General features: G+C 39.2%; 4 protein-coding genes and 1 pseudogene across 4 annotated transcripts in view; all 5 read right to left on the minus strand.

The window, feature by feature from the left end:
- Positions 1-31256, minus strand: part of akap12b (A kinase (PRKA) anchor protein 12b) — a 65729-nt gene extending 34473 nt beyond the window's left edge. Inside the window, exon 1 of the mRNA XM_053488706.1 lies at positions 30993-31256. Coding sequence (XP_053344681.1) covers positions 30993-31094 — 102 coding nt within the window. The 5' untranslated portion in view covers positions 31095-31256. The remainder of the gene's footprint in view (positions 1-30992) is intronic.
- A 5196-nt stretch (positions 31257-36452) lies between these two features.
- Positions 36453-95862, minus strand: mthfd1l (methylenetetrahydrofolate dehydrogenase (NADP+ dependent) 1 like). The gene is made up of 28 exons (XM_053488920.1): positions 95038-95862; positions 90767-90851; positions 89025-89075; positions 88847-88900; positions 87888-88012; positions 86418-86518; positions 85625-85761; positions 84463-84574; positions 84289-84368; positions 81111-81208; positions 80804-80977; positions 77605-77741; positions 77446-77492; positions 76279-76386; positions 75309-75383; positions 72827-72929; positions 66450-66526; positions 64843-64983; positions 64655-64723; positions 59860-59971; positions 56581-56720; positions 55236-55277; positions 53147-53247; positions 52782-52959; positions 48074-48181; positions 47770-47922; positions 37254-37383; positions 36453-37161 (listed from the first exon to the last, which is right to left on the minus strand). The coding sequence occupies exons 1-27, from the start codon at positions 95271-95273 to the stop codon at positions 37294-37296; spliced, it is 2934 nt and encodes a 977-aa protein (XP_053344895.1). The 5' UTR covers positions 95274-95862; the 3' UTR covers positions 36453-37161; positions 37254-37293.
- Positions 95863-113484: 17622 nt separating this feature from the next.
- gpr176 (G protein-coupled receptor 176) lies at positions 113485-127971 on the minus strand. Its single transcript, XM_053488928.1, has 3 exons — positions 127424-127971; positions 115981-116233; positions 113485-115007 (listed from the first exon to the last, which is right to left on the minus strand). The coding sequence occupies exons 1-3, from the start codon at positions 127617-127619 to the stop codon at positions 113873-113875; spliced, it is 1584 nt and encodes a 527-aa protein (XP_053344903.1). The 5' UTR covers positions 127620-127971; the 3' UTR covers positions 113485-113872.
- A 3838-nt stretch (positions 127972-131809) lies between these two features.
- Positions 131810-138310, minus strand: LOC128514979 (acyl-coenzyme A thioesterase 2, mitochondrial-like). The gene is made up of 3 exons (XM_053488932.1): positions 137652-138310; positions 134536-134738; positions 131810-132888 (listed from the first exon to the last, which is right to left on the minus strand). The coding sequence occupies exons 1-3, from the start codon at positions 138109-138111 to the stop codon at positions 132286-132288; spliced, it is 1266 nt and encodes a 421-aa protein (XP_053344907.1). The 5' UTR covers positions 138112-138310; the 3' UTR covers positions 131810-132285.
- Positions 138311-141878: 3568 nt separating this feature from the next.
- Positions 141879-144179, minus strand: part of LOC128514977 (acyl-coenzyme A thioesterase 5-like) — a 3200-nt pseudogene continuing 899 nt past the window's right edge.

A 144179-nucleotide genomic window follows, 5' to 3' on the forward strand; every position in this document is an offset into this window, starting at 1 on the left:
AATAGGTTTAATAAGTATATATGGTAGTTGAAATTGCAATTGCAACATGAACCAAAATAATCGCAATGTAAATTCTTGTTGACGTTAATGATTAACCATTAATCGATTAGTGATAACGTGTTTAATTATCGGTTAAGACAAATGTTTTAAATTCGTGTTGGATGAAACACTTAACATGAAGGTGGAATTGTGAATTCCAGCTGAAAAAGCATGGACTCTGCACGCTAAGCTAATCTAAGCCTTGTTAGTTAATACATGTTTTAGATCTAACAATCGAATAACTTTAAAGTGATCATGGATGGTTTACTGTTCACACTGTAGGCGGCCGTGTTGACTTGAGATCACTTCCTGAACTCAAGGGTTAAAAAGACCATATTGATTTTCTGCACAGGGCTTAGACGTAGTTAAAAGGGAAGTTTAGTGGAGTGTTTTCTAGAGTGTTCAGATAGATCAGATAGATTTTTCACAGTTTAGTCAAATGCTGCATTAGCGAAACGGCTAAAGTGCTCGTGTTGGGAGCGCTGGACTGAACCCCTGAACGCTGGAGGTTGAAATGGGCCACTTTTAAAAGTCTAGAGGCACACTGGAGCTTCGAAAGGAGCTTTTCAGATAGACACAAGATAAGTACAGATGCTTTTATGCTCTGACTATCCGCGTCACAAGATGTAATTAATCCAGAACACATGTGATGTGACACATGTGATTAATCCAGAAATTTCAACGACTTACTTTTTTTTTTTTTTTACACTAATTAATCATATGACCAAGTTTGACCCTATTGGCTTCCCATAATCACAACGTTTAACACGGATAATAAGACGGCTACGGAAACATCACCTCTAGTTCGGATAAAATCAAACTTGTGTGCTTGAGCTACCTTCAAGGGGAACTATATTTTTATAAGGGGAACTTTTTACAAGAATATATAACATTTAAGCTGAGAGCATGGTGGCTCAGGTGGATAAGGCTCTGGGTTATTGGTTTTTGGGTCTGGGTTCGAGCCCCCAAATTTTAATGTTTGGGATATTATAAAACTGTATAATGTTTCCTCTAACCAGTTTGTGATACATTTCTTTATTCCAACATTGCACGTTTATAATACAAGTCAATCTGAGCATTTTGAAATTGCGATTAATCGCGATTAATCACAGAATATGACTGCGATTAACCAGATTAAAAAAATACTCGGTTGACAGCACTGATATATTTCATTTTTTTCATTAAATATTTTAACTCTCACTGCATGAACAGTTCTCTGGCTTTTCCTTATAACCAATGCGTGTCGTTGTGTTGCGTTGGAAGTTTTTTTTTTTTCTCTAATTCTCAGCGTAGCGTCACGAAAGGTGTCGTTTATTCTTCTGTTCAAATCCCCGAGCGTGAGCGCAGCAGCCTGAGTCAAGACACGTCAGGAGATTAAATTCCTCTGCAGTAAGAGACTCCGGCTATGTGACGACTTCACGCTCTGAGATCTGCTCTGTTTTACATCTCTGACCTCACACACACACACACACACACACACACACACACATTACTGAATACTGCTGGACACATTTACATCTCATTTTAAATCTCATCGTTTTTCATCTGGTCTGCGTCTAAATGGCAAATGGTGTGTGTGTGTGTGTGTGTGTGTGTGTGTATGATATTTTCTGTCTTACAAAGCGTTTTCCTCATGAGGACAAGCCAAATGTCCACAGAAGGTCAATATGGTCAGACACATCCCCCCTACATGCTTACACACACACACACACACACACACACACACACACACACACACACACAGGTGCCACACTCGGCTCCATCTTACCGCATCGGTTTCTGACAACTGCTTAACAAAAGGAGAGAGACATTGACTAGGAATGTGTGTGTGTGTGTGTGTGTGTGTGTGTGTGTGTAAGAGCTGTTTAACACTTAAACAAGAGATTAAACAGCATCCATCTTTATGACACTGCAAAGAGGTGTGACATGAGGTCCTTATTTGTATTCGGGTATTTGCACACAGTGAGTGTGTGTGTGTGTGTGTGTGTGTGTGCTCTCCTGATGAGTTTTGTGGCTGGTTCATTGTTTTGCTATTTGGACATGTTGACTGAGCAATACAAAAAAAAAACCCCACACTAAATCTTTAAAACTATTGTTTATTATTTTTTAGCCCTCGTATCGGATAGCCTCCTCCTTCTCATTTTAGCACACACACACACACACACACGTCAAACACAAGGCCTACGGGACAGATCCGGCCCACAGGCTCATTAGATTTGGTCTGCACTACTGTTTGACATTTTCTCTCTGTCCAGAATCCACAGCAGTCTGTCCTCTAGTGACCCCGCAAGAGTCAAACAACAACAAGAACTAAAACTAAAATATATCTGCGGTGTAGTTACAGTAAGGGGAGGATCGAGTCAGGAGGAGCATCTGGTGTGAAACCTGTGCTGGACTGAATTATCATCTTTGACGTCCCCTAATGAGAGAAAGAGCAGCTGAAAGAACAACAACAACAACAACCTACAGTGTGTTGCCGGGCAAAAAAACAAAAAGGTTCCCGTTTCAAAAAGGGTCACCTGACCTGCAACAGAACGAAGAAATTAAAATGACTGGAAATGGGGTTAAGACACGTTATTAACACCTGGAAAGATAGTTCAGGACCATCAACAACATCACCTAACAATATTATTATTATTATTATTATTACAAATCCTAATATACTTTTCTAACGCAATAAACTCCAGCAGCAACATCTATATCTCCTCACGTCATGTAGTGATGTGCAGATGTTTTAAGAAATGCTGTCAATCGATTAAATATTGTAATCTAGTTACACCCAGAATCTGCGATTAATCGCGATTAATCGCAATTTCTGAAACACTCCGATTGACTTGTATTGTTGTAACAATGTTGATATAAAGGAATGCGCGACACACTGGTTAGACGAAACGCATTATACAGTTTTATAATATCTCAAACGCTAACATTTAGCAAATATTAAATGGATGAGACTAGCACTGGATACATGGGATGGGTAGTATGGAGATGGGGGTGTGGCAACCCAACAAAGGCGGGGCTTGAACTTGGATCCTCAGATTTAAAAAATAACAAACCTAGAGCCTTAGTCGCCTGAGCCACCACTCACACATCTTACGTTTAATGTATTCTTGTTAAAAATAGTTCTCCTTAAAGGTACCTCCATGTTTCCCCAGTCGTGCCGTTATCACACAACCGCGCTATTATAAATAGTAATGCGTTATTAGTCCTTATACCACCTCATCCTGTCCTATAATAAGAATAAATTTTTTGTCATTCGTTAATTAACGACAATTCATGGTTTTTATCTTGTAACTGTTACATTTAATGCTGTGGAACGTCCATACAGTAAGTAGGGAGCTGTTCATCACTTTATCAGCGCTATCAAAAAGACTTACTGCTCTCTCTCTCTCCCTCTCTCTTGATGTTTTAAACAATCAGATCAGGACGACTCTAAACTAACCTCCATTAAAATCAAGTGATGTTGAATTACACTACAGGATTTGTAAACCGTAAGCTTAAAAAAAAAAAAAAAAAAAAAGTTTCTTCTTTTCAAAGTTCCGTAGAGCACGAGCCGGACGAGCCGTCATTACTATGCGCGAGAGAGAGCGAGGGCGTTTTTCTCCCCTGTGGTACGTGAGCTCGTAAAAAGTCGTCACCGCGCCATTAGCTCTAGGAGCTGCCGAGCAGCGTGAGGTCTGACCTGCAGTAGGGGGCAGACCTGGATGTCTCCTAGAGAGAGTTGATCACCAACACCACCACGAAACTAAAGCTCATAAAACTCCAAACTGAGACTAAGAACAGGCCATGTGTACGCATACGCATATACACACACACACACACACACACGCGCGCCCACGCGCGCGCACGGTCCATTTGAAAGGGGTCTAAATTCCCTGCAGGGCCGTAGTTTCTCCTAACATCATCTTTAAGAATGTTGTTCTCATTCTTGACACAGACACATAAAACCGCAGCATTAAAATGAGCTCAGGCTGCAGCTGCAGACTCTACATGACTTTTCCAAACACACTAATGAATCCAATCAGTGGGTTTTATTTATTAGCGATGTTTACTTATTTTTATACTGCGTAAATGTTTTTATGGCCCAAAAAAAAAAATTTTAATCAGAGATTCTTCTCTTTGTCCTCATGTGTGTACGCAGTCTAATGCTAACCAGCAGGACTACACCATACGATACCGAGCACCTTCACCGTACAGCTGATTAACATGAAGCCACGCCCACTAAAACTCCATAAAAGGCAAAGTCGAAAATTACAATGGAATAGATAAAGAGCGCAAGACCTCCAATGACGCAGCTCAGCCACCGCAGACACACACCAACCCTTCCTGCTTTAGAACCCAAGCAAGAGTGACGACTCAAGTGTGTCAGCTATAACTGTAACTGGAGACTCCTTCCATAAATCTATATAAACATTTCTTTTTAAGAAAGAAAATATATGCACCATAAATGAAATCAAAGTGTTGACTAGAAGTGATGTTATGTGCCATTATGTCACAACATCTAGCGCTTTTTTTTCGACGAATATATCGCTTTGTCCTTGAGGTGGGCGTGGCTACGAGCGTTACTTAACAGTTCCAATCAACGCGATAATTTTCTGTAAATACGCAGAGTATGTGGAACCCAGAAACGACCGGAATGCACCTACAAAGCGTCCAAATCCTCAATACACACACGACAGGGCGACACTCCAAAAAAAAAAAAGGTGCGTACGCTATGAAACTGAGCCAAAATCAAAATGTAGAGGAGAAGAGTTAAAGTTATGAGCAGTTATGTGTCAGATGCATCAGCCTATTTTTAGTTTTAACCTTTTAACTATGTCTACTTATCTACTAGTGCTAAATAAATGTCTTCTTACAGCAAATGTCAGTTTATCAACAATCACACACGTTTTAAATGACGCTCCTGCTGTTCAAGTCCCGGAGAATGAGCTGTTGCCATAGAAACCATAAATTAAATTCTGTGCAGTAATACAAACCTGTATAAAAGGTTTTATCAAAGAAACTGACGTAATTTTGCTACTTTGTAGAAAAACATTAAGCAAGCAAATTATCTGCCAATAGAAGGACAGTTTTAAGCTTACGATTTATGAAAATGTCCACAAACGGGGCTACAATCACAGAAGGACAAATGTTTAAAATATCAGTCTGTATTAATAATGTTTATGACTGTTGATCATTATTTGATTAACTGCATTTAAGAATTCTGCCTTTAAAATGTATACAGCTGTTTTATGTTTTGCATAATATTTCTCCGTAGCTTGCGATAATCTATTAACTCGTTCACAAGAGGGCACACTTGCGGTTCAAGCAAAATTCGATTTGTTTAAATGTTCTTTGTTCTGTCCGCAGAACAACATGACGGGAAATTCCTCCGTGACCGCCAGTGACCAGAAAAATTAAATACATTGTAAAGGAAGTTAATTACACTGGGATGAAAACTGCAGGATTTACATTAAGATTTACATAATAAAAGAAAACAATATACAGAAAGTCAAATTAATTATTTACAACAGAACATAAAACCTAGATGTATAAAAATGTATCATAATAAGAAACATATTAGTAATTATTAATGATTAATTTATTATAGATTGATTGTGTTGAACCATCAGATAAGAAAAAAAGGGTGAATTTATATTTAAAATCAGTTTTTTCAGACTTAACGTCAACATATGCACCAATTCTCAACGAACTCGCTTTAACTCATGGCCGTGTCTTAAAAAAACAAAACAAAAAAATCATACTAAAGCTGGCCAGTGTTGGGAAATCTCAATGAGGCAAGAGCGAACACACAGGACGTCAGCCCCAAAGGGAGCCCGAGCATCGTTCCAGGTTTTTACTTTACGTGCCGTGACCTGTTTGGAGTACTGATGTTTATTAGCATTGCTGTTTGCTTTGGTAACTCGTTTCACTGCTGGACACAAAGCCTCAGCAAGAACCCGCCGTAATTCTTCAGTGTTTGTGCTCCGGAGTCAGATTAACTGTGTGTTTGTGTGCGGCCGATCCCCGGCCAGAGAGCCAGCTCGGTCTGAGCTTCATCACGGAGCAGACACCGCTTGAACGCTATGAAGAAGCTCTGTACTGCCATATGTTACTCGCTTTCATTCTTTATAAGAAGCGTTATTATTCTGTCGACAGGATGCTGAGACACAAAATATACCATATTTAAATAAAAAAAAAAATGGAAGTAAGTATACTGGAGTAACTTGGCAGAAGAAGCGATCATAGAGACTCTTATTTAGATTTATTGTTGGATTTATTTATTGTGATCTCACGATCCTCTTGAAGCTCTGAGATCAGTATGGCCTTTAGAAAAGTGCATCTGTTTTACATTTACCGTTTTTTGTCAGGTGGCTTAGAGATTAGCACTGTTCAGTCTCATCCACGGGGATGCAGGTTCGAATCTCACCTCCAGTGTGTGTGGAGTTTGCATGTTCTCCCCATGCTTGGTGGTCTCCTCCTACAGTCCAAAGACATGCAGTGTAGTGCAACTTTAGTGGGTCCAAATGGACCATAGTGTGTATAACTGTATGTACAGTATGTGTTTGTAGGTTGGCACGACATTAAGGGTGTACCTTTAAAATTGTGCCATGAGTTTCCTGGAACAGCCTCCAGACCCTTGGCACTTGGCAGACGCCTCGTCCAGAGTGACTTACAATTTTATCTCATTATACAGTACATGTGAGCAATTGAGGCTTGAGGGCCTCGCTCAAGGGCCCAGCAGTGGTAACTTGGTGGTGGTGGTGGTGGGGTTTGAACCTGGGACCTTCTGAACAATAATTCAATGCCTTGGTCTGGAAAATGGATGGATGGATGGATGGATGGATGAACTTTTTTTTGTCAGGATAATAAACCGCTCTGGTTGTTGTATTACTGTTACACATTGTATCCTCAATTATGAGTGGTTGGATGGTGTTGACTCAATTGTCAGCTGACTTTATTTTATTGCCAAATAACGTTGCTGAGTCTAGACCTGAGCGACTGAAGCAGCTCCAGATCATAACACTGTCTCCAGAGGCTTGTACAGTGGACACTATGCATGATGGGAGCATCACTTCATGAGCTTCCCTTCTCACCCTGACACGCCCATCAGTCTGGAACAGGCTCAATCTGGTCTCATCAGGTCACATGACCTTTCTCCATCGCTCCAAATTCCAATCTTTATGGTTTATGCAAACTAAAGCCTGATGAGTTTGACTAACAAGTGTTTTTCTTATGGACACACAACTGTTTAGTCCCAATCCTGCGAGTTCTCATCACACTGCTCTTACTTTTAATATTAAACATAACTCTAGTTGGTTGATAGAGAGAACTATAAAACACTACTACAGTACATTCTACTTGATACCGTGAGGTTTTACAGTGAGGTGGATGGAAGGAGTCTCCAGTCTCGGTGTCTCAGGGACAAAACTGTGCTCTTCCCATATTTCCGATGATCTCAGGACAGTCTGGTACAGGAACGAAGTTTCTCAGCATGAAGTGTAAATACAATCAAGCCTGTTCCAGCACATCCTCCTTACTTAACATCCTCATGCTTCCAAACACACTTACAAAGACAGATGAACTTCCTTCATTCATAAGCACTACAGGCAGGATTTTCATCCCTGAAGGAGGCTAGTGGAGAGCTATCGCGTTTCAGATTGTAAACAGAACATCGCTTCGTGTCGGCCCGCGACTCGCACTTACCGAACAGATCCGACACACACACTTCGACACGCACACTCGCACTCGGCGTGCATTCTCCTGTCAGAGTTTGTTTCGTTTAGAAGCTGAGACGGTTCGAATGAGATGAAACATCGTCCAGCTGCGCACAGATGTTCATGACCTCGTCTAACGATTTCAAATGTAGTTGAAGCTCTTGGATCTCGGGAGTGTCAGAGCATCGGGTGAGACTACTGCCCCCTAGTGTAGGGAGTGTTTCTGTGTGTCATTGTGTGAGAACCTGGAGATAATCGACATAATAGAAATAGAAGTAGGATTTATAACAGGGTTAGAAGATTGTACAGTTAGAAGGTCATATGGTCGTCTTGAAGGTCAAATCACGTATTACTGTATATGTAAAGATGCATGACACGTACTTTTACTTTATGAGAAGAAATAACTACTAAAAGAACAAGTGATGTTTTCGTCATGGTGTGATAACGGATACGAATGCAGAGCAAATTTATGTACAGCGGTACCTCCACATACAGCTCTGATCTGTGTGTGTGTGTGTGTGTGTGTAGAGTTTGCATGTTCTCCCCATACTTGGGGGTGTCCTCCTACAGTCCAAACACATGTAGTGTAGTGCAACTTTGGTGACCCTAGTGTGTAAAACTGTATTTGTGTTTGTACCCTACAATAGGTTGGCATGCCATTAAGGGTGTACCTTAGAAATTGTCCTGGAATTGCCTCCTGACCTTTCACTTTTCTGCATTTGGCAGACGCCCTCACCCAGAGTGACACAGGCCAAATTTATGTACAGCGGTGCCTCGGCATACGGCCAGGTTTTAGGCGAAAATTCATAAGGCGAAAATCCATAAGGTAAAAATTCATACTGCAAAGCGCATTGTCCCAAAAGAAAGAATGTAAATGCAGATAATCCGTTCCAATATTTTAAATTTCTGCATGTAAAAACAATCAAAACATTTAGAAAAGATATGTAAATTACGTAGAATATGAAATAAACATTAAACCTCACTTTACCTTAATTTATGATTCCTCTCAACATCAGCTGCTTTAAACCAAAATCAAACTGAAAATGACTCCATTTTCTTCTTGCTACCGTCCTTGCCAACATTCTTGGAAGCTATGATGCTATGTCTTTAGAAAAGCTTACACAAAATGGCAACAAAATAAATCAAGAAAAATAAATAAATAAAGAAATGTAAACTCACTTTGCTTGGCTTTCCACTGAAACAAACAAGTTTTGAGCGGCTACCGGATGTACCTGTAACTGAATCTACGCGCGACCGGCTCGTCGAAAATGCTTCGCATGCCGAGCCAAGTTTCTTGCAAAATTGTCCTTAAGGTAACAAATATTATCATTCATATGCCGAGGTACCACTCTAATAGACATATAATTATAATTTAGGACGAGGTATAAAAAATTCATACAGGTGAAGGTCATGTGGGTCGTCTTGAAAGTCAAATCATGTGTTGTAAATTACTTCTCAAGATGCATGACACATGACACATGATACTATCCCTAATGAGAAGGAATTATTATAACTAATGCTCGTTATGCTACGACACTTAATCAGGTGCCAACGGTCACATGACTTTGGTAAGTATCATGATCAAGTGACGCTCAGGGAACCGCGAGTCCTGACATGAACCATTATTAGGTCGTCAATAATAATTTCCATGGCTGATGGCGTGGTACGAGGCGGTGTAGGGTTACTAGCTGTAGTGGTGACATCATGGTGAAAAGGCTTCCCGTGAGAAAAGGCTTCCTGCAGAAATCTACGACCTGTCAGTTAGAGTTCATGGGTTAACTGTTGGGATGTTCCCCAAGAGATGAGCTGCTGAGGTTATTCTTAGGGAATCATGGCGAAGGAACATTTATGGGACTTTCACTAAAAAAAAAAAAAAACAGCTCGGATGAAACGACGGAGAAGACGGAAAGTCCTGAAAAAACAATCCTATTATCAGTGAGTAAAACCCGAACTGATGAACGTAACACACATTACATTCTGTATTATACTGTATTATTAAATCACTGGTGAATCCTAATCCAGACAGGTTTATTAATATTTATGGACTTCTGTAAATTAATGTATTAATATTAACGTACTTGTTCTATTTTTTTCTATTTATTATGAACCACAGTACACAGAGCGAAAAAGTTTTCTAAGGTTTATGAACTGGAAGGAGTCTCCAGTTTCGCTAACAATTTCCTTCATTGTTACATCCTTCTGTCTCTTTTGTATGGGTTTGATTTTTTTGCGTTGTTGTTGTTGTTGTTGCTTTGTTAATTTGTCTTTATTATGACTTATTATGACTGCATTTTCTACTCACTTGACTGGAATTTTTGCTCGGTGTATTGCTGCTGATTTTAATATTTTTATTATGTTATATGTACATATAATACAGAAAATGTGTGCAGCCAAAGAAGCTACTTCTAAAGTTTATGCAACATGGAAGTGACCGATCTCGCGTCACTAAAAATTTCAAGCTGTCGTTTTGGAGAGATTATTTTATATGTGCCCCAAAAATGGCCATTTTATAGTGTTTATTGTTTCACTTCAAACAATAATCATTTAAAATACAAATTATTTATATTTCTTTATATGTATTGATACTAAAATTGGTGTAAGCTACTAGAAGCACATGATCGGTACAAACTGTTGCTTAAATAAATAAAAAAAAAATTTAAAGATTGTTTTTGGTAAAACCTTTAAAAAAAAAAAGCAAACAATATGTAGTGTCCGTAACCATGTCAAATTCATATTGCAATATCTTAACAATTTAGTGTTTTAGAATGATACACTTTTTCAGGTTTATGTCTTTTTATGTGAAATTTAAATCTGCCAAATTTCATCTGAATGACAGTTAAAATCGTTGAAAGATTTGAATTTTAAAAAGTTCCGGATTCTAAAACGTAAAAGGGCATGAAACTGAATTTAGCAAATGTGTTTCTTTTTATCGGATAAAAATAAAAATGTGTATAAATATTCACAAAAAAAATTAGGCATTAAGTATTATGAAAAATGTTGTTATAGGATCCGATCTGAAAATCATGTTTGGTCTTAAACTTTATATATATTTTCTAATTAATGTCGCCAGGTTGCTGCGATATAAGAGGATGTGTTTTTATAGGAAACGTAATCAACTCTGAGTTGCAATGGTGCAGTAACATTAAATCCACTTTTGTTGTTGACAATTTTCTATAAAAGTCGTAAAGAAATCAGACAAAAGGGAAATAAAAACCCAATTATAATTTCTCATTAGATTTATATATTTTTATAAAGAAAAGCAAAAATAAACTTTATATAGAAAAGCTTTATAATTTTTAAAGATTGATACATTTTATACATTTATTCCCATTTTCACGCCCATGGTAGAACCAAAGATGATATATGACAAATTCTTAAATCTGATTAAATGTAATTGTGATAATTATTTAAAGGATGCTAAACATCATGTTGAATCAGTTTGGATTAGATTCTCTATTTCCTTTTCTAATGCTGGAAGAATTATTGAAGAAAACCTGCAGATTCCAAGCTATAAAGAGTTGATTTAATGTGTGAACTTGATGCCAATTTGAATTCTTCTTCAGTTGTAGTATATTGTGCTGGGCAGGGACACACCCTCTTTGTGTATTGGATTTTACTTTTTCTTTAATGAAAGGATAAAAACACACACACTCAGACACACACACAGGACTGAAACGATGAGGTCGTCTGTCAGAACGTATCGTCTCCTTCACACAAACACCGATGAGGGACGACCGCACAAACATCTAATCATGAACTGAAAGCTCCGTCATATAAAGACCTTTCGATTTTACTTTACCGCGAGACAACGCAGATGCGCGTCATGATTTATGGGAAACTGCTTGTGTTGGCACAGTGCCGGGCAGCGGGACCAGATCTGGCTAACGGTCCTCTTAATGAAATCGGTCAGATTCCAGAACGCAAAACTATTCCAGGCTCTCAGAGCTGGACGTCAGATTGGTTAAAATAAAAACATGTGGTTTCCAGAGCGGACGGAGCCGCGAGTTAAACGCCGACTCGTATTAAGTTGTCGTAAATTCATGGCGTGTACGCTTGGCACGAACAGCGCAGATCTACACCGGGTTTGATGAATTGTCTGCATGTCATGGACGGAGTGACGGAAGCTCTCCTCATCCTCCATGCCGGCTCCAGCTGCGCCTTAAACAGCAGCAGATGTAGCAGCGCACATGTGGAGGATGGGGAAGGATGGGGAAGCTCCATACATACATGTGTTATGATTCCTGCATGGAGGCATGTAAATTGTGTAACATGATGTGTAGAATCAGGGCTGACCGGGTCGGACCGCGCTAGCGGAGCCCGAGCTTCTCTCTGGTCTTTCGAAGATAACGAGACATCAGGAGCTCAACATGGCAGTGCTGATGTTAGGAAGAAAGTTCAAGACGGTCTTTTACAGAACAGAGTTGCACAAAAACAAAGACGTGTTGGAAAGAAGAGTAAAGCAACGCTAGGGCTGGTTTCTTTCTAGCCCAGAGTGTAGATTCATACAGACTATAAGGGGCAGGTCTCTTTGGCTGCGCCTCTGAGGAAAACATTTAAACATTTAAACATTTTCATCTGCGTGAAAATCCAAGAGGCCCACCTGCAGCCCACCTGCAGTACCCTTATGGCCCACCAGGGGGCTGAGACCTCCACATCAGGAAACACTGATCAACCTTTTCATGCTTAACTATTGAGCCTTCATTGGCCAGATTTCCTAGACGGAGTATACATCAAGGAAACGGTTTGCGGCTATAAATAAGACGATCTGAATTTGTGTTCGATTCCAAGGTAACCCTAATCAGACCAGGGACGCTCAATAGGACCTGTGACAACCGTCTTCTTTGTGAGCTACTCTCTCTAGCTAGCTCTTTCCGTCTGGTCTGATAAATCATAAAACAGCAAATCATCTCTGCTAGAAAAGCCGCAGTATGGTGGATTATACACCCATTTGTTGCCTCTGCTACAGTTTCTGTTGAAGCTCACGGTTGTTCGGTACAAGGCTCCAGATCCAGACCGCAATCTGCAACGCGACTTCCCCTTGATAAGTCTGACCTCATTTGTATTGTCCACCAATAAAGCAACTCCTCAGCTCCATTTACTCCTCCCTAACAGCCATCCTGACACACACACACACACACACACACACAGACAAATCCCAGTTGGACTGGTGAATCTTAAGCACGAGGGTGTGTCTCAGACTGTCCCAGTTTCACTAACACACAATCAGACCATCTCCTCTAACCCCCCCCCCCCCTCTTTCCTTTCCTCCATTCCCTCACTCCCTCGGGTCTTCTCTTCAGCGTCTCTGATTTAGGCCCCACAGTTCAACGGGGAAGCGAACTCTCTCCGACTGCAACACTTTCTTTCACCCCGTGCAGAAAAACATGATTAGGAATTTCAAGTGGATTCCTAATGGGGATAATTGAATTACGGAGATATGGGTCGGGGGACTTAAAGCTGGCTGGGTTTAAAACAATCAATGAACAATGCACAGAGAGACATGGCCTACTTTCTGAATTAAAACCAAATCCTTCAACGTCTGGCAGCGGAGATGTGAACTTGACATGGCGCAATAAAACAATAACTCACTGTTGGAGCTCTTTTTTTTTAACACCGCGACCGGATAAGAGGGCGCGTGATCGCGTTATCCGACTCAACACTGATACGACGCGATCATATGCACGTTATTCGAATTTATGTCAATGAAGTTTTAATGTGATTAAAACTGATTCATCTACGTTAATTATTGAACAGCTGACACTTACTATGAATTCAATCTGATTGGTCAGAGGGCATCGGTTCTTTTTTCCAGGTTTATATTAACGCACATGTTCTACTTGTTCGTTATCGTTTCCGTGGTAACAGCTTTTAAAAATTTGCACAACTGTTGTTTTGCAAGGGGGAAGTTTTTAGTAATAAGGTGTTTGTTAAAATTGATGAAAAGAGTCGACACATGCAGGTAGTGCTGAAACATGAAACTTTTCACATTGGCATGAAAAACCTGTTGGGATTTTGCTGTTAGCTTAGAAGCAAGTAACAATAAAAAAAAAAAGCGCACAAACGCAGACGCTTCAAGTTACACAAGGCCGGTTATTTGTGTCGTTGCGTTCACGAGTGTGTCCGTCAAAAAAACCCTAACGATATCCAACAAGAGCACGAGCTGCAGTCTCAGAGCTGCCACTAGGGGTGCTATAGCAAGAAACAACACGAGAACGCTGAGTCATTCTACTTAGGTTACTGTAATTCCTCTAACTTTAAATAGATAGAAAAACACATCATTACTTGTTAAATGAAATATGTGTCATTTTTAATCTATTATTAAGTAGCTCTTGTCCTATAACACACCCGAGTGTTTTATTTCTTACTCAAATAATTGTTTTTTTTTTAAATGTTGTATAAAGGCATTTATAATGAAAAAGCCGCTACGCTAGTTCTTTTAGCGCGCTGAAATAACATAGAGGAACCAAAAATGCATTCACATGAGGGAAAGCTGCAGGGACGAATAGATTTCACCATTTCAAGATTGTTTTTAGAAATGATTCACCATTACAAAATCCAAAATCCGAGTGGGTTAAGACTAAACAACCTCCTCCTGTTCCATCCCACACCAGGACGTGAAGACCTCCAGGCCTAAAGGGAAAAGATTGAGCTCTTGTAACTCTACCGGGATTTTAACCAGCACATGCTCGACAATGCACACACACACACGTCTCTCTCACACACACACGTACACGCTAACAATGTAGATACACGCCCACTTTTTTTTTGTTTCCAAGAACGCAGGTTCAGTGTAATTTATCAACGGGTTTCAGTTATGATTTGTTCACTCGAGGATGAGGAATGCTGGCCTCCCGTTCCACACCGTGAACATCGACAGACTAATACACACTCTGCTTATGAAATATGCAAGGAGGGGAAGCGAGAGAGAGAGAGAGAGAGAGACAGAGAGAGAAAGAAAGAGAGAGAGAGAGAGAAAGAGAGAGAGAGAGAGAGAGAAAGAGAGAGAGAGAGACAGAGAGAGAGTGGGGATGAGTTTTTAGTGTCTGGTTATTCTGGGATTTGTTTCAAATAAAAAGAAAAAGAAATTTAATATTTAAAAATATTTTATATATAATAAAAAAATGAAAACATATATTTTCCTTTATCACAGTTATTGAAACAAAAAAAAACTAACTGAACATTTTTTCTGCTTCTTTTCTTAAACTTGCCTGACATGGGTTGTTGTTTACATTTTATTTTATTAAAAATAAAAAAATACCATGTATGCCATAACTAACTTGACAATTAAGTTACTTATCATAATTAACTTTATAAAAAATACATATATATATATATATATATATATATATATATATATATATCACAGTCATAGTCTGAGATTAATCGATTTATTTGTATTATACACATGCAATGTTGGAACAAAGATATGCAGGAAAAACTGGTAAGAGGAAACAGATTATACAGTTTTATAACATCTTAAACATGAAAATTTATCGAATACTAAATTAAAATTCCTCGAATGGGACCGGCACTGCATGTAGTATCTGGGTTTTATGGGGGTGTGGCAACCCACCGACGGCTAGGCTCGAACCCTGATCCTCAGATCTGAAAAATGACAATCTAGAGCCTCAGCTGCATGAGCCGCCACTCCCACATCTTACATTGAACGTATTCATTATGGTCAAATGATTAATTTCTAGATTAATTACATGCGTAAACGCCTTAATATTGAAAGCCCCTATTATAATACTACACTAAATCAAAATAAACTTTTTTTTTTACTGAATAAATACTTTTATTGTATTCATTTGAAGCAATAATCTTTTAAAAGAAGCAAATTATCGGCTGATAGATTGCAAAAACTTGAAACAAATAAATAAATAAATAAATCGCATATTATACAGCATATTTGAGATATTTTCACTTTGCCAAGATGATAATGTACACCATCACCGACTCCCAGTCCAGGTCTGAATCCAGACACTGCAGGTATGTGGGGTGTTGAACAGATTGAGAAACATCAGAAACATACACACACAGAGTCATTGGGTTACAGCCCTACTATTCCTACGGTATGATTATAAGCCTGAGATTCTACACAGCGGTATACAGAAGTGTGAGTGCTCTAATAGGGTAATTTTGGGGGGTGTTAACTTCCCAACCACAACAAGCACTAACTCACTTAAAACCCCACCATCAGTCCTGGCAGCGCTGCTGACATTTCCACTAAATCTCACCTCTTAGGCTATCTACGCTTTTCCAGGAACGAAAGTGGATCCGCTTGTGTTTGTTTTGCTGAGGGTTTGGATAAGAACAGATCCTGCCCGTGATGAAGGCTTAAAGACCGGCAGCAGTGCCAGAGGAAGTCCTGTGGAGAAGAGGGAGTCCAAACTGCTCGACACTATCCTGCATTAGACTGACCCAATCAACCGCAAACTCCAACCACAGTCATACAGCCAGAGGAGCAGCGCCACGGCACTCACCCCTCTGTATTATACAATCTACAATAAATATGTGTACGTGTGTTATGTAAGGAATAAAACACTCTGATATAAAAATACAAATTTTTTTTGCTTAGATACGGAAATGCAATCTACAGTAACGTTAGAAGCTTTAACACAGTTTAGACACATTCCGGCCTTTGTGAGTTTTAAGTGTCGATAATGGACAGGCAGAGGCCTCGCAGGTGGAATAAAAGCCATGACGTCATCCGAAAATACCCAACACTTCGAATCGATACGGAAAGCAGTGGGGAGCAGCTGGAGTGCACATGGGCGTCATATCAGCAGATTTACAACATGAGAGAAAAGAGCATCGTCACTCTGACTGCATCGGCCCTTATTACCACCGTAAACCTCTACATTATACATCATTACCACTGTAAACCTTTACACTGTACATTATTACCACCGTAAACCTTTACACTGTACATCATTACCACTGTAAACCTTTACACTGTACATTATTACCACCGTAAACCTCTACATTATACATCATTAACACTGTAAACCTTTACACTGTACATTATTACCACTGTAAACCTTTACACTGTACATCATTACCACTGTAAACATTTACACTGTACATTATTACCACTGTAAACCTTTACATTGTACATCATTACCACTAAAAACCTTTACACTGTACATTATTACCACTGTAAACATTTACACTGTACATTATTACCACTGTAAACCTTTACATTGTACATCATTACCACTAAAAACCTTTACACTGTACATTATTACCACTGTAAACATTTACACTGTACATTATTACCACTGTAAACCTTTACATTGTACATCATTACCACTAAAAACCTTTACACTGTACATTATTACCACTGTAAACATTTACACTGTACATTATTACCACCGTAAACCTCTACATTATACATCATTAACACTGTAAACATTTACACTGTACATTATTACCACTGTAAACATTTACACTGTACATTATTACCACTGTAAACCTTTACATTGTACATCATTACCACTAAAAACCTCTACATTATACATCATTAACACTGTAAACCTCCACACTGTACATCATTACCACTGTAAACTTCTACACCGTACATCTGTATAATAAAAGAACATTTTTGTCTCTACATCAGTCAGAACTCATTTTTTAAATTATATTTTTATGTTTCATACAGTGAAGGACCTGAAACCAGTTTCAGACAGTTTTCTGTCTCTGTCTGTCTGTCCAGTCATATTTTGTCACAGCATTAAAACCGTCTAGACAAAATTTACTGAATCTTCTTCAGTACTTAGATCTCCGCCTGAAGTTTTACCTGCACCATCAGTGAAATCTAAATGTTGAGTAAAAACGATGTTATGAACAGTTATGTGTTTTATTAATCTTAAGTGATTTAATAATCTACTTTGAAATAATCTACTAATGCGCTACTGTCTCAATGTAAACAAACACCTGCACCAATAGATATTAATTAGAAAAGATAAAGTGAATATTTTGACTGGGATTAGTTCATATTTCCACTTTGGCTGAAATAACAGCGCTGAAGTGGTATAAGTGAATTTTAACACGCTGGAGTGGTTTTAAGACAAAACTTCATCTGTGATTCACTCTCCGATTACCGTGTATTTGTCTGACAACCAAAGGACAACTTAGTGTAAACAAGGCGTAAGATACTCAACCTTACAGAATGGGATTTCCTTGTATTAATTAGTTAGACAGAGAGTTCTGTGTACAGAGAGACAGACAGACAGACAGACAGACAGACAGACATGTACGTGGGCTTCAACCTGAAATAATAATAATAATAATAATAATATCACTGATTACATTACATGGTGATTACAACCATGTCTACAAACTCTTTAACCGTGAAAGACGCGTACTAACGCTGGTCATTAATACTGTAAACCTCTACACTGTACATCATCACCACTGAATTTATATTAGCTCAGTAATGAATCAGTACTTAGTTAGTAATAAATCTTACAGTAATTACAACTTAATCAGCAATGAACCAACAACTCAGCAACTAATGTCTCAGTAATGAGCGAATCAGTAATGAACCTTACAGTAATGAAAGGTTGTTAAAATGATGAAGTTATTCATTAGTTTTATCGCAGTAATAAATCAGAACTGATTAAATGTTACTTAATTACTCATTTTCATTTGGATATGAAACACTTAGACACAAACAGCCGGTGTTACATGTACAGTTACAGTCCATCTGAAAAACAACTTCATTTTTGTTATCGCAGCTTTTCAAGCCTAAGAACTGATTTTTATCCTGTTTCTTTTGTTTCTAGATGAACGATGTTTCCTGTTCCCTGCGTTGGGTTCCGTTCATCACCTCGTTTACTCTCTCTCTCTCTCTCTCTCACGTTTTTCTGTCTCCATTTTGTGTTTTCTGTAACCCCGATGCTCATTAGGCTCTCATCTGGGTGAAATTTGCTACGGAAAAACAAAAGGACGAAAAATGAGAGAATGAGTAGAAAGTGTGGGACGGCGAGGGTGGGGCGTGGGGGGGGGGTCTGGGGGGTGCAGTTTACCCCCTTTTCTGTTTGGCCGGCATACAAACAGGTTCATTCTTCTGGAAGAGAAAAGAGAGAGAGAGAGGGAGGGAGGGAGGGAGCTGGCGCTGGATTGAGGTATCACACACTCCGCTGGAAACAGCCTTGATGATGAAAAGGAATAACCAAAAAAAATCTCTTTTGCTTTCTTTCTTTTCCAGGTTTACTAGGAGCAGCCACGCTCAAGATAGTCGGAAGACCTAAACATAAGACTAGCAGGCACCGTACAAATCTTACATATCTTATATCTTATAAATCTCACGGAACGATACGATCTACAAAGCAGAACAGGAATTTTATTTAGGGTTGTTGTAACGTTTTTTTTTTTACATCGTCTTTGAACGTAACAGCCAGTTTATTTAATGTATTCAATTGATCTATCCTTGCTTTTCTAATATTGTTGATTATAGACAGATAATGTTAAACAATTAATGTACTGTTGTATTAATGTATTGAAATCATGATTTAAATAAAAAATTATAATAAATTAACATAGAGTCAGGCAAAAAAATGTATACACACTTCAGGAGAAGAAAAACTTGTATATATATTTTTGTACTAAATTTATTGCTATATATTAATATATATCTATATGATAATATTATATACACGTTATATTAAAATATATACACATAGAGTTTCTACATCTATGTTTCATTATATACTTGAGATTCTTTCGAAACACTTCTAATCTTTATCTCCATTATTTCTTGGCATCACCTCATTCCTTCACGTCTCTCGGGCATACGCGCATCCTTACGCTAACTGAATTAGCTAAAGTGCCTCCGTGCTGAAAGCTTGGACTTGATCTTCTGAGTCATGGGATGTACGTAAGTGTATTCCACATTATTCCAGTTATATAAGCGTTTACGCTTTTACTCACTTACTCGCTCATCATCTACACCCCTTTATCCTGTATACAGTGTTGCATGGGGGCTTGGGGCCCACTCCAGGAGACCAAAGGACGCGAGGCGGGGTACACCCTGGATGGGGAGAACACGGGGAGAACATGCAAACTCCATGCACACAGACCCCGAGATGGGAATCGAACCCGGACCTTGGAGGTGCAAGCCACAGTGCCGCCATGTTTTTTTATAAACTTTTAGATTTATGCATAAAAAACGTAACATAAATTCATAATTTCATGATCAATAAAGACTTCGCGATAACCAATCAGAACTGGATTTTTTTAAATAATTAATTAATCAAAGCAGAGTTACTGTTTTCCTCGCAAAGGTGATAAGATTCTCTATAACTGCACATCCTGAAGTGTATGATTTCCTCTTATTCCACAGCACAGTTTACTTTTTTATATACGTACAGTACGGGTTACTGTTCAGTCCGATCATGGCTCATGGATAAATGGGAATGGTGAGTACTGTAGGTAAAATCAAAAGTCCCGGTTTGACTCGAACACGCCTGTACTGTAATGAGAAACCATAAAATGTTAAAAAAAAAAAAAAAAAAACTTCTGTCCCGTGTTGGTTTTGACACTGGAGACTCCTACAGCACGTGTACGGACTAAAGAAATGTACTACACATTCTTCTCATGAACGTTATCAGACTGTTCAAGTGAATTTTACTTGTATGGCGCTTTTAACAACGTCTCATTGTCCCGAAGCAGATTCACAGAGACAGGACCGAGTGTGGAAGCCGGTTCACGCCACAACACGGATTAGTCACTGATCCTGGGATAACGGCACACAACTCCGTCGTATCCTATCACGCCATGCTATCCTCCTGATAGCTACCCCCGCTCTATCAGGGTCTGGCCGTCCGCTGATAAAATACACACAGCGCAGCACTCGGCGGACTCCATGAGAAACACATCCCACGCTCTCGTGTTTTGGTTTTATTTCCCTTCCCTGTGATACTGTATAAACGCTGAGAATTGTAAACATACAGTATCACGTGTTTAGATTATTTTAATGTTTATATTCTAATATTTTATGCTTTTTTTTTTTTTACTTTTTTATATTATAATATTTTTTTGCAACCGCTCATTCACACAGACCTGAAACAATCTGAATAAAGTGTGTTTACTTCTTTTGCACCATAATTTGCTAATAAATTCTTATTTGTTACAAATACTTTTTTGCCCCACTGTATCTCACGTTCATGAAGGAGTCCAGCGGTAGGGCAGTTTACTGAACCTGGAACGTCTTCAGAGGTTTGTTTCCTGCAATATTAAACAAGATGTGTAAAAGCGATTTTTAGAGATTTACAGAAGACTTCAACAGCAGTACGGTGATGAAATCCTTGGCCGCAGCAAAACATTTGAGAGGTGCGAACGTGTTAAAGGAGGCCGTACGTCCGTTAATGACGATCCAGACGGATGACTTGTCGCCAACTTGCGGAAGAAAGAGACGCATAAGTCTGTGTGAACTGTACACGCAATCGTTACAGGAACTGGACTGGGAGTTATCGCCACATCCCTCGTACAGCTATGACCTCGCTCCGAGCCTTTTCCACGTGTAAAGGAGTTCCTGGGAGGCCAGGGTTTCAGGTTTCTGATCATGGCTCGAGTGAAACACTGGGATAAGCGCATTATTTGCAGTGTTTAAGCCTCTTGCCTTCTCTTGCTATAACATCTATGTCACACAGGTGGCCACTTGACAAACAAGCGAATGAGGAAGCGGTGATGAGCTGATACCAGCGCAGGAACACACATGTCCTCGGTTTTGCGCATGAAACGAGCCGTATCAGTTTAATCTGCATGTTTATACTGTTTTAAAGAATAAGCATTACGGCGAAGGATCTCGGCGCTACATTTATGCTAACTCAAAGCCTCATCAATCCGAGATGCCATCTAACAAACTTAGCAAAAATACGATGTGGGAAAGATAAGACTGGGGCAGTAAAATACGGAATCATCACGTATGAAAACAAAAAGAAATGGGCAGAGGATAAAGTTATGCAGCTGTGTTCTCTCTTTTTGAGTATAATTTTATGCACGTAATAAAATTGCGTAATAAAAATCATTTTTTGTGGATGTTTTTGCATTTTGTGCAGGATTTAGTAAAGACATAGCACCATGGGTCCCAAGAATGTTAACGAGGGCGGTAGCAAGAAGAAAATAGAGTCGCTTTTCAGAAACAGTTGGGTTTTTTAAGCAGCCGGTGCCAGGAGAAATCATAAATTAAGATTAAGTTAGGTTTAATGTCTGTTTATTTCACATTCTATTTAATTAACATGTCTTCTCTAAATGTTTCGATTGTTTTTTCCATGCAAAAAAAATTATTATAATGTCGGCAACCGATAATATTGGAAATATTCACTTTCCCTCTGAAACGGACTGAATCTGTATGTCGAGGTACTGCTGTACTATTTCATTAATAATAATAATAATGATTATGGACGACTTTTTACAAATATCTTACAAGTCCAATCAGCTCATATGCATGTATGATAAAATGATACAATAACATACAAGGGGTATAAAATCAAACCTATGCTTGTGATAAAATTACTCATGAATGAAGACATAAAACTAATTGTAATGAGCACCAAATTGCAACCACCCTTATTTATAGGCCTTATTTTCGTTGTAGGGAGTTGCCGACCCTACTGCACTCCCCACAGTATCTGCATGCTGCTATATCTGCTAGGTTAAACTAAAGCTAACCAGCTCAAACAGTCTGAAATCAAACTTTATGTCTTTATATTTAGGTAACTTTTGTCAATTTTACATTTCTTTTCTAGCTAGCTAGTATTAGCCATTTTATTGACTGACCCACTGGAGGTTTAATGCATGATCACGAACCGCCCTGACTATAGTGAATTAGGTGTGTTTCAGGCGCTCTAGCCTGGTGAACACACTCTCTGTTGTAGAGGAATGGCCTTTTTAGGAAAGACATCTTACCCTCTCTGAGTTTTGACCTAAAATATACCGAGTCCTCCGGGACATACCGTAACGTAACGTCTGCCCTCCATCCAAATCTTATTTAGTCAAATCCTCCAGGACTGACAGATGGAAGAGGCTGGGCTGAATCCCTTTATTATAGCCTCTTATTATCACTTACGCACTGTCACACACTCCACATGGATCAAGCTAGCACTGCTCAGAGTGAGAGAAGCTCTTGTCCAATGTGTGTATATTAAAGGGCGACTTAAATTTCATTTGTAGCTTTTTTTCGTGCATGTTCCCCCCATGCTTGGTGGGTTTCCTTCAGGTAACCCTCTGGTTTCCTCCCACCTTCCATAGACATGCAGATTTAGGCTAACTGGTGTTCCCTGAAACTGCCTGTAGCTTCTGAATGAGTGTGTGAATGTTGCCCAGAGGTCCCACCACTGGTCGTACAAGTGGGAATAAATACAATGGTCACCATTGTACAGCGTGTTCCTAGATGGATGGATGGAGCCACTGTATATGACATGCGCTTAATCTCCACATGATAAAATCTGGATTCTGATTGGACAGAATGTCACGTTCAATTCTTTTCATTCATTTTTAAAAAACAGCTCTGATTTTTCTAATGTTAACATAAACGAAACAAAAAATAAATAAATAAATAAATAAAAGCTATCACATCAGCCGAGCTTGGAAAATAAGCGCCTTTATTAACTCGCTATCAGTAACTCAACTTCCTCACACCATGATGACTGTTGATGATTGTTTTCCCGAAACTGGACAACACAGAGCGTTTTTATTCCTTACATCAAAGTACAGTACGACTAAATATGAAATTGAATCGGACGGAACTAGGTGGTCGTAATGTACACCGCGGGTCATGGGTAGTGGAAGACAGAACCTATAGCAATAACAAAGCATCTCTCTCTCTCTCTCTCTATCTCGCTCTCTCTATCTTTTACTCTCTCTTTCGCTTTCCCGTTGCCCTGCATTTGATCTCTCCCTCTCGCTCTCGATGTGGGCCGCTGCACATACGGCGCCCCGGAGCCTCAGAAGCTGTCCCTCTGGCCCATCCTCAATGGACCCTCTGTATTCCCACCTCACTCTCTCTCTCCCATCCTCTCCTTCCCTCCCATCCTTTATGACTCTTATCTGATTGCTTACTCTTCCACACCACCCGTCTCTCATTACAACTCCGTACGCACAAAGTTCCTCATGCAGTTCCTCCTGCTGTAACCTTACATACGCCTACACGCTGTGTCATAACTCTTGGCTCAGATGAAGCTCTTAATAACCAGCCATTAGCAAATATTCAATTATGCAGGAGAAAAATAAATGAAAGAATGAAAAAAAAAATGAGAGAGAGAGATAACGATCGATCCATAAGGGTTTAATAAGGGCAGAAAAACAGCAGCACCAGAACCAGCTGTTGTTTTTTAACGGATTGAGGAACTCCTAATCCGAGTCTGTGTTTTTCATTCTCTATCAGATTTTTTTCTTTATTGCTTGTGATTTCAGAGCCAGGTTTAGACAGAAAAAGGGAGAAAAACATTGCTAAAATTCCAGCGTCACCAGAGAGGAAGTTTATCGGCCACATCTCCAGTACAGCGCCTCACACAAACATGCACTCATATCGCTCACTCGCTCTCTCTCTCTCACACCCACACCCACACACACACACACACACACACAAAAACACAGCTGAAAGGTTGGCTTGTCTACTGGCTGTCAGACCACACCTGTTCAGATCATATATAACATTTCTGAAGCACCTTGTAGCACCTTAAATAAAAAATAAAAGCAAATATATTTGCAAGCAACGATGATCGGGCCCAAGCACCTGCACCATCGTGGCCTGGGCGCACCAGAAGGACACTGGGCACTGCATTTAAAGGGAAAATACCAACAACATAATGAAATAATATATAAGGAAGTTATTAGCCACTTTTTGTCCTAATAGCAGTGTGCTTGATGTCACTCAGTGTGATGTCACTCAATATGATGCTAATATTTGGTGTTTCAAGTTTAAGACCTCACAATGGCTAAACCGTTCGAGGTATCAAAAATCACTACGCAATTTTGCATCCTTAATGTCTTGAGATTGTTGTGGCCCGGTTTGATGGTGATCGTATAAATCCCCTAGGAGGAGTATATCAAATTCCATTGGGTTGCCTTTTTCAAACAACCCAAAATAACTGGCTTCCTCTTGAGTAGAGACCATGACATGCACAGTGACAGTTGTTCAGCTTGGTGAGATCTAAATGTGTACCGGGTTTCGCATGTTTACATGCAAATGTGTATGAGCTATGCAGCAAAATCTCCAGTGAAGGGCGTGAGCCATGCCCATGGCCCAGCTGCTCAGGCATCCTAATGGCAGCAGATTCCAACTGATGTTCATGTTTTTAAGCATGTCACAACCCCCAAAAATCCTAGAAAAAAAACATTATCCTTAGAAAAACAAATAGGGCCCTTCACACACTATGAATTCAAAGGGTTGTAGTCATAGTGCTTGGGCCCTAAATAAGCCTTATCAGTTATAAGAAGTGTTTTGATAAATGATTAATGTTTTTGTTACCATCACAGATTGTATTTCCCAGCACAAACAGCACAAATGCAGAAGTGTTTCACTCCTCTAAAATGTCAGCAAATTCTCAATGACTAGAGATTTTTTTACATTTATTAAACACCACAACACCCTATTTTTTTTACGGTATTTTCTGTTCTCACTCATGTCATCGCAGCTTTAAACAACCGTTCCCACAACCAGGATGAAGACACGGTCAAGGCAATCTGCTAAAGTTCAAACCGATAACCAGAATCAGGAAGAAGGGTGATTTAAAGTGATTTTAAACATGGTATGTTTGTTGGTGCCAGATGGGGTGGTCTGAGTATTTCTGAAACTGATGAACTTGGATTCTCATGCACAACCATCTCTGGGGTTTACTGAGGATGGTCTGAAAAAGAGAAACGATCCAGTGAGGGCAGTTCTCTGGGTGAAAATGGCAAAAGTCAGAGGAGAATGGGCAGAATGGTTCATGATAGACATAACAACACGTCAAACCTCGACGCAGATGGGCTACCGAAGCAGAAGACCACATCGGGTGCCTTATGAAGTGGCCGGTAAATGTATACAAGCTCTGTAACTGGTAAACTTTCTAACTACTACAGCAGCTTTGTTGAGACCTCAAGGCCACTGATGCCAAATTGCGCAAGACAGGAACAGGAACTCAAAAGGGAGGAACGTACAACCACCTCAGTGTTCGTCGTCGAACTCTTTCCGCCACAATATGTCTTTCAGCCCACTCACTGACTTGCGTTGCAAATTTTCATATCTGACATTTCAACGGCAAAACCACAGCGTGTCAAAAAAAGGTGCCCCCCTGAAAAAAAATACTCTCAAAGGCTCCTCAGGGTAAAAAAAGGGTTAGGAAACAGAAACGAGGGTTCACGATGAAGACGGGCCCAGGAGTGCTTTAAAACTCCGCTTAATTATTAAAGATCCTGGCTGAAATAGAAAGCCATGTTAGACCATGTTGGCAAGCCATTATCGGAAAGAGGCCATTATGGGTATTAATAAATAAACACCAGAGTGTGCTGAAAGATATTACAAGCACATGAGGAGATGGGAGTTGATGTGCGAGTCCAGGTCACCGGGTTTGATCAAACAGTATGTTGAATGATCATTATATGGTATTGATGCTGGTATCAGGCACTGATGCAACACTCATCAAGTCCTATTCATTAATGTATAAAATGCTTCTGTATTCGCATTCGATAGCATGTAAGAAAATGTATACTGTATATTTTGAAGCTAGGGTTAGTTTCATTATAAAAAGCTTCAAGATGGACGTTTGGATAAGCGTCAAGCTTGTTAACAAGACTACACTAAATGTAAGGTGTGGGAGTGATGGCTCAAGTGGTGCCTAGGTTATTGATTTTTGGATATGAGACTCGAATTTAATATTTGTTTAATGTTAAATTTTGAGAAATTATAAAACGACATAATCTGTTTCCTCTAACCAGTTTGTCATGCATTTCCTTCTTCCAACATTGCTCGTTTATAATCCAAGTAGCCCAAATCAAGGTATTTTAAAATTGTGATTAATCGCGATTAATCACAGATAATGACTGCGATTAAAACTTTAAATTGAATCACAGCACTATTATCTCTTTAAGATAAGATTAGTCTAGGCACTTGGGCACTAATGCAACCACCACCATATTACTTCATTCATATCCCTAAAAAAAACAGACTTAAAAAGAGCTAACTGTTAGAATTCCTTTCTGAAACCGTCCTCCTCACGCCTTGATTCTCAGCATAGGTGTGGTAAGGTTACCTATTTTAAGATGTGTATGTGTGTATGATATAAATAAGCTCCTTGAACTGCGAGACACAGTACAACACCGTTTTCTGTGCTCTGTCATATACACTGTGTGTGTGTGTGTGTGTGTGTGTGTTTATCACACCATGCTGAATATAGTCTGTTACTCCCGATGGAATTCTTAACTCTCTTCCTGCAGAGCACAACTGTACCCTAATACTGCAGTTCAAAAACATTGTTTACTTTCATATACTTCAATATGATGTGATAAATCCACAATGTTATAACTGTAGGACATGATGACTATGGTATTATAACATCTGTTCATGCCAATTAGAACAAGATATCAACTTCAAGGTGCTGAGACAGAAATGAACAACAATGATTATCAATTATAAACAAGTAAATGAAGTGACAGGCTCATGGGCACCCAAGCCACCTCATCTACACCTATGGAGACCAAAGGCCCGGTCCGATCCCACAGAAGGTAAGAACGAGGTAGAACAATTTACTGAAAAAAAGTCAATGCTGTAAACCTGTAACGCAAAATTCATATGTTTTTTTCCATGTTTGTAATGCCTGGGGTTTAAACAAGCCAATCACATTTTCAGCCTAAAGTGACCTCATATAAGTAGAGCCCCTCCCCCTTCATGCTTGTTGCTCTGCTGGTCTCTGCAGGGGAGTGACTCAGCTATAGCACCATAGACACTGAAACAGCATGTTTGGAAGAGGAGTGAAACAAAGAGAGATTATGGTATTAAAATGGCAACAAATTTAAGGGGTATTTAAACTAGAGGTATGAGACCTGTCTTAACTTGAGAGGATTAAATATGGGATCGTGAAGTCTCTTGCATGGGGGTGTCTTTCCCTTCCTCACCTGCATTGCTATGTATTAGACCCCTGCTTTCTTTCTTTCATGGGCTACCCTTTGCACTTGTTTACTGGCAATAAACTTTGCCCTGATCTTTTTTTTTTATTTCGCCAAGATTTCCTCTAAGATTCTGGAAAAGCTTTAAGGTTACAGCTTCACCTCTGACTGTTACAAGGCGACAACACTGGAGACTCCTTCCAAAAACGCTAACTGAAGGTATGTATGTAGAACATCTGCTGTACGCTATCCTGGTGTAAACCGTTACTATAGAAACGATAACATATCAGAACAAGTGCATTTAAGTAAACCTGTGATTTATAATAAAAAAACAATCGGGTTCCGGAATTCAGCGGCGACGAGGCGAGGTAGAAGAGTTTACAGAGCAGTCATGCAGTCTCACTCGTGCCTGTCCAATCCAGGATGACGTGTTTGTCTCAGATTCCCTCTGCAATGCACATTTTCAGTTTTTTTGTGCATCAGACACACTCCTTTAACAGCACGCACGGCTTCATAACGAGCTGATAGTTGAGTCAGCTGTATTACGGAGCCGGGATAACTGCTTTAATGTTGTGGGAAAACGAGATTCCAGACGCAGGACGAGTAAACAATGAGGAAGGAATGCGCAAACAGACCCGTAGACAGTGAGACAGCGTCTGAAGCTGAGATTATTAAATATGGAGTGAATTTCCTGTGATAATTTCTAATCCTATCCCACAGCCGGTGCGGTAGAATTCTGGGTTCTGATTGCGTCAGGAGGTGTTGATGCATTTTCTATAACCGCAGCTCTAAAGGTAGGACAGATATAAATAATTTACAGGTTTTTTTATACATTTGCTGATATGACATTGTTTTCATATTAACAACTTAGACAGGAGTGTAATTTAGAACAACTAAATCTAAATACAACACATAATTGCTGGAAAACTATCCATCCATCTAGGAACCTCTGTAGTCCGACTGGGAATTGTAAAGGCCAATGGTAATTATCACCGTATTTATTCCCAATACCCGAAGAAAACCCACCAAGCATGGGCAGGACATGTCAACTCCATGCACACAGACCCCGAGGCGGGAATCAAACCCGAACCCTGGAGGTGCAAGGAGTCATTTCTAACCCCTAAGCCATCGTGCCACGATATAAGAGGAATAAAGCACTCATACTCGTACAGTATGCACCAAAACTTCATATATTCGCATATCCAGAAGAGTTTTTTTTACCTTAAGTAACATACATCAGTTCAGCTTAAGGAAATCAGGGTTGTTTTGGATTTCAGGTCCATTCCCACCCTGTCTGTATGATGACATTTTGGACATTCGAGGCTTCTAAGCATCTTAATATTACTTAGGCAGTTCTACAACATCTCTATTTATAGTTACTAGACTCAGTTAGCTAACACAACACACACACACACCATCACACATAATGTATTACAGGATTCAAACCCAATGCATGGTTAGTTATTAAGAAATGGTACAGGTGGGTCCTGAGAGAATAATTCTCAGCTTTTCCTGACAATAAAACATAATACTATACATAGGAAAGATGCACTTATATATTTTTTTTTAAATATTATAACTTTTTTTAAATATCTCCTTTTAGAGTCACTTTAAAAGGTAAAATATTGTACGGATTAAGTTCAGTGAGTGTGGCGATTAGAAAAAGGTGACATGGGGATTGTTAGCAATAATTATATTTTAAATCATAAAGATTGTACTTGCTGGTTGTAAAGTTGGATATTTATGGTTCACTAGTCTAAGTACTCATCGGAACTTGACAGGAAAAGAGTTTGTAGAAATAGTTAAAGGGTTTAAGCTAAAAATAATCTGCTCAGCCTTAATGTATATGAACATGATATTACTACGTATTTCAGGTTGAAGCCCACGTACATGTCTGTCTGTCTGTCTGTCTGTACAACAGAACTCTCTGTCTAACTTCTTAATACAAGGAAATCGCATTCTGTAAGGTTGAGTAATTCACGGCTTGTTTTACACTAGGTTGTACTTCTTTCATTATCAGAAAAATACACTCCCTGTTCGGTAATCGGAGAGTGAATCACAGATGAGAAATGGGAAAAGTAGATCAGATAAAGATGAAGTTTTGTCTTAAAACGAATCCATTGTGTTAAAATTCACTTATACCACTTCAGCGCTGTTATTTCAGCCAAAGTGAAAATATGAACTAATCCCAGTAAAAATATTCACTTTATCTTTTCTAATTAATATCTATTGGTGCAGGTGTTTGTTTACATTGAGACAGTAGCGCATTAATAGATTATTATAAAGTAGATTACTAAATCTGTTTATAAAATCGTTTTTACTCAACATTTTGATTTCACTTATTGTGCAGGTTAAACTTCAGGCAGAGATCTAAGTCCTGCAGAAGATTCATTAAATTCTGTCCAGCCGTCGATTTAAGACACGCCCACAGTACGCTGTCAAAAGTTGTGGTTTATATTCCAGGGCACATAACTGCTCAAAACTTCATAACGTTTTGATCTAATTCATGGCGCAGGTTTAACTTCGGGTGAATACTGAAGGACTGGCAAAGTTTCATTAAAGTTTCATTATTCTGTCCAGCCAGTTTTGCGTGATGCTGTGAAAAGAAATCTGTCTGGACAGACATACAGACATACAGACATACAGTACATTTCTCTGAGACTGGTTTCTGGTCCTCCAATGTATGAAATGTTAAGATTTCGCGGAAAGAGCGAGTTCTGACCGATGTACAGACCAAACCTTTCTGATGTACAGTATATAGATATAGATTACAGACTCACGAAGTTTTACTCGCTCAGACTGGCTTATACATTCAAAAGGGTACTAAGGGTACTTAGTTTGCTCGCTGCTACACCTTATTCTGCTTTACTCTGCTCTGCACCATGCACCTGGACAGGTGAAGCTTTACCCTAAAAAAATATATAATAATAATCTAATTAATCATAACTAATCATGTACCTATACATACTGTATATTATTGTAAAGGTACACATGCCCAGGTGCCAGTAGCAGTGATGCCACAGTGGCAATGCAAGGTGCAGTTTAGGACCTGATTTCCCTCCTTACAGTATATATATATATTGCTGAGTCATTTAGACGCAACGTGCGCATTTCTTTCACGCGCGCGCCGCGCACGCACGCACGCACACGAGACCACGCGCTTACCTTCGCGTCGCCGGTGTCATCATCGCGGGTCTCACTCAGGTCCGCGGCGCGCGCGTCCTCGCCGATCTTGGCGTCCTGCTGCACGGATGTGCTCGCTCCCATCCCGGAGGAAACAACAAACAAACAAACAAGCAAACAAACCGAAATAAAACCGCGCGGACAGTGGTCAGAGTGTGTGTGTGTGTGTGTGTGTGTGATAGCCCGCGGCAGTGCTCAGGGAGGTTTAACGCGCAGAGTGAAGCAGCAGCAGCAGCGCTGTGAAGGGCGTCGGGCTTCTGGAAGGATGAAGTCGGCTGTGTCCGCAATCACCTTCTTCAGGGCGCCTCCTCCCTCACAGACCCGCCTCGCAGCATCAACAACTGGAGACACACACACACACACACACACCAGCTCCAGGCTCGGGCTTCGTCCCAAACCGCACTACACAGTACCCTACACCATCAGGTCACTCCAGGTACCGGACTGGTCCATGCCATCACACCATCCAGTGGGACGGATCCTAAAAAAAATTACCAAGAGTCATTTACAATGATTCAGTTCTTTCAAGTAATTTTTGCTGATTTATGATTCACACGATCTTCATTTACACTAATCAGCAGTTTATTATAGGACAAAAGCACCGAGATGTTGAGGAATACACTGACATTTAGGGGAAGGAGGTGATCTATGTAAATTATAAAAAGGTTTTGTCTGTACATTGGGTCAGAACCCGCTCCTTTAACGATATCTTCATGTTTCATTGGAGGACCAGAAACCTCAGAAGAAATTCTGTCTGTATGTATGTATGTCTGTATGACTGTTTGTCTGTATGTGTGTATGGCAGTCTGTCTGTCTGTATGTTTGTATATATGTCTTTCTTTCTGTATGGCTGTATGTCTGTATGTATGTATGTCTGTAATTATGTATGTCTGTAGATCTGTATGTGTGTCTATATGTATGCATATCTAAATGTATGTATATGTCTCTCTGTCTGTATGCTTGTCTGTATTTATGTCTGTCTGTATATCTGTGTGTATGTCTGATATAAATTTACAGCCTCATGAAGTTTTACTCGCTCAGATTTGGTCTGTATGTCTATATGTATGTCTGTCTGTCTGTATGACTGTATGTATGTTTGTATGTAACTATGTATTTCTGTAGATCTGTATAAATGTCTGTCTGCATGTCTGTCTTTCTGTACTGTAAATATGTCTGTCCGTATGTTTGTCTGTATCTCTGTCTATGTTTGTCTGTAGATCTGTATAAATGTCTGTCTGCATGTCTGTCTTTCTGTACTGTAAATATGTCTGTCCGTATGTTTGTCTGTATCTCTGTCTATGTTTGTCTGTATTTATGTCTGCCTGTATATCTGTGTGTATGTCTGTCACAGACATCACAGCATCGTGCCTGTATTTGTATATGTCTGTCAGTTTGTCACAGATATCACAGTATCATGCAAGACTGGCTGGACAGAATTAAAACCTGCTCTTATCAATTCAATTTAATCTTATTTGTATAGCCCTTTTAACAGTGGTCATTGTTGCAAAGTAGCTTAAGTAAAACCAAAAGAAAATGGGTATGAATTAAAATGATCAGATTGTCCCTGATGAGCAATCCGAGTGCGACGGTGGCAAGAACAAAAACTCAGTGAGATCGCAGTAGGAGGAAACCTTGGAAGGATCCAGACTGAACAGGCAACACTTCCTTATTTTGGTGATAACAGATAACAGGAATTGTTCAGTCTGGCTGTCTGTCTGACTGTCTGTCTGAATATCTGTACGTCTGTCTGTCCGTACGTATGTCTGTTTGTACATCTGTTTGTATGTATGTATGTCTGTCTGTCTGTCACAGATTTTGTCACAGCATCACGCAAAACTGGCTGGACAGAATTTAATGAAACCTGCTCTTATCAATCCCATCAGTTCCTACAGAAAGGCAATCAATCCAGTCTGCTCTTACAGAAAACCAATTAATCGCAAACCCCACTTACACCTACAAAAAGCATATCAATTTCAAACGCTCCTCCAGGAAGGTGATAATTCCCATTTTCACTTTTATTTGTCTCACCTTTCCTTCTTTATCTCTTTCTTTCGCTCTTGCATTATCTGTTCTATCTGTTTGCTTTATTTTATCAATCTTTTTCCGAAGAAGTCTTTAACTTTTTATTTTTTCCTTATGCCCTATATTTTCAAACTGTTTCTTTTCATTTAAACTTTCTCGCTTTGTCATTCTTGCTCTCTTTTGTTTACTTCATCTTTCCCGCCAATATTTCTTCCTTTTATCTTCCATTCTATCTGCACTTCTAACAGCACTGTGTACTGCATTTCCTTCCGCTGTATATTTATCCCCATTCATTTGGCCAACACATTTATCCAAAGCGACTGACACTGAGGCAGAATCCAGTCTAATCACGACTCAAACTGAGATTTTCTCTCAAACTCTCTGGCAGAACTGAGAGTAAAGTTCCTTTCACTGATCCTCGAATGGCCCAAATAAACCAGTGTTAATCACCAGGAACCATAAACACCCTTTATGGTAGACGGTAGACTTTTTTTTCCCTTTTTAAAAAAAATATGACTTCTTCTGTCATTCTTCTGGGATTCTGACATATCTTACATACATGAAGTGTAAAAGGATCCGGTGTTACGCACACACCATGGCATGGCTTTACTGGAAAACTGACCTCTGGAGAAATCCCTGTGCGCTCATCAAGACATCAATGCTGACCAGGTTACTGATGGATAAATCAGATTACGTGTGATGTTCAATGGAATAGCAACTTAGCCCAAAAAAACACAATCCAAATCTTTTGCCTCTAGATGGAAGGCATCTCGCCAGGTTCCTGCCAAAAATGACAAAACTAGTCACCTAGCATAAGAAATATTATAATAAAGAACAGATTCGGGGTCTGGATTGTAACCTGTAGGTTGGGTGATTTCTGGCTGCTCCTCCACACACCAGGTACAGCTTCTCATCAAAGCATATTTTTGCAGGGGTGTGTGCACGTGATGGATCGATAGAGAAAATTCTGATCAACACAAAGGCTCTTGGGAAGAAATACGGGATTGCGTTTCAGTCTAAAGGGAATGTGACTACTCCCTGATCCAGCACCATATATTTACTGCACTTGCTGCATCGTCAAATCTGATTGGTCAGAAGGTATTGATTAATTTTCTCACAAATATCCAGGAGGCCCATGAAAATCACCACAGACCTCTTAATACGATATCACGATATCCAGGTGCCAGTTAGATTCGTGTTGTGATTCTGTAAGCAAATGAAGGAAGTAAAATTTTTGAATTAAATTACAAAAAAATATTTTCTATTATATTATTTTTTTTATATGCCTCTCACATACACGAAACACATTGCTATGTCCCGAACTATACCAAAGTGCAACACAAGCCTACCCAAAAATAAATCTGTCAGGCTTTATCCTTCGATAAGAAAGAGACGTCAGAGCTTTTTACAGAAAGGGATTGTGTATATGAATAGAATGTTCTTGTTTGGAGTGAAAACAATTGCTTGGTCATGACGTACGTTTTATACACGTTTGTTAAACACATTGAAATGAAGTATAATGTAGCAGTATGTAAAAACTAAAATTAGCTAAAGCTAAGATTTTGGGTAGTCTTGTCTGCTGTTTAACTAATTCTGTACTTGATTCTTTCTGTATATGACATGGTCTTCTAAAAGGTGTATTCTCCTGTGTTGTGCCTCAGGGCCTCATTTTTGGCCCCATTTTATTTACCCATTACATGTTTAAACTCTTTGTTTTAATTCGATTGGACGTTTTAGACATACTGTGGTGACAGAAAGTAGACAGGCAAATCTGTATCTGTTTTCTCTAAAATACCTAAAATATCTAATATTATCAGGCAATGTTAGCATTAAATTAGCAACGATGAGGAATTCAGTGTTTAGATATTAAATCTCCTAAATACATTCCTGAATTGATGTCTCATTGCAATATTGTAAAGTATTAAATATAAAGTCTCTCTCGTTTATGGCTTTACTCTGCCTTGGTTTTAACTTATTGTGGAATGATGATGACGATGCAAAATAATATCAAGTAGTGCTCCCTGCTCCACCTCTGAAAGAATCTTAATTTAATAAGTGAGAATTAAGCCCAGTTCCCACTTTCACAATGTTTGGGTCAGATTGCTATAAATCCACAAGCTGCAAGTGATTGCTCAATAAGATCGGGGTTAATTAAGGTGTATCCGGGTGACCTGTAGTGATCTGTTGGCAGGGGAAACATGTTCCACCGGATGTTTCCTGCAAAAGGTGTTTTCTAAAAGGTGCATTCACCTGTGTTGTGCCTCAGGGCCTTATTCTTGGCCTTATTTTATTTTCCCATTATATGCTTTAACTCTTTATTTGAATTCAATTGGACATTTTATACATACTGTGGTGACACAAAGTAGACAGGCAAATCTGACCAAGCCTTCTGTCAGTCGTAGACACACCACTTTGAGTGTTTGAGTAGTTTTAGAGTTTTAAGTCCCAGGATAGAATCAGTTTTAAGTGAAGGGAATTCGTTTCATGTTATATATATATATATATATATATATATATATATATATATATATATATTTATTTATTTATATATATATATATATATATATATATATATATATATATATTTATTTATATATATATATATATATATATATATATATATATATATATATGTATTGTACAGTTCTGGAAAAAAATAAGAGAACATTGCAAAAAACATTGCAAGAAAGATGGTCACAAACTATCAAATAAAGCTGAGCTTCTTTTGCATAAAGTGTGGTATAAAGTTACCCAACAGCAAAACTAGTAAAAAACTAGTGGAGAGACAAAACGCATGAAAGCTGTAACTGCAAATCGTGGTTATTGTTTCACCAAATACTACTTTCTTAATGTTATTTAGCCAAAACATTAACACAATTTCTTTCAATTTATTTGCATTTTGTTTTATTTGAGCTATTAAAGCTCTGCAACTACTGCATGAACTTGATTTTTTTATGTGATGCGATGATGTCATTTCCTTTAAATATACACTCTAAATAACAAGTTATATTTTTTGAGAAAAAATGAAACAAAATAGTTCATCTCCCCAACACATGCACCAAACCATAAGAAACTGATTATTTTGCAGTGCTCTAATTATTTTTACAGAGCCGTGTATATAAAATCCCTCTCTAGAACGTTTTTAGTTATTGAAGCTCTCTCCATATGGATCCATACCTCCTTACAGCGCAATTTCAGATCTTTTTTGTAGTCAAATTTCAAGTTTTTCTTTGCCTTTCCGAACTGCCACTGTATTTCACCTTAGCGTTTCATTGCTAATCATCGTGAGAGTGTGTGTGAGCCATGGCAAGCCCTGATACTTCCTGATACATCATAGTGATTTGTAGCAAAAGTTGTGAACTAGTCTTTAACGGCACAAGTGCCAAACATCAAGCTTTAAACACGACCCAAAAACAAAGCTAACAGATTATTCTGTATTTATTTTCATAAGACATACAAAAGCATGTCATGGCAGCAGCAAAGGTAATGACAGCAGTTGTGTAACGACAGTAGTGTTAGCAGGAAAACAAACCATCCAAAACCAGTTTAGATTAAATTTAGACAGGAATGTTTTATTTTACTTTTTTTGGTGTAATTTAAATGTTCTCAATTGGAGTGCTGAAATATGGCAGTGCCATCAGGGAGGAATGTTGAAAGTTGTGATAAGCTGGTCATTCAGTAAGTACATTCAGGTCATCAGATGACTTAATTTTATTGCCACAAATGGTCAAGCAGGGTCAATCAGACTCCTTAGTTGTTGTTTTTGTCTGATATAAACCCTTCTGGAACAGCACCTTTTTTTTTTGGCCAGGAAGTGTGCTTGTAAATAATCCAACAAAACAGAGAAAAATAAAAAGGTTAAAAGAAAGTAAAAATACTGTAAAAGCAAACTGCAGTGAAGTCTGAAACCTGAACATGAATGAAGTTCCTAGAAGAACAAAAAAACAAAACAAAAAAAAAACCTAGAGATCTGCTTGTCTTTGCAAATATGTAAATAATGCATGAAAAAGCTACAGGCAATGATCAGATGTATTTGAAATATCCGTTGCTCGTCTATTTGTTATAAAAGCAGGAATGGGTCGCCCGCCTCAGTTTGCTCAATCCATCACCATCAACCTACATGAGACAGCTACGAGAGAAAAAACAGAAAAGGTAACATTAAATTAAATGAGTGAAGTTAACCTAGAGCACTTTAAATGATGTTTAAGGTGTATTTCGTACCTGTTGAGAGTGCAAGTATGTGTATGGGTCATGTGGATGATTAAAACAGTCCCGAGATCTCCTCGGTTACGGGATCAAGGTCGATGTCGTAGAAACAGGGTCGTGTCGGAAGGCCTGGCATGGTGCTCATCTGCGGGACACGGATCAGAACATCATGAGAAGATTTAGTGTTGAACAAGATCACTCTTTCTCTCAGTGATACACACACATACATACACACAGACACACACGGGGTGGTGTGATGAGTCACTGCTACCACACTGTACAGCGGTTCCTCAGCATACAAACTTTGTCTCGGCATATGAAGCCTTTTCAGCATACGAGCAAATTTTATTTGAAGACAGCACCATGGCGCCCAAGAATGTTATCAAGGACAGTAGCAAGAAGAAAAGGGAGCCGCTTTCAGTTTGTTTTTTAAAGCAGCTGGTTCCAAGAGGAATCATAAATTAAGGTTAAGTGACGTTTAATGTCTATTTATTCCATATTTTACTTCATTTACAAGTGTTTTCTAAATGTTTTTTTTTTTTATATATATATGATTACGGTGTTGGAAATTGGTTATATTTGTAATATTTTTAAGCGGCTGGAACGGATTATCTGCATTTACATTATTTCCTATGGGAAAATTCGCTTCACATAATTAAGTTCCACCAGTATTCCTCCGAGACGGATTAAATTCATATGCTGAGGTACCGCTGTAGTTTATCACCTCGGTATTACACTTTTATTACCCCTAAACCACAGGGATACATTTACTTAAGAACAAAATGTTTGTTTGCAAAATAAGTTCCTTCCTGTTCTCACTGTTGCTATAGAGAGTTAGCAGCGAGTCTCTTCTCCACTCTCTACCGAGTGTTTTTTTTTTTTTTTTTTGCCATACTACAAACAATGGTGATTTAAACTGAGCGGATCTCGTTGGAGTTCGATCGATGATCTTTTACTATAATTACTGCAACGCTGAAACGAGCGAACACATTGAGGATTTGATGCGGAACTCAATTTTAGGGGTTAAAACCAAATTTCTAACCTGTAGCTCTTTTCCTATCAATCCCAAATCCAGTTAAAAAACAAACGTATGAAAGAGCTGATCAAATAAAAAGGTTAAGGAATGACACTATATATAATGATGGTGTGAAATGACAATGTTACATACATACATACATAAGAGGTGAAGTCTTCCCCAGGATTCAGTGCAAAAGTGCTACTGGTGATTAATCTCATGTGTCTAATATCAGTGTAAATAAATCCTAAAATTGTAATTCAATCACAGGATACATTTCCAATTCTTTCATTAAAATCCGAATTATAATGAAGTCTAACAGCTTTGCTCATGTGCACCTGATGCAGGTTGTTCATGTTCCTCAGCGTACACCACAACCAGAGAATTAAAGTTTACAAAAGAGCATAAATACATTCTAGAGAGAAAGATAAATAAAACCTGTATATTTTCAGGATGTGTTGTGAATATAAAGATTCGGCCAGATTCTGGCCACACTGTAACACCCACACAACCTCGCATTCCAGTCTTCACTAACGTCCTTCATTAACTTAGACAAATTAACTGAAAAGAAAACCAACCAAAAAAAACCCCGTGTACGATTGTTGACGCGAACAGGTCTGACACAAGAAAAGCCCGGCAAATCAACAACCTTTTAATGTCATGTCCTTTATCGAGCAGAAGAGCTGAAGTTGTTCCAACAAGACAAAAAAGGTCAGACGTACACAACCGGTCATTGATTACTGATTTCAGTAATACACACAAAGACACCCGAGACAGCTCGAATGCATTCAGCACCACTGTGTATCCTGATGAATCATGATATAAATGTCTTAAATGTCCAAATTTAGCCAAAATTTAAAACGACTTTGATTTAAAGTATAAATAAATATAAAAAGACACCCCTCCCCCGGCTCACTGTGCAGCTCTGGTGGGCGTGGCTCGGCAGGATCTCATACACAATGATGATGAAATGTCGTGTCCTTCTTCTGAGAGGTGAGTTTAATGAAAAAAAAAGCATTATCTGAGAGGTATTTCAGCTAGAACTCTAACACACACTTGTTAGCCGTGTTTACTTGCTAGAGCAAAAAAGCTTCTCCATTGTCTTTGTCGTTCCCTTTCAGGGGTCGACCATAGCGAATCATCTGCCTCCATCTAACCCTATCCTCTGCATCCTCTACATCCATAAATCTCCTCTTTGGTCTTCCTCTAGACCTCCTGCCTGGCAGTTCCAACCTCAGCATCCTTCTACCGATATATTCACCATCTCTCCTCTAGACATGTCCAAACCACCTCAATCTGGCCTCTCTGACTTTATCTCCAAAACATCTAACATGGGTTGTCCCTCTGATGGACTCTTGATCCTATCCATCTTGGTCACTCCCAAAGAGAACCTCAACATCTTCAGCTCCGCCTCATGTCTTTTCTTCAATGCCACTGTCTCTACTGTCTCATCGCTGGTCTCAAAAGAGCACCAGAACCCAAAAGAACCCAATCACGTACTCTTCATGAACCTGTTTATCCGAATATTTACAGTCACTTCTGATCCATCTTCCTAGATGCACGGCATAAAAGTAACCAGATAGCCAATTCTGTTTATTCTACAATGCATTATGTTTATATGTGACCTTGTAAACTGTGTCTTTAGGCAGGGTGGCCGATCACAGACCTCTGAAAATCTTTTCCCACAATAAGAAAACACTCCACTCCTTGCATGCATTGATGATAAACGTGAGCGAGTATTTTTATTATAATGGATGTTGCATGTGCCAGGGTGTAGGTGTATGTCTTGAGGCTAGGTTTAGAACCGTGTTACTGGGTGCGACACACATTTTTTTGATAGTCAGTAAGGCTGTTTTCCAGTGCAACCTTGAAGTTGCATCACCCTAACTGGAATCCGTCTAATTAACATGACGTAACATACTACAGAATGTGAAAAGCTGTAAATGTCCCTGCGCCGCTGATGTCTTTCAGTCCGAAGAATCCAGCTTATTGTTTGTTTCACAAATCATTCATCCCCCCAAAAAAAACTACTCTGAACCAGGTTATCACTTTCTCCTGTGATTATATAAAAACAAGGTCAAAATATAACAAACTGTATTCAGCTGACTGATAGCACGTGCAGCCTGGGCAGAGCAGAAATAACCGTCATTAAATAAACTCTTGAGCCCCGTCTCAAATTCGTTATATTTTTCTTCTTCCAAAGTTCCAGGCCTTCTTGTTTTTTTTTTTTGTTTTTTTTAAACATGGTCTTTAGGAATAGTTGTCCAGGCTTCCTGAAGAACTTTTTTGCTTCTCTAGTCTTTAACGCTGGAATGTTTTTTAGTTTTTGTTTGTTGAATCATTTGATCATAAAATAGTATCTTATTTAAGGAATGAACCAGTAAGAAACCAGTAAGTATCATTTCCTAAACTTAAAGTCAAGGCTGATGAAGGCAGAGGAACTTGAGAGATCTGCACAGAAGCCCTGAATGAACTGGAGACTCCTCGACATCCGGACATGCTCTTGTAGCCAAACGACTATAAATCCCAACAGCCAGACGCCAACACCTTAGTGGAGAGCTTTATATCTAAAAAGGAGGAATAAATCTCCGTGGAATGGGATGTGTGATGTATTGATGAATTCTTACGGTAAGGGCAAGGTGGTAACATGTTACAGGGAAAAAGCAAGTCCATCAAATCTAAGAGATTTTTATTATAAGTGCATTGTGTCATAAGAGCAATTAAGCGATTAAATATGCCATTAGTCTAAAAAAAAAAAAAAAATCTGCACAGTTCCTCTCTCCTCATCCGGGAATTGCCTCCTCCGTTCCCCGTCATGTTTCTGATCTTTATTGATTCTGTCGCAACAGAAACGGAGAAGACAATTATCTTCAAAGGCTTATCTCTCATTCCTAATGACATGGAGACTGTTTACAGGCTCATTAGTGTAAACGAGCTCGGGGGAGGGGCTGGGTTAACGAGCAATTTCCTGTCAGGAGACACTGCGCCTCCACCATTTCTGCGTTTCTCCAGGACACGGGTTAAAAATAAACAAAATAAACCAATTAGGCAGGAGAATTAGGGCTTGTGTATGATGAAAGGGATTCGGGTAGAGAAACTCGGACGTGTTTTGCATTGGGACGTCACCGAGTGCGAGACGTTTCCTCCGTGATTAGAGTAACGCCGAGGAGCAGGACTTCGGACGTAAGGATTTCTATCATCTTGTGCTCTGGAGCGATCTCGTGGCTTAGTCAGGGGTTATGCAGACGGTGGAGTGACCTGATGAAGCCGTAAAATCATCTCAAATTTTTTCACTGTGTATTTTTAAAATAATTTTTCCCTACAGTGCAAATTCTTGTGGTTCCAATCCTGATCTACGGTTAACATTTAGATTCCCTTAATGCATCCATCAAAGCTCGTAACTGCAATGTCATGCAATATCCAGCATGTTTACATTTGGTAAAAAATTAAATTTCAATCCTTTAAAAGACTCTCCATAAACACACAAGAGGCCGAGACACACGCCTGATTTCTGCTTACAGCTTGGACACAAAGACCGCTGCGCCGCGAGATCATTTCGAGCAGAAGTATTCAGGATGGAGCTCAGCATGTAGCGTCGGAGACGATTACCATGAAGAAAAGAGTAAAAAAATAAAACAATGGTGGAACTGTTCATGAAGTCTGAGCTCGAGCTCTAATCTGAAAGACGGAAACACACGGAAAAGCTCTTTTATGGCGTGAGACAATGCACTATTGTGTGGAGACGTAAATAAGGAGATGATGTTAAAATAATAAATCATTTGGCACTTGAGTACTAGAAAGACAGGATGGAGTGGGGTTTGTACTTAGAAACAGAAACCCACATACACACACACACACACACAAACACAACATCCCAAGAGTAAATTATATATTATATGAATTAAATTAAATTAGATTATTGAAGAACCAGATTCCATTGTCAAAAACAGAGAGACGCCCGCAGCCCTTGCGGGTAGTGGGTCCACACTACCCATCCACTTTGTTTTTTCAGGGTGTACCCGACCGGGTTTTGTGGGCACCAGGCACCCGCTGGCAAACTCCAAGGTCGACTCAGTTCTGGCTCCAGTGGCAGGTCCTGGGGGGCAGGTCCAGGGTATCAGATGTTTCGTCACTCTTATTTATAGTGGCTTGTATGGATCATGTCTGTATGGATCTTAATCCCAGACCTGTTCAACTTGGGAGGTCCCACCTGGAGCACTTATCTCAAGACGACACACCCCTGGCGATCCATTAGAAGACACAAATGACAAAGCCTGAGGTCAAGAAGGTAAGGGGAAGAACCCTTCACAAGTGGAGGTGTTTTGGTATCTTAGAAAGGTGATCGTGAGATTAACTGTAGGTTGGTTCTACTGTAGCTTCTGCATTGATGTACCAAACCTTGGGTGGTGAAGAGGGAGCTGAACAACGAGGCAAAACTCTCGGTTAACCAGTCAGTCAACAGCGGTGAATTTTGGAGAAACAAGATCAGAGGAACATGATCATGAAAAAAACTGATCTTGAAGTGGTTGAAATAAGTGTCCCTCGCAGGAAGTGGTTGGACTTCCTTTTCCAGATCGGGTAAGAAGTTTGTTAATCCAGAAGCAGCTCATAGCAAACCTGCTTCTCCACAGCAAGAAGAGCCAGTTGAGGTGCTTGGGACACCTGGTAAGATCATCCCCTGGATGACTTCCCGTTTAAGGTGCACCAGGCACGGCCAGATAGGACATGATGGAGGGATTATATTACGGATCTGGGCTGACCTGGGGAGGGGTTAGTCGTCCCCCAGGAGGAGCTGGAGGAAGTTGTTGGAGACAGGGATGTCTCGGGATTGCTGCTTCTCCTGCCACGACTGTGACCCTGAACTGGACTAAGCGCTATAGATAATAGATGGATGGATAATGGATGATTATTTCATTACAAGAAGGAAATGTCAGCTTAATCTCCAAAGAAAATGTCTCTGCTTTTTCAGTCTTGACCAATTATATAGTTAAACTTCAAACAATATAAAAAATTAATTAAGTTAAATTTTAGTGAAATGTTTTGGATGATATTTATTGTTTTTAAATTCACCTTGTGATTGTTTCTTTTTCGTATTTTAACATGAATATGAATATATGATGTGATGTCACCAATGAGACTTTTACTTTTTGACACTGTGGTGTCCACGTCTGTACAAAAAAATGGCGAAACCAGAGTCTCAAGTGAATTGTGAACTTCAGGGGGAATATCTCTGTACATGATCTTGAGGAAGTGACTCCAGAGTACTGCAGACTCACGCCCAGTCGGACCCAGCGGGTTTCAAAAAATAAAAAATAAATAAATAAATACTACTTATTTGCATGGACTTGGTTTTCCCTGAACTTCTCTGTTGGCTCAATACTTTTGGAGGTGAAGTGAAACAGGTGTAATATCATCCACAGTGATGTACATCCCAGAGTGTGTTGAACTTCCACAACGGCTCGCGTGTGGCACTTTGACGTGACCGTTTCACCGATTTCGGGCGTGCTCCGGCACGACTGTTCTCGTGGACAGAGATAATAAAACCTCCTGGAAGCGGAAGTCCTCGAGTCGCTCATTGTTCTCGGACTCGACTCGACCCTCCCTCACATATCTGAGGCCTGACATCATCCACTTACATCCTCAATCTCAGGCCTCCTTCTCTCTCTCACACAAACACATAATACTGCACAGTGACACGTACACACACATCTACACACTATTTTACACAAGAGTTTCTGTTCCGTATTATATCTCTTAACATTAAACCTGTACACAACACAAAAAACAACAACAACTCAGCTCTCTGTATAATCCACCACGAGCCGCTTGATGTGCATCTGCTTTGTTTAAATCTGATTAAAGACGTCCATTTTGTAACAGAATTATACTTTATTACATCAACACTAAACAATGGACAACCACACAGCCACACACACACACACACACACACACACACACACATGCACAGCTATCACATGATTACGAGCTAAAAATAAAACATGGGAATGAACTCCATTCAAGATATTTCGTACAGTTCACATCCCCAAGGAGGGGGAGCGACACAAACAGTATGAGAAGAAGGGATGGGACTCACAGGGGTCACCTGATACGATATAATCATAATACTTACGTATCAGTTTAATTTGTACTGCGATTCTGTAAATATCATGATTATATAAACATCCACAAACATAAAATAAACATTAAAAGATGAAAAACATTTATGCAGTAAAACCATAACTTATTAAAAATGTGCTACTGGTTTCATCAGTCTCATGCATCGTCTTCAACAGCTGGAATCCAGTAGGTTACATTACCGCCACCTCTAGGACTAATTCTCCCTCATTAGCCCCGCTTTTTAAAGCCAATTTTTCAGACCAGTCTTCCTTAAAATGCCTAATTTCTTAAAAAGTAAATTTGTGCATTATATATATATATCTATATATATAATTTTTTTTTTTTTTTGGACATACGTACTATACAAATTATAATAATCCTATAAAATGCAAATTATTTATATTTCTTTATGAGTATTGATACTAAAATTGGTGTAAGCTTCTAGAAGCATATGACCTGTAAAAATTGTTGCTTAAATAAAAAAAAAAGAGATGTTTTTTGGTAAAATCTTAAAAAGCGAAAAATCTGTAGTGTCCGTAACCATGTCTAATTCATGTTGCATTAACTTAACAATTTAGTGTTTTAGAATAATACACTTTTTCAGGTTTATGTCTTTTCATGTGAAATCTAAATCGGCCGAGTTTCATCTGAGTGACAGTTAAGATCGTTGAAAGATTTGAATTTAAAAAATGTTCCGGATTTTAAAACATAAAAGGGAATGAAACTGTATTCAGCAAATGTGTTTCTTTTTATCTGATAAAAATATAAATGTGTATGTATATTTACAAAAAATGAAGCATGGATCAGAAGATAAGAAGCATTAAGTATTATAAAAAATAGTGTTATATGATCCTATCTGAAAAATCACTTTTTTACAGAGGTGAGACACTTTTATAACTGATACCATGTTTTGTCCGTGTGGTAATGTCCCTACATGCAGCTTAAATTTGGATTTAAGACAGATTTAAAAGAATCAGAAGTCTCTATTTATTCTCCTGGCAGAGGTAGTATTATCCTGGCAATTCACAGTCAATCTTTCTAAAAGCTGCGACACAATCTTCTTCCTAATACCAGTTTGCCAAAACTGCTAACCTTGTCTTTAATGTATTCCCAGAACAGAGATAGAGATTCTACATTTGGCAGCTAATACCTTTATAAAAATACTGCTTTAACATTTGCCTAATTTTATTGTTTAATATCATGATCTCTTAAAACAATTCCTCAAAATATGTCAGCTTGTTATGGTTCATACTCAAGCTTTATCGAATATCCGAGTTTGCTTGAAAGTGATTTCGTACTAGGCAAATCTCATCAACTCCTTGCATTCAACTGTCAGAAACCTTTTTTCAGTTCACACACCCTTTTTTAACGAGTCTTTGAAGATGCGCACCCTTACAATGTATAAAGTGTTAAAATGAAGGGCGTGTCTCGTTGTCAAGGCAACCGAGGAAAAGCTACCACACACTGATGAAAAGCACCAAGCTGATCTTGCGGACTCTCAAACTTTTCATTCAAATTGCAGAGCGTCAAAATGCAGCATTGCATGGAGATTTATTACGCTTTAAAAAGTCTGAACCCATGAAAAAATGACTTCCTATGAATTTAACACTATGGCTCTCTCTTAAATTATCTCTCGCAGACAAAACAACAAACCAGCAGTCTTCCTGTCTGAGTTACAGCTCAGCTAATTAAATAAATTGCTATAAAGTGAGCACGGCACGAGAACGAAACGTCAGGAAGCTGAACTGGGGAAGCCAATTCTGCGAAACGCAAGCTGCTTCGTTTTTTTTTCCGCCAATGAACAAACGACAGCATCACAAGAGTGTTTAAAATGTTTGAATGTTAAAAAAAAAAAAAAAAAAGAAAGAAAGGAGTACAGAAAAAAATGTAAACAATCCATGAAACTATGAAGATTCCAGTCATGCCGAGGGTCTGAACAGAGGGACGGAGATGCCGGAGGTCTTTCAGCTGCGCTTGAGGGAAGCAGGACGGGAAAGCAGGACAGTGTCCCCGATGTATTAATATTATAAAGGTACAGAGTCACTCCAGAGTCATGGGATTTAAAGCGGACACAGAAAACACAGGATGTTGTTTTTAAAAAGTGTTCCGGCCCCTAATCCGCCCGAATAAAGGATCATTAAAATGTCATAACCTGAACCATAAAGCTGGATGGTGTGAGACCCGCTAATATCTCTCCTATTAGGAGCAAAAACACGCGCACTTTAGAGATCACGAGTTTAACTCGAAACCTGGAACCAATTAACTAGAGCAACAATAATAACCGACTTCAGTTACTGTCGAAAGATCCAGCCCGGGTAATACAGATGCTTTTAAGAGGAAGGATGAAGAACAAAAAAAAAAACCAACGTTTATTCCATAAAACTCGCATGTTGTTATTGCCACATCCCCCGTATAGTCCTGACCTTGCTCCAAGCCATTTCCACAAGTTTGGGCCATTAAAGGAGTTCCTGGGAGGCCAGCGTTTCAGATGGGATTTAGGAAAAGGCAGTCTGATCATGGCTTGAACTGAGAAAACTTTCTACCTTAACGAAAAACTTGGATGAGTGCATTAGTGTAGCCGGAAGTTATATAGGGAAATAAATTGAGTTTTTTCCACTTAGAACTGTGTTAAGTCAAAAGTCTCACCCCGGGTATTTAATGGATTTGACAGACGCTGTTATCCAGAGTGACATTCTTATGCCGCATTCTGAACTCTGCATGTGACATTAATTCTTCCTTAATTCTTTGTCAATTCAAAAACACTACAATGGAACCTTGGATTACGAGCATAATTCGTTCCAGAAGCGGGCTCGTATTTCAAAACACTCGTAGACCAAATCGAATTTTCCCATAAGAAATAATGGAAACTCAAATTATTTGTTCCACAGCCCAAAAAAATGAATACATAAAAATAATTATATGTATGTGTGTGTGTGAAGCTAAAGTAAGGAGCCCCTCCTTCTCTCCCCCTTGTCGTCTTACAGTTACCCTTCCTCCAGTCTTTTCACACAAACGCGCACACACAACGGAAACTGAAAAATAAACAAGAAATCTCCCTAATGACACTCGATTGAGCGACAACGGAACCACTGCTGTAAAGTAAAAATAATACAAATTAACCTGCACTTTACCTTTGAAAAGAATCGTGACAGAGTACTGTTTCTGTGTAGAGCGAAGAGAAAGAGTGTGTGTGTGTCTGTGAGAGTCATTTACATCAAAATTTATTAAAAATCTTTGCTCATCTTGCGGAACACTTGCAAACTGCGTTACTCGCAATCCGAGGTTCCACTGTATAGGTAACCTAAAGCTTTATTACTTTAAATGAACTTTTAAATTTCTTTTTAATAAAATTAGTAGCAAAAACAAAACACCCTTTCAGCTCTGAAGTTTAATACTCACTGTTCCAACCAGTGGGTAAATAAACCCTGCCCCTATGCTGGCACGGACATCTCTGATTGGCAGGGTGAAGCCGGTGGGCACGCCCTTTTTCTCTGGCATGTGTGAGAGAGACAGGTGGGTTTTGGCCATGCAGATGGGTAGCGTGTCAAAGCCCTGTGAGACAACACACTGTATGAAGTTTCACATATAATATGTAGCTTGTGTAGAAATGAAGACAGTTCAAGCTGGGTATGAATAAACAGTATATATATATTATAATACATAATTTGTTTTGCTGAGATTTCCTTTGTTGAAATCGCCCCACCTGCTGTGTGTAATAGTCAATTTTAGCTTGTGCTTCGGGCGATAACTCGATGTCATCCGCTCCATAAACCTTTTGTGCGATAGTGCGGATTTTCTTCACAATAGGGGTCTGAGGAAGAAAAAACACAAAATAAAAAGTTTATTACAAACAGGGTTGATATCAGGACCTTAAGTTGCTTGTCCACCCGGTCTTTTAAAAACTCCAACATCCAATATGTCACGGGATGTTCAGACAATCAGAGCAGAGCAGATGGAAAAGCACATCGCCTTTCCTCTACAAAAGTCGCCAGGGAGTTAAAGTGTATTTTAAGAGTAAAGATTTTATTTGATCTTCAGCATAGTTCTATTTTTTCAGTTGATTGTTCATATTTCTAAAATTAATTAATTAATTAATTCAATTAAATTTATAAAAAGTATTTTTTTAAATAAAATTTTTAGGTCATGCAGCGTCGTGATTAAGCATTTTGATGACAAATTTAAAAAGTTTTAATCTTATACTGAGCTAGGTCATTAACAATGAACACAAATTCTTTGCAAGTTTGAATGTGCATCTGAATGTGATGATCAGTTGTGGCATATGAGCAAAGTCGAGAACATTTTTAATTTTTACTTCAAAGGGGTTTAAACTTCACATCATCGTTATTGCCAGGTGATATAATCGGTTATAGAATTTACTTAATCTTTCAACCGTCGATTCAGTTTTCAATTCAGAATCATTTCACAGGTTTTTAACTAATTAGGTAACTTTTAAATGTTAAATTAATTAAAAGTAAATAATTCCTTAAAATATATATAAACAGGTTTTGAAAGAAACGGAGATCGCTTCTTCTACCGCTTCTGATTTACTGAATGTGCAGTTGATGCATTAACTCTTCTTATTGGAAATGGGAGAAAAGATTATCACTTCATATGAGACATGACAATAAAAAAAACCCATACAAGTTATATAGCATTTCAAAGCATAAGCTTAAGTAATTTTCAATACTTTAAAACCTGTAAGAAATATACAGAACTGTGCAAAATTAAACAAATGCAAGCAAATGTTTTAGTGCAACAGACTGCAAAATTCCCTAAACAAATAATAAAAAAAATAGCTTGTTTACATAACAGCCTCAGCAGCGACCTCATTTTCCCTCTCGTCTGTTCCAACCACTCAGCATTCAGCAGTATACCAATCACCGGCCTGATTCAGGCTGACAGCTGACTGCATGCTTCAGTACGTGCGATAAATTGATGACGGCACACAGAAGCAGACAGCAAGTTTGGCTTTTTATTTTATAAATACGAGGAGGTCTCAAATAGATATTGAGTATTTTATTTATAAGTAACCTTCGACCCTTAATTTTTCAAAAAGTTTTTTGTTGCATGCAGAAATAAAATTTTGTTTTTTCTCTGTAGCAGTTCATTGATGCATAAAAGCGACACACCTTAGTTTTTTCATACATAACAAAAACGATATATGTAGTGTTGTCTTAATTTTAGATGTCAGAGGGGTTTTGTGGCCCGGTGTTTTCATTTCTGTAGGAAACGAGTCCAGATAGTTTAAGGTTGCCGACTCCTGTCCTAGTTCAACGGTTTCTGAGGGTTATTCCTTGAGGAAAGAAACAGTTTTGGTGTACAGAGTTCTGTAACGCCGGCCAGGAGGGAGGAGGAGAAGGTTGTGTCCAGGGTGTGTGGGGTCTGTAGAGATTTTAACATGCAAAATTATTAATTTACATCAGCAGACACGGCCATAACTCTGAAAAGTCGGGTTTATCTGGGGAAAAGAAAAACGTGCGAGTTCCTGAGTTGTAATTACGACATTGTTGTAGTGTTTCAAGTGCACATTGTAATTACTATATTTCCGTCAGGGCTTGGGGGGTTTGTGACCGCTCCAGCTGATCCAGCCCTCCTCTCACACACACACACACACACACACACACACACACACACACACATAGTTAATGACTACGAGGAGTTCTTTGCCAGCAGCCCAACACAAGCAGAGCTGAATAGTGATTAATACACTCCAGTATCGACGAGCATCAAAACACACTTAGGATGATTAGAATCAGATTAGAAACACTCCTCAACCGCAAGTGAGAAGCTGACTATCTAATCTAGTCCATCTTTCTCCGCTCATAAATGCAAGCTCCTTCAGGTCAGGGGTGTACAGTGTGCGGAATGTAAGTCGGCTCACGGGGACGAGCAGCTGACAGACGCCAAGCGCTGCTTTTAATGAGACCTCTTAATCACTGTCAGGACTTCCCGAAGCCACGGAGGCTAACTGAAACCAGCTGATGTTTTCACCAAGGCAGCTTTAATAGCTCGCTAATCATCCTGGCTTTTAATGCTTTTATTTACACAACATAATTCTTATTTTAAATTACATTATATAACTGTTAGCCTTCTGTTGGATGGATTTCTAAGCATTTTCGTTCCTGTATTCAATTAGAAAACATCTGTTAACATGTTAGCCGACTTGCTAGCAAACCTGGCTGGTAGTTTCATTTAGCTAGCTGACCTGCTAGCAGAATTGTGATTCAGCATTTTACACAACACACATGTTTTTATTTATTTATTTACTCAAGCAAACTTTTCCTTGGCTGCGCTAAATAATTGTAGCACTGCAGCTAACTGGTATTAATTACATACTGTTAGCATGTCTACTAAAATCATTATTACAAGTGAATTACAACTGTGTAATTAGCATAACTGTTAGCTCCCAGTTTCATAACTTTAACAAACTTGACTAGTCTACAGGTTTTGGTTACACAATATAATAGTTAGCATTACTGCTATCTTGCTAGCAAATCTGCCTATTGTTTGCAGTTTGTTGCATATCATACTGAGCATGTTTGCTAGCTCTTTAGCACATTTGCCCAATGTTACTGGACGCTGTGGAATAATTTTCTAAGCAGGTTTCAATATAATAGTTAGCATTGAGGAGATCTTGCTAGCAAACCTGGCTATATTTTTATTTTTACATGATATACGCTAGTCTTAGCTAATTTTTACATTGCTGGTAACCTGAGGAAGAACTATTAACTAGCTACGATTAACTAACTTTCTAAAGACAAATGTTATGCACATTATAACTGTTAGCTAGTACGCTAACTCGCAAGAAAACATGGCTGCACAAAAATAACAGAATTTAACTTTTAGCCAGCTGCTAGCTAATGAAGTCTAGCTACTGGTTTTAATTACATAAAAATGTCAACTTGCTAACAACTGGTTGCTAGATTTTGGTTTTAAAAAATTGGATTTAATTAAATTAAAAAAAATAATAATGATACTTGGTTATATAACTGTTAGCATAAATGCTAACTGGCTAAACAAAAATGAGATTATGACTTTTAGCCAGGTGTTCAGCTAACATTGAGACAAATCTAGATACTGTTTTTTAATTACATAACAGGTTCCCTTTATAGCATGTTAGCATGTTTTAGCTAATTATAACCTGTGTTTTTAACTACACTATGTTATAGAAGTGTGTTCACTAATGTGAGCTAGCTTGCTAGCCCCTGGTGTCATACTATTCAAATAGTATAAAATGAGTTTGTTAAAGATGACATAAGATTAGAGATAAGATTAGACTTTCCTGAATGATCTTTTAACACGAAGTACAAATTAAAAACATTTTAGAAGCTAAAAGCTGCTACTTAAATAAAAACAGGTAGTGTGATGATTGAGTGGACATGACAGGCTCTGAGACTAAAGTCTAACCTAAAGTAAACTTGGAACTGGAAAAAGCCCAATGTTCCCAAAACCATGAGACTTCAATCCAAGTGAATTACTAAATCACATTACGGCACAAACACAGACGCCCACAGATAGACACAAGAAACAGTGCAAAAAAAGTAAAACTCCACCCGTTTGACCTTGTTTTTTATACAATCAAATACAGTGCTTTGAAAAATATTTGCCCCTTTCTGATTTAAAATTTCTTTGTATATTTCTCATGCTTAGATGATTTGGATTATCAAACAAATTTCATTACACACCTGAGTTACTACCAAATGCAGTTTTTAAATGATGATTTCATTTATTAAGGGGGAAAAGCCAGGCCTGATCACTGCCAGAGTTACTGAATCAAGAAATCACGTAAATAGAAACTGGCTGATAAAATGGTGAGACAAAACGTTAGTGCTTTTAAGGATAATTCCTGCGCAACGCTATCAGCGGTGTCACAAATTCACCAGTGACAAAACTTTTTTCCACTCCAGGGAATCTAACTTGGCATCCAGCCTCCCCTTCAGCAGGTGTGTAAAGGGGCGGGGCCGCTAAATGCGGCACGGCTGGCGGGAAATCATGGGCTAAGGATTCCGGGCTGTCGTTGCTCTTTAAAAGAAGGTCATGAAGCTCAGTTCAGGGTTTTAGAAGTAAGCAGAGAGAATGGCACGTGAAAATGCGCCCCATAGATTTTGAAGGGTTGCAGACTATACACTGCAGCTTCAAACTGGCCGGCTGCCGACTTTAACATCTTCAATAAACCCATAGTATCTGTGCTGACATTGTGACCACTCTCGATCCTGGAACACCTGACCGTGCAGTGATTTCACACGCCTCCTCAAAGCGCCGAGACTATTTAACACGTACAACCCAATTAAAAATCACATCAGCGTGCTACATATTCTCACATGACCGTGAAGCTGGATCAGCTGATTGTTGTGTTTAACTGCAGAACCCAAGATAAGACACGTATAAAACAAACACACGGTGGGGTTTACCTGAAGGTTGTACAGGAAGTGGAAATTACTCTTCTTTGCTGCTGCTTCCTTCACGGCGTGCGCCAGATCCGTGGCGCCACGTCCGCCTCGCTCCCAGTGACGGCACGGTACGGCTGCGGACGCCCCTGAAGCCTCGGCTATGCGGCACACTTCTTCGATCTCTGCCTCCGTATCGGTCCTGTAGAAGGGAACCGGATGAGCTTTCAGTGAGATAAAGTTGAAATTCTGGATTCTGATTGGTTGAAAAGTTTCCCAGCTACAATTTATTGATTATACTGTAGTAATGCGCTCAATCTACTAAGGTATCATTTCTAAATTATTCAACACTGCTTTAAAAATGCCCAGTTGGGATTATGGACCCTTACTTAAAGACGTTGAGAGCCACCACCACGGGAACTCCAAACTGACCAGCGATCTGAATCTGTTTCTTCAGGTTGCTGCAGCCTTCAGAGACCAACTTTAGATTCTAAACAAGAACAGAAAGAGACATTCATGAGTGAGAAGCGCAAAGAGGAAAAATCGGTCAGATTGAGATCACCTATAACGCGCTGTATACTAGTCAGCACGTGTAGAGCACCCCCTACCAGGTCTTACAGATTTGTGCACCTTTCTTGTTAGCATATGAATGTTTAAACATGATTCAAAAGTAAAATACGCATAATAGGCATCCTTCAATACTGTTGGAGGTAATCCTCTCTCCATTTGGAGTGAAGGAGCCTCAGATCTGTGACCTCGAGCAATAGTCAAGTCTTGTGACCACCAGGCCACCACCACCTGCTGTCCCCTTATAACAAAGTTCCTTCATCAAAAGTCTGTTTAAGGACAGATGTCCTATGCAGGTTGTTCGAAAAGGGTCATCTCCTCCTCCCATGAGCCCTTCCGGGAGGAACTTCCTGCTCCGGTTTACAGCTTGAGCGTCCCTTGATGCACAGTGCCAGACATGATCCTCCAGAACCCAGGATACCAGGATGGTGCCTTCTGCTTCTTGTTAAAGAACCGCACAATTAGCTTAAGCACTCGAGTTATTTGCTCAGCTGAGGCTGCTTTAGGGAGGCTGATGGAAAGCAGACGCAGCATCACTCGGCCATTAGAGCTCCCGCCGGGATGCAGTCTCCACCTTCAACAAAACCAGGTTATATTTACACTGTTAATTCGATCACATCAAACCACGTCAGGGAGGAAAAGAGCAAGGGAGGTCTGGAGGAGGTCAAAACAGTCATTTTACGCACTTCTATCCAATTCTTTATTATTCTCAAAGAACCTCCTGCTGGTGATTGGAAGAGCTCATCTTTCTGTGTCCACCTCTGAAGCTTCTTGTCAGCAGCACTGACCAGACAAAAGGCGTCCAGAAGCGAAAAATAAGCCCCGGTTCTTCTAGGAGAACGCAGATTTAAAGTTGCTGAAATTTTAACTTGGTTTCTGAAAGTGAACCTCTGCTTAAAGTTTCTGTAAAAGTTCTTTCATGGAAATAATGTGAGAGTTCCTAAAAAAGGTTTCAGTGGTTCCTGAAAAAGGAAAACTTCCCATGGGTCCTGGACTAAAAGAATAAACGTCAAACACGATTCCATAAATTATTCTAGATTTTCTTTATTTGCTTGACTTCTCAAATCCCTGAAATGGTTTCTCCAGCAGAAAAGTGCATGGACTCAGGTTCTTAAAAGTGTTTGTTCATGGAAAAGTGCCTTAGGCTCTCCAAAATCCTAGATTCATGAACTGATTTCCCCAGTCAAAAAAACTTTGAATTCTTTAGAGGTAAAAGTCCTGAGGCTTAAATTTTTAGTTTTAGGATGTCCAGCCAGTTTTCTACTAATCTTTAACACAATGTTCCACAAGTTCCACAAACATCGCATTGCTCCTGAAAAGTTCCTCTGGTTAAAACATCGATAGACATAGAGCAAAATGTCTCTGGTTCATGGCAAGTTTTGTCCTGTTTCTAAACATATGCAGGGGTAAAGAAAAATTACCTTGGGCTCTGAAACATGGTTTAGATTATAAGAGCCAGAAGTCACGTCCTCATGATTGTTTTAAATTTCTCTTGCTGTGCAGAAGCTGTGACCAAAGGTCCAACAAGGGATCATGAAATACTTCAGTGGACAAATTAAATAGATTGGGGACAGTTAAACAGGACATCCTGAATGGTGCACACTGGATATTTTTGCCAAAAACTAATATCGGTTTTATAATTTGGAAATGTTGCTGTTGGAACTTTTGACACAATTTACTTTAGCGTAACAAAGCATCAGGCAATTGGAGACAGTCCGTGGTGGGACTTTTTTTTTAGTTATTTGTGCCAGTGTCCAACAAAACCATGCGGCAGAGAGGCAGCAGTTGTTTGTCTTGGATTATAATCAGTAGTCTGACATAGACGTGCTAAATAAATGCCACCGCCACTAAATACTTAAAACACTTACTGGACTCAAAGTATGATATGAGTGTAAAAAACAAAGTGTTTACCTCCTCTGTGTACTCCTTCGGGAGCGGCATTCCTGCTTTTACCTGTGAACAAAAACACACCATGTTACCCATTAAAAAAACTGTATGGAATTAAATATTTTTACATTTTTGTGTTTCCTCAGCTCCCAGCACACCTGACTTAACTGTCGAGGTCATTCACAGCCTAACGAAGCAGGAAAACCCTAAAAACGTGCAGGACAGGAAGTCGTACTAGACCAGTGTTGAGAACCATTGGTGTAGAGCAAGTGTTTCATGCTTCAACAGCATTCGTATCTGTTTTTCTTTTATTTATTTAACCCTTTAAAGCTCTTTTTTGTCACTTTATCATATTAAATAAAAAATTTGTTAAACGTAACCTGATTAAGCCATCTCCACCAATTGGTTAAGGTAAATTATGCTAAATAAATAATTTTAAAAAATGTTAGTGTTTGTTAATACTATGATTTTTTTACTTGAGTCGTAACATACCACGAGAAAAAAAAAACTGGATCGATTACCCAAAAGACACCGACCTTAGCATTTAATGTTATATTTTAGGTATCTGGAAATGCACTGGTACTTTAACCATAAAGCGACATCTCAACCGTTTAGTAGAGGCCTATATTTGGGTCTGTCAAAAAAAAAAAAAAAAAAAAATTCATTGCTTTTTTCCCTAAAGATGATTTTAATGGGTTAAGCTGAAAGTGTAGCCTGATTTGTACTGGGAGGGTTTTTAGGGTGACTAGTGCATTTTATTATTTTTTTTATTTATATTGATGAATGTTATTTGTTCCATAACCAGGCTTATTGTTCAGATACTGTACACCAGTGTTATTTTTTGTGAAAATAAGAAAAATAAAATTACAAAAAAGTAAAATAAGAAAAATGTATTCGGAATACTTGGTAGATGATATAATTCATTATTTCTGGTGGTTTTTAAGGAATTTCACATGTTGAAAAGGCAGAATTTACATGGGCTTGGCCGAGCAACACTCAAAGCTCAACAAAAAGATAAAAAAGGTGCATGATTTTGTTTTTGTTTGTTTGGTCCTATTTAAACTAGCTCGAAATTGTCTTGTAACCCATCTAAAAAAAAAAAAAAAAATCAAAAACAAACAACACCAACACGCCACTAATAGTTTGCATTTGCTTTTATATCCGTTTAAGAAGCATTATCATTGCGACCTGAGTAAAGAGCTCATGTTTGGTTTGTCTGACCTTGTTAAACATCTGCTAGCAACTTTTATTGTGAAAAGTTCCTGACAAAGAGCGCCCCCTTGTGGAAAACCATTAGCACGTTAACAGTATGCAAAGCATAAGCGCGAGTTGATAAGAAAAACTAAACAAAACAACACATTAGTCTTACATTCGGCCCTCCTCCGTGCATCTTCAAAGCCCTAACGGTGGCGACCAACACCACGGCGTCAGGCTTCAGACCCGAGGCGCGGCACTTAATGTTGAAGAACTTCTCCATGCCGATGTCTGCTCCGAACCCTGCCTCCGTCACTGAGACAGAGAGATGGAGAACAATTGAACAAAATGGGTCCAAGTGTGCTGAGTTTGTGTGTACATGAGTGTGTGTGTGTGTGAGTTTCTGTGTCATGACATCAGTGCCCATAAGACTCTTGAATGTGTTATCACATTAGCATATGTCCATGTCATTTTTACTCAGTCCATGGATAGATGCAAAACAAAAACAAATGAACAAGATCAAAAGAGAGAGAAAACGAGAGAGAGAGTGTGTGTGTGTGTGTTTCTGGTATTTCCACATACCCAACACCCTGAATGCCCTCCGGGTTTCCTGCACTATTTCCCAGGCTCTGGAGCAGGATGGGAATGTAGTAGAGGGGCAGGAATTCAGAAACTTTTGTTTTTATTTCCACAGAAGAGCTCTGGCATACTTTGGTCCTGAGCATGTGAGTGTGTGGTGTAGTGGTCAAGGTCTGGTGTCGTGCTTTGTACTGAAGTAACCCTTTACACCACAGCTACGCTCTATACACTTTTACATACTCCAGTGTTACACATGGACTCGAACCAGAGACAATGGACGGCTGTTTATTTTGGCTAGACATGGTTGTGTATGCACAAACGTGCGCGTGCGTGTGTAAGTGTGTAAGTGCGTAAACGTCAAATGAGTTATAGATGCGTATAAGCTGGCCGGTTTGTATGTTTGTCTTGAACGGGATGAAAAGAAGCAGCGAGCGCACGCTGGTATGTTAAAGAGGCGCCGAGGGAGGAATTCTTCATCTACACTCCGAATATTAAGACCTCAGATGATGAAACTAAACACACGAAACCCTGCGCAACACACAACCCCGCTGTTAGAAAGCGTTCCCTTATCTAAAGGGAGGGCTGAATTCTTGGCCTTGACCACAACAGCTGTGTGTGTGTGTGTGTGTGAGAGAGAGAAAGAGAGACACAGAGTAAAAAAAGAAGTTACAAAATGAAAAATAAAGTGAATTTTTGGCAGCGTGTGGTCCGAACGCGAGGCTCGCCGCGGGACTCAGCACCGAGTCACGAAGTTAACAAAGCGGAAAATGCGGCGGTTTTACAGGAATTTCCCCAGATTTACTTTCCGCTACATCCAGAGGATGTTTATTATCGCCGTCCCGCTCCGCGTTCCGCTTAGGTCACGATCAGAGCCGCGGATTTTTAGATTTCTACAAGAACGTGTTTAAAAACATAACGCGTTTTATTCATCCGTTCGGTGATAATGGACCGGGATTAAACACTCAGTAGCTACGTTTACACGCACAATGTTTCTACAACTCAACTGTTTACATACTCGAGGCATTTAATCAGAACTGTAATAACTGTTTTTTTGGTTCTGCTCGCTGTGAAGCGTTTAATCTGCTGCAAATATTAACAGAAGTAGCAGTATTTCCCTCCAACTCTGAGGAAGTTCGCCTTTCTTGATAAATCCCGTCTTTTGCTTCATGATTGGCCACAAGAATCCAGTCTCGTTTATGACTGGTTTGATGCTTTATTACTTATGAAATGTGAGCCAATCAGTGTTGATTCTGTAGCCAGAGGCCCAGTGGATTAAAAACAAACAAACAAACAAACAAACAAACAAACAAACAAACACATAGGTGAGGGAGAGGTGTTTGTTCTAACAGAGGTTAGTGATCAGGATCAGAAGCTAAATGCTTTCCTGGAAACTCGTCACATGGCCCCCTGTCCAGGGTGTACCCCGCCTCATGCCCCAAGCCTCCTGGGATAGGCTCCAGGCCCCTTGTGACCCTGAATACAGGATAAAGCAGTATAGATGTTGAGGGAGTGGGTGAGTTCCTGACTTTTTAGTTATGTCCTGAGAAGACCAATGCTTAGCTTAGCCTACCTTACACAAGCTCAGGACACTTTCATTAGCCTACAGTTGGGCGAAATCATCCAACACAGAGCCTATTTTATAAAGTCTATATAGTTGTTTTATAATAAAGTCATAGTGTAATTGAATAAAAAAGTGTAATAAACGTGTAGAACAGGAGTACCGTACACAGCTAGGGAGTGTGTCTAAAGCTTTGAACCCTGAAGCAATGATTTACCCTCATGACCATGTGGCTGACTAAGAGCAGCACCTCGCTGGCGACACCTAGCATCAGCAGAGAGTACTGCACCGCATACCGCTAGCAAAGTACGGACTGTGCTGTATGCGCGTCTCTTTCGGACCATCGTCAAGTCAAGCGTAACTTATTCACAGATGTAAAAAAAAAAAAAAAAAAAAAAGTACAGGAAAATTACATGTATACACACTTTTTTTGGATTTGATTAAACACAAATTGCATGCACAAATCATGCGTGCTCAGTGTTTATGTGGATCTCAACTTTAATGTAACTCCAGGGTTTATGCGTAAATAAATACAAACAACCCTAATGATAAAGCCTCCTTAATATTCAAAAACATAGATGATTAAATTCAAATATGACTCTTAAAAAAAAACAACCCCTGAAGATTTAAAGCAGAGCTAATCATTACCATTTCAATGACCGGCATTTTATGCAACATTACTGTTTTCAGTTCGACTCGCTGTTTGGATTAAAGCTGCCCTTTAAAGTCCGAATCAGTTGGTCACACGTTTCTTTCCTCAAACCCAAAAAACAAAGAGAAATACCTGAGCATCAGGTAAGATTCAATAATCTGTCGCATGTTCCTCACAGCACAGTGAAATGATTCTGTCTTATACCCCAGTTAGGAATGTGGGGTCAGACTGCAAAGTCAGCCAGCGTAGAGCGCCCCCTGGAGGAGATAGAGGTTAAGAGCTAAAGGCCTCGCTCAAGGGCTCAACAGTGGCATCTTGGCTGTGCTGGGACTCGAACCCACCACCTACTGATCTGTAACCCAAAGCCTTAACCGTTCGAGCCACCTGCCCTCTAATTTGACTTTAATCTCATGACGTTTGATTTTTTTATTTGTTATTTTGTTCCGTCCATGTAGGGATACTCCCCACCCTAGAGATATGTCCATCATGTCTATGGCAGTCCGGAACCCAAAGGAAACCCACCAAGCACAGGGAGAACACGCAAACTCCATGCACACAGACCTTAAGGTGGGAATCGAACCCAGACAACGGAGACCACCTAATGAGAGCGTGTGTTAGCTTTATCTGTGCTTGAATTCGTGCGAGTATTGTGCGCTCTCCCTCACCCACGTAGCCGTCCTCGCCGACCAGTTTGAGAGCCAGCTGGTCCGCCAGCACTGACGAGTTTCCGTGGGCGATGTTGGCGAACGGTCCGGCGTGCACGAACACAGGCGAGCCCTGAAACACAACACATGGGAAAAAACTAAATGCTAAACTTATCATCATGAAGGACACTCAACCTAAACCAAGAGATCATACTGAAACTTGGTAATTATGCTTAGATTTGAACATTTGTGATGTGATTAATGTCAAATAAAAAAAATAAAAAAAATTAGCTTGTACAACAGCCTTGTGGGTAAGATTGGAATTTTATTATCTAATGAATCTTGGATGACGTTACAGATGTGGTGTTAATTATGAAGATTAACACAGAAGCCATTGCGAGGGCCATCGTTTGTCCTTTAATACTTTAAAGTGAGCATCGGCGTTGCTCAGACGTCCAGCTGTAGAGCTTCAGAACGTGGAAAACTTGACTCCATGCTCTCGGCCAGGCGCAGACCGAACATCTGGGATCTGAACCAGGATCCCTGTGGTTCAGAGTTCACTTCCACAAAGCAGCGGGTTCACAGGGAGCACGCCGCATGAAGAGAGGACAGGAAGGACAAAGAGAGGACAGGAGGATGGAACAGCGAGCGGACGGGTAGAGCATGAGGGAGAGGACAGAAACTCGGCCAGACAACTGGGGAGACGAGTTCTCCTCCAACCAGCATGGAGACGTAAACAAACTGGAACATAATAAACCTCTTCTTTTTTTTCTTCAGATTTAATTTGATAAAAATATAATAGGTGCTCAGACTGGTCATGTTCCACTGATTTTTGAAGAAGTTCTGCTAGGACAAACACTGCTAAAGAAGTGACATGTGGGGATTATTTGATCGTTAAAAAAACCCCTGAACAAATCAAATTTACATGCGATTAGGAGAAGGTCATTAACGCTTAAAGTTTTTAGTGTATATAATTAAATTCTGTAAAATTTCTTTAAAGAGTGAGGAAATGGGAATATATATACAGTATAAAATCGTAGTTTTTACAATTTAGATCTTCATTAAAGAAAAATCCAGTTTCAAATAAGGGCTTGCAGGAATTCTTTCTTTTTTATTTGGTCTGAGGGAAAAAGTTCAAAAGTCGACCATCAGCTGAAAAAAATTCATCAACGCCTACAATTTTTTGGGATTCTCGAGGGCCAGAAGTATTGGAACACCATCAGGAAAGCGGTTCGACAGTGCTCGTTACAGCGAGACGCTTATTGAAGACTAAACTTCAGAGGACGGATATCCGAGGACATCGTGATCTCACACACTTCAGCACACGTTGTCGAGATGTTAAAGCGACTTCACCATGGTCCTGATCTCGTTTCATCAGACTTCCACCTGTTTGGTCGCCTGAAAGCTGATGAAGAAGTGAAGACAGCGGTGCATTTCGTGACTCACAGCTCAGCCTAAAAATTTTTTTTTGAATGACGGAACACGAAAACATGTTGGCAGACGGGCAAAGTGTATTAAAAAGATCAAGATTATGTTAAAAAAATGACGTATTCGTCGCTTCGAAAGGTTAATTAAAATAAACTCTACAACCAGAGTGCGGGTTAATGTGATATTTACTCTCATAAAACATGTTCTAGATCACAGAAGGTACTTTTTCATATAAACCAAACATGATAAGACATTTGATTTGCGTGCTCATAAAAAAAACTGTATAACGAGCTTAAGGTGAGGAGCGTGAGAGTGTCAGGGTTTAGGGGTGTTTTAAAACTATATATCGAATTGTTTTTTGCCTTAGGTTGCCCGTTACAGCATTATTAGGCATAATTCTAATATTTATAATTGTTTTATTCAAGACAAAGATGAGTCTGACAAAAATTACAAAGGTCAGCACAAGGACACCATTTTCTCATGTAGCATTAAAAAAAAAAAAAAAAGGGAAAAAGCGCGGGTCACACGGCTTTTCCCGCGAAGACAGCGCCGCAACTCGTCTCGATAACGTGTGACATGTTCAGGGACGTGAAACGCTCGGGTTAAAAGACGCGACTGGCCGGAAAGACAGCGACACTCTTTCCATCTCTATTTAAATGACCTTCTGGTAGAGAACACAGGAAGTAAAAACACACAGCATGTCATACAGGAAACAAAGTCCGGTCACCTCTGACGGTCTGTGAGGAGAAGAGACCAGAGCGCGCGGGCAGAGAAAACAGGAAGACGGAGACGAGCAGATGCTCAAAAAAAAAAAAAATCACAGTATACACACACACATCCTTACACTTATCTTTCAGCTCTGTCACACACACACACACATATCTCGTGCATACACATTACGCACACGTTCCTTTCTGTCCATCACATACAAAGAAAAAGATTCCCATGATCCTCTGCTGCCTGGTTCATCCTGATATGATTCCAGGCAGGAAAGAATCCACACACCAGGACTGAAGGATTTCCTTTGTGAAGACACACACACACACACACACACTGTTGGATTCTAATTAGTTAGAAGAAGGGGTTGATTAGTTTTCTAAAACAGCAGCCCTCGCAGTAGTGCAGCTCCACGTCACAGCTTTATAATCTGCCTGGATTTAATCAAACACATAATCAAGATCCCTGTATGATTAGTGCAGTGATTAATGTGGTTCAATCACTTTTATTGACTCAGTCCTTTAAATCTCGTTCATCAAAATGAACAGATTTTTTCACTCGATCAACAGATCGAGTCATTAAGGCCTTGTTCACACGGGCGTTAAGTTTGTGTATAAACGAACTCTGAATGTCCTAGACGTTTATGTTGCGTTTTGTGGTGGCGCTTGATTGACTTCTACACCGGCGTTCGTTTGTCTCTATCTAACGCCAGCTTGCAGCCCAGATTGTAGTTTGTGTGTTAACCTGTGGGGGCAGTGTGTCGGGAACTGGATATGAAAGCCCGTCGCTACCGGGTTCACTCTCTGACTGCACAACGTCGGATTAAAGGAAGTTTTTTTTGTGGTTTATGAAGAAATGCGAAATTTTCCGCGTAAGTTTTTCAACAATTTATTATTATTATTTTTTGCCTTTTTCCGCATTTCCCTATGTATAGCATGTAGGATCATGGGATATATCCGGTCCTCCGAAGCGTAAAAATAAACGCGAAGAAAACGAACTAGGTTCCTTGCGTTCGTTGGGTTTTGAACGCCAAGAAAAAGCTGCATGCAACGTTTTTTTTAATGCCGTATAAACATGCTTACAAACGCACGTCACCAAAGCCCATGTGAACACTCTCATTGACTCCTATGTGTAGAAAACACTCGCCGCTTGTTTTGCGCTCACCGGACGCTACGAACGCAAGAAAAACGCTCGATTTTAACGCCTGTGTGAACAAGGCCTTAGTTCAGTAAACAGACCCACAACACGCCTACATACACAAATTTTGTCTAAAGTTCCATTAATTAAAATATTACAATGCAGCTAAGGACATATTACTGTATAATAAATAGAATGAGTAGCTCATCTCTTATATCTTCCAGTCCAAGTCGTTTGTTCTTTTAAATTTATTGCACCGCATAGCGTCTATGGGAGTCACGTGGCAAAAGAAAAACGACTCGGACCAAAATGACTTAAAGGCAGCTACTCATTTCTGCTTCCTGTCCATAACCTACGGAGGTTTTGCGAGGATTTGCGCATGCGCGCCCAGTAGAAAATGAACAAATCACTCTCCGAGACGACTCGTTCTTCTGAGTCACATTAAAGATTCGTTCAAAAATAACGAATCGTTTATGAACGACCCTCACTAGTGTCAAGGTCTAGACTCAGCAACGTTATGTGGCAATGAAATGAGGTCAGCTGACCACCTGATTGTACTGAATGACCAGGTTATCATACCAATTAAGTTTTTTCTTATTCCCTGATAGAACGGCCATGACGAGGCAAATGAGGATTCAAATTGTGAAAGAGTGGTTCAGGGAGCATGAGACAACATTTTTTACACATGGTTTGGCCACCACAGGGTCCAGAGTCCAGATCTCAACTCCACTGAGAATTCTTGGGATGTGCTGTTGAAGGCTTTACACAATGCGGGACGACTCTGACATCATCGATATAAATAAGATCTTGGAGAGAAATTAACACGACTTTAGATGGAAATTTTTAAAAAATGTTGCAACATTGCATAAGCGGATGGAAACGATGCCACGGCGAATAAATACCCGAACAAAAGGCAATGCAATGATAGATTAGTGTGTATGACTTTTTTTTTGGGACGAGCAGTGTATTAATGCGTTCGTTTCTATAGCAACAGCTCGCAACAAGGTCTTGGAAAAAACAGTAACTGGCGAATCGATCAATAAGTTGATAAATCAATCGCTGATTATTTTCCTCCAAGTGTTCTGCGTGAATCTCATAGGAACATTACAGCGAATATTTCTCCAGATGCAAGATCATTACATCATCATTTATGTAGTTAGCATGCAGCAAGTAATGTGACTCAGATTTAATCAAAATTCTAAAGAGTTCTTGCTTCAGGAGCAGCTCAGGTCGTTTAGGATTTAAGAAAAAAACAATAACGTTCTCCTATTGGATATGGATGGAGAGTCACAGTTGCACACACAGCTGTAAGACAAAAGCCAGATGTGCGCCCAAACGTGCACGTGTGTGTGAGTGCGCTGTGTATTCCCGTTGCTCGTATATAATTTCAGCACCATTGAGACTATCAGGTTTTCTGTTAAAACTGCACCTTTACAGGTCACTCATGCGTATGTGTGTGTGTGTGTGTGTGTGTGTAACCATGTGTCTATGTGTAGGTGAAGACAGAGACAGAAAAAGGGGAGTCGAGTCAAACCTCGAGCGTCTGCATCAGGGTGGGTTTGATGGCATCTTTCATCAGCACAGCCAGAGCTCCGGTTACACCCTACAGCAGGGGAGAAACCCCAAGACAAAGAAACGTCAAAACGCTCTACAGCGAGAGCGAGAATAATCAAACACACACACCAGACACACCCAACACACACTCCACTCCACTCCACATACGAGATCGTCAGCTGTTACTGGCTGCCCGCTCCTGCTGCTCCCCACCACCATGCGTCCCAGACGGCTCTTCATATCAGCCAGACCGTCAGTCAGAGCCAGGATCGCCATGATCTCACTCGCCACCGCGATATCAAACTGAGTCTGAGAGAGAGAAAGAGAGAGAACACACACAGGCTTCAGTTTTATACAATACGATGCAATATTATTAAGTAATAAAGACTAAAATGTAAGAAAGTGAAATGAGACCATGTCCATAACGATTTACACATTCAGGCCTTCCACTCGCTGAATGTTCCTAGTGCACATTAATGCAATTTATTTTGAAAACAAAAAAAAAAGACAAAACAAAACAATTCTTGCTTTTTTTCTTCTTCATGTATTTACAGGGGTTTTAACCAGCCAATTAGATGTTTCCCCTATTGTGACCTCATACAGGTAGAGCCCCACCCCTTGATCCTCAGCTCTGCTGTTCCGTGAGGGGCGTGGCTCAGCAGTAGCTCAAATTAAAATTTTTACCCAAAACTAAAAGAAAGAATAGAACGGAAAGATTTCATTACGATAAAAGGGAACAAAAAAAAAAAAAGACAGACACTGAAGCGGTGCGTTCGGACGAGGAGTGAAACAGAAACAGAGGGAGTTTGAGACGTGAAATAATGCATTATCTTAAAGGTATTTCAGCCGGAGAATAAACACTTAGGGGCGGCTCTGAGACGCGTGTTCTGGTGTTAACTCCTTAAATAAAAGTATGGAAATTGATTTATAAAGTTCACTTAAGTGCTCGGAGGATGGAACAGTGACTCTGTGTATGTTTTTTTTATTGCTTTTGGATGCAGGAAATGCAGGATGCAAGACATACACAAGCAGCCTGCCAGGTCCAGGTCCCTTTTCGGACGCAGTAAACAGTTTAGACTTGTCTGATGCAGCTCATCTCCAATAAACATCGGACTCGTGAAAGCAGCTGATGGAGAGAGAGAGAGAGAGAGCGAGAGAGAGGACGTCTCAGGACCACCTTAACGACTACTCCGGGAATGAACAGCTATCAAAGTTCAACGAAAGTTACGATTAGGTATTAATCGGTTTGTTTTCACGACTCTTAAACACTCTTTGTTTGGATTCAAACGTCTTCAGGTTACCAAATTAGGAGTTCAGGTTCAAGGCCGTCCATCTCTAATCGCACTGATTCTCTCACATTCTAACTCAAGGCCAAGATAATACACTCTTAAAACAGGCCGCATTCTACTCTACACTCTAGTGTGTGTGTGTGTGTGTGTGTGAGATATTCAGTGCTTCAGGCGACATCAGTGGAGAGCTGTTAAGTGTAAGCATGTGCTTGGCCAGAGACAAGTGTTTGCAAGCAAACCGCAGCCCCTTTCTTTCCATCCATTTTAAACATTTGCTTCCACTCAGGCTGGTTCCCATTGAGGCGCACACTGTTTATTTGCGGGCTCTGGCCTAGGGGCCGTTATTACTGACACTCGCTGAAACGCTGCCAAGAGGCAGAGAGAAAGAGAAGAGGCTGAGAGAACACAAGAGTGAGACGGAGCGACCCTGCACCCAGTCCGAGACGTTTCCCAGGAACAGAGAGGGGTCACGGTGCGAGGACCTACCTGCCTGCTGTGGCCCTTCTCCGTGTTCGCCTGGCCGACCGTGATCTTCCTCAGGAAACGATCGTTGGTGTCCACCACTGCGGAAACGAGACGTGATCAATAGGCTTGGATTGACAACAGCAACAACACAGAACTGAACGACAACATACTGTAACTCCTCAGAGCTACTGTACGTCCAATTTCATTCATCTGGTGGTCAGGTCTGGGAGGTGTTCTGTCATCTTGGACAAAGTGTTTGGTCACGAAGTCATGTCCACAAACCACAAAGAAGTCTAAGATTTCATAGGTTTTTTTTTTCTTTTTTAATGACTTTAGCATTGCCGAAATCAAAGCGGACCCAAGCGATTACAGTCGTGTTAAACGTTTATAGCAGGAAAAGCCTCACAGCATGAACGCCTGAATATAGCATTAGAAAAAAATGATTGATAGAGCTCTATGTTACTGCAGTGCGTGATCAATATTAGTGCTGGGAATCATTCGCAGATTTACATTTTTCCGATTTGAGCTGATGTTTATTATCTGATTTGTCACAAGCAGCTGGATGTCCTACTGGTTTTAAAGCATTAAAAAGTACTAGCTCAGGATTTCAAGCAGCCTCAGGCACTGCGTTCAGGTCGCGTCCTCTCTTAGAGACGTGGGCTCGAATCTCACAAACAGTTACAGCTGTGTGTTACCGATCAGAAAGTCAGGCGCTCAAACATTTAAAATTGGCCAAAATTTTTTTGAACCCTTAAACAACAACCCATAACCTTATCTGCTCCAGAGTGCCGCTGTATCCTGACCGACCCTGCGCTCTGACCCCAGCTTCCTTCCCAGGATATGTGAAAAAAGGCTAATTTTACTGTGCTGGAAGGTACATGTGACAAATATCTGAATCTTAATCGCTAAAACGCTATGTAAAATGTGGTGGTGATTGTTTATTTCATTGCTTGTACAAAGCGATTATTTTTCCCCCTCCGATGATTTTCAACTCCAGTCCAGTAGGTGGCGATGTTGCACCAACTGTACATAAAATCAACAGAAGAAGATGCAGCAATATTTCCACAAAACAGAAGTACTTTTCAAGGCCGCTGAATAAGTTGCAAGCAAATCTGTTGTACGAGTTGTATTTTAGGGAATTTATCCATTTTAGACTGTTTAACATTTAAAATTGACTTTAATAATTCCGCTTAATAAGAGCCGCTTTCAGTTTGGTTTTTAAAGCAGTCAGTGCCAAGAAGAATCGTAAATTAAGCTTAAGTGGGGTTTAATGTTTATTTATTTCATATTGTGTAATATTGTGTATTCTAAATATTTTCATTGTTTTTATATGCAAAAACATGATTATCATCTTGGAAATTGGCAATATTGGTAATATTTTTGGACGGCTGGAACAGATTATCTGAGTTTACATTATTTCCTATGGGGAATATATGCCTTAATAACTCGCCTGCCGAGGTACGACTGTACTTGGTTTAATTCACATAATGAGCTGAATTGTGCTGACGATCGAAGTAGTATCCCATGGAGACAAATTTCACTTAATGCCAAAAGAACAAGATAACAGTGACTCTGCGCCATGGAGGCAATTCCATCAAGAAGGGCATTAGAGAAGCAACCAAGATGGGTAGGGTTGGCATTCTCCTTCCTTTCATTTCCATAACATTAATCTTCACGCAGTCTTTACGTGTCGTTTACGTGTCCCTAGCACATCAGCATTTTCCACTGAAAATGGCCGACCTGTGACACTGCAGAGCAAGTGATTAAGGGTAATCTTATCTTTCCTGGTATCACCACCAAACTGACTTCCGTTTGAACTGAGCAGATAAAAATGAAGCGTCTTCCTCAGATCTCCTAACAATGAGCTGCAAAGTGATAAACCAGGCACTGAACTCATAACCTATACGATCAGCAGCCCCGAGATAGCTCAGATACGTTTCAGGAACATCTGATGGATTTGAAAACAGACCCAGCGGTGTTGCATTACAATCAGGATTGTGAGCTACTCCCATCTGAGTGATGGAGTGTAAAACATTCCTTCATCCAAACTGAGCGAACAGTATCAAGGGGCTTCTAGTTAAGTTTATCCACTTGGCGGCCATCTTGGCACCACTCCCAGGGTATCGTTTCCAGTAATACAAGACCGGGCTTCTATCTATTCGAATGGGGAGAGATTTATAAAGCAGAAATGGATTGAGAAGACTACATTCCCGGGACAGAACTGTTCCCGAGCGGAACAACAGGAAAGCCGTCAAGAGATCGAACGTTCGATCCAGGCTACAGGTATAAGTGGCAGCGCTGGAAGGGAGATAATCCCTCTGCCCTGTCAATCAGTGTGTTTTCTGAGAATGAGAACGGAAGTATAATTACAAGCATTTCAAGTCTTTAAATAAGGCTTTTATTGACAATTACTTTAAGTTTATATTTGGAGTGTTGAGCCTTTTTTTCAAGACCTCGAATTCTCCCAGACATGCCGTCAATCAATTTCTGAGCCACTCCCTAACTGATGGCGCACTCCATTCTTGCACAATTAATGCGAGTTAGGGTTTTGTTTGTCCACCCGCCTCTTGAGGATTGACCACAAGTTCTCAATGGGATTATGACGATATGATGATGGTTGATTCCCAGAGTCACTTAGTTTCACTTTTTCCTTATTGTACTCAAAGAGCTCCATCATGACGCAAAAGGCATCATTCGTCACCAAACTGTTCTTGGAGAAGTTGCTCTCGATGGATGTTATAGTACCGTTGTACTGTTCTTTATCCGTCGCTGTGTTCTTAGGACAAATTATGATTGAGCACACTCCCTTGGCTGGGAAGCGACCCCACACATGAAAGGACTCAGGACTGATGGCAATGCTCAGCTTCCAACATGTCAAAAAGGGCAGCAAAGATGCCACTTCTTACCAGGACAACACACCTAGAATACGTGCACAAACTCGGTCATGACATTGCTGGTCAAATATGTCAATGCACGGATTGCTGAAAATATGAATAAGAGTGGAAATATATTTGCAGTTACTGTTTTGCGCTTCATAACGCCCGGATTAAACAGAATCTAACAATTTCCCTACGAATTCTATTATTGGCGAGTTTGGAGTCTGTACAGGAACTTTCTAAATTCTTGTCCGTGGTAGTCACACATGCTGTAGATACTGATTAGATTTTAAAACGCCAGAGTTTTCCCTTTATGTTAGCAGTTCGTACTGGCAGACGTGCAGCGTAAGCGTCCAAAAATCCTGGGTGTAGCGTGCTGGAAAGCGTCGAGTCAGACGACTCAGCTGGAGCCGTGTAACAGCCAACACTCACCGCACATATGGAGCTGAAGTGTGGAATAGATCTCACGTACAGCAAGCCAAGAAAGCAAGATGAAAACCCAAGAGCAAACACACACACCCACCCACTCTCGCGCGCACACACACACACACTCCTTAAAATGCTTAAATTTCCCTTTGTATTTCCCCCTGCCAAATGCACACGGGGTTCACAAAGCAGACTCACCGTAAATCAAACACTGAAACCGTCCAGGCCGGTGTCCTGTTACTCCTGCTTTCACCGAGTGTGTATATATACATAAGAGATCTGAGGTGATTACAGTATAAGGTCATATACTTTGAAATGTACTTTTAAACATTACGTATTCAAACATGCGAGTAAACGGGTAAAGGACGAGTAAACAGATGAAGGAGTCGAGTTCACACAGAGTCCCGTCCTGCGCTCAAAGTCATGATGATACAGTTTAGAAGAAGGAAAAAAAGAAAATCTAAGTATTGAAGAAAAAAGCTCCGCACACATGCACACACGAGAGTGAAAAGCCGGTCTTGAGTTCGAGGTAAATATTTCACCAGTAGAGCTGAGGATCATGGGTAGACACTTGATTGGATTCGATTTGTTTTTTGGCATCGTGATTTTCAATTCGATTGAAAAGCACTCATGTTTATTGTCCGATTTGTCACAAGCAGCTATATTTTTTATATACATATTATATATAAAGTATACATTCTTTTATACATACAGGTTTTTAAAACTACTCAAAGTATTGGATAAACACCGAAACAAAGTGTAACTTGATAGTTTTTTTTAATTAGGGCCCAAGCACTATGATATCAGCCCCAAGTGCGTAGGGCCCTCTTGTTTCTCTTTTTTTCCCCCCAGCATCTGGGACTGTTCTGGTCTGAACATGTGCAAAATTTGAATGAAAATCAGCAGACAGGTTGGAATCTGCTGATTAGGGCGTGGTAGGGCCATTAGGGCGTGGTAGGGCGTGGCCTTCACAGGAGATTTTGCTGCATAGTTCATACACACTTGCACTTATCCATGTAAAACCCGGTACACATTTTGATCCTATTCAGCTGAACAACTTTTACTATGCATGTCATGGGCTCTACTCAATAGAAAGTCAGTTATTTGAGGTTGTTGGCAAAAATACACCCAGTGGAATTTGGTATACTGATCAAAACATTAAGAACATTTTTGATGTCCTAAACGATTCAGCCGTGGCGAGGCCTGAGAAAAAGAAAAGTGGCTAATAGCTTCCTTAGTCATATATAATTATATAGTTATATATTATGTCACAATGGTATTGGTAGTTTTGCCCACTGTCTTTCTGGAGCACCAGGGTGGCAATATTGAAGGTGCTTGGGCCCGATCATTGTCGCTTTGCAACTATACTTTTACATTCCAACCAATCTTCTGCTTCGTACTCCAGTCCACTAGATGGCGTTATTCAAGTCAAGTCAAGTCAAGTCGGCTTCTACTGTCATTTTAACCAGATACAGTTCAGTACAACATAAATAAACAAAACTAACTAAGCCATCTAATTAGCTGACTAGCTGAGACAAAACAGATTAACACTACATATTTACACAAAAATTGTATATTAAATACTATACAAGAAGACAACATAAAGCTCATATGCAAATGTGCACATGAAATTTTTTGCAGAAGCTGTGGCATATTCCTTTAAGGACATATTTTAATGTTTTAAATAAACATTTAAATAATTTTAAATGTTCTGAATCAAAAATTGACAACAAATCGAATCAACCAATAAAACATCCATTAAACAGCACAACTGATTCAATCACACAACTGTAAACAATCACAGGTCCGTTTTGCGATTTGGATCGTTATGCGATTAAACTGTGCAGCACTAATATGAAGCTGATTTGCAGCTACGCTATATTCAGAGTTGACCAATCAGAATGCAGAATTCCACATTACTGCTCACAGCCGTATCCTGTGTTAAACAAACCAGACCGTAACTCCGGTAAGCGCTGATTGGGCGTGGTGGATCGTAAACACACTGCTTTGCCAGCAGATGTGGCGATTCTGCAGGTGTTCATTATTAACCAATAAAAAAACGTCTTCCGCACTGCCCGTTAAAAAAGCGTCAAAGCAGTAACTCGGAGGCTTTAGGGAAATTTCCGCACCCAAACCTACCACCTGTATACAACACTGGTTGAGCCTAAAATCATCCGAGAAGAGCTCCATGCGTGTTTCCCGGGCTAATCCGGTCTCTCGGAGCTGGAAACAATCAGTTAAAGCCCAAAAAGCTTTCCAAAGCTCTCCTGAGGAAAGCTGGTGGATTTGAGGCCACTTCATGCTCTTGGAAATCTTCAGGTCTTTACAATGTACAAGGGGGGCCGCGAGGGGGAAAAGACGAAGGGGCCGGTTATTGCTCTGGTACTCAGGCATAAAGGAGGACGGAATGATGAAAGAACATTCCAATGTCTGTAATGTACAGGAACAGCGAGTGTAGACCTGCCAGCTCGGAGTCCAAAGGGGGCCAGAACAAAGCGCTGATATTGTACTCGCACTAAAAATACCAGGATTATTGAGGTTCCTCAATCAGGTAATGTTCAGTTTCGGTTGGTTCAAATGTTCTTTTATGAGAATGCACATGTTTATATTCGCCGTGAAGGTCCTGTTCGACGAGATGAACTTGTATAATAAAGCAATGGATTTGTTAACACTTTACTGTAGTGATTCCAAAGAACATCACACATCAATTATCAGGTTCAAAGGAAAGACCAAGTTGTCCCTCAATCACAAAAAATAATCTACTATGTATCGAACTAGAAATAGGAGAAAATTTATTCCAAGTTTGTTTTGCTAAGTTTGAATTGTAACAAAGTGTAAAAAAGTTAATATCGCTATCAGGATATTCATAAAAATCGTGATATGCAATACAAATCGAATCGACACTTGGGTATCGTGATGATATTGTATCGACTGGCCCCTGGTGATTCCCAGTCCCGCTGTCACACTGCAGTAGTTTAGGTGTTCACTCATTAAGCTTTCTCTCTCTCTCTCTCTCTCTCTCTTCACTCAGTTAATTCCAAAAGCCTTCATACGGTATCCGTAAACACTGTCTGCTATAAGAGCGAAAGCTCCTACCTCTCTGCCATGTGACCTTCTCAGGGTCAAGGTCGAGCCGGACGAAGGTGTTGATCTCCTCAGGAGTCAGGGCGCCTGGGTCGGATTTGTTGATTCCAAGACGCTGGGATGAAGATAAAAGAAAGAATTTGGGGTTTGCAAGATGGCCACACTGAGAAAATATAAAGTTGAAAGCAGTAAAATGCCTCAACACCTTTTCAAGAGGAAAACTGTGCAAGATTAACAAAATCCCCACATTAATCTTGGAAAGGTCTCAGACTGTTCAGGGGCAATGAGATGATAAAAAAGCAGTCAGACACTCAGAGAACTTGGTTAAGGAACAATCAAACCATTTGTTTGTGGCGCCGTGAGGCGATTCATTTACTGTAAGGCACCAACAGATAATTCTCATATTTAGTTACAGCCCCTCTGGACGATTTGGTTAAATCCCCTCGAATACGGCTAGCACCACAAGGCGATTCCCCTAAAGCACCATGGGACGATTCTATTAAAGCCCCATAAGATGTTTCGGGTGAATTCTTACAAGACAATACTGTTCTAGCCCCATAAATCGATTCCCTTAAAGCCCCACAAGATGATTTGGTTAAGACACCAGGAAACACTTCCATTTAAGCTCCATGAGATGATTCCGTTGAAGCACCATGATATCATTTGGTTAAAGCATTATCAAAATAAACACCAAGATCATGACCATATCCTTGTTTTTATATCCTTCCCAGCGAAATCCTTCCGAACACACACCCATGTTGTATAATCAGAACTTAAACCTCTTTTTATTTTCTTACTCTTGATTACTAGCCCTTACGGTCTGAGAAAAGGTCAGATCTCCGCTGAGTCTAAATAAACTCTGATAATACACAGGAACAAAGCCTCTTGTCCATGTACTCGATCTCATGACTATAAATGATTTTACAGAGTCTAACAGAGAGTGAACAGAATGCAGGCAAATGTAGCGCATCAGTGTGAAGCAGGTCTTAATGATGATAAAAGTTTGGAGTTGGGTTATTAGGGCTCCTAGTGGAGGAGCAGAACACTGCGCTTAATATATGTAAAAATACATGTGCCTTTAAATAATGGCACATTCCTCAATACAGCTTATTGTGATATTTAAAAAGATTTTTTTTTACAACACTGGATCATCCTCGTTCACACCTAAAACCTGGGACACGCATAGCACTTTCTAGTGGACATGAATTTTTTTTTTAATTACAGTCCTCGACTTAAGAACAAGTTCCATTCTGAGAGCACGTTTGTAAGTTGGATTCGTTCGTAAGTCTGACAAAGGGAGTTTTATACACCTTTGACACAGGTTTGTTGTTTTAGTCCCGCATTATACTCTCGCGAGACTATGGCTTTAAATCACGAGGGGGAATCCCGGTGACACAGTGGGGTCAGATGATCTAGTTTGAAGGCAGCCCAGGAAGACTTTGGGGAGGGAAAGATAACACTACATGTTGTTTACTGTGTGCTTGACCGGATACTGTTTTGTCTCTGAGCTGATTTCCTGTGTATTGGACTGTAAGGATTTTCCAAAATTAGGATTATTCACCATCTTCGTGCTCCAGGACCGATTCATTGTAACTGCTGAGACCGACTCATTTCTCCCGTACACACACACGCGCACACACACACACACACACACACACACACACACACACTATACCAGACTTTAAATATTTTATACATTTCACTTACACACTGAAAATATTGTCAATAATTGTAAATATTGGTATCTGGCGCACTTACGTGTATTGTCTATTTTTTGTACAATACATGTGAGCTACTTCTGCAATTTGTTCGTATCTACAAATGTAGTTAGATCCTCAGTCCGTTCATATCTGCAGAAAATCGTAACTCGAATGTTTGTAAGTCGAGGACGTATAGTATGTACTAATCTGTGTGAAGACAATCTGGGTAAAACTGGTTGTTTGACGCACATGCTGAACTTCGTACCAGCTTCATTGCAAAGCGACAAGGGGAAATTAGAAAGTCATGCGTGTGAAACTGAAGAAACACCAGACTGCATGATTTTTGGATGCGTCACTCGACCATGTTGCATCTACTCACTGAAACTGTGGCTCGGTGCCAGCTGCATACAGGAAAGAAACATGGTTCCCTTTTAAGTCTCTCAGTTTCGTCTTCACGCCACCTCAATACGTTTTTCCTCTCCGTTCCCACCTCTGGCAATTTTTTTTTTAAGCTCCAGACCTACGTAAATCTACATCCGTATTTCTTTGAAGCTGCTGTTTAACCAGATGAGATGAAGTGGGGGAAAGAGTTAAGCTAACAATAACCTTTTCCCCACAATTTACACCAGCAAACTGTCAGGGTGAAGAGCTAACAGATCAACAACGAAAGGAGGGATTAAGAAACGGGGGGTCAAAAGAGCAAAGTGCAGGAGAACACGAGCAAAGAAAAAACAGATGTTTGGTTATGGGTATGGATTGTGAGACTGAAGTGTCAGACAGGACTGGGGCCTCACCTTCAGCCGCCTCAGCTGGATGGCGGAGAAGCGTCTCACTCCATTAACTGACGGCACGAGTCTGTTATACAGGGCCTGAGAGAGAGAGAGAGAGAGAGAGAGAGAGAAAGGGTTAAAGTCTTCATTCAGGACAAAAATACTTGTGTAGTTAATGTGTGTATTATAAAGTTTGCAGGGTGTTCAAGTCAAACCGGGATTTAAACTTGAAAATCTACGAAAAACTTCGCCAACTTGCGGAAGAGACTGTGTGTGGGAACCGTACACAGTACAGATTGCTGAACACCACTTGAACGTTACAGGAACTCGGCTGGGATTTATTGCCACCCCCACTGTACAATCCTGACCTCGCTGTAAGCCATTTTCAAGTTTAAGGAGCTCCTGGGAGGCCAGGGTTTCAGACGTGAATCAGAGATGCAGTCTGATCCTGGCGTAAGAAAACTTTCTACCTTGATGGTGTCCAAGCACTAGTGAAACACTGGGATAAGTGCATTAGTGTATCAGGGGATTATATAGAGAAATAAAGAGAGTTTTTACTCTCAGAACAGTTAAAAAGTACAATTAAAAGTCACGGTTTGACTTAAACACCCCTCGTATTCCAACATATACTTTGTGTGAGTATCTAAATAACTATACAAATGTCAAAAGCATTTGAACGACCTCATAAATATATAGTGGTCAGTATAGAAAATTAATTAACACCTTCTGACCATTAACAGCTTGTACAGAAAATTAATCAACAATTTCAGTTCAATCAGAATCCAGAATCAGCGCTGTAGTGATTTAGGAACACATTCCCAGCTTGGTGAGCTCCAGCATCAATCCGAGAAGAACATCAGACACTTTGCTATAAAGTAACCCTCATTCAGAGATCTTCACGCTTTGGAGCTTCAGTAATAGTAAGTGACATTTCATCATTGCGGCTTTTCTCTGAATAAACCTATCGTACTTCATGCTGCGGCTTATCAGTTACCTTATCAGACTGGGTGGCTTCGTGCAGGATTCGGGCATCGATGGCTGCTGCCACCAGGTTATTAGCTGCTGTTATGGCGTGAATGTCACCGGTCAAGTGCAGATTAAACTGAGGAGGGAGAAACATACTGGAATGAGCAGAATCTCTAAAAAAGGTTCCATGTTATACTTATTTTTTAATAAGTTAACAAAAGTCTTAACAGGTCTTGTTTGTTAGTGTTCCAACTGAAAAAATGCTCAGATCATGCATACTGATCTCCCTGGATTCCTTCTGTTTCAAAAACACTGTTTCAGTGTCTCTAGCCTTTAAAGCAATTTGCATTTGTCTGGCATTTTCTACAAATAGTGCAGAGGAGACCTGACTTCTGTTCTTATACACTTTCTAAAAAAAATGCAGTATATTAAAAAGATAGCAGTATGTCAAAAGTAGTTGCCCAGACCTGTTAATTATTGAAATCAGGTGTTTCAATCAGGGCCCTTATTCAGAGTGAAGGACAATCTTAATAATGCTTCATCAGACCAAGACATTTTGGACAATGCTATGCTTCCAACTTTGTAAAGGAGAAGTTTGGAGAAGACCCTTTTCTTTTCCAACTTGACTGAGCTCCAGTGCATTAAGCAAGGACTATAAAGACATGGTTTGATGAGTTTGTTGTGAAAGAACTCGACTGGCCCCAACACGGAGCCCTGAGACCTCAACCCCATCGAGCATCTTTGCGATGAACTAGAACGGAGGTTGTGAGCCAGACCTTCTCGTCCAACATCAGTACCTGACCTCATGAACGCTCTACAGAATGACTGGATAAGAATTCCCACAGAAACACTCCAACATCTTGTGGACGGCCTTCCAAAAAGAGTGAAAACTGTTATAGCTGCAAAACCAACTGGGGACCATCTAAGTATATGTCTGGATACAATGCCATCGCAAGTTTGGCCAAATACTTTTGCCCATATTGTATATATTTGTTAACTGATTCCAATATGTGTTTTTGGACTCTAAACCTAAAGTGAGTGTGGTTTAAAAATAATGTAGCATTGTAGAGTCCTACGATGTTGCTTGCCACACCCTGGCTCATAGCATGATAAAGAGGACTGACTAGAAAAGAGTTGTTTTCCATTAAAGCTGTATATAAAAGTTTATAAACACTTCATGCATGAGATTCCTCACCTCCTCCATAGGGATGACCTGAGCATATCCTCCACCTGCTGCTCCACCTACAGAGATAAATATACTCATGGATAAATGTACTGATATATAATTACAAAAATTACTTGGGCATAATATACACACACACACACACACACACACACACACACACACACACACCTTTGACTCCGAATGTAGGACCCTGAGACGGCTGTCTGAGGCAGGCGAAGGAGTTGAGTTTGAGATGAGCCGAGAGAGCCTGGACCAGACCGATCGTCACTGTGCTCTTCCCTTCACCAAGAGGAGTTGGAGTGATGCTACAACACACACATTTTATATATTTCAGATTTTTTTATTAGTGCTGTCAATCGATTTAAAAAAATTAATCTAGTTAATCTACAGTCATAGTTTGTGATTAATCGCGATTAATCGCATTTAAAAAAAATACTCAGATTGACTTGTATAATAAACGTGCAATAAAGAAATGCATAAAAACCAGTAAGAGAAAAGAGATTGTGCCATTTTATAATGTCTTAAACATTAACATTTAACAAATGTTAAATTAAAATCTCTCAAATGGTAAACTCCTTGCCTATAGTGGTGGCCGTGTCCGTTATCTCCTTTTCAACTCGGTTAGCGCAACTAGCTAGCACATGCTTCGGCAAAAGGTCTTTCTTTTCAAAATGTCATTCCAACACGCCCAGAGTGAATGAGTGCATTTGCTATTTGTCATCGTTTAGACGCGCTGTTATACCGACGTTGTTATGGATACTTGATGTCCCGTGATGTTGAGTACTGCAAGTGCAATAAAAGTAGTTTCTAACAATTTCTAACTTCTGATAATGCATCCTTGTAAAGATAGTTCCCTGAAGGTAGCTCGAGCACAAAACCTCCAACTAGAAGCTTTTTATAGTGAAACTTGCCATTCAGCACACCCGGTGATGTTTCCTCAGTCGTTTTATTATCCGTGTTAAACGTGACATCATCACCCTCAACCAGGTAAAGAAGCTGTGATTATGGGAAGCCATTAGGATCAAACTTGGTCATATGATAAAAAAAATAGTAATGTGTTAAAATTCCTAGATTAATCACATGCATTAATGCTTTAATATTGAAGGCCAAATTTTTATATTCCCTGTGATTGATGTTGTACATTTAATACATTCCTGTAAAATCAGCCATCATCGAGGGGAGGTTAGTCTGGCTTCCAAATGCATTGGTGATCAATGCTGGAAGGATTTTAAGCTCAATTTGGTCAGTGTCATGAGGAAATCTGACTTGAAAATGGGTAATAATTGATCTCAAAGGCCAAACAAATGAACGTGTTTGACCCTTTAGTGCTCCTTCACAAGCTCCGCCCCAAATTAATGGAAAACGAGAAAGAGTGAGTGGACCAAGACTAATATAAAACCATGTTTGTTTTCAGCTCAATAAAAAACATCATCACCACCACCACCACGTCCGGCTTCACTCGGCGACTGTTTGACGCAGCCGAAATGATTGTTTTGTCAAATTGAACAGTATTGGCACCCCTAGTCTAGTTTAAGTCGTCCTCCAAGCACCCTCTAACACACTCGCAGCTTTTTCTCTGCTCGAACCCGAGCTACCGGGAGCGCAGAAATGTCGTCCAGCTGCAGGACAGTGACCGAGACGAGGATGTGGACTTCAGAGGGTCTGCAGGAACAACAAAGACCTGCAGGAGGAACAAGTGGCCTGATAAAAAGGGTCTCGGGGCACATTCCCGAAACACATGAAAGCGCCCACAAGGCCGTGGCAGGACCGAGACATACAGAAACACACGCACAGAGAGAGAGAGAGAGATAACAGAGAGGCATGTGGGAACCTCGTATCTGAAGCAGATAAAACTGTCAAACAAGTTTGACACACACACACACACACACACACACACACACACACACACTCACCACTTAGACACACTGATCATTGTTCTTTGCTTTTGCATTACTTGAATGTCTGAAAACTTCAAAACATTCATTCTTTTCTTTTTGCACATTTGAGCCTGATGTTTACCGCACATCTGGATGTGTTGAATAACTTAAACAATTGTTTTCAAAGTGTCCAAAAATCCAAGAACATGTCCCCCGTGTAGCTTGCCCTGGTAGTTTGACCATTAATCAATAAATAGCCCTAAATATCTATTCTTGCTTTAAGTAAAAGCTGCATTTGTTGTTAAAAAGGATAAACCAACATGAAGTCCAGTAAGGTGTCTATGAGAAAAGAGGTTAAAGCTGATAAAAAACAAAAAAGAATATCTATCGGAGTCAGGCATTACGCTTAGCTTATAGAACAATATGAAATGTCCTGAGGACAATGGTGTACGAGCAGCCAGACACTGTAGCTTTATAAAGATCTGCAGACAGTACCTTTAATATACATTCACGTGTTTTATACATACAAAAGATATGAATTGCAGACTGCACCTTTAAAATGCACAAAAAAATGAGGAATGCCTATAGTCTCTTTAATATACATCTGAAAAGCAGGAAAGACAGACCACACCTTTAATATACATTCAAAACCCAGTTAATACACACCCCAAAACTACTCAATTAAATAAATAAATGCAGAAAACCTAGGAATTGCAGACCGCACCTTTAATTTACACCAAAGAATTTGAATCGCCCAAGTAGAAATGCAGACCGCACCTTTAATATACACACAAAACCTAAGAATGACAGAGCGCACAGTTTATATACATCTCAACAAAGGACATAGCAGACTGGCCCTTTAATATACGCCCACAACATAGGAATCGCAGACCACACCTTTAATGTACAACCCAAACCCTAACCCTTACCACAACTAGAAATTATAGACGGCACCTTTAATGTACAACCCAAACCCTAACCACAACTAGAAATTACAGACGGCACCTTTAATGTACAGCCCAAAATTAGAACCTGCCCATGACATAATTCATTTACATCCAACAAACAGAACTAGAGATCGCACCTTTAAAATCACCCAATCAGAGGAATCATAGACCGCACCTTTAATTTACACCCCGAATTAGGAGCTGCTCATCACATCTTTAATATACATCCAAAAGGCAGGAATCCCAGATCGCACCTTTAACATACATTCAAAACCCAGCAACTGCAATTTTAATATACATTTAAAAAAGGGTATAACAGATTGGACCTTTAATATACAGAAAACTTTTAATTTATACAAAAAATTTTAAATTGCCTTTAATATCTTTAATGTACATTCAAAAGGTAGAAATGTAGACTGACCCTTTAATGTATATATTATGCATCAAACCCAGCAATTGCAGATCCCACACCTTATTTACATCCAAAAAGTAAGAAATGTAGCAATTTTTGAGAGAAAAAGATGAATAATAGCGCAGCCTCACCCTGCCACGAGGACGTATTTGCCGTTCGGTTGCTGTTGCAGGCGATTAAGTACCGAGAGTTGAACTTTGGCTTTGGAGCGGCCGTACGCCTCCAGCTCCTCCGGCAACAACCCGATCTCCTCCGCAAGCTGCACTATGGGCTTCGGGGTCTGAGCTCGGGAGATCTCGATGTCACTGTGGACGAAAAAAAAAGAAACAAGACTGACTCGTGAACATTGGGAGACATAAAATATAAATACATTAAATAAAACGGAGGAATAATGAACAGAGGATGATGTGTTTGAGGGGCTTAAAGGTACGCTCTTACCTGGGCACAGGTGACAGCGGCTGGAGCTTCAGTGGGCGGAGCGTCCACGGCTGATACTGCTGTCCTTCCACCCACCTCCTACTGCTTCTCACCACGTTCTGTTAGAGAAAAAATAAACAAAACAAACAGCAGGCATGTAGTAATGAAAGCCTTTCAGGTTTGGTTTCAAAATTTGTTCATTTACTTAAATACCAATTGTAGGTATTTATTTTAATTTTTCCTTCTGGGTGTAATCACGAGACATGTCCAAGAGGTGCCCTTTCATCAGATACATTTCTTTCACCTTGTCATTTTGCAAAAAAACAACACCGAAACATTATTAAACACCCCCATGGAGATGACTCCGACTCCAACAAGTCTTGGATTACCAAATCTGAAGGAGCTGCTGAACAGGAAGAAGAGAGACTTTAGAGACGGGGATGAAGAAAGATCAAAAGGTACACACAGGAGGAAGCTGGACAATAAGCTCCAGGCAAACAAGGTGAGGGGTGTGTGGTCTGGTATGAAGAATATAATGGTTTTAAGGCCAAGTGTGACCAGACTTGGAGAAACTCAGTGGGTTCAGTGGTAGCTCAACAGGTTAAAGCTCTGGGTTACTGACCAGAAGGTTGGCAGTTTATGCCCAAGCTCCACCAAGTTGCAACTGTTGGAGGTGTATTGCCCTCTGACCTCAGCCGAGATACATGAAGAAACAATTTCACTGTACTGTACGACTTAACCTAAACAGAGCCAACAAGCTGAAATTTTTCCTTCAACCTGTTTAGTTCAGGACCTCCAGCTGCCCATTCTGCTCCCTCCTTCAGCCTTCACACCTTTCCTGCCTTTACAATCTTCACAGCTGCTTTTCCCTCTTACATTAACAATAGCAGATCTCCACATCCATCACCTCCACCCATCTCTTCCACTTAATCCAGCAGGATGGAGGCACACTCTAATTCCCTCACCGCGTCTGTTTCAAGAAGTCAGATGAAGAGCCTGAACCAAAACAAGACTGTAGATCCTTGATGGTATCAGGCACAAGAGTACTATAGGCCTGTGCTATTCAGCTATGTGGAATTTTGTGAGAATTGCAAGTCAGGAGAATGTATCCTAATAGATATCCTAACTTGTTCCAGTCCCAAGGAACTTGTTCCAGTCCCAATTCAACTTCAATAACTACACACCAGTCGTCCTTGCATCTCATATAATGAAGGTTTTGGAGAGGCCGTTGTTGGCTCATCTTAGGTTAGGAACGTTTCCTTGCTAGACCCACTGCAGTCTGGCTGCCGTCCTTAAATTGGTGGGGATGACTATCATTTATCTTCTTTAATTAGCTTTTTCTCACCTAGATAAATTTTCACCTGCGAGAATCATGTTCTTTGATTTCTCCAGTGAAAAAGAGAAGCTCTACAATATGCAGGTCAACACCTCCACAATCTCTTGGATAATTGACAGACAGAGACCACAGTTTGTGAGCCTGCGGGGACACGAGTCTGAACAAGTAGTCAGGAGTACTGGAGAACCTCAGGGGACAGTACTCTCACCTTTCCTTTTCACGTTATACACTTCAGACTTTCAGTACAACTCTGGGTTTTGTCATCTGCAGAAGTTCTGAAGTCTTGGGTGTGTCAGCAGTGGTCAGTAAGCAGAGTACAGAATTTGTGAATTTTTGTGGATTGGTGTAGGAGAAACCACTTTGTCCTGAACGTGACCAAAAGTACGAAGATGGATGTTGACCTCAGGAAGACTAGGACTAATCCAAACACAGTTTACATTCAGGGAGAGGAGGTGGTGGAGGTTGTGGAGAGCTACAGATACCTCAAGGTTCACCTCGACTGGACTGAAAATTGTAACACGGACGCTGTCTACACAAAAAGAGACGAGGCAGACTCTACTTCTTGAGGAAACTCGGCTCCTTTAATATCTGCAGCAAAATGTTGCATGTGCTTTATCAGTCTGTTGTTGCAGGTGCAATATACTTTGCTGTTATCTGCTGGGGCAGATAACACCAACTGCTTCTGAAAAAGCGTCAGAAGCAGCAACATGAGGAAACTCAAGCTAATCAGGAAGGCTAGGTCAAGATTGAGCACTCCCCTGGAGTGTTTGAAGTAGATAGTGGAGAGAAGGATGCTACACAATCTATTGGCTACACTGCAAAAAAAGATTATATCTTAGAAAGTGAAATCATCTTAAATGCAGTTACACTTACCTACACTTTCTCAAATAGAAGATTATTAAGCTTATGTCCGGTGCTGTCAACCGATTTAAAATGTTAATTTAGTTAATCACAGTCACAGTCCGTGATTAATCGCGATTAATCACAATTTTAAAATACTCAGAATTACTTGTATTATGAAAAGGCAATTTTGGAATAAAGAAACGCATGACATGATACAGTTTTATAATATCTCAAACATTAACATTTAACAAATGTTAGATTAAAATTTCTCAAATAGGACTGGAATTTATTTAAAATTAAAAAGTTTAAGCATTTTTTGTTCTATTGTTTAGAAAGATTTTCTTTTAAAATTAAAAATAAGCATAATATCCTTATAACTGGTTTGTTGTAAACATATTCTAAGAAATTATAGGTTAGGTTTAGGCTAGATTTAAGACTTTTTTCTCACTATGATGTCATTTTTTGCGATGTAAGCAGTGGAGATCTTTCACAAAGAGAATATTTCAGCTCTGCTGTAACAAACTGTTTTCTACCAACTACTGTTAGACCTTATGAATATGTCTAGACTTCTTCTCTTACATCACTTTAAATACAGTCCTATACATTTGGTTCTCTTTTTATTATTCTGTTAAGATCCCATCAATACACCTATACACATCTTATCTTGTCCACCTGAGTGCACTGATATCACCAGGTACTTTTATTCCTCAATTATTATTGTTATTACACCTTATGTCTTATCACAGGTCTCAGTCCTAGACATTCTTTATTTTTACCCTCTTTTCTTATAGTGACCTTTAATTTAAATTTTAACATTTTAACCTAGCCCTTTAATATTCTTTCGCACCTGCTTGCTTGTATCTTGTATAATTCATTACCCTGCTGCTGTAATATTATAATTTCACTTTGGGACTAATTAAAAAGTCTCCATCTCTCTATCTATATAGTATATCTATAACAGACATCATAAAGTTCCCAGGAAGCTGTAATGACAGCAAGAACCAGCAGGTGGCGGCTGACCTGCATCCTGAGAGCGGCACTTATGGGTCCGACATCTGGCCAGGGTTCAGCCTCCAGCTTCTTCTCGTGAGCCGAGAACGCTGCAATATACAGCAAAGGACGTTTCTCATATTATACAACACTATAGGATTAATGTACAATATGGTAAGCACATCATTTTACACACACACACACCTGGTATTATCGCAGAGCCACAGTTAATAGGCGTCACTCCAGGTTTGAAGCAGATGTTTGGGAGCGTTCCATGTTCTTCTCCCATCACCACAACCACATCGGCCTGCTTCACCTGGAAACACAATCACGGATAAAACACACACACAGGGAAAAAGAAGACATCGTCAGAGACATCGTCGAAAAGTGGTAAGGTTTCTTTTTTCATTTTTTATTTCATAACAGTACTGTGCAAAAGTATTGACCCCCCTTGCTTCCAAAGCTCCAGACTTTCATATACATGTTTAATGTAGTCTTGAGGATTAATTCTCCATGCTATGAGAGATGATGAAGCCACACTGCCCCCTGCTGGTACACACACAAATTCTTTCATATATATATTTTAAATAACAGAGTCCCAACCTATGAACTGTGCCTGGCAGTGAGTGGGCAGCATCATGAGATTAATTTAGTCTCAAGCCAAAAATAAGGGGAAAAAATGCCTGTAGCATATTTTTATCATTAAAATTGAGTAATATGTCTCTGCCTGCAGCAGGCTAATGTTGATATTACACAAGAATAACCTGAGTAAATACAAAATTCAGTTTTTAAATGATGATTTTCATTTATAAAGGGGACAAAAGCTGTCCAAACCTGACTGTCCCTATGTATTGTATATAATCATCTAATCATCAGTTATCTAACCGTGAAACCAACCATTATAAATCTATAAATCATGTATCTAATCATTATGTAGCCAATCATGTGTCTAATAATGTTTCACCGTGTAATCATGGACTGTATCTAAGCATCATATGTACAATCGTATATATCTAATAATTATGTATCTAATCATGTATTTAATCATGTGTCTAATCATCCATCTAATCATGTAGCTCATTATAATGTATCTAATCATGTAGATTGTTAATGATGTGTCTACTGTGTCTGATCATCATGTGTTTAATCATATACTGTACATCTAATCATCACGTATGTCATCTTGTATCTAATCATTTACCTAATCATATTTAGATACGTATATATCTAATGTAATATATCTATCATCACATATCTAACACGTCTAATCATGTGTGTAATCATATTTAATGATGTCTAACGTGATATATCTAATATCATAGATCTAATGTGTCTAATCATCATATGTGTATCTGATCATCACTACCTGCTCCTGCAGTCTGTCTGAGCTCCAGCGGCTCGTCTGCACCTCCACTCCCTCACTCTGCAGCACACACTGGAGGATCACGTTCAGCGGCCCGTCCAGCCCGACCAGCACCGCCTTCTTCCCAGCCAGAGGAGCATCTACGCACATTAATACACACGTTAACAGATCAAGCAGAAGTGATTGCACACCCTCAGCACAGAGCTCAGCAGAGAATGTTTTTATTTTTGTACAAAGATCCAATCTTTGTCTCCCAGACCCTTAAAGTGACAAGAACATATTTGTCTAATTATTTAAAACAGTCTCTTTTAGAGTTGACCAGACCGGAGGGATAACACACATAGCCAACGTGTCAGGTCCATACATTTTGGAACGATTTTTTTTTTGTACACCGAAACTTAGAAAATTTTTTGAAACTAAACAATCAAAAATGTGAAATTTAAAGTGTAAATCAAATGTTTGATGTTTTGTCCAGCACATTAATCCTCAAACAGACATTCTGACACATAATTTCTTTAATGATTTAATAAACAAGGGTAAAGTAGGACAAGCTGGATCAATTCAAAAAGAAATAAAGTCAAAATGTGCAAACGAGTAGTGACTGTTACTGCTTTGAAGTTGTTATTTGCTGCCAAGTTACACTGGAATTCATATCACACTCTACAGATTGACTACATATTTTATTATTTCCATGAATAACCTGTAGAAAGTCTGTACCAGTGCAGCAACAATCCAACTAGAAATACAAACGCAAGTGTGTGTATGAATCAGATAAAAATGCAAAAAATATATTGACCGTGTCTGGCCAGCAGCTCCAGCACCGCTCCTGCTACAGGTGAGAGAAAGCCTTCAGACAGAGCTCCAGACACCAGACGGCCCACATTCAGGTCTGAAACCCTGAAACAAAAACAACAATTTACTCCACAAGGCTTTCCGTAGCCATTATTAATTATAAAAGTGTAGAATTGCTGTGAGTGTACCACCATCACCATTACTGTCAGAACAGCAACCAGACTGATATAGTAATGTGTGTGTGTGTGTGTGTGTGTGTGTGTGTGTGTGTGTGTGTGTGCAGTCTATAGATACAAGCGGAACAGTTATAGCAGTGTCCTACAGGGGTCTGGACTGAAGATGGTCTACAATCAGGTAGCAGGATTTATCAAGCGGGATATAAGTAATGTAATGCAATATGTAATGTAATGAAGAAGATGTGATGTAATGTAATGCAAGTGATGCAATTTAATGTAATGGTGATGTAATGATGGCGATTAATTGTAATCTAGGTGATGTGATGTGATGTAATGTAATGTAGGTGATGTAATGAAAGTGATGTAATGTAATAATGGTGATGTAATGAAAGTGATGTAATGTAATGTATTGTAGGTGATGTAATTAAGGTGATCTAATTAAAGTAATGAAATGAAATGTAATGAAGATAATGTAATGTAATGCATGTGATGCAATTTAATGTAATGGTGATGTAATGATGGCGATTAATTGTAATGTAGGTGATGTGATGTGATGTAATGTAATGTAGGTGATGTAATGAAAGTGATGTAATGTAATAATGGTGATGTAATGAAAGTGATGTAATGTAATGTATTGTAGGTGATGTAATTAAGGTGATCTAATTAAAGTAATGAAATGAAATGTAATGAAGATAATGTAATGTAATGCATGTGATGCAATTTAATGTAATGGTGATGTAATGATGGCGATTAATTGTAATGTAGGTGATGTGATGTGATGTAATGTAATGTAGGTGATGTAATGAAAGTGATGTAATGTAATAATGGTGATGTAATGAAAGTGATGTAATGTAATGTATTGTAGGTGATGTAATTAAGGTGATCTAATTAAAGTAATGAAATGAAATGTAATGAAGATAATGTAATGTAATGCATGTGATGCAATTTAATGTAATGGTGATGTAATGATGGCGATTAATTGTAATGTAGTGAAGTTGATGTGATGTAATGTAGATGATGTGATGTAATGTAGATGATGTGATGTAATGTAGATGATGTGATGTAATGTAGATGATGTGATGTAATGTTATGTAGGTGATGTAATGTTATGTAGGTGATGTGATGTAATGTAATGTAGGTGATGTAATGAATGTTATGTAATGGAACGAGAGTGATGTAATGTAATGAAGATGATGTAATGCAATGTAGATGATGTAATGCGATGTAGGTGATATAATGGGTTAAAATGGTGACTTGAGCATTATTGTGTAACACAAGGCACAAGTTTCTTCAAATACCCGTCCACATCTTTCTCAGGTTTGATGGAGTTGAGCACTCTGCGAGACAGGAGCGATGGAGGAAGGCACAGGTACACGCCGTGAACGTTTGAATCTTCGTTCAGCCTCAGCACCTCCTCTATGACCTGCACAACAGCACAAAGTTAGCAGGAAGAATACAAGCTTATCGTTCTGTTTTGCACACTTTCAGGACTTTATAAATCTCAGGCACGCTGTGCTGCTCACACTACACGACTTATCTCTAGAGATCTATTGTTTATTAGATGCACAATGACAAGCAACTCTGGGTGATGCTCAGACACCACATCAGCACCAGTGTGTGTGTGATCTACAGAACCCAAAGCTGCTTTGTGATAACAGACACGGTTAGTAGTGCTATGCAAATACACTTTAACTGAATTAATATAGACTCACATAAAAGCTTCTTGAATAAGATTTCAAAAGATCTTAATAATTTTTCATTTTTAATTTTAAATAAAATGTTCATGTAGCCTTTGGTCACTCGCTCTCGCGCACACACACTCTCACAAACTATCACACTCACACACACTCATCCATTCATTCACACTCACTCGCTCACTCACTCACTCATTCACACTCATTTACACACACACACACACACACACACACACCATATATGGAAATGCACATTCAAACTGTTTAGATTTAAATAATCTTTCAATACAAATTATAAAAACAGGTTGAGATCTGGGATTATACTCGCATATAAAACGTAATCCAATCTTCACCAAATCGTTACGATTACACCTCGACAACTTTCCAAATTAGTTTTAGCACACCTGTGTTTGTTTCCATAGCAACCCACTGTGGATCTCAGCGGTGTGAACCGACTCAGATTTAATCACACGTGAGCTGGTGTGTGAAAAAAAGTAAAAAAAAAAAAAAAACAGTTTAAAAGAAATAAATGAGATTTGTCCTTCTGTGTTTCAGGGACACACCTCCTCCTGCGTGCAGCGGCTCGGCAGACAGATCTGCGTCACGTTCAGGCCGACCTGCGAGAGCAGAACAAGACACGTCACTCGACCTAAAGCTCCTCAGCTTCTGCATTATATCTCATTAGGTATGCATTAGGGATACAGTGTGTGTGTTCGTTTTGCTTTAATAAAATAATACAACCTTTCCTGCTGTCTTCTTATTGATGTCCAATAAAGTGTCGTCTTCACCTGCCTGTTTCACACACAGACACACACACACACACACAAATAAAAACCCTTTAAATATCCTAAACATAATAGGAAAATTGTATTTAACACTTTATACATTTAAAATTTTGCCTTTAAATGTTTTGCATTAGATGATAAAAAAAGTAAAAATTTACTCAAAAAACTAAATAGTATAATTCCATAAGGAAATGCAACAAATAATAGCAGTAACAGAGAGGGGAAAATATATACAAATAAAATATTTATGTGTTTTTATACAAAATCAGCTAATGTGCTAATGATATAGAAAAAAATTATAAAAAGTATTACAGAATAAATCTAAATAATAAATTTAAATTCATGCTAAATTAAAAAAAAGAAAAATCTGTAGTAAGAGTGAAAGATAAAGGCTGATGAACATTAACTGGAGTAAAAACTACTGTTTCGCCTCTTTTAAACTTCCATAAGTGGAATATGGAAAAGCTGGGAACCAAGTGATTAGCTTGGGAAAAACAACAACAACAACATGATTTTATAAATAATGTACCATTATGTATAATCATATAAAAATATATATTATATCAAAACATAAAAGAATTACACATGTAAATGAAAATTATAAATGATTATTTCAAACATCTATTCTTATAAGATTGTAATATTTTTTTAATTATATCTAAATATACAAAAGCTACACTTTCATTTTATGATGGAAAGAGGGAGAAAATTTTAATCTTACATTTTTTTTTTCTTTCTTTTAAAATTCTATATAAAATGCTAATAAGAACTGCAACCTATGAGGGGGGGGGGGGCAGTCCAGTGTCTTCCTGTGCCAGTCCCAAGTCTGGATAAATGCAGAGGGTTGTTTCAGGAAGGGCATCCGACGTAAAAACATTTGCCAAATCAATGATGCGAATCACAAATATCATTTCCAGTACATAGTACATGGGTAAGAAAGGTTAAACAATATGTTTAAAACATATATTTTCTAGTGTTTAAACATTTTTATTGTTGTAATGTGAAGACCAACATAATTAAAAAAAAAAAGGATTTAAACATACAGATATTATACTTTTCCTCTTTATAATGCAAAGTGAGAGAAAAAAATCATGTTCTTTTTAAATCTAAGAAGCATTTTTTTTTTTTTACTTTTTTAAGGTTAAAAATAAAATATTTAAAATGAAGTTTATGTTAATTTACAATAATGATCAAGTAAAATATAAAAAAAAGCCACTAGCACAACAATTATATATAAAATGAATAAACAACTTGTGGTGGCTCAGTGTGTTAAGGCCCTGAGTTACTGATCAGAAGGTTGCTGCAGGGGTGCCGTATAATGGCTGACCCTGAGCTCTGATTCTCTAAAGAATTTTGCTGTGCAGTAATGTATATGTGACGAATAAAGGCAGAATTTACAACTTAAACTAAAAAAATTAAAACTAAAATAATAATAATAACGCATAAAAGTTGACTCCAAAGACAGAGCACAAGGAGTGTTGGGATGCTAAAACTGGTCTAATATGATCTTGAAATGAAAACTGATCCAGTGAAATACATGTATCAGACATAATAGAACCAAATGTTCTACCTTTTTTGTTTTTGCTTGGTTAGTGGAAGTAGATCCAGAAGAGGTCACAGTCTTTTTATATACCACCAAACTATGTTAACGGAACTTTATAACTGTACACTAAGTGTTAATCCGGCTGGTGCAGTTACCTGTATGATGGCCAGGGTGGGTCGGATACCAGGGTGAGTTTTCACGACGTCAGCAAGCTCCTCTTTGTTCTTCTGGATGATCTCACTGTTACAGAGACACACAGAAACACAGTAAGATGCTTCGTCAGCACATAAGAAAAAGAATCTTTACTTACAAAAATCTGTGCAACACGCAAGAAACTATTTCTCTCTAACTATATATTTTTTTTCTCCATAAACTGAACTGATTTTAGGCTCACAGGTTACGTTCACGGTTTGGCAATGCAGTGCAAGGTACTAATCCATCCACATACTGTACACATAGCACATAGCAAATTGTCCAATTCAAATTTATTGCACACACACAACCACACAGAGTATGATATACAATAATATGCATAGATGACTGTCCACAACCTAAAACCGAAAAATTACAAGTTGAAATATAATTTAAATTAGTAAGTTAGTTACAAAATAACATAGAATTAAAATTAAAAGTGAAATTACATTGGAACAGAATTTACAAAAATTGAAATGTAAACTGTGAAGTATAAATTATGAAAATATAAAAGGTGTATAAATGTAACAATAGAGTGTAAGTATGATTTGAAACAGCAAGTATAAAAATATGAGCTGTGCGTCACAAGCAGCGTGATGTTTCGCATCCTAAAGTGCAGGATAGTCTTCATGTTATGCCTCAATTCTGACCGTTAGACACTGGACAATAAAACATTTTTGATAAATCTGCATTAACAGCATTCCCATCTGCCCCTTATATTATGAATTATGATTCCTTGCTACAACATATAGGAAAAGCTCCAGTTTAAAAATAAATCTAATCTACATCTAATGTAATGTATATTTAATCATGAACATTTAGCAGTGATATTAAACTTAATTACCAAATTAAACATTAAAAACTTTATTATAAATTATCTGCAGTACTAAACTCAAATGCTAACACCCCTCCTGAAGAGGACATAGCGAGGCTAATCTTACTAAACAGCTAGCTAATTTACTTTAATTGAGAGTTAGCTAACCATTCTGTTCTGCTGTTCATAAAATCGACTCTAAACTGCTTAAACTTTTCTTTTTTTTTTTAAAGAAATGTTTGCACAAACAATGCTAGTCTTCATGGTGCTAACTAGCTACTATCACTTAGCTATTTTGCTCACTGTTTTGATTGGTTTCTATGCTAACTCCTTCACAGCATTTGCCATTTTTGCAGCCTGGATAAAAGACACGAGCGTTGATATTTAATACCAAGAGTAAGCTAGCTAGTTGAAAATGGTTTCTACATCTTTTTCTCCTCAAAAGTTAGCCATTGTAACTACAGCCTGTCCACATGGGTGCCTGGTTTTGGGAGCTCTTTGTTCTGACAAAGCCATTCTTTTTTTTTTTGTTTCTTAGCTAGGTAGATAGCTAGGTGCTTGACATGCTAGTTTAGTTGGATTACTAGCCATTACGTACGGTGGCCCTGAAGTGCAAAACAAATTAACAAAACTGAAAACAAAATAACAAAACCCAAAACAAAATAAGAAAAACAAAACCAAATTAACAAAACGGAAAACGAAATATCTAATATCTGACTGGCTGAGAAGTGCAATACAAATTAACAAAATAGAAAACAAATTAAAAACCAAATAACAATACCCAAACTATTTTTTTGGAGGGGGGTTGTTGTTGGAGGGAGGAGTTTTCTTTTAATTTTTTTTTAAAATGTATACAGACACAGAATGCTTGAATTGTGTAAAATTTTCTTATACAATGATTCATATGTACAATAGCCACCAAAGCACCACTTATAATACGGCTGCATGATTTGCTTAAAAAAAGTAAAATTATATATACACACATACACACACATACATACATACATACATACATACATATACATATATATAGGATATAAACAAGCCATGTTACTAAATTTTTGGGGGGTCAGGTGACTTGCATGCCTTGACGGTTCACATTCATCATTACAAGTGACTTTTATCTGATAATAATGTGGACACAATTGTACTTTAATAAAACCTCACGCATGCGCACATCAATACTTCTTTGTTCACTTTATCTGAGTTAAAAAAAAAACTTCACGAATTCGTGCAAGCACTCATTCATGTCAATTAGCATAAATCTGCTTGGGATTTTGCTTTGAAGAACTGCAAGCAGTTAGTCAGATGTATTTGTTGAGGTCCAGAAAAAGGAAGAAAGCCAGACATCTCGCTTTAGCTATAAAATTCCCTGCACTGCCAGTGTTGATTGACTTCAGCTAGTTCCCTACACCCTAGAGGCGAAGAGGCAAAAAATATGCATGGATTTTGAGTTGCTCGTTCCCATTCAGGTTACATGGCTCTGTATCGGATACACATCCCATATAGGATTACATCTGAAAGTGACTCAAATCCCAATCAAAATTAAATGTGTAGCACAAATTATTATGCTTAACCTACAGTATGTAATGCACTGTATGTAAAATATAACATTTCTGAAAGACATGAACCTGATAATAATAAAATCCCCTGGTTGCTTTTTTTCGTTTGTTTTCAATTGATTTCTATTCATAAACATATTTCCAAGGAACTTTGCAGTCCAAAGTCCACCCTGAAGTACTGATCAATGTGTGGAAAAAAGTGATCAGGAGAGAGCAGAACCAAGTTGGAATTTTAGGAGAGAAATAAGTAGACAAGAAGAGCACCTCAATAAAAGCTAAAATGATAATCACAGTTATTGTAATCACTAAAGCATAAAATAAATAAATAAATATAGCCTTTTTACTTACAGTAAATCAGAGCTTTATATTTACGCTTTGAAAGAGGAGTAAATTATTGTTTTGTACATCATGATCATCAGATAACAGCATGATAACAAATGTTCTTGTCACATTATAATACAAACCTGTTTTTTTTTTTTTTTATTTTAAAAATAAATATATGACCACATTAATTGAGACCGCACAAGCCAACAAAAATGCAACGTCCAATCGAAAAAGCTTTTTTAAAAAAAAAGTCCATATTTAAGACATGTTGCAAAACTAATCCTTTATACCATGGACCAATCAAAAAAGTAGATTTTAATATCAAATAGGTTAGGTTTTGCTGCTAGGAGAGGAGGAGCATGTTATTATTTCAGGTCATGTGACACACCTGATAACTCACAGAGACATGATTACGCAAGCTGTTCTGGGAGCAGGAACATGTTTTGTAACTCTGATGACTAAATGTTATCATTAGTTCCAAGGAACTAACACGCTTGCTCCAGCTCATCAGTTCATTATCAAGCTGGAGAGATGTGCATGTGAGTGTGGGTGTGTGAGAATGGGAGTGGAAAAAATATTAAAGTGTGCAGGACACTGGGACACAAAAAATAAAACACACAAAAAAAGCACACATATATATATATATATATATATATATATATATGTGTGTGTGTGTGTGTGTGTGTGTGTTCGTGTGTACCCTATCGAGTTGAGAAAGAAAGTACATACAGTTAACAGTTTGTATAATAAAATCCAGTGAGTTTATATATGGTTTATCTTTTTTAAAATGTTTTATTATTAATAATACTTGTAGTTATGCTTTTCTATCGTGTTGCATCAGATAAAAAAAACATGATTTTAAAAAAATAATTTATTAATTTTATTTTTTTTACATTATTTATAAAATGTAAAAAAATGAATTAAATTAAATTAACTAAATCCTTAATCCTTTTAAAACTTGAGCATAAACTCAGCTGCTTTTAAAGTTGGGTTAATGACATCTTTATTAGCTTTATGTCATTTTCTGTAAACAATTTATGTAAAAATATAGCTACAATAGTTCAAAAAGGCAAAAGAAATGGCAATCGCCATAATATAGTCTTAAAGAAACCAGTGTGTGTGTGTGTGTTTAAGAGTGAGACAGAATTTTTGTTTTAGATTACTGTACGTTTTTTTTACGTTAAAGATGCAAAATTCCTGTTTTGAGCTGTGTGTGTGTGTGTGTGTGTGTGTGTGTGTATGGAAACAGTCCAATCTGGCAACCACAGTTGCATCACTCGAGGGAAATGCCGGCCTCACGTGCAGCTGATTTTGATAAAGTTTTAATTGGAGAAAAAGAAGCCAGTTGATGAAGGCCGTTTGATGTTCTGTGCGCGTGCTCGTGACGGACGCAACATTGTATCGTTACTGGACACATGAGAAACATCCCAGCGCCCGGCTCTGCTTCCGGTACTTTTGTTTATGTTTTAATGTTTTTCTGTTCTGTTTCTTTTTTTTAAAGTTCAAAGGGAGCGAACAAACACGTGACTCTTACCGGGTGATACTCCCGCTGGCAGGCCCGTCGCCGGTCGTCTCGCGCGGTGCGTGAAACCTGAGAGCTGGTGAAAGTTCCGACGCTCCGGTGCCGCCGATGCTGCTGGACGCCGCGCGCCGAACCGGCAACCAAAACCCCGTCCTGGGCTCCGGTACCGAGCTCTTCCGGGGGCTGAACGGTTTCCGTGGGTTGGCGGCTCGGGAGCACGCGTGGCGGAAAACCGGCGAGAGTTTCATGATGGTCCAACAAAGAGCGATCTCACCGGTGGTGGAGGAGGAAGGAGTCGGGAACGCGCGCGCGGGCACACACACACGGTTGTGATTCACTTCAGTGAACCGATTCTTTCTGTGTCGACTCTTACACAGATGTGTTGTCCTGCTGGAACATCAGAATAAAACATTCCGTATCAAGAAGTGAATTACTTTGGATTTTTTAATTGAATCTCAGTTGAGTACAAACAGAACCACCAAAGTGTGTAGAAAAAAACCCCACTCAGGATGGTGTGAGGAGTGAGGCTGGAGCTCAGAGTGTACAGTAGACTCATGCAGTGACTGTTATCAGATGATTGTACAGACAGATCAGATGAGTTCCATTTGCGCTGATGTTTTTCAAACCTATTTCTAAAACATCGCCAGATGTGACTAAGAAATAATAATAAAACTCAAACTGGTCTGAACTCAGATACCTTTTTCGCTTGGCATGTTCGAGCATCCATAAATGCATGTACTTTGTTAGCGGAAACCTTAACTTGTTAATTTTCCAAATCTGTGACCAGTTTTAAATTGTACCTGTGTCAGCTTTGCATAAAAATATATACTTTTTCCCCCTTAATGACTTTAGATTCAGCATTTTCACTATAGCGTCAAACATTTTCATGATCTGTAGGAAAATTGATCGATGTGGCGTGTCATTCCTCGCCCTGTCACTTAAGTCACATGTACTTTTTGTACCAAAATTTAAACTGACATTTACATGGAAGAGATGCATTTGTCTGTGGGAACTAAACATTGTGTTCTAGCTTCAGCACAATCAAAATCCCAGTTTGACTTGAACAACCCTTGTATTTTCTTTATTATTTTAATCTTCTCTCCTTTAATCACCTTCAATTATCATTATCTTTAACATAAAATAAACTCAATAGTAGTCCACAGAGTTTGAGACTGTAGGTTAATGGGTATAAAGTTAATGCTCATGTATACCTTGATTTCTAAAATGCAGTGTTCCATATTTTTTTTTACTTAATTAAATCCAACAGATTTCCCTTCTAATTTAAAAGATGCATCAGGGAGCACAGTATGGGTGTGGTCACAGCATCAATCCATATACTTTATTTATTTATAGTGCTGTTGATAGAACAGATGTTCTTTTTATGGAAATTGCTTAGAAATTTAAAAAGATTTGAACATTACAGTAAGTCCAGGGGGAAAAGGACAAGAAACTTTAACAGTCTCAAAAAAAGAAAAAAACTAGTCAATTTTGAAAACTGTAAAAGCTAAACACTGTTGAAGCTTGTTGGGTTTCTTAAAGATTATAAAACCTCAAATTGATCATTAGTCCTGGCAGATGTGGTTCTCTTCTCAGTGATGTCTCGGGGGGAAAAAAACATTAAAACAATGAACAAGAGGAAGTGACCTCATGTTTACAAATTGGTCCAATCATGTGATGTTTGAGAAAGAATGAGGTATTCATGGGATTTACTGCAAATAGATGTTCAGTTTACATCATCTTCTATACCGCTTTATCCTGTATACAGGAGTCGCAGGACTCTGGAGTCTGGAGCCTATCCCAGGAGACTTGGGGCACGAGGCAGGGTACACCCTGGACAGGGTGCCAATCCATCGCAGGGCACACACACACTCATTCACACACTACGGGCAATATGAGAACATCAATTACCCTAACCTACATGTCTTCGGAATGTGGGAGAAAACCGGAGTACCCGGAGAAAACCCACCAGGCACACAGAGAACATGCAAACTCCACGCACACAGAGACAGGAATCGAGTCTGACCGGGAATCGAACCTGGACCCTGGAGGTGCAAGGCAACAATGCTAACCCCTACACCCCGTGCTGCCTTTTATTGAATTAACTGAAGTAAAAAAAAAAAACTTGTTAGTTAGCTTAAATTTAGTCATAACTAAATTCTCCAAATTTATTTTGATGGAATATTTAAAAGATACATGTGATAAGTTACTTTTGTTGTTTTCTTTCCCTTTAAAAAAATGTCTCTCTCTTGGCAGATTTGTTTAGTTTTGGAATTCTGGGATTTTTCCTTTGTTCAAATGTTTGAGCTTTAAAAGAAGGTGTGAAAATGCCTCTTAGCTAAATGGAATTTGGAGAAAGACGTCCTTTGACCTTTAGCTACACCCACTAAACAAATCACGACATGTTTCCCACAGTGTGGCGAAACACAAGAGGATGCATATGGGCGTTCTCCTAGGACCCGTCTTCCAAAAAATACACAGAAGCAAAAACTGGGGAAATTTTAAAAAGAGAATATTTCATAGAAAAATATGGTTTGTAATTCTAGATTTTTTAAAAACATTTAAATCTTGTAATTGAATTTATAGTCTTTCAGCAACTAGTAAAACGTCTTCAGAATTTCACAGACTGAAGTGAAAAAGAAGAATAAATAAAATATAAAGTGCTTCGCAGAGAATAGATGAGTTTTAAAGTTCAACTGAACTGAAAATGAACTATTGGGGGGAAAATCCACTTAAAAATTTATTGTCATGACTCCCTGTTACATCATACTGTATGTCAAAAGTGTATAATATAATAGTTATTTACAGCTATTATAGATTAAATAATGAGTAGAATTTCTCTATTTACAGTGAATAAAGTGTGCAGAAATATAAACAATGTGTATGTGGACTATTAGGAATCTTTAAGGAACTCTTAACAGGTCTGTGTAAAACTCTACAACAAAGGTTTTAGTAACCTTCAGAAACAGGATGGGTGCTAAAACTTTTATTATTCAAAGAACCCTTGGAGAACCTTTTTTATTTGCACCATTAATGAAGATGTTCTGCTAAATGCTAAATGCCTAAGATGTTACTTTTTACTTATTTTTTTATAAAAGCGTACTAATTTATGAAGCACCTGTAGTTAAAAACAAAAATGTCTCTTTTTGTGATAAAATGTGAACCTCTGCTAATGCTCTGTTTATTTAGAAATAATAATAATAACTAGATACAAAAGTTTGTTTAGACAAACTTTAAGTTGGCTTGAGAAAGCCGGAGATAAAAGTTTAAAAGTGTGAAAAGTTTAAAATTGTTTAAGAAGTTAAAAAAGTTAAAACAGTTTAAGTTTAACAGGTTTAAAAGACAGATAGATAGATAGATAGATAGATAGATAGATAGTGTCAGACAGATAGACAGTTACAGATATATAGATTGATAGATAGATTCATGATTGAGTCTATAGATAGATAAAAAATAGTCAGATTACAGATAGATAGATAGATAGATAGAAATAGTCAGATGATAGATAGATAGATAGATAGATAGATAGATAGATAGATAGATAGATTAGTTAGAAATAGTCAGATGATAGATACATAGCTAGATAGATTAGTTAGAAATAGTCAGATGATAGATAGATAGATAGATAGATAGATAGATAGATTAGTTAAAATAGTCAGATGATAGATCGATTAGAAAAGTTAGATAAGTTTGAATGAGTTAAAATGTGTTAAAAAAAGTACATAGAAGGGAAGTCTATAGATAGATAGAAATAATCAGATTATAGATAGATAGATAGATAGATAGATAGATAGATAGATAGATAGATAGATTAGTTAGAAATAGTCAGATGATAGATAGATAGATAGATAGATAGATAGATAGATAGATAGATTAGTTAGAAATAGTCAGATGATAGATAGATAGATAGATAGATAGATAGATAGATAGATAGATAGATAAATAGATAGATAAATTAGTTAAAATAGTCAGATGATAGATAGATTAGAAAAGTTAGATAAGTTTGAATGAGTTAAAATGTGTTAGAAATAGTACATAGAAGGGAAGTCTATAGATAGATAGAAATAATCAGATTATAGATAGATAGATAGATAGATAGATAGATAGATAGATAGATAGATAGATAGATGAGTTTGAATGAGTTTGAATAGGTTAGAAATAGTACATAGAAGAGAAGTTTGATTGAGTCTAATTGGCATTAGCAAGTCGGTGGTGTGGGGGATGGGTCATGCATGCGCACGCACACTCTTCTGTGACAGACACAGAGAACCGCAAACTGTAATAATTAAGCTCTCAAACAAACTCTTCCCAACCGAGAACCGTAGGTCCGATCGCAAAAATTCTTTCACCGTGAGTGGCAGGAACTTCCTGACTACGACATATTGAATCCTTATGCCCGTAGACTGTATTATATGGACGTGGTGACAGTGTAAAGACACCCTCCGATTCACACTCTGTGAATATGGCAGTTGACAGTGGCACGCATGGTGAAAAATCAAAATTTTCATCAAACTTAAACTGCTCTCGTGAAGCAACCGTAAAAGTTATCAAAACATGGACCCAATCCGTAAAAGTCCAAAGTCTAGTGATCCGTTTAAACTTTGAATGATGTTTCTACGACAAATTATGGCCGAACGGTAAGCTTTCAAAGTGACCCATGTTTTCACCCTTTTTCGGGCCATTTCCCATTGAAATGAATAGGGGAAAATGGGGTGGTTATTTGGGAATTTCGGGAAAACCGTGCGACGGATCCCTACCAAAAGTCATAGCACACCATTCCCGAAAAAGGCGCACGGTTTGACACCTCACTCATGGCACTCGGGCAAAGTTAGTCTCAATGTTAAGTCTGTGGGGGTTTAATTGCCCCCCTGCGAGGGCAATTGATCACCCACCCCTTAGAAAAGTCACAGCACCCCATTCCCGAATAAGGCGCACGGTTTGACACCTCACTCATGGGACTCGGTCAAAGTTGGTTTTAATGTTAAGTCTGTGGGTGGTTAATTGCTCCCTGCGGGGGCAACTAACCACCCACCCCTTAGAAGAGTTACGGCAACCCATTCCCGAATAGGGCGCACGGTTTGACACCTCACTCATGGGATTCGGTTAATGTTGGCCTCAATGTTAAGTCTGTGGGTGGTTAATTGCCCCCGGGGCAATTAACCACCCACCCCTTAAAAGAGTCACAGCACCCGATCCCCGAATAAGGCGCACGGTTTAACACCTCACTCATGGGACTCGGGCAATGTTGGTCTCAATGTTAAGTCTGTGGGTGGTTAATTGCCCCCTGCGGGGGCAATTAACCACCCACCCCTCAGAAGAGTCGATCCCCGAATAAGAGTCGATCCCCGAATAAGGCGCACGGTTTGACACCTCACTCATGGGACTCGGGCAATGTTGGTCTCAATGTTAAGTCTGTGGGTGGTTAATTGCCCCCTGCGGGGGCAATTAACCACCCACCCCTTAGAAGAGTCACGGCACCCCTTTCCCGAATAAGGCGCACGGTTTGACACCTCACTCATGGGACTCGGGCAAAGTTGGTCTCAATGTTAAGTCTGTGGGTGGTTAATTGCCCCCTGCGGAGGCAATTAACCACCCACCACTTAGAAGAGTCACGGCACCCCATTCCCGAATAAGGCGCACGGTTTGACACCTCATTTGTTGGTTTACGATGAACGGTGCGGGACCAGTTATAATTCGCTAAAATCCCCATTATAAGTCAATGGGACGGTTAATTGCCCCCTGCGGGGGCAATTAACCGCCCACCCCTTAGGAGAGTCATAGAAAAATTCTTCCCGAATATTCTGCACGCTTTGACACCTCACTCATGGGTCTACGATAAATGGTGCGGGACTAGTTCATCGCCAAAATCCCCATTATATGTCAATGGGGCAAATTGGGGACCTCTCTTGCCCCGGGGGTAAAACTTATACCCTTGTGCATGGTATCTTTTGACAAAGGCTGCAAACATCTTCAAATAGGGTTAATTTAACGTTTCTACAAAATTCCCTCTCTGCGCAACAAACCGTCAAAATTCTCTCAATGTTAAGTAAATGGGATTTTTGGGGCGGTTAATTGCCCCTGCGGGGCAATTAATAAGTCCGATCAGTTAGAAAAGATATAGCACACCCCGTGAGATCAGTCTGAAGGTCTGGGCCGAGTTTGGAGTTAGTGGAGTTAAAGCTCTAGGAGGAGAAGCGTTTGATAAATTTAGTCTCAGAATAATAATAATAATAAGTTTAAGTCGGATATCAGTAAGTTGGCTTTCTCAAGCCAACTTAATAATAACAATAATAACTAGAGAGGTACATTTCCTGAAGAAAATGTGAGTGGTGCTTGCCGTGGCGAAACTCTGACCCTCCATATCTCTACAACAATGGGATCTTGATAGCAACATGCTAATATAGCTAGCATCAAGCTAGCACCATGCTAATCAGCTAAACATCATGCTAATTACACTAGCATGATGCTAGGACCATTCTATACATGTGATTAGCGAAAAGTTAGCATAATGCTAGCGACATGCTAATAGCGTTAGCATCATGCTAGCGATGTGCTGATGAAATTAGCATAAAGCTAGAAACATGCTAATTTTGTTAGCATCATGCTAGCAAAATGCTAATCGCGTTAGCATCATGCTAACAGCATGCTAATGAGGGTGCTAGGGGGCGTGGCTCATGAGCATGATGATAAATGCAAAAAAGTGTCTCTACGACAGTCAGATCCACAGTTAAATCAATGTTAAGTCTGTAGGTGGTTAATTGCCCCCTGCGGGGCAATTAACCACCCACCCCTCAGAAAAGTCACAGCACCCTGTTCCCGAAAATGGGCCGCACAGTTCGACACCTCACTCATGGTACTCGGTCAAAGTTGGTCTCAATGTTAAGTCTGTGGGTGGTTAATTGCCCCCTGTGGGGGCAATTAACCACCCACCCCTTCGAACAGTCAGAGCACCCTACTCCCGAATAAGCCGCACGGTTTGACACCTCATTTATGGGTCTACGACGAACGGTGCGGGACTCAGTCAAAGTTGTTGTCAGTGTTAAGTCTGTGGGTGGTTAATTGCCCCCTGCGGGGGCAATTAACCACCCACCCCTTCAAACAGTCAAAGCAACCTACTCCCGAATAAGCCGCACGGGTTGACACCTCATTCATGGGTCTACGACGAACGGTGCGGCACTAGTAATTTTTTAAAATTCCCATTATAAGTCAATGGGCAAAGTCGCCAAAATCCCCATTCAAATTCTATGGGGCAACTTTGGGGACCTCTCTTGCCCCGGGGGTCGAACTTATTCCCCTGTGCGGGGTATCATCTGACACAGGCTGCAATCCTCTTCAAATGTGGTAAATCTGACGTCTCTACAAATTTCACTCTCTGCGCTACAATCCGTCAAAGTTGGCCTCAATGTTAAGTCTATGGGATTTTTTGGCCGGTTAATTGCCCCCTGCGGGGGCAATTAACCGCCCACCCCTTATAAAAGTCATAGCACCCCATTCCAGTATAAGCCGCACGATTTGACACCTCACTCATGGGTCTATGACAAACGGTGCGGGACTAGTTACGCGCCAAACTTTTGTACGGAAGAATTTTGCAAGATAACAATAGTGATGCTTTGCAAGCACCACTAATAAATCTAATAATGGCTTAAGGAATTTGATAGCTCTGTATAATATTAGATATGGTTTTATATTACTAACAACTTGAGTACAGTACAGTAGAGAGTGATCCACAAGTATTAGAACACTAGTAAGTATTCATCCAATTTGCATTATTTTATATTTAATACAAGGATTGTCTGATCACTGACCTACGTATGACCTCTAAAATGGCTACCCGTCTAGTCTGGAGGTTCCCGCTGATGTTTTCTCAGGGGTAGCGTTCCTCCTCTTCTTGGTGCTTGTTCTAGGCAGTGGCCGGGGCTCTTGGCCTCGGCCAGTGTAAAAGATTTTTACCTCCGGTCAACATTTTAACACTCACTCACACACTACCGACAACTTGGGAACAACAATTAGCCTAATCTGCATGTCTTTGGATTGTGGGAGGAAATCAGAGTACCCGGAGGAAACCCACCAATCACGGGGAGAACATGCATACAGACCCTGAGGTGGAAATTCAACCCCTTAACCCTGCAAGTGCAAGGCGACGTTGCTAACCACTACGCCAAATAGTGGGGTGGTGTGCCTTATTTCAGTCATGGAATGACATTAAAGTCAGCAGGGGTCGCCATTCTGTTAAAATATTTTCAAGGTCAGATTGTTTCCCGCACAATGGATGATAGTGGACATTGGCTGATTGTTATTGAACCCGTAATGATGTGGAATTCCTTTTAATCAATATACATGGTTACAACATAATCAGATATAACAGAAACTTACTGTGTATTTATATAATCTTACGTTATTACACTGATAATGTTATAATTGAAGGAGATCTTAATTTTAGACCAAAATTAAATGAATAATAAATACCAGTCTAAATATTCTACAAATCACCTAAACACCACATTTGCTATTTTTTACAATGAACAAAATCAAATCGATGCATGGAGACACTTTAGAATTGATCACTGAACCCAGAATTGATCACTGGTTAATTGTGAGACATTTATTGTGAAATCAATGCAGATCTTTTTACTGTTCCTTTTGCCCATAACGGTATTCTCTATTGGCATATCAACCCTAAGCATTGTAGAGTTTATTTACACAAATACTGGAAATTTAACTTTTTTAAGTCTGATAAAAATAATGATTAAAAAAAATAAATTATTATTTAAAGAAATTAAAACTGCTGAATAAAGAACTATGTCTACTAAGAAGTGGGAGTTCCAAAAATACAAAATACAATTAAGTACTGTATTGCAAATAAACAAATTAAAATTACATTTTAAAACCTATTTTAAGTAAACAAATTAAGAAAAAAAAAAAACCACCATGAATGGAAAGAATAGGACTTAACAATTAAACATGTACTGCAGGAAGCCTTATAACCTATTGAAAGCGATAGATGGAAAATAATAAGCCTTCAAACTAAAGCTTGATGAAATTTATATTCAGAAAGCACAGGGGGCAGATTGAGATGGAGAGCCAGGTGGATAGAAGAAGGAGAAAAGCTCTGCATATTTTTATGGTTTAAAAAAAAATAGGGCAGGAAAAAATTTAAATTTCTTATCAATCACATAGAAAATTATGTTTATATTTCATATACAGTACAGGCTACACTTTATAGAGACATTTGATACCACATGTAGATTATTACTAGTGATTGCATCACCAGGGCCCAGACGATACGATACAAATATTTTATAACAATTATAAACAAATTTAGCAAATAATTTGCTCATACCACACACACAATGCTGTGCCACCTGCCAATGTGTGAATAGTTCCCCAGCAGAACCACCAGCAGGGTCTTTCCACTGTTCCTCCTGCAGGGTTATAGAGGAACTGCAACATATTATCACCTCAAACGCAAACATACGCGAGTTGGGAAAAATATTAAATTAAAAACAAATTCTGGAGATACGTGAAAAATTTTAACTGAATCGTCCACTCCGAGAATTCTTTACCGAATGTAAAATAAAGCACTAAACACATTTTGAGTGGAGAAAAAGCAAATCAAGATGATTGAAGACAGACTTAGACAGACAAGTCTGAATCAGTCAAACTACAGATAGGCAGAAGAGCGCAAAAGCAAAACAGCCTGTGGAGAAAATCCTGTTAAGTAAAGCTCTGTAGATACGTGAAGTGAAAGCACCCATAGAAAGCTGTTGCCCTTTTCCAGCATGGGTCCGTCTACCTGAAAAACACATCATTTCTTTGATTGATCCAATTTCTCTCTCACTATTCATTAGTTAATCAGTAGATCTATTATGGTTTTTTTCCTTTATCATCTCTTCCCCTCATGTCTCATCTCTATTCATCAATTATTCATGTGTGGGTTGGTTTCCTTGGCGTTCTTAATTTCTTGTTTTTGATGGTTGATTTGATAAGTTCCTCTTTTTAAACAGATTCCCTCCGACTTTCCATCAGATCACTTCATGTCGCTCCAATCTTTCTTATAAACTTTATATAAGTGCTGTATACTTATACAGTATAAGTGTATAAATACTTAAGCGTCTGATTTTCCTTTTATCCTCTGCCTGTGGTGCCTTTTATGCTTTATGAATCAACATGAATGCGACATTGTAAACACCCTGTGATAACTGGTTCCTATATATTCTATAACGTGTATATACATGTATATATACTATATTCTATAAGGTGTATATACATGTGTATATATACTATATTCTATAAGGTGTTAATTATCATGTGTATAGTACTGTATACTGAATATTTAACTGTCCGACGTGTGGCTGCTGATCCTGATAACCCCATCAGCCTTAATTCCACCTCACCTGTGATTACCAGCTCTGATGAGTGATTTAACACTGATTTATTTGCTGTAATTCCAACACCATGCGCTCTCTCTAAAGATCAGTCCATCTGTGAGCCTGTTCTTGCTTTGTGTTGATCTCGGCAGGTCTGAGCAGACAAACTGATCTTATTTTGTACATTTTGTACCTTGAGCTTACATGGTGTCGGATTAAATTCCTCTTTTTGTCAGCCCTCCAGTATGTCTGACTGTACTTGTCTAAAATATTCCGGTCCTAAGGATTTCACCGCTTGCATGTTGATTTGGTTAAATTCAACCGGTTTGATTAACATACTAGTGCTAAATGTTATATACAGTAATTGGAGTCCAAAAAAAAAAAAAATTATTCTGCACCCCCACGTCTAAAGATGTACAGTTGAAGAAATACTGTATATAAAGTACTTGCCTTTCCCCTAATAAATTAGAAATATTTATGACCTGTGCAAGGAGTTATGGGATTATCGTATCACATCATTTGTTCTGCCATGATTTCAATGTCTTCAGTATTAATATACAATGTTTGAAAATAAAAAAAACCCTGAAGGTGAAGGTGTGTCCAAACTTTTGACTGGTACTGTACAGTACATGGATGGATTTCAGCAGCTCTGACAGAACCAGGCACAGATTTATATGAATATGCATGGCCTAATACAGTATCGTTTCTATAGTAACAGCTCATTCATGTTCATCTTCGCAACTTCACAAGCCTTCCGAAGTTACACTTCTCAGCAGCTTTCTCGGGTAACATGACAATCTGCATTTTTTTTGTCTTGAAGAGAAACCCATTTGCTGGGGGATGGGTGTTTATAGCCGCACACAACATATATAAATGGATTAAAATATAAAGTGCAGTTATTTATCGATGTATTTGTTGGAAAGTTGCAACGTAAAAAGTCCTTCAGAACATCAGAAGATGAGTCACTTAGCAGGGTCTGACGGGTTTAAGAATATGTCTTGAGAGGTGTACTGTATGAATTTATTTAATGGACACAAAAAAGGAAAAAAAAAAAAAAAAGCATCTGTGAATTCGTCTTTTTGTATTCTCGATGGGCTTAAATGTACAGCCTGGGTGCTGAGGGCTTCCTGGAAGTGTGTAACACACAGCAAGCAGGAGAAAGGACACACCGAGTGATGGTAATGCGGAGCATGTTGCCATGGTGATTCTTCTTCTTTTTCCATTTATCAGTAAATATGCCGTCTCTGTCTCTCTGTCTCCTTCACACACAAGCACTCATTCACACTTTCTCTGTCTTTCATACGCACAGAGAGAGAGAGAGAGAGAGAGAGAGAGAGAGACTCGGTAGTGCTCTTGATTGCGGCTCGCAGCCTTTAGAATTACTATTATTAAACAGTTGTTCTCTCATGTGACCTGACCCATCATTCTATTGCATAAAAAAACAATATCAGGAGACTTAAATTCTAAATTATATTTGGGATGAAATGAAATATGAGTCTGTTGTTTTGCTCTATTATTTAAAACCTAATTTACTTTGCATACATTTCGGCATTTGGCAGACAGCCTTATCCAGAGTGACTTACATCTCTATCTCATTAAACATCTGACAGGTTGAGGGTTAAGAGCCTTCCTTGCTCAAGGGACCAACAGTGGTAAGTTGGTGGTCATGGGATTTGAACCTGAAACCTTCTGAACTGTAGACCTACAGTAAAGGCATTAGGATGAGCAATTGAAAGAATTACACATGCTTGAGTCTGCACTTTCTTCTTCTTCTTTGTAATTTGAACCGAAATGATTATCATAGTCATGTAAGTCATGTCGAACTGAAAGCCATCACCATCTGTCATCATAATACATGCCGTGGTGAAACATGCCACTGGTGTTAGAGGAAGATTCTGGAAGACTCCTTCGGTAAATCTAAGTGTGGCTCAGTCTAGTAGTGGTAGTAACAGTTATATACTCAGCAAAAAAAAGAAACGTCCCTTTTTCAGGACTGTGTATTTCAACAATAATGTAAAAATCCAAAAAACTTTACAGATCTTCATTGTAAAGGGTTTAAACAATGTTTTCCATGCATGTTCAATTAACCATAATCAATTAATTAACATGCACCTGTGGGATGGTCGTTAAGACCTTAACAGCTTACAGAAAGTAGGCATTTAAGGTCACAGTTCTAAAAACGCAGGACACTAAAGAGACTCGTCTACCGACTGTGAAAAACACCCAAAGAAAGATGCCCAGGGTCCCTGCTCATCTGCGTGAACGTGCATTAGACATGCTGCAGGGAGGCATGAGGACTGCTGATGTGGCTAGGGCGATAAATCGCCATGTCCGCACCGTGAGACGCCTAAGACGGCGCTACAGGGAGACAGGAAGGACGGCTGATCATCCCCGCAGTGGAAGACCACGTGTAACAACACCTGCACAGGATGGGTACATCCTAATATCACACCTGCGTGACAGGTACAGGATGGCCACAACAACTGCCCGAGTCACACCAGGAACACACAATCCCTCCATCAGTGCTCAGACTGTCCGCAATAGGCAGTCCATGAGGAGGAGATGCACTGCAGTACTTCAAGCAGCTGGTGGCCACACCAGATACTGACTGGTACTTTTGATTTTGAGCCTCCCTTCATTCAGGGACACATTGGGAAACATTTTTAGTTTATGTCTTATTTAAGCTTAATGCCTTTTAATGCATCACTGTAACCAGATTTAGGAAACGAGTTGTACGAATAAAGAACTGTACTGGCTTATTGTTTTCTGGTTTCCTGTATTTGCTTTTATCCACCTACGGTACATGAATCACAGTTGAACTGCTTTGCTGCAATCAGGCTTTGGAGCACCAGAACGAGTCGATACACACAGTATGCTCTGTGCTCAGAATTCACCAAAAGAATAAACTGTCTGATTCTCCAACATGTGCTACCTTTCCCAGCAAATTAAATGCAGAGCCAGGGTAATAACAGCAGGTTAAAGCTGCACTTTAACTGACCATAAAATGGACGGTGTGATGAATCAGCAGCTTTTAAAGGGTGTTTAAAGGCCGGAGTGAATGTGTTTAAAATGAGAAAGGCAATAAAAGCTCTGATTTAAGTATTGCATTATGCACGACACCGGCTTTGATGAAGCTCATCAGTTACCAAGCAACCTCATCACTAATTAAACAAACCTTTCCGCTTTGGCGCCGAGACACTAAAACTTAACACACAGCTCCATTTTCGTTCTTCATGAATATGAAAATTTGCTTCAGTCTTAACAGCATCAAGATCGAGTCTCTGCATCATGCAAAGACAAAAACTAAGCAGTTAGCCGAAAGTAGTGAAAATGGGTTCAAAACTTTAAGACACATTTTTTAAAACCTAAAGGACAGTCCATGAGAAAACCACTTGTGAATGATAAAAACCTTTGGTTAGCTAATGAGAATGAAGACTGGACTATAATAAAGTACTCTATCTATTATGTTCTGGAGTTGCTTTAGGTTGCTCAGGTCTTGGCTCAGCAACGTTTTGTGGCAGTACAATGACGTCAGCGGACGACCTGAATGAACGTTATCTACGTAATTACATGTTTTTAATTAGTAGAAAAATTGACCTGTAACAATGAACTAATTAGGCAATAAAGAAAAAAAAAAACTACTAGCGTATGACGGCTAAGATGTTTTCCCAGCACAATTCTGATGTCCGTCTAAGCTTTTAATCCAGCTCTTTCAAGAAAATAAACAGAGCCTTCAAGACTGTCATCTCAATGGAAGTAATTAGGACTCTCAGCAAGCTGTTCACACAGCTCAGTGACAAGGTCAGGGCTTTTGAAGCCTTTTGATTTAATGAATATGTGCTAACCCTGAGGAAGTGCAGAGGAGCGCGGCACTGAATACCAACGACCTGTGCTTTCTTTATAGATGCACATCAAGGCATGTGTTCCTGCAATCTGGCTTTAATTGACATACTGTTTTAACTGTATGGAGAATCAGTATTCATGAAAATAATGTATTGGTTTTGGAGAACTGCAATCAATCTTCTCATCTTTCTTGTGTGTTTATTATCATTGCATATCCAAACCAAAAGTAGTGACATAATCTCAATCTCAGACCCAAAGTATTCACACCCTGATGTCAAACAAAGGAGATATAAGCCCAATCCCAAATCTATCTTCTACCCCTTCCCCTACCCCTCGCCCCTTCCCCTTGTCCCTTGAAACGAAGTGGAAAGGGTAAGGGACACCACTACGACACTGTTATACGTCATCATACATTTACATTTTCGTTCATTTACATGTACACATACAGTATGGCCATAAGCAAAACAAACAATGCGTTATCAAATGCTCGGCAAACTGCCGTGCTACTGAACTTTCATATTTGTTTGTAGCATGTAGTAAAGTGTATATGACATAAAAATATATTTTTGTAATATCGTGCAATCGGTGCTATCCGCTAGCAAACTTTAGCGATTTTCTTGCAAACGTTTCTTTACAGAACATCACCATAAACACAAACACAGGACTAAAGGTAATATACATATAATGAAAACTTGTCATAAAAATCCTTATTAATGGCAAAAATTTTGTTACATTTATGGGTCTGCTTGCTTGAGTGAGCAGCCATGTTGAACCCCTTCGTTTGAAGTGAGGTCTCGAAAAATCTTCGTTTGGAGGGCTATCTGGCCCTTTCCCTTACCCCTACCCCTCCAACCAAAAGAGAAATGAGACAACCCTACCCCTTCACGTGAACGCGCCAAACATAGGGGTAGGGCTAAGTGTAGGGGTAAGGGGTAGAATTGGGATTGGGCTATACTGTAGCGCAAAACTAGTGACAGGATCATGGACACCCAAGGCTAACCCATTCCTGTGCGATCCAGTCCAACAGAAAAGCTAATGCAACGCAAATCACAGAAAAAAAGTCGATGCTGGCTATGATTGAAAGTCACCAGAACACCAAGTGCACCACAATCCCACTGTACACAGGGACCAGCAACTAATGAGACAAACCAGACAAGCAAGTCAGACAAATGAAGGTTCCGTCCCGCAACCCACAGCACCCAAAGAATCCGGTCCCAAGGTCCTGTGCCAGAGACCATTTAACACCAGGCCCTGAGGAGCCAGAACCGCTTCGGGAGCACAATGGGGAAATGAAAACCTAGATGGTTATAATGTTCTGCATAAATTAATCTCCACATGCACAATAATCTCCTCTGAACAGTTGATATTGAGATGTATATCTGCTACTTCTGCTCTGTAAAGCTTCATAACGGCTCTAATCTGAGGTTCTGGTTGTTAATTGGTGATTTCTGAGGCTGGTGACTCTAAATGAACGTCTCCTCTGCAGCAGAGCTCAGTTTTGGTCTTGCTTTCCTGGGAAAGTCTTCATGAGAGACAGTTTCATCATGGAGCTTGATGGGTTTTGCAAATGCACTCGACACAATACTGTTCTTGTAGGAACTGTTCCAGAACAGCCGACCTTCATGTCTTAAAATAACAACTGACTGTTAGTGTTGTTACTTATGCAATATGTGTTATTTCATAGTTTTGAAAAGTAAAACTTTTTTATATTTACATATACTATACGTCAGGAGAATAAGCATGTTCGTCATCAAGTCTCTAATCAAACCAGAGAGGAAATAGATTTAAGAAACTCCTCCATAAACGCCTATGTGCTTCCATACAAAAATAAAAACCCGAAAAGCACATCAGCATCTCATTATAAGAAGTAAAGATGACGGAGGAGCTATTTCTGTACTAAATGACCCAGCAAGGACTAAATAAAAAAGCCCAGTTTATTCTTTTTCTCCCTTCCATTCAGACCTCAGCCTTGGCAAATACGTTCAGTAACTCACTGTTTCCAAATCACGTCTGATTGATTCCTCACCTTCTTCTAACTCTGCATACATGATTCACAGGGAGGAATAAAAAAACAAACAAACAAAAAAAAAAAACGACATCTGCTATCTTATCCCAGCGCTCCAGAAAAGTCAGCTTGCATCTGTGTCTACTGATATGACAAGGGTAAGGAACGAGGCTTGGACTGTCTGGGGTCTGGCTGTGCACCTGAGTCCTGGCAGTAAACAAAGCGCACGTTTACACAAGAAAATGAGCAGGCTGCGCAGATTATTTACCCACAGCACACGCTGGATTATTGATAGATAGGTGCTGGTACTCTTTTTAATAATAGAAAATCTGAAAACTGGACCTTTTTACCCCCATAGTCCCATGATACCCTCAGATTCCCTTTGTTCAGCTAACAGGATTGGAACCTGACGCGATCTCCTCTTCGTCCAGCCTATACTACTTAGCATTCAACATTTTTCATGTTGCTCAGCTTGAACCAACATAAGAGCCTTGAACAACCATGCCAAGCAAACCTTGATGACATTAAGGGTTAATTATCATATAAATTTAATTGGAGTTCTAGTCAAACTGGGACTTTTGAATGCGTCAAATTAAAGGACGCAATAAGTGCTTGTTTACCATTAAGGTAGAAAGTTTTCTCAGACTGCTGGAGTTGTTCATGTCTAAACCGCTGGCCTCCCAGGAGCTCCTTTAATGCGCCAAACACGTGGAAATGGCTTGGTGTTCTTGGTCAGGACTGTGGCAATGATGCCCTGTAATGTGCAAGTGGTGTTGGTGAATGATTGTGTGTCCAGTTCCCACAAACAGATGCATCTCTTCCGCAAGTTGGCGACAAGTTGTATTATCCTGTTATGGGGTGTGTCTCCGCAGCAGGGACTGGAGCACTGGGGCAAAACACTGTCAAATTCTTGAGGAAGGTCTAATGTCCTCTGAAAGAAAGTTGTCACAATGGGAACGTGACAACTTAAACCCCAATGAAAATCTGCGGAATGACGGCAGATACCATCAAATTTAGCTCAGCTTGAGCGGTTCTGCAAAAAAAGAGTGGGCAAATATTGCAAAGTCTAGATGTGCAAAGCTTTGTACATCTTTGGCGTAAATAACCGCCATTGAGACGGTTATTAGCTTCCCCAGATTGAGTTTACAAGTTATTTTAGGGAGGAGTGATCCTTTTCCAAATCAGCAGTGTTGGAGGACGTTACTTTTTATAGTAACTAATTAAGTTACAAAATTACTGTCTCTAATAAGTAATCAGTTACATTACTTACTAATAATAGTTACTGTCTGGCTCACGGCTTACATAAATTCTCTAAATAACGGATTACATTTATGAACAGGTAACTAAATAACTGAGTACTTAAATGGCGGACATTACGCCTTACATTACTCGTTACATCAAAAAAGTAATCCAAGTACTCTAACGTTGTTGCTTTGTAATGCGTTACACCCAACACTGCTAATCAGTGATTGTATTCTTTTTCTATTTCCTTTCTTACATGTACAGGTTTTTTTATTTTTTACTTGGCTGTTAAAAGTTGCACTGAGGAAATACAGCTAGATAACACACACTGTGTTTGTCTTCGTTTCTGGCTGAAGCAACAAATTGTGATTATTTTAAAGGTGTGGATGATACTTTTCTATACCCACTGTATCTGCGAATTTTCAAGGATCAGGCGATCAACTCGCTAAATGTTCACAGGAACGGCTGCAGGAGGCTCGGAGCCACCTTTGCTGGGATCATCGTTCACGCACATACCGCCTTCTTTACAACGTTTTCACAGTTCAGATGTTTAACTGCGACTAAGAGTCTCATTTGTGTGCATCGGTCTGTGCTGGAAGTCTTCTTTAAATCATTTTACGCCTTCATTCACCAGACATTTTATCGCAACATCCCTCGGAACAACTATAATACCGCACATAATCATCTGGGAAGCATCGCCAGAATAAAGCACATGCTAACACTACATGATGCTAATAAAATAAGTATAAACTGGTACCTGTAAGTGTAAAAACCTTCTGGTTGCCTGACTGCTAATTAGGTGGGTAAATAAACCCCACCGCTGCATATTTGCACTGAAACAGCATTTATGCTAGAAAACCCTAAAGCTAATGCAGGAGGCAGAGTTTTATGTATTGACTAAGTTTTAATATTAAATTTGTCCTGATTGGCTGAGTGTCAGTGGTTCACATCGTCTGTTTTTCATGTACTTAAAGAGTCTGAAGTGTAAGATGTAAGAGACCAGGGTTTCATCTCTGCGTAGATCTTTTATTGAAAACTGCGAGATGCTAAATATTACAAAAACATGTTTCGAATTAGCAATTGCGTACTCTAACTTTACACATTCCAACTTTTGTCTTTTATTCAGTATAACCTTTTTGTATGTAATTTTATTTCTAAATCCAGTTTGTTTCATTTCATACAATTCTCTCAATTCTGTAAAACTCTTTCCGTTAACCGTTTTCCGGAGCCTGAGATTAGCTAACATCTAGCTACGTACAACACAATGAAAAGATTTCTCTCCTGCTGGTAAACAATGGCATTTTGTTAAAAAAAAAAAAAAGAAAAAAATATAAGAGTTTTCTTTATTACTTAAAATTTTGTATGGATTTGTTCACGGTGCTCGATGAGGGTCTCAGGGGTCCACAGTGGGGAAGGTGCTGACCTTGTTGTTCCTGCTGATGCGCCTCTCGGGTCGTACTCTGGACTGTTTGGTCTGGATCAGTTCCTCGGGCGTGTTACCCAGTGGAGGCAGAAGTCTTTTCTTGCTGTTTCTAGCTTCGGGAAGCCACTGAGGAGGCAGCTCGAACGGGCCGAACCCGAACTGCGAGGCATCTTCGGGGTCGGTGGGTGTTGCAGGAGCCACCTGCGAGGATGAATATGCACAGTATTGAACAGGGGAGTGTTTCGGCACAGCTAAACCCTCCTCCTTTCCTCCTTCTCCTGCTAATCCTACCGAGGCTGCAGCTGCTTGCTCGGGTCTGGGCTGGAAATTGGCTACCGCTGCAATTTCGTTCACCTCCACTTCATCTTCTTCTTCATTCGGCCTGAAGATCTGACGCTGGCCGATATTGAACATTTCTAGCAGCTGGCTGCCAGAGCGGGCGAGCGCTTCCCCACCGAGCGCGCCAGGCTCAGATGCTGTTCCAATGCCAATCGAGTTGTTCCTCCGGCTGTAGCGGCGCTGAACGTGTGCCAGTGCGTCCAACAGGCGGCGCCGTGCCGACCGGTTCACCATCACTAAAAACAGTGGGTTGGTAAGTAGAGACACTTTCGGCAGCCAGATGGCGGTTAGATGCAGCCACTGCAAGGGCTGTCCGGTGATCGGAAGAGCCCGGTAGGCCAACAACACGATGTACGGCGAACTACAGAGCACAAAGACCAGCACGATCGCGAGCAACGTGGCATGAAGCTCAGCCTCGCGCTGAGACACATACGGAATAGAGACGCTGCTTTGCGGCGTCCGCAGTGCCGCGATGATCACCTTCTTCTTCTGGCTGGTGCTCAGCGCCCGCCGGATCAGTGCCATGGCTACAAACACGGCCACCAGGGGTAGGATCACAGTGGTCATGTTGTAGAGCACCATGTAAACCAGCTGACCTAGAGAGTAGCCTTCAGAGCAGGTGGAGGTGGCGTAGACATCAGTGACGTTACTGATGGCGAACACAGGGATGCTAGCGATGAGAGCATGAACCCAGACGTATATGATCAAGTCTCTGGATTTGGCATCTGATATTTTCCTCTCTAGTGGATACAGCACAGAGTAGTACCTGCAAGGAAAAGACAAGGAACAAGACAGTAATAACATGGAAGCACCAAAACTTGTCTACAATTTCATCACGACCGCTAATTGGCTCTCGTATCAAAAGCGAGAGAGAGAGGGTTTTTTTTTTTTTTTTGCTAGCATTTAAAGGCTAATTAATCCTAATTCAGTACTTTTCATTCCTAAGTACACTTAAAAGTAAATACTTTTTGGACTTTGACTCAAGTACAAATGTAAAGTGAGGAGTTCTACTTTTACTTGAGTAATATTTTACCCAGAGTGAGTATCTCTACTTTTACCGAAGTATAGGATTTGTTTACTTTGTCCACCACTTTTTATTTATTCTTTTTAATACCAATGGATATTCATGATTGTTTAAAATATTTTGGAGTAATTAAAAAATAAATATTATTGATTATTGATTATTGAAACTACTATCTTAACCAGGTGCTATACTGAATGTAGTATAGAGGTGTGTGCTTCATTTCTTTATTTCTCTTTAATGATATCTTGTTGGAAATTTGCCTTAATAATAATTAAGCATGCTCTTGCGTCCACCTATCTATACGTCTTGACATAATGCAAATAGCTAAAATATGTGATGGAGATATTAGACTGTTTTTGTTCATATTGTGACTTTGAATTATGTTTCCAAATTTATTGCATTGCATTATAGTGCATAGGTTGTATGGTTTTTCTTTTTTAATGTATCAATGTATTTTTAATGAGGGTAGACTTACAGTAAAAAAAAACTGACCATTAATACCGTATATACTGACCACTAACACACTTATTTATTTATTTTAAGAATTTATCTTGACATTCACATATAAGAACGAAGTTAGAATAATTTTTCAGCTTCTACTGCTTCCTATAAATAATTCATTTAAAGAAAGAAAGCTGCCTTGAGGTGTGTGGTTATGAAAGCACAACCCCGAGCCTCGAGGCCGGGCAGGAGACGAGTGCGCGGGCGATCTCACCTGTCCAGAGCGATGGCCGCGAAGCTGAGCACGGTGACCGAACAGAAGAGCCTGTGCAGAAACTTGATGGTCCGACAGAGCATTGGCGTGTGGATCCAGAGGCAGCAGCGCGGGCTGGCGTTCAGGAGCACGTCGAACGGCACGCACACCAGGCTGGCGCAGATTCCCGAGCAGGCCAGGTTCTTAATGAAGCGCCCGGTGACTGTCTTGAAGACGTTGGTGCAGCAGGCGCACCACAGCACGGCGGCGTTGCCTGGGAGGAAAGGAAAAAAAAAAAAAGAGGTGGAATGAACAATGAGACGCCCCAACAGAGCCAACCGTCCCTGATGTATTGAGACACAATTTTATTATCTTAGTGTGATCCTGATGTACTCTTGATCGGATTCTGATGTGTTATGGGGGGAAAACATATCAAGTTCTCGATGCACTAATTGATCTGTAAACAAGCTGTTGCATCACCATCTTTAGGTAGAGACGAATCGAGAGCAGCGCTGTTGTTAGTATTCTGGACGAGCGATGTGAAATAAGAGCGACGTGTTGATTAACGAAGATTAAACATCGCCTGATTTAATTAGGAACATGAATATGCAAATCTTTCAGGAAAGACAGAAATGACTATAATAATAATAATAATAATAATAATAATAATTATTATTATTATTATTATCATGTCCTAATATGAGATCACGTCAGTCTGCCTTCTACATAACCACATGTTATTACTCACGTCTCTGATACGCTGCACGCTGCTTGCCCTAACCGTATTGTTATTATTATTTTTTTTCTTTTTCTTTTTTCCCTTTTTTCTTCCTGGAGCTTTCATCTCTCTCCATTATCATCCACCTGTAACTGGAGCGAGGCTGTAGTGCCATTATGTGTCACACTGACATGGCCTGACATTCTCTCCTCTCTCTCACGGGAGGCCACCTGAAAACACTAAGACCATTATCTCTTCCTCTGCCCCTTTTTGTCTTGTTTTAACCACAGACAAATACGACATCATTGCATCTGCTGTTTAACTCTCGTCGAGAATGGAATTAGAAAGCCCAGTCTGAGTACGAGAAAAGCGCTGTATAAATAATTTAAAAAATATATACTTATTATATTTTCTGAGTATTGTAGTTTCTGAAAAGACAGAAAGAAAAAAAAAAAAAGCCAAAGCAAAAGATGAGTCATAGTGAAAAAAGCCCCGGGCTACTAAATTGTTATTCAGGTTCATACGAGTATGAGTGTGTGTGCTTTTAAGTAAATAAAAAAATAAAAATAAAACTCCTGCAGAAGGACTTCTAACGGAATATATTTGAGTAGAAGCGCTGAGAAGCGTACGAGAATAAACCATGATCAGTTCTGCTTCGTTTCAGCACACAGGCTGCACACAAACAGACTAATAAAGAAGAAAATCACCAGGTTAAGAACATTAGACTTACACGTACCTCATAAAGTTAACCACTCACTCATCGTCTGTATCGCTTTATCCTGTATTCAGGGTGGCGGAGGGACTGGAGCCTATCCCAGGAGACTTAGGTTTCGAGGCGGGGTACACCCGGGGTGAGATGCCAATTCATCCATGTTTTAACATTAGATCACACTGCTGTTCACACTCTAACTGCATAACCTTTTTTGGCTGAAAGTTTTATCTTTAGAAAAGAAACTGGGAATAGAAATAAAGCAAGTACACACGGTATTATTATATTAAAGGTGTACTTGGAAATTCTTCTCTAAAAGTGTTTTACTCAAACAAAAAGGTAAAATCCCGGAGGCGTCCGAGTCAAACTCGGACTTGTGATGAAATTTCTGGCGTAAAAGTGATTGAGATTTACAGAAGACTTAAGGCTCATAGCCGCGGTAAAACAACTGAGCGGCTTTTAAAGAAGACGTGCATTCCTGGCCGAGGAGAAGGCTGCAGTCGTTCCTGTGTACGTTCGGCAAGTGGATCGCCTGATTCCTGGAAATCAACATACATCTCGTCACCAACATGCAGAAGACACGCATCCGTCAGTACACACAATCGTTCACCAGCTCCACTTTACAGGACATTACAGGAACTCTGGGAGCTGGGAGATATCGCCACGTCCCCCGTACAGTCCTGACCTCACTCCACGTCATTTCCTCGTGTTTGGAGAAACATTAAGGGAGTTCCTGGGAGGCCAGCGTTTCAGATGTGACTCGGACAGGCAGTCTGATAATGGCTCCAGATTTTGTACTAACTGCGTTGTATTATTCTGTACAATCAAAAGTCTAGTTTTAATTAGAACTACCTACACTATACCCTCGTGTATACATAATTGTTCATATATACAGGTTTATAAACTAGGGTTGAGATGATTTCTTTTCTTATTTGATACATAAAGGTAAAGACCTTGGACACATCAAGGTGTTAACAATGTCATACAATTTAAATTTCATTTAACTCCTTTATTTTTCTTTTTGTGTACTGATTTAATAAAATTTGTAAAAGAAAACAGAATGTGCAGTAAAGAACGAATTATAATTAAAAAAAACATGGAATTTTTCCGACCAAAAAAAATAATGTTTAAGGTTATGATGTGTTTTTGAATCCTGCATTCTCCACTACATGATATAAGCTTTCCGATCCCAAAGGCGATTTGTCCAGCCTGGATCAGTGTGGGTGTGCACGATATATTTTCTGGAGCAGGCATTTGGAATTTACTTTCTCAACTCTTTGCCTGATTTTGTGTCACATGCATCAATCTTTCAAAATTTCAGCATGTGCAAAAAAAAAAACTGATTTGGTGATAATCATGATGAATGCTGGTTGGAGAGCCCCCCCATGCATATTTTTGCTTGAGGCCATAACACACTCCTGAGTCTCCTCTACTGATGATGAAGGAGACCACATGATACATATTACAGGACTGAGGGTTACTGTGTACCATTTCAGGGGATGTCTGGGGAATGAAGGGCTGGGAGCAGACAGGAGTCTAATACTTTTTATTCTGGTACTCGCTGTGAATTGAATATTGAATGTTCAGCACTCTCTCACACACACACTGTTCTATTCACTGATAGCCTCGGCCAGCTCTCTCTCTCTCTCTCTCTCTCTCTCTCTTTGACTTACATACACACTCTTTCTACAAAAAAAAAGAAAACAAACATCATACATAAATAAAACAGCATATTGGGCCATAAATAGAAAGCATTAAGTGTGACCTGTTGGCTTCACCCCAATGCAGATGCATATTGTGACATTTTTTCAATTGCAACGTCATGCCCATCCGGGTAGATGGAGGTAGGGGGCTACTGTGTAGGACAACTTTCACATACAAACACACACTAATGAAAACAATGCTTTGTCGCGAATCTTTTCTTTAACGAGGAACCTCTCCTATGACACTTGCTTTTGCTTTACACGCATGCACACACACATGTGGGTGCACGGATGTTGACTTTACGAATGATGCATGCGCACTGAGCCCAAGCATGGGAGATGATCGCAAAAAAAGAGAGAAAAGAATCATTGGCTCAGTTTTGATCACGTGACGTTTTCCAGACAGGCGGAGTTACTCGCAATCCAAAGTTCCACTGTATATTTCTTTTGATTGTGTAAAGCTGCTTTGCGATAATTACAATTGTTAAAAGCGCTATACAATTAAAATCTTATATACAGTACATAAATATAGTAAGAAATACACAAAATAATCCTTAAATATATATTTCTGTAGTAAAAAGACAAATGTGCCTATCACGTGTAAAAGAAATGTGACCAGAGACCCCATTCTCCCCTAAATAAATCCTTTAGTCCTCCATTATTCCTTATGTAGAACTTCATTTCTATTTCAGTTACTATCTGATTCTAATTCTTAATTATAGATTGTTTAGGCATGAATGGATAATATGTGTGTTTATAGAGTATGTTAAAAGAACAGACGAAACACAAGACATCTTGTTTCATGACTGACCCATACACAATCACGATCACAGACAGGGGGAACGTTAAGGTAAAGTCAAACAAGCAGGAAAACACGTGTTTGGTTAAAAGCCTACAGAGGATGTATTAATAAAAGCAGGAGACAACTACTTAAGCATACCATGGCTTAATGCACTAAAAACATGAACCAAGCAACACCGAATCCCTGACACACACACACTCGCCTCGTCATGAGCATTAATCCGCTGTACAAAGTACAGAAAAACAACACGATCGTTTTCAGATCTATTTTCAGCTCTATAGAAACCCATTATTAGGAAACAGCCAAAAGATGGATTAATGTGTTCAAACACTGACCTGGAAACACCACATTTCTCCCACGCATTATTAATCATAGCTACTGTTTATTATCCAAAAATATGTCACAGTCACCTTCATTGAAAGCGCCGATATTGATATTTAAAATTATAAACAAAACTAAACTATTCTAATCCTAAGATATCGAATTCTCCCCTTTGTATTTAATCGTTATAACTGCGTACGATCCAAATATTAATAGACTGACCACATAAGTTTAATATAGAGCTCTTTAGTGCTGAACTGTCGAGGTCAGAGAAGAAATGTGGTCAATAAAAATCATAAATGGACGAATCCCACATTTAAAAAAAAAAAAGAATCTTTTGTAAGTCGCTCTGGATAAGAACATCTGCCCAAAGCCTAAATGTAAATCATAAAGGACCATGGTGGGGACTCTGGGTGAAGTTGTATCCTAAAAAATGGCCAGTAGAAACCAAAGCTATGTGTAATAGTGAAAGTAAGAAGTGTACTGAACCACCAGGTTATCACATCTATGGTGTTTCTCTTACTTGACCTTTATACGGAGTGTGTGACAGAGTGCTTCTGGAAACATGAGGAAGCATTTTTATACATGAACTGAACACCACAGTGTGTGCTGTAATCAAAAATAAACGTCTCAAATAAAAAATATCTGCGTGTGCAGCTTTATATACAGTATATATATAAAGCTGGTGTAAAAAAAGGCATCAATGTTTTACTAGTGTTGATTATTACCATTGATTTATTAGTGTAGAAAATAATGTGTTGCAATGTTTTTACTTAAAAATCTAAAAATCAATGTATTTTGTTAAACTGAAGAAAAAAGTAAAAATAAACAGTATATATGCTGTACACAGTCAAAACACAGTATTAGTGCTGATTTTATCATTTTTCTTATGTTATACTATAATAATGAAATATATATACTATAACTTCTGAAGTTTATGCAACATGGAAGTGACCGATCTCGCTCCCCTAAAAATGTCAAGTTGCTAACTTCAGCCGAAAAAAAAAAAATTTCAGCGTTATACTGTCTCATTTTAATCAATAATCACTTAAAATGCAAATTATTCATATTTCTTTATGAGTATTGATACTAAATTTGGTGTAAGCTTCTAGAAGCAGATGACCTGTAAAAAGTGCTGCTTAAATTAAAGCATTACAGCTTCTGTAGTGTCCGTAACCATGTCAAATTGATGTTGCAATATCTTAACAGTTTTGCTTTTTAGAATAATACACTTTTTCAGGTTTATGTCTTTTCATGTGAAATCTAAATCGGCCAAGTTTCATCTGAATGACAGTTAAGACCGTTAGAAGATTTGAATTTTAAAAAAGTTCCGGACACTAAAACATAAAAGGGCATGAAACTGTATTTAGCAAATGTGTTTCTTTTAATCTGATAAAAATATAAATGTGTATGTATATTTACAAAAAATTAAGCATGGATCAGGAGATAAAAAGCATTAAGTACTGTATTATGAAAAATTGTGTTATATGATCAAATCTGAAAATTCACTTTTTCACTTTTTAGTACCGATACCATATTTTGGCCGACTCCATATATGCTACCGTGAACAACGTGCTACAGTACTATAATGTGAGTAGTAGCTATAGGTATCATTAGTAGTATTTTTTTAAACTTTAAGGGTTGATGTTAGAACGTCCACGTAAACAGGAAACCGTGTCAACATTTGTCAACAGTCTCCAGCGTGCAGGCTTATTTCTAACCCTCTATGAATTATAACCTCCATGTGATAGAGGAGAGATTAACAGCTGTGACCTCTGTATAGCGTCTATAAAATTGACTCATTGTTTTTGTTATTGTCAGGAGGCCATTTTTACGCCACTGCTTGGAAACCAGCCCCGATATGACCAAGAAGTGACTGAGCAAACATCGAGCAATCACAACATGCTTAAATGACGACCGGAGCAGAAACCAAACCATAACGCAAAGCTTTTTGAAAGGACACTCAGAAGGCGTCGGATTCAACTTGATTCGATAAAAAGGGCTTTTCGATTTATTTTTCTTCTGCATTATGATTCTGCAGCTTGTACAGTACATTGAAAATGTTAGTCGCTCCACAACAAGTAACTGCGTCTGCATCCATTAATACTCTCTCTGGGGTATGTAGATAAGATGTTAAATACAGATGAGGATACTGTATTGCACTCTTATTTTTAAATAGGTAAAGATTTGAATCAGTGATCAACATTCCCATGTAGGTTTACTTTCACCGATAATCATCTTTAACTGTAAGACAAACAAACAAAGGATCAGATGAATAAGCATGTGAAACGCATTAGCTCTCATTAGCATATCAAAATCCTCAATCCACACAAAACAAGGTCCTCACGGGGGATTAACATTTTTTTTCCTTTGTTATTTTGAACACAATTATGCCACTGTTTGTACGCAAGCAAAGACTCCAAAGAGCAGATTAGTGTGCAGAGTGCAAATGCTAATCATGTAAATGTGGCAGTTTCAGGAAGGAAACCCGAACGCGTCTATTAGATTACAGGGCTCGGCACCGCCGACGGAAACGAATGCGATAGACATTAGCGATAGGCTGTTCGGAGAGGGAAACATTACCGTCCCCGGCGTTTATGGATTCCATTTGTTTGTTTTTTTTGCTCGGACAGATCGAGTTCTTATTTAGTAATGAGCTTGTTTCGCTGTGTTGCTAAACAATATGAGCAACGAGGGAAACCGAGCTTAAAGAGAGATGTAAGAGGATCCTATACTACACTATACTGCAGTTTGCCAGCTATTACACATTTTTTGTTAAAGAATGCTTAATCATAAATTTTATCCATTTATAGTTACTTTTAATATTGTAGAACATCCTTGAAACAAGTTTCGTAGTTCCTGTTCTCGCTTACGCTATAGCAGCTGTAGAGAGTTGGTCCCTCACCCTTAAAATTCAAGCGTCACAGATCTGTGCCGGCTTTAGTTTATGAGCGGTTATAAAAACCCAAACAAACTAACAGACAAACTAACTAACTAACATACAAATAACCCTCCTTATATGGAAGTCCTGCTGGTGTGTGGCGACGGGGAGGCGTCAGACACCAAACTAGTTCAAGTTCAAGTCGGCTTTATTGTCACTTCAACCATATACAGTGAAACGAAACAACGTTCCTCCATCAATTTTGTAAACATCAATTTACAACATAAATTAACAGAAAAACTAAACTAGCTAACTAAGAGGCCTAGTTAGCTGGCTAGCGGGAAACAGTTCCTTAACGTAGCAGCAAGAATTAAGAAGTTAGTGCAAAAAGTAACCCAGTAATGAATATTGTGCAAAAGAGCATTTACAGGTTGGTGTGTACGAGATTAAGGTCGGCCTTTCTGTAATAGTTCTTGCAAGAACAGTATTGTCAAGTGCATTTGCAAAATCCGTCAAGCACCATAATGTAACTGGCTCTCATGAAGGCCGTCCCAGGAGGGCGAGACCAAAACCTACCTCTGCCGCAGACGAGAAGTTCATTTAGAGTAACAGCCTGAAAAATGACCAATTAACAGGTTCGAGGTCTGCCACTGGTGGGTGGCCACACCCCATCCTACCCAGCTACTGGATGCAGTGCTGGTCCCCAGCCCAGATAAAATCAGGAAGGGCATCCAGTATAAAAACCTTTGCCAAGTTGTGTGTGAATTGGATGTTTTTTTTTTTTTTGGTACTAACAAAAAATGCCTAAAAATGTCTTGGGTTTATATAAAGGGCTACAGAGTGTAGTAGACAAAGTGCTCATACTGGAGACTCATAACATAATTGTTAAATAAATGTGTCCTTACACAAAACTTCACAGTCATTGACGATTACGCATCATTTTGTATATAATGTGTTGCTATAGAAACTATAGAACCAACACAAACCTGTACTAGTTGAACTACTCTCTGATCTGCTGTTATCAAATATGATTCGACCAATCAGAATCCAGAGACGCTCTGGTGAATCCAATCAATAATGTGCGAGAGACATTAAGGCCATTCCTAATCATTCACACATTTGTTTTTCTTTATTTATTTTTAATCACAGTTGAAAGTGTTTTTCTTGGCCATCTGTTTAGCCCACATTATTTTCAGCTTGTTACAGAAAACATGCTCATAAATCATTTTTTCTGCAATTACTCACCAATTACAGCCAAATCCCCAATGACTAATTAACCCTCGGTGTTCAGCAGGAAATTGCCTGGATGTAAATTAACACATCAAGTATTCAATCACGGAGATGAGGCAAAAGTTTGCACTCCCTCATTTAAAGAAAAAAAACCTTTAAGTGCATATCTAATTTTGAAAATGCATTTATAATGCACTTCCTGTTTAAGCCATAATAGACTAGTAATGAATTTGTTATATTATGTCCTTGAGAGTATTAATTTACACAGTATAATCAGATATTGTATGTCGGATCTACCTTTTGCCTGGATATATAGATATATAGATATATAAAACCCAAGAAGCTGCTCAGTCCAATGTGAAAAAACAAAAACAACAACTCTTTTTTTGACTTCTTCGACATTATTCACTTTCTACCCACACTGCTTTTATTATTTCATAAGCAGTTCTTTTTGAATTATTTATCAAAGGAATAAAACGGAAAATAATATGATGCTGCTGGATGTGAGTCAGAGTGATTAGGTACAATGTTTGATTCAATAACTGGCAGCAAATATAACTACGAGTTCTTAGCATCTTCAGATAGCGTCTGGGTTGTGATGGAGGTAGAGCTCATTGCAGGAAAACTGGCAGGTTATGTGTGTATAGTGAAGGGTGCTCTGTTTTGGTTATACTGATGTGCCAATCCAAGGTGTATCTCCGCCTCAAAGCAGTGTTCCAGGAATATATTCCAGATCTGCTGAGACCATGATTAGGATAAAGCACTTCACCCTAATAAAGGATTAAAATAAAAGCACTGAGGAGGAACGAATAAACGTTTTTTTCTCTCTCTTTTTTTTTCGGCCTGACCAAACCTTTAAGGAATTCATGTGGAATGCAACACTCTGGTCTGGAATTCTTTCTGGGGAATTTTGATTTGTTGTAGGTTTCTACATAAAGGTCTCTTAGAATAACAAGGTTTTTGTACGGTTCTCTTCAAAGAAATACTTCATTCTAGGGATCCACATAGAGGTTCCTTAGATAAATAATGGGTCTGCTGTGGGGTTCTACATAGAGGTCTCTTAGAATACCAACGTAGGGTTCTACATCAAGATTCTATTGAAGAACAAGAGGTCTTTAAGCTGGGGTCCTACATAAAGGTTCCAAGGGGTCTTTAAAGTGGGAGGGTTCAACATCAAAATTCTATTGAAGAACAAGGGGTCTTAAAGGTGGTAGGGTTCTACATGGAGGACTCTTTAGAAAAACAAACCCTTTTTAATTTTTCTTCTGCAAGTAAAACCATTTTAGGCAGAGTTTTTGTCAAATCGTATATATAAAGAAAAAGATTGTCCTATCAACACAGTTCCATTTAGTTTAGCTTATGTACTAAGCTGTACTTTTCCTTATTTTTGTGTCATCTCTACCTAAAGAAAGACATAAAGTGAATCTTTCCATTATCATTTTAACACGCTCTGTGTTTCCATTACTAGGTACATTTTACTCCTCAGTGGTACCACATGATATATAACTAATGGTACAATTAAATTAAACTAGTTGAGTTAATTCAGCATTATAATTGCACTTGTAATATTGGAATAGTTATTTTTCTACCATAACAGCTGGTATATCTTCATAATCTATGGAGTATTGTGAAGGGGAAGATACGAGACACCAGACCTAACAACGCAGAAGAGCTGAAGGCTGCTATTAGAGCAACCTGGAGTTCCATAACACCTCGACAGTGCCACAGACTCATCGTCTCCATGCAGTAATTCATGTAAAGGGTTGAGTGAGTTTTGTTATTTGAGTGAGTGAGTGACTCAATGTGTTAGTTGAGTGAGTTTTGTTATTGGTATTGGTTAAGTAATATTCTAATTTTCTGAGAAATGGAATTTTGGGATTGGCATTAAGCATTAAGCCATAATCACAAAAATACAAAGTGATAAATTCTTGAAATATCAGTCTGTGTTTAATGAATCTATAAAATATATGAGTTTCACTTTTTGAATTGAATCAACTTTTCGATGGTGTTTTAATATATTGGGATCCGCCTGCATATATATTAGAGGTACAGCTACAGTATAATCTATAATTATACATAACCTTCATATATACACATTATAGATGTAAAGTGTATTATTATTATCATTATTCCCCAGTTATATCTTGAAACATTCTAAACTTACATTTAAGCATTTGGCAGACGCTCTTATGCAGAGCAACTTACATTTTCATCTCATTACACATTGCTCAAGGGCCCAACAGTGGCAACTTGGTGGTTGTGGGGTTTGAACCTGGGATCTTCCGAACCGTAGTCCAATGACTTAACCTTCAAAAACTAAGTAGAGGATTCACACCGGTATAATATTTTATCCTTGTTAAGTCATGATACTACTAGACATGTGACAAACCATTTACTGTTTAATATGATGTGGAATTTTCAAAATTATATAATGTAAACAATTCCACATTATATGAAGGTGCATATACTGTATGTGAAACTAATATATATGAAAATGATATTATACACATTTACTTTATTATAATGATTTTTTATATACAACACTATATATATATATAGATATAGATATAGATATATAATATAATATAATTCAAATGCAAATTTTATTTGTCACATACACAGTCATACATAGTACGATATGCAGCGAAATGCTTAGACAACTGCTCGTGACCTTAAAATAAAAGACTATGAGTTGGTAATAAATATGAAAAAGAAAATAGAAGGTAAATTTAACTAAGAAAGAATAAAATAAAATGTAAAATTAAAATGAAATAACTGTACAGTACAAAATACACAATATAAGAAAATAAGAAAATATATGAAAAAACATAACAAAACATATAATAATATATAATATAATAATAATATATAAAACAAAACACACACACATGCATATATATATATATATATATATATATATATATATATATATATATATACTGTATATATTGTATGTAAATTATTGAATATATAATTAAAGGTATAACTATAATTAGAGGTAAATAGTGTATCAGCATCATATTATTATTATTATTATAATTATTATTATGATGATGATGATGATGATGATGATGTGTGAGTGCAGTGAGTGTTTCCTGACCTAACAGAGAGCCGGCGAGGATGAGGATCTGAGCGGAGATGGCGAACTCCCGGTACGCTCTCTCCTCCGGCCGCTCCGCGTCTCCCCACGCGCTTCCCGCCGCGCTGGAGTTCACCATGCTCGGGGCGATGCTCGGCGCGATGCTCGTCCCCGTCAGGTTCCCGGCGCTGAGAGAATCCCAAGCCTGCACGTCCATGTTGCTGCTTCATGCCCGGTGACTCCGCCGGAGCTCCATCGGGGAAGCGGCGCCGAGCACGCGGACACTCCGCCGCCGCCGCGCGCGCTCCTGTGCGCAGTGATGAAGAGCGAGCATCAGCGCGAGAATGTCCATTTTTTAATTTCCCCCCCGAGATGTCTGGATACAGCCTGATGAATGTCGGGGTTTTTTTTGCCCTTCAGGACATGATCGACCCTCTCCTCCACAACACAGAGCGAAAAGGACGGTTTAGAGAAAAATCATTACGCATTCAAAATACATGAATACACACACACACACACACATGCACATCATCAGATCAGACCTGAGTGACAAACCCAGGCGTCTACTCCTCCTGAAACCCTGCACATACAGGAGGTGCTGTTTCACTGCCCTGTATAAACCCAGTGCACAGGAGTGAGGAAGAGGAGGAGGAGGAGGAGGCACTCCAGAGCCACTCCTCCTCATCCTCATCTTCATCATCATCATCCTCCATCACAACAGAGCTTCATCAGGAGAAACAGCCTGTCGTTTCTATTTACAACCCCAGTGCACGCCTGGACTCCAGCTCGGGGAGACGATTATTGATCCTATTGATTGGTTAGTGACCCTGTACTGAACATGATGAGGTGGTGATGTTTACCGCTATCAGCTCGTTCCAGCACTTTGATTCTTTGTCTAATAATCGGAATGAGAATGATCAGATTTAATGCCCTGGTCGATTTATTGAAGCCATACAGACGACATACAGACACAGGAAGTGCACAAAAATACAAGCACCCTGAGGATTATACAGAATATACACAACAACATGTTCTCACTCATCGTCTTTATCCTATATACAGGATCACGGTGGTTGGCTTATCCCAGGAGACTGGATGAGGTCCATAGTAGGGCACACACACACTCATTCACACACTATGTGGCAATTTGGGAACGCCAATCAGACTAATCTGCTGTAGAAGGAAACTCACCACACACAAGGAGAACACGCAGACTCTATGCACACACACAGACCTAGGGCGGGAATCGAACCCAGACCCTGGAGGTGCGGGGCGAAGGTGTTGACCGCTACGGTCAATAGAGCCACCACACAATAATGTACGTTCATACATGCAGTCAGCATGGTGGTGTAGTGGTTAGCACTGTCGCCTTGCACCTCCGGGGTCCGGGTTCGATACCCAACCAGACTCGATTCCCATCTCTGTTTGCATGTTCTTCCTGTGCTTGGTGGGTTTCAATTCAATTTTATTTGTATAGCGCTTTTAACAATTGGCATTGTCCCAAAACAGCTTTACACAATCAAAAGAATTATTTAGGTTTGTATGGAATTTGAATGTGTATGGTCAGATAGTCCTTGATGAGCAAGCCGAAGGCGGCAGTGGCAAGGAAAAACTTCCTGAGATGGTAGTAGGAAGAAACCTTGAGGGGAACCGGACTAAACAGGGAACCCATCCTCATTTGGGTGAAACAGAGAGCAGGAATTGATCTGCATTCATACTGTGTGTTAGTTGGCAGACAGTTCAGGTTTCATCCAGGTATTCCTCCTGTCCATGGTGTACCCCACCTCGTGCCTTAAGTCTCCTGCGATAGACTCCATGTGACCCTGAATACAGGATAAAGCTTTTTTTGTAGTTGTACTGTACTGTGCAAAAGTCTTGACCCCCCCCCCTTCACATTTCTTCATATTTTCTTCAGACATTATTGTATTTATAAAGAAGTCTTAAGAACAGTTCTCCAGGCTTCTCGAATGATTTTATTTGTTATATTTTTACTTTTCATTTTGTCTCTCAAGTTTTTGTCTCGCATTTTCAGTCTGAACTTTTATGAGAATCCTGATTTAGTCGTATGTGCTGAACATCTCACAGGCTTGAGGAATTCCTCAGTGGTGGGCGACATTTCTCACGTGGACACACGGCCTCGAACCAACCCTCACGTTCACGACAGGAAGCAGTTTGGTGAGAAGAGAACATTTTCTTTTCGTAGTGTCATGTTTTCCAGAGGACGGGTTTCTGGAAAAGTTGTCCGAGTACACGCACACGCGCACACACACACACACAATACCAAACTGTAAAAAACAACTAGCAAACCTTACTTTAATATATTTTGAACAAGACCAAATTTCTCTAATGTGTTTCTCTTACTATTGGAAAATTATAAATTAAGTATCAATTATCCACCTACAGTATGGTCACAGTAGATGCTCTTCCTTGTTTTAAATCATCAGGTTATCTTATTATTTTGGCTTCATTGTTCATTATTCATTCTCTGACAGAAAATAAGACTATTTCAGGCTTGAAAAACAGATTCAATAATAGTATAAGAGGAAACGCACCTTGTTCAGATGTCGTTTCTCACACAATGTTCGACAGCTGGAATGTTAATGGAGAAGTGAGATGTATGGAAGAAAACCAGGTCATTAACTGCTGAGAAAAGCAGCACAGCTCATGTGGGGGTTTATTAAATAAAAACAGGAACAAGTGTTTTTTTTTTTTTGAGCATTATGAAAAATTATGTCGAGTGTAAGATAAGCGTAAGTTAGCGGTGTGTGTTACTGTATGTAAAGGAATAACACACACCGGACCAATAACACACACCAGGGGTGGATCGTTTTCACATAACATCAGTGATTACACTGATTCAGTTGTACACATCAAACTTTTGAACAAATTGTATTTATAGTTTATTGTCATTGTTTGAGTATTGTGTGTAAAACTTGAAAGGGTCTCAAAATGTCTTCTCCCTCATTGGGTCATTCACCCAATCTTTGATATCCAAGATGCCAGATTCTGTTACTCTTCTTCTCTTGGTAATGCCAACGAATGGAGCAGGATCAGGACGTTGGCACTGCAGATGTTGATGCAGATGGTGGATGATATGATGGGAAGGAAGGAAACCATCGACAAAGCCAGATCTCTATTTTTTCAGAGTGCATCTACAGGAATGTTAGACCTTCTTCAAATTACAAATCAAGCGTATCCACTGCTTTAGCCATGTCCTGGTAGCCGTAGAAAGCTAAAGCAAACACCACAAATCCTTTGTTATTATGGAAAACATTATTATTGCCCAGTTATTGCCACTGATTTAAGCCCAGACTGTTGAACTCTAGAGAAACATCAGGGAATAATGACCTGATGCTCATCAGGTGCTGGAGATGCATCAGAGATTACTGGGAAACTAAACTGATCAGGTGGTATGTGCCTACTACTTCTACTACATTTAGGGCTTTGACCAGTAGGGGGCACTATAGCATTACTAAAATTACTTGTTGAACCTTGAACAGACCTCAGACATTATTAGAAATATCACACAGGTGATATTATGCATTTTAAAATGACATTTCCGGTCTTCTAAAGACTTTCAGGATTATAAGGAGAGTGTGGGCTTATCCGGAGGTCCGATTTGTTTTCCCTGACAACAGAAGTAGGCTATGCAACGATCTTCTTTTCTTACCTTGAAAATCCTCATTTAAGGGGTTTACCTGAAAATAAATGATTAGCCAATTAGTTTAAACACTTTTTAACCATTAGGTAAACATCTAGATATAAAGAAAAGCCATTACATTACATACATTCGAATTACACACAAAGCCTTTATGCAAAACCTGGTAATGGTCCTCTACGTTCAAAGACGTTCATCTTTGCTAGTTTTTATAAATTATGATATCGTAATATACAAGAATCAGTAAGAGACTGATAAGTATCTGGTGATATCCAGGGTTTTTACAGACCTTTAAGCAAAATAGAACTTTACATCTACTTGAAAAAGGTAAGTTCTTTCCCATTTTAGTCGACTGATGTAGTTGGTTCAGGCGATTGTAAAAACAATCACACCATAAAACACAATTTTTCATAACACTTAATGCTTCTTGTCTCCCGATTCATGCTTCGTTTTTTGTAAATATACACACACATTTATATTTTTATCAGATAAAAAGAAACACATACAGTTTCATGCCCTTTTATGTTTTACTGTCCGTTACTTTTTAAAATTCAAATCTTTCAACGGTCTTAACTGTCATTCAGATGAAACTTGGCTGATTTAGATTTCACATGAAAAGACATAAACCTGAAAAAAAAATTATTTTTCCAAAATGTAAAATTGACACTCCAGATTTTTTTTCTTCAAAGAATGCTTTAATTTGAGCAACCATTTTTTTTAAATAAATTGTATGCTTATAGAAGCCTACACCAATTTCAGAAACAATACCTAAAATATCTCATAAAGAATAATTAATATTTCGCATTTTAAATGATTATTGTTTGAAGCGAGACAGTATAATGCTGAAAATGTGGGCTCATATAAAATCTTTTGGGGGACATATAAATAAAAACTTGAATTTTTTTGGGACGTGAGAATGGTCACTTCCATGTTGCATAAACTTACTGCTACTAAAAGTAGCTTCTTTGGCCACACACATTTTCTGTATTATATGTATGCATTATACATAATAAAATAAAATCACCACCAATACTGTGTCTTGGCCGTACACAATATTCCTGTATGTTAAGACATATTTTGCTCCAGAATTTCCAGCTCTAATACTTTTTCCAGAAGATCTGAACTCCACCAAGAAAGCCTCAGAAGGAGAAACGTATAGTGTAGACATTTAAAAAAATGTCTCTATGAACACAAAACAATGTCTCTATAAATGTCCAACCGCTGCTCAAAGTGAGGCTTTTATAAAGTCAACACCGTTTAAATGTTTTTTAAAAAACACTTCAACTCTCCTCCAAGCGTCAACCTGTGCATCTGCATGAGCTTTCGGTTCTCCCCCAAACTCGATCACTTGTTCCACTGCGCCATTGAACCCGGACGGGCAATGGGGCATATAAGGGACTTCCATAAAATGTCCTGCTTTCGGGTAATTCGCTGTTTCATAGTTCGCTTTTCCGTGTGCTTTGAGTCTGCTGCAAGCTTGCGATGCAAAAAAGGTGCTGTTCCAGTTCTTGTCATCTCCTGACACTATGAACAGGAACTTGCAGCTGGCTCGCTCGATAGGGATGATCAAATCTCGCGTCTCTTCTGCTGTCACATCTGGAAAAACGTTTAGCACTTCAGCGATGCCTGATGGTGTCGTGATTACGTTCTGCATGTTGAGAATAAGCGGTGGGATCACCATGTCCTTATAATGGAGGGGGAACATGGTGTTGGCGTTACAGCCATTGATGCAGATGATGGATGCAACGTTGGGAAGGAAGGAAGCCATTGACAAAGCCAGATCTCCACCTTTTGAGAGTGACAATATTCCCATTCCTGTTTTTTTCACCTACAAAATACACAAATAAATCAACTTTTGATCTAGGCAGTGGGACTCATTTATCAATCTAAAAAATTTTTAGAAATAAAAAAAAAAAAAAAAAACAGCACACATGATTATAGTACATGTAGCCTTGTCAAAAAAAATTAAGTCTATTAAAGGTAAAGCTTGCAAAAAGCTGAATATAACAAAATGACACCTAAATGGTGAAATCCTGCAGTACTGGAGCTCATCCATTGTTTCAGTTTTGTTCTAACTAAATGATTAATGTTTTTTTTTTTTGTTTTAAGGTATTTTTTTATTTCTTTCAAGCATGTTAGTATGATGTATGAAGTGACAGCATAATCTGTAAATAAAACTGCAATCAACAAGTACACAATTTGAAGCCTATGATTAAAAATCCCTGGGATACAGGGACGCTTAGGGGTTGTTGGACGTTTGTTGTTTCCCAGTTTAGTCCTGTCTTTACTCAAAGCGTGATGTCAAAGCAGGCTTTAGACAATCAAAAATTATGAGAGTTTGTATGAAATGTGGATGTGTATGAATCAAAATGATTCGATAGGCAGGGTGGCAAGAAGAAACTCCCTGAGATGGCAACAGGAAGAAACCTTGAGAGGAACCAGACTCACAGCAGGGAACCCATCCTCATTTGGGTGATAATGAGATCCAGGGATTGATTTGCAGTCATACTGTGTGACTGGCAGTTCAATATAACAGCTGATGACTTTAAGTTAAGATGGAGTCCAGTGTTGATGTCTTCATCAGTTTTAACAGTCTGAGAACAATGTACTACTCCTCAATCACAGATGTGCTGCTGCTGCCACCACCTGGTTTTTACAGACACTGTCCTGGCCCCATGCCCACGCCACTTTAGTTGAACAGCTAGTCTTATTTGTCTTATGGTATTTTTTGCCTTATATGAAGTTATAAATATGAAATGACTGACTTATACTCTACAAGAAAGGACAGAGTCGGTTGTACTTTCTTCGAAGGCTCGGGTCTTTTAACGTCTGTAACACCATTCTGCGGATGTTCTATGAAACCGTTGTGGCGAGTGTCCTTTTTTACGCTGTGGTCTGTTGGGGTGGTAATACAGTGTCTTCGCTGAACAGAGGAGCAGTTTCAGCCAGAGACTGATTACTATCAAGTGTTCCACAGAGCGCCACAGGAGATCCTTTCTCCCAAACTCATACACACATGTATGTGGATTTTTCACTAACTGTTACACAACCGGACATTATCACTTACCATATTAATAATATGATAACTGCAATAGTACTTCCCAATAAAATATATAATACAAGATTACTTATAATAATACAATATTACATAAATATACTAGATTACTGTGCAATACTTACATGTGGTCTTGAGTCATATTCTGATGGTACTTACTGTTTTAGGAACTTTTTTTTTAAAGATTATTTTTTTTAAGATTATTATTATTATTATTATTTATTACCTTTATTACCTTTTCTTAGTTAACAACTGTGAGCACCTGTAACCGAGCATAAGCAATTTCACTCTGGGATTAATAAAGTTATTTGAATCTTGAATCTTATGCAACATACACATTAAAATATGGGTAATTCCTTCATCAAAAACCTCCTTAATAAAATCAGTTTCTATATATCATTTTTAATGACTGCTACTAACCTTGGGGTGCTCCTGCAGAAATGTTAGACCTTCCTCGAAGTACTCCAGATGGAGCGTGTTCACGGTTTTGGGCATGTCCTGGTAGCCGTAGAAAGCCAGAGCAAACACCACGAAGCCTTTGTTCGCCAGTAGAGCTGCTCGCGGCTCACACACGGTGCCTCCTAATGTATACAGATCTATAATTCCAGGGAACGGACCTTCACCTGTATAACACATGATAAGAGGTGTTAGTACATTTCATGCTAATAAACAAAGAAATAGGGAACTATTACAGGTCCTGTTATTTCTCCTTATGTAAATGATTGCTTCAGAATGATTTGCTTCAGTTTTTTCATAATCTTTTCCACTCTTCTTTGGATGGATGGATGGATGGATGGATGGATTATTATTCCACCAAATACTGATTTCTTAATGTTATTAAGCCAAAGCATTAACACAATTTGTTTACATTTGCATTTTGTTGCATTTGAGTTATTAACGCTCTGCAAATACTACATGATCTTGTGTTATTTTAAAGTGTTGTGATGATGTCATCTCTAAATAACATTAGTTACATTTAAAACACAGAGAGAGAGAGATAGAGATAGATAGATAGATAGATAGATAGATAGATAGATAGATAGATAGATAGATAGATAGATAGATAGTTTAATCTTCTCTTAGATGAAAGGAAGTCAAAAAGGTTGGAAAGACTCAGCTTGATGAACAGGTTTTGATGAAGAACAGGTTAAAATCCATCCTGCCACACAGCAAAATGTGTGAAGTATGTAAAATAGTTCAAAGCCTCCAAATTACCCAGATCTTAAACTGGTCGACATCTGTGGGACGTGCTGGACAAACGAGTTGAAATGCTTAATGGACTTAAACAATCTGCTACCACCGTCTTGGCCCCAGAAACCACAGCACATTTGCAGAGGACTTGTCGAGTCCATGCCCCATCGGAGCAGCACAAGTGCGACCTACATAATATTAGTCACGTGGTTTTAATGTTATGGCTGCTTGGTACATTCGATACGAAGTAAAATCCCATGTAGTTTACTATAATGCTTGTGAAAAATAAATATTAGATTTGATTTCATTAAGAAAAAACATTTTAGAACCAGTTTAAAGAGGCACTTGCAACCACTCATTCGCATAACAGCCCTCATTAAACCAGTTAGCCTCGGTTTACCTGCAAATAAAAGGGAATATGTTTAGTTTTTTGTTTTAAATATGCAGAATGAAGGTGACATTTAAAGGCGAAAAGTACTTTGTACAATGACCACACAAGCTTGTCAGCACTGTACACACTGTGAGATACCTCCAGTGATTAAAAGTCCAAAGGTGAAAACTGTAACCCACAGTCTGGAGCTCTGTCTGCAGCACACACAATCAATGTTTCATCAGGTTACTGGTAAACTACAGACCCGCGTAGAAAGCACTCGTGGACGGCTGGCAGCGATGTGAAAGACTCATGGCCGGTTATCACAAACACTTTGATTGTGGTTGTTGCCAAGGGTGGCACAACCACTTATAAGGTTTAGGGAGCAATTACTTTTTCACATAGTCTTCTTCTTTGTCTTTCGGCTGTTCCCTTTAGGGGTCGCCACAGCGAATCATCTGCCTCCATCTAACCCTATCCTCTGCATCCTCTTCTCTCACACCAACTAACTTCATGTCCTCTCTCACTGCATCCATAAATCTCCTCTTTGGTCTTCCTCTAGACCTCCTGCCTGGCAGTTCCAACCTCAGCATCCTTCTGCCGATATATTCACAATCTCTCCTCTGAACATGCCCAAACCACCTCAATCTGGCCTCTCTGACTTTATCTCCAAAACATCTAACGTGGGTTGTCCCTCTGATAAACTCATTCTTAATCCTATCCATCCTTGTCACTCCCAAAGAGAACCTCAACATCTTCAGCTCTGCTACCTCCAACTCTGCCTCCTGTCTTTTCTTCAGTGCCACTGTCTCTAAGCCGTAGAGCATTGCTGGTCTCACCACTGTCCTGTACACCTTTCCTTTCATTCTCGCTGATACTCTTTTATCGCACAACACACCTGACACTTTTCTCCACCCATTCCAACCTGCCTGTACCCGCCTCTTCACCTCCTTTCCACACTCTCCGTTGCTCTGGACCGTTGACCCCAAGTACTTAAAATCCTGCACCTTCTTTACCTCTGCTCCCTGTAGCCTCACCGATCCTCCTGGGTCCCTCTCATTTACACACATGTATTCCGTCTTGCTGCGGCTAACCTTCATTCCTCTGCTTTCCAGAGCATACCTCCACCTCTCCAAATTTTCCTCCACCTGTTCCTTGCTCTCGCTACAGAGCACAATGTCATCTGCAAACATCATAGTCCATGGGGACTCCTGTCTTACCTCATCTGTCATCCTGTCCATCACCAGAGCAAACAAAAAGGGGCTTAGAGCCGATCCTTGATGCAGACCCACCTCCACCTTAAACTCTTCTGTCACACCTACAGCACATCTTACCACTGTCTTACAGCTCTCATACATGTCCTGCACCACTCTAACATACTTTTGCCACTCCAGACTTCCTCATACAATACCACAGCTCCTCTCTTGGCACCCTGTCATACGCTTTCTCTAAATCTAAAAAGACACAATGCAACTCCCTGTTACCTTCTCTGTACTTCTCCGCCAGCATCCTCAAAGCAAATACTGCATCTGATGTACTCTTTCTAGGCATAAAACCATATTGCTGCTCACAAATGCTCACCTCTGCCCTTAACCTAGCTTCCACTACTCTTTCCCACAGCTTCATTGTCTGGCTCATTAGCTTTATACCTCTATAATTGCCACAGCTTTGCACATCTCCCTTGTTCTTAAAAATTGGCAGTAGATTTGGACAGCTTAATAAATTAAAATCATCGTTTTAAAACATCAGTAGGGTGATGGAGTTGTGTTCAGAAAATGTTTTCTTAAGATACATAAATCTGCCTGAGTTGAAACTTCTCAAACTTCTTAAACTTCAGCCTAAAGATTAAACGAAGTAATCATGTCTAGGACAAACCAGTTGGTTAAAAAGCATCATTATCAATAAATAAGATTTGTGCAGCTGTTTGATAAAATATACCCCGAGCAATCATCACGATACCTGAACCTGAACTGACCAGGCGGGATGAAGAGAGTTCCCCGTAACCTGCCGTCTCTTACAGGGACCCTCTTCACTCCATCAGCCATGAAGCGTCTCTCGTTGGTCCCCTGAGTGAGGACCTGTCCGTCTCCGTGCGCCTCGATGTGGACGAGGACAGGACTGGACGCGTCTCTCTTCAGCAGCTTCTTGTGAGGACTTTCTGGCAGCATGGACCAGAACAAACCCATCGGCTCCACCCCCGTGTAGGAGCCTCCCGTGGACGGCTGGCGGCTCACATCTACTTCCCCTCGCGCGTCTGCCTGGTACGTAGCGGCGGCCCGGAAAACAACGCCTTTGTCGTCCTGGTGTTTGGCGCGGAGCTCCACGTGTTTCCCAGGAGGCAAACCGCTCAGTTTAATCTGAACCGCTTCATCGAAGAAGCAGCTGCTGCTCGGCAGGACACGAAGCTGCACTCCAGAAGAAGAAGAAGTACACATTTTTTGTTTTTTCTGTTTATCTTGAAAAGTTTTCTCGCTCTCATGTACAGAGTCATGTGAGGTTTTTTTTTATAGAGGCTGATAGATTCCCTGGGCATAAATTCAGCTGCAGCTCGGGTTACCTACGGCACACAAATGAGACGAGGTTTGCTATATTTAGCAGGTCCAAAATGTGTTCTCTGATGTCCTTAACCATTAATCTGCATTTCTCTTAAAACTCAAGCGATACTGATCCGTACATTACTCAATGAGAAAAAAACTGTTTACGGGGAAGTCTTGAGGGTGTGTGTAGGCAGAAAAGCTTTACACATTAAACTGTAACTATAAATCAACAAAAAGCACACGTGATCACGTGTATCTGTCCTTTTTATTGCCTGTGTGACCCTTTTAAAAAGAGAAAAACAGCACAGCTCACATGAAAGGCACGGGGTTCATTAAATAAACCAGAAATAAGCGCTTGAAGAGTGTCTTTTGTGCATTATAAAAAATTTCTAATCATTATGTGAAGTGTAAGATGAGAGTAAGTTATGGTGGATTATTTTTACATAACAGCAAGCCTGGACACAAATTTTAATTAATTTTCCACATTTTCTAGAACAACACTGGATTTGTTTTTTTTTCTTTTACGATAAAATAACACATTATGCCATTAGGTAATTAAGCAGCAACATCAGTCGGTTGTTGTTATTATGAGACATGAAGGTTGGCTGATCTGAAACAGTTCTTGCAGGAACAGTATTATGTCGAGTTAATTGTTAAACCCATCAAGCTCCATGATGAAACTATCTCTCGTGAAGACCTTCCCAGGAAAACAAGACCAAAACTGACCTCGCTGCAGACGAGAAGTTCATTTAGAGTCACCAGCCTCAGAAATCTCCAATTAACCTCAAACAGCACCTTAGATTAGATTCTCAAAACCTTCAGTTGTACCTGTAGATAGCATGTCTCAATAAAAACAGATCTAAATGTCCACTCTCAAAGTTTGTGCACTGCTCAAAGTGAGCTTTTATATGGTCAACACTATTTAAGTGTTGTTTTTTTTTACAAACTCCTAAACTCTCCTCCAAGCATCAACCTATACATCTGCATGAGTTTTCAATGCTTCACCAAAAACATCCACTTTATTTATGGCAGCCGGGAACACTTACGTGTGATAGGGCATGTAGGGAACTTCTATGAAATGCTCCGCTTTCGAATACCTCACTCTGCAAGCTTGTGCTGCAAAAAAAATTTAAAAAATTTTTTTTAGGTCCTGTCATCTTTTGACACCATGAACAGAAACTTGCATACTTTACAGATGACAGTGGCATGGGTCTTCTCCCTCAGGCTTGGGCATGGAAGGTAGGGTTGATCCGTCACTTTGAGGAAGGAAGCAAGAGTCGGACAGTAAAAGGGTTGACTGTCTTGGACGGTGGAAAAAAAAAAACACAACCTCTTCCCAATTGTGTTGGACTAATAGCACTTAGTTATTAACCTAGTTAACCCAGTGTAAGTATGTATCCAATGTAAATATTAAAGCACTTTTTGTAAGTCGCTCTAGATAAGAGCGTCTGCCAAATACCTAAATGTAAATGTAAATGATGAAGTGAGGTAAAAGTTTGCGTGATAGTGTTTTTAGAGGAATGTCCTTTGTAGTAAGCATGACTCTTTCCCATACATCTTACTTGGGGGTTTTGGTACGGTGGCGATCTGTCTGTTACTTGTATGTCTTGGCAGATTGTAGTAGCGCTCATTTTGCTTGTGACCATGTTTGTTTACAGCTGTGGAAAAAGTGTTGGGCAGATGGAATGTCTTCCTCCTCCCTTTGTGCTGGGAACAGTGGTGGCTAGTAGCCCAAACAGCAGTGGAATGGAGACATACCCGTGGAAGCTGATGGTTGGAAGTTATAAGCATACTCAACCCATGGAGAGATGTTTCTTTATCTTTTAATTTGTTAATTTTTGTTTTTTCTTTATCTTTTCTTTAACAGAGCAACGCTCTCAGCCCTGGTGATACCTAAATGTTTGCACATGTTTAAGTTTAAGTAGCCTACCGGCCAGGTGTACCGCATTCACTCTGATTGCCAGATCTGTGTGTATTCACACTCTGTGTATCATTGCTGAGGGCGAAAGATGTGTGCCTTAATGATAATCACCGTTTGCCTCCACTGTCCATAGTTGGACTACAGGGGTTCCTAGATGGATGGATTATTATTAAAATAAAGAAAATAGTCTCATGGTCTCTGTTTGGTATTTGTCATTTGCCCTAAAGCAGGGGTATTTAACTTAAATTCAACAAGGTAACCTCCTTAGCAAAAAATCCTTAGACAGAGGTAACATAATTTCTGGTCTGCATAATGATTTTTATTGTGATATACAGTGGTGGACACAATTTTTTGGACAACAATTGTACGCAATCTTAAATATTTTTATTTTTATATTTGTTTAGTTTTGAACACCTTTTCTGTTTTTCGTTGACTTTGATACCACAATGTTAAAGACTGGCGTTTTGAAACTATTAAATTTTTTTTTTACAGTAGTTATTAATTTTTCTGTTAACAAAAACTAACCATTGCATTTGTTTGTGTCTGATTGATGCAGCTACACCTTTTGGAACACAAAAACAACAATTTCATGATAATATTCTGGTCTGAAGGGGGCTAACATCTAACAGATCTTCACAAAACACTTTCTTATCTTTATTATAAAAAAACATACCTTTACATGAAGGAACAGGTGAGGATCCTGGTGGAATTATCATATCCGGCTCTGAGACTGATAATTTTCTGTCTTCTCAGCTCTGACTTCAGGGGGTAATTAAAAAAAAAACAAAAAACTTTGTGCTTTGTCTATTAATGGCATTTCACATTGTTATTACAGTATATTATTATTATATATATTAATAATTATAATTATATTATATTGTATTGTATTATTATTAGTTATTATTTAATTAAAAATAATGATATATTTCAGAGTTTCCCCTTCTGTCTCTTACTTTTACCATCTGTTTTTCTCTGTCTGTCTAGCTGTTTTGCATTTAATTAGACCACGAGTTTAAAGCGCCATATGAAATGATTGATTATAGGCCCGTGTCCGTACAGGACAGCGTCTGCTATTTAAGTGGCTACAAGTAAATTATTGTTGAATAAATAATCACGATTTGACATATACAGTGTCATGACCAGATGTTATGTCTGAGGGTGATGTGTGATAGAGGTATAATGCTGCTATTTTTAGTTCCTCTCTGTATCTCAGGCTTTTCATTTTCATTCTCACTTCAGAATTCCTCAGTGCTCCGACGCTACCAGTGCGAGGGACCATCAGGGCTCATCAACTATGTATGAAACCATTCATTTTTTAAATAGTGAAATGTTTTATTCATGAGAAAACCTGCACAAAAAATAACAGATGGCAGTGTTAAACAGCGTTAAACAAGGATTATTTCAGTTTTCTGGACACAATATTAGTTATGTAAAACTTTACTAAAGGACTGATATGCCAAGCATGACTAATACAGTACGTGTAAGAAAGCACTTATACAGTGACACCTCAGATTACGAGTAACGCGGTTTGCGAGTGTTTCGCAAGACGAGCAAAGATTTGAAATAAATTTTGACTTGAAAAACGAGCAAGTCTTGGTTTACGAGTACCGCGTATCATGTATCACGCATGCACTTCTTGTTTTGACGCCGAGCGTCACGTGATCACAACTGAGCCAATGGTTTTCTCTCGCTTGTGCTGTGGAATTGTGGGTAGTCGTCTCACACACACACACACACACACACACACACACACACACACACACACACACAGCAAACTTTACTTTTTTTTTACTTTTTTTTAGGTAAAGTGCAGGTTAATTTGTTTTATTTTTACTTAATATTTTGTGTTAATTATTTTTATGTATTTTATTTTTTTTGGCTGTGGAAGGAATCATTTGAGTTTCCATTATTTCTTATGGGAAAATTCGATTTGGATAACCAAAGTGTTTTAGAATACGAGCCGCTTCAGGAACGAATTATGCTTATAACTCAAGGTTCCACTGTATTGTATTTCCGGGAAGATTTCATTCCAAGTTTAACTGCTGCCTTTTAAAAAATGCAAAAATGCACAATGCATGTTCTACTGAAGCTCTAGTTTCATATAGAGACATATGAAAAACTTCTCTATAAACCCTGATCCAAATGTCCGCTCTCAGCTTTTGTGCCCTGCTTAAAGTGAGGCTTTTACAAAGTCAACATGGTTTAAGTGTTTTTTAAAAAAGTCTTGAACTCTCCTCCAAGCGTCAACCTGTGCATCTGCATAAGCTTTCGGTTCTCCTCCAAACTCGACTAATTGTCCCAGGGCAGAATGGACACCGGACGGGTAATAGGGCATGTACGGGACTTTTATAAAATGTCCTGCTTTCGGGTAACTCACCATTTCATAGTTCGCTTTTCCGTGTGCTTTGAGTCTGCTGCAAGCTTGTGACGCAAAAAAGGTGCTGTTCCAGTTCTTGTCATCTCCTGACACTATGAACAGGAACTTGCAGCTGGCACGTTCGATAGGGATGATCGTATCTCGCGTCTCTTCTGCTGTTACATCTGGCAGAACGTTTAGCACTTCAGCGATGCCTGATGGTGTTGTGGTTATGTTCTGCATGTTGAGAATAAGCGGTGGGATCACCATGTCCCTATAATGGAGGGGGAACATGGTGTTGGCGTTACAGCCATTGATGCAAATGATGGCTGCAACGTTGGGAAGGAAGGAAGCCATCGACAAAGCCAGATCTCCACTTTTTGAGAGTGACAATATTCCCATTCCTGTTTTTTTTACCTACAAAAAAACAAACACAAATACACAAATAAATCAACTTTTAGTCCAGGCAGTGAAATTCTGCAATACTTTAGGCACTGCAACATTCGGTTCTGACTAAATAGCTAGGCTTATTTTGCTTGGTATTTCTCCATATTTTATTTCTTTCAGGTTAATTTAATGAACCTGTGTCTAGCCAAGTGACAGCATAACTTGTAAATAAAGCTGAAGTCAACAAATACACATTTTTAACAAACAAGTTTCCTCTTGGAGGGACACTTAGGGGTTGTTGAACTTTCGTTATTTCCCAGTTCACAGTTCAGTCCTGTCTCGGTTAGATTGTCAAATTGTGAGGTGCCTGTCTGCATGTTTGCGCGACTTGTGGAGTGTTTGGAGAGAGAAAGGAGAGTGAACTCCTACATGGCAACCTAAGAGCTTAAAGAGAACTAATGCTTTAGAGTGCAATGGTGTCTAAGATAAGGAGTAACCTATGACCATGTGGCTACAAAGGGAAGTTATGCCCAGCACCTTGCCCTGCTTGACCTGAGCCTCGCCCTGGACCATCTCAGGCCGTGCTGAGGATGTACTGTTGTCTTCTCCAGTTTTTTACAGACGTGGTGCTGCTGGAACCACTTGGTTTTACAGACATTGTTTCGATACAGCCACCAGCCAGGACATAGCTTTGACCAAAGTATCATGAAGCAATGTCTCCAGTAGTGGCCCCACACCCATGCCCAGTACTTTTCATTGATTCTGCTTGACCAGCTAGTCTTATTTGTCTTTTTAACATCATGTTATTTACATTGAATGACCAAGTTATACAACATATTCATTAAATTATGAATACATTCTTTCAAAACCTGTTTAATTAAATCAGTTACATTTTTTTTAATGCTACTAACCTTGGGGTGCATATGCAAAAATGTTAGACCTTCCTCAAAGTACTCCAGATCGAGCTTATCCATCATTTTAGGTATGTTCTGGTAGCCGTAGAGTGCGAGAGCAAACACCACGAAGCCTTTGTTTGCCGGTAGGGCTGCTTGCGGCTCAAACACAATGCCTGATAACGTATACAGAGTTATAATTCCAGGAAACGGTCCTTCACCTGTACAACACATGATAAGGTATACTGTATAAGTATATGCTAATAAACATAAATGGCTCACAGGCAATTATCACAGGTCCTGTTACTTCTCTTAATGTAAATGATGTTAACTTCAATTTTTTTAGAATCTTTTCTACTCATCTTTGCGAAGGATGCCAATAATTCTAGAGTTATCAGTATGATTGAAA

Source organism: Clarias gariepinus, chromosome 27 (genome assembly GCF_024256425.1).
Source record: "Clarias gariepinus isolate MV-2021 ecotype Netherlands chromosome 27, CGAR_prim_01v2, whole genome shotgun sequence".
NCBI classification, from domain to species: domain Eukaryota; kingdom Metazoa; phylum Chordata; class Actinopteri; order Siluriformes; family Clariidae; genus Clarias; species Clarias gariepinus.

Bases quoted from the DNA above. Each gene is read 5' to 3' on its own strand.
- gpr176 (XM_053488928.1), bottom strand. From the start codon at position 127,619: ATGGACGTGCAGGCTTGGGATTCTCTCAGCGCCGGGAACCTGACGGGG. The intron at 116,234-127,423 runs GTCAGGAAACAC...CTTTCCTCCCAG, and splicing joins CCTCGCCGGCTCTCTGTTAG to GCAACGCCGCCGTGCTGTGG. The intron at 115,008-115,980 runs GTGAGATCGCCC...TTTTCCTTGCAG, and splicing joins GCGGCCATCGCTCTGGACAG to GTACTACTCTGTGCTGTATC.
- LOC128514979 (XM_053488932.1), bottom strand. From the start codon at position 138,111: ATGTGTACTTCTTCTTCTTCTGGAGTGCAGCTTCGTGTCCTGCCGAGC. The intron at 134,739-137,651 runs GTCAGTTCAGGT...TGTGTTATACAG, and splicing joins AACTCTCTTCATCCCGCCTG to GTGAAGGTCCGTTCCCTGGA. The intron at 132,889-134,535 runs GTTAGTAGCAGT...TGTATTTTGTAG, and splicing joins TTCTGCAGGAGCACCCCAAG to GTGAAAAAAACAGGAATGGG.
- mthfd1l (XM_053488920.1), bottom strand. From the start codon at position 95,273: ATGAAACTCTCGCCGGTTTTCCGCCACGCGTGCTCCCGAGCCGCCAAC. The intron at 81,209-84,288 runs GTCAGCCGCCAC...TTTCTCTAACAG, and splicing joins GTGCCGCTCTCAGGATGCAG to AACGTGGTGAGAAGCAGTAG. The intron at 56,721-59,859 runs GTGAGGGAGAGC...TCTCTGTCTCAG, and splicing joins CGGCGAGGACGGCTACGTGG to TGACGGAGGCAGGGTTCGGA.